The sequence below is a fragment of the Chelonus insularis genome, unplaced genomic scaffold, assembly GCF_013357705.1.
Source record: "Chelonus insularis isolate UGA/USDA-ARS -01 unplaced genomic scaffold, ASM1335770v1 contig_25_pilon, whole genome shotgun sequence".
Lineage (NCBI taxonomy): Eukaryota > Metazoa > Arthropoda > Insecta > Hymenoptera > Braconidae > Chelonus > Chelonus insularis.
This window is the reverse complement of record NW_023276451.1, coordinates 698,470-842,648: the sequence shown is the minus strand read 5'-3', so window position 1 is coordinate 842,648 and position 144,179 is coordinate 698,470. Positions and strand designations below refer to the sequence as shown.

The 144,179-nt window shown below is 31.6% G+C and overlaps 12 protein-coding genes and 1 long non-coding RNA gene across 19 annotated transcripts; 7 read left to right on the top strand and 6 right to left on the bottom strand.

The window, feature by feature from the left end:
• Nucleotides 1–17,029: 17,029 nt before the first annotated feature.
• LOC118064831 (cell wall integrity transcriptional regulator CAS5-like) lies at nt 17,030–21,206 on the bottom strand. The gene has a single exon (XM_035079708.1). It carries the CDS (start codon nt 20,227–20,229, stop codon nt 17,119–17,121), a length of 3,111 nt encoding a protein of 1,036 aa, XP_034935599.1. The 5' UTR covers nt 20,230–21,206; the 3' UTR covers nt 17,030–17,118.
• Nucleotides 21,207–26,833: 5,627 nt separating this feature from the next.
• On the top strand, nt 26,834–27,670 carry LOC118064815 (uncharacterized). The gene is made up of 5 exons (XM_035079688.1): nt 26,834–26,945; nt 27,037–27,139; nt 27,223–27,311; nt 27,388–27,511; nt 27,585–27,670. Exons 1-5 carry the CDS (start codon nt 26,892–26,894, stop codon nt 27,668–27,670), a joined length of 456 nt encoding a protein of 151 aa, XP_034935579.1. The 5' UTR covers nt 26,834–26,891.
• Nucleotides 27,671–69,882: 42,212 nt separating this feature from the next.
• Cchl (Cytochrome c heme lyase) lies at nt 69,883–71,655 on the top strand. Of its 2 annotated transcripts, none has more exons than XM_035079746.1 (4): nt 69,883–70,019; nt 70,385–70,641; nt 70,712–71,067; nt 71,152–71,655. In XM_035079746.1, the coding sequence occupies exons 2-4, from the start codon at nt 70,405–70,407 to the stop codon at nt 71,393–71,395; spliced, it is 837 nt and encodes a 278-aa protein (XP_034935637.1). In that variant the 5' UTR covers nt 69,883–70,019; nt 70,385–70,404; the 3' UTR covers nt 71,396–71,655. The 2 variants fall into 2 exon arrangements, with proteins under 2 accessions (XP_034935637.1, XP_034935636.1); XM_035079745.1 differs by having other exon boundaries at nt 69,883–70,119.
• LOC118064851 (traB domain-containing protein) lies at nt 70,556–76,044 on the bottom strand. 4 transcript variants are annotated; one of them, XM_035079744.1, is made up of 8 exons: nt 75,896–76,044; nt 74,948–75,138; nt 74,301–74,518; nt 74,108–74,222; nt 73,904–74,040; nt 73,407–73,819; nt 73,164–73,317; nt 70,556–70,684 (listed from the first exon to the last, which is right to left on the bottom strand). In XM_035079744.1, the coding sequence occupies exons 2-8, from the start codon at nt 75,105–75,107 to the stop codon at nt 70,676–70,678; spliced, it is 1,206 nt and encodes a 401-aa protein (XP_034935635.1). In that variant the 5' UTR covers nt 75,108–75,138; nt 75,896–76,044; the 3' UTR covers nt 70,556–70,675. The 4 variants fall into 4 exon arrangements, with proteins under 4 accessions (XP_034935635.1, XP_034935632.1, XP_034935633.1 ...); XM_035079741.1 differs by lacking the exon at nt 70,556–70,684 and adding an exon at nt 72,874–73,014; XM_035079742.1 differs by lacking the exons at nt 70,556–70,684; nt 75,896–76,044 and adding exons at nt 72,874–73,014; nt 75,211–75,721.
• Nucleotides 72,173–73,000, bottom strand: LOC118064853 (probable histone-lysine N-methyltransferase set-23). The gene has a single exon (XM_035079747.1). It carries the CDS (start codon nt 72,966–72,968, stop codon nt 72,201–72,203), a length of 768 nt encoding a protein of 255 aa, XP_034935638.1. The 5' UTR covers nt 72,969–73,000; the 3' UTR covers nt 72,173–72,200.
• Nucleotides 76,045–76,282: 238 nt separating the features above from the next.
• Nucleotides 76,283–78,812, top strand: LOC118064900 (sorting and assembly machinery component 50 homolog). The gene is made up of 6 exons (XM_035079819.1): nt 76,283–76,469; nt 76,879–76,965; nt 77,033–77,535; nt 77,629–77,998; nt 78,071–78,365; nt 78,439–78,812. The coding sequence occupies exons 1-6, from the start codon at nt 76,449–76,451 to the stop codon at nt 78,618–78,620; spliced, it is 1,458 nt and encodes a 485-aa protein (XP_034935710.1). The 5' UTR covers nt 76,283–76,448; the 3' UTR covers nt 78,621–78,812.
• Nucleotides 78,813–79,217: 405 nt separating this feature from the next.
• Nucleotides 79,218–82,412, top strand: LOC118064867 (protein PFC0760c-like). Of its 2 annotated transcripts, none has more exons than XM_035079770.1 (3): nt 79,218–79,474; nt 79,816–81,332; nt 81,566–82,412. In XM_035079770.1, the coding sequence occupies exons 2-3, from the start codon at nt 79,887–79,889 to the stop codon at nt 81,782–81,784; spliced, it is 1,665 nt and encodes a 554-aa protein (XP_034935661.1). In that variant the 5' UTR covers nt 79,218–79,474; nt 79,816–79,886; the 3' UTR covers nt 81,785–82,412. The 2 variants fall into 2 exon arrangements, with proteins under 2 accessions (XP_034935661.1, XP_034935662.1); XM_035079771.1 differs by having other exon boundaries at nt 79,218–79,478.
• A 3,763-nt stretch (nt 82,413–86,175) lies between these two features.
• On the top strand, nt 86,176–87,505 carry LOC118064833 (uncharacterized). Its single transcript, XM_035079711.1, has 2 exons — nt 86,176–86,404; nt 86,753–87,505. The coding sequence occupies exons 1-2, from the start codon at nt 86,290–86,292 to the stop codon at nt 87,082–87,084; spliced, it is 447 nt and encodes a 148-aa protein (XP_034935602.1). The 5' UTR covers nt 86,176–86,289; the 3' UTR covers nt 87,085–87,505.
• Nucleotides 87,506–88,199: 694 nt separating this feature from the next.
• On the bottom strand, nt 88,200–89,919 carry LOC118064835 (uncharacterized). Its single transcript, XR_004690095.1, has 3 exons — nt 89,703–89,919; nt 89,055–89,155; nt 88,200–88,654 (listed from the first exon to the last, which is right to left on the bottom strand). It is a non-coding gene; the product is annotated as an uncharacterized lncRNA (long non-coding RNA).
• A 263-nt stretch (nt 89,920–90,182) lies between these two features.
• LOC118064834 (myotrophin) lies at nt 90,183–91,634 on the top strand. The gene is made up of 3 exons (XM_035079712.1): nt 90,183–90,521; nt 90,651–90,761; nt 90,839–91,634. Exons 1-3 carry the CDS (start codon nt 90,453–90,455, stop codon nt 91,016–91,018), a joined length of 360 nt encoding a protein of 119 aa, XP_034935603.1. The 5' UTR covers nt 90,183–90,452; the 3' UTR covers nt 91,019–91,634.
• Nucleotides 91,635–91,682: 48 nt separating this feature from the next.
• On the bottom strand, nt 91,683–95,791 carry egg (eggless). Of its 2 annotated transcripts, none has more exons than XM_035079710.1 (5): nt 95,628–95,791; nt 95,154–95,545; nt 94,951–95,094; nt 92,124–94,777; nt 91,683–92,056 (listed from the first exon to the last, which is right to left on the bottom strand). In XM_035079710.1, exons 2-5 carry the CDS (start codon nt 95,506–95,508, stop codon nt 91,850–91,852), a joined length of 3,360 nt encoding a protein of 1,119 aa, XP_034935601.1. In that variant the 5' UTR covers nt 95,509–95,545; nt 95,628–95,791; the 3' UTR covers nt 91,683–91,849. The 2 variants fall into 2 exon arrangements, with proteins under 2 accessions (XP_034935601.1, XP_034935600.1); XM_035079709.1 differs by having other exon boundaries at nt 95,154–95,531.
• Nucleotides 95,792–96,164: 373 nt separating this feature from the next.
• Nucleotides 96,165–97,000, top strand: LOC118064892 (coiled-coil domain-containing protein 86). Its single transcript, XM_035079809.1, has 3 exons — nt 96,165–96,442; nt 96,577–96,781; nt 96,859–97,000. The coding sequence occupies exons 1-3, from the start codon at nt 96,315–96,317 to the stop codon at nt 96,940–96,942; spliced, it is 417 nt and encodes a 138-aa protein (XP_034935700.1). The 5' UTR covers nt 96,165–96,314; the 3' UTR covers nt 96,943–97,000.
• Nucleotides 96,997–137,802, bottom strand: LOC118064891 (Fanconi anemia group J protein homolog). The gene is made up of 7 exons (XM_035079808.1): nt 137,586–137,802; nt 136,804–137,421; nt 136,171–136,282; nt 99,437–99,484; nt 98,600–99,360; nt 98,195–98,515; nt 96,997–98,119 (listed from the first exon to the last, which is right to left on the bottom strand). The coding sequence occupies exons 2-7, from the start codon at nt 137,419–137,421 to the stop codon at nt 97,124–97,126; spliced, it is 2,856 nt and encodes a 951-aa protein (XP_034935699.1). The 5' UTR covers nt 137,586–137,802; the 3' UTR covers nt 96,997–97,123.
• Between the last annotated feature and the right edge of the window lie 6,377 nt (nt 137,803–144,179).

Here is a 144,179-nt window from a genome sequence, read left to right as displayed (position 1 = left end):
TTTGAAGAAGTAAAGTTTGTTATCTAAAATCCGAGAGATTTTTTACAAGATTAGTACCCACTCAACGAAGCACTCTAGATCCGGTCCTAAATCTTCTATCGCTCGATTTTTCTTTTCTTGTTGCTTCTCTAACTCCTTTTATCAGCTTTATTTCACCCATGAGATCGATAATGAGACGTGCGACATGAAAATATGTAAAGTGAGGACCATTTTGACATACCATTGTTGTAAATAAAGATTTATATTGTTTCAATCATTTTTTCTATTCACTTGAAGCATCTTTGATTAAATAAAATCAAAATTTGTCGATAAAATTTTCGCAGAAAATAATTTTTACGTCCACATAAAAATATAAATAATTTTTGGAAAGTATTATTGATTACTAGTCATTGATCATTAATAAAATAAAGAGAATGTTGAAAAAAAAGAAGTCCACGGTAAGAATTTATTGAATCTTGTTAAGTGGATAAAAAATATGTTAACAATAGCAGTAAATTTATTTGAAAATTTGAACAGAACCCCCATCAAGTTAATTTTCTATAAAATTACCATCAATACTCTCAATTGATATTATTTTCATGATTGCCAAACAGAAGTATGTCAAAAATAAGAAATAAAGAATTGTGAGCAGCATTCAGGTGTATTCAAATGAATCCCACGTATATAATTTAAAATTAAAACGGTCGGTATCCGGTTCTCTACATTGATGCAACAGTAAGAATAAAGTGCTCGTTACAATTCAAGACGTCATGTTTGAATGTATATCTCCAATTCGAAAATTGTCCCCTCAACCGAATTTGCGTACGACATCATGTATGTATGCATACAATCATCCGAAAAGTAGTCTCGAGTTTCTTCGCGGTCCTATGGACCGACAGCATTCATGTGGTTCTCTGTTGGGGATCTGCATTTGAATAGCATTCGCATACAACTCACGGCGCGCGCGCGGTCTTTCTGGCGCGAAACCGCGGCTGCAACCCTTGTGTTTCCTTTCCGGTCTAGGATAATCCGGTGCGTGACACAACGATCGCGTAACCGACGATGCCTCGAGGCCTCGACTCCAACACCCGAGGATGCATAAAAAGAGAAAAGCAAATATAAGATGGAGAAGGACCTCCTACTTGGAGCATACACGCGCCTCATAATCCTTGCTGTGCATTCACGGTCAGACGACGTAATAACAACACACGGTCTCTGATCGTGTGCCAGACTCTCACTTTCGTCTTGAATAACTCTCAGGGATTTTTTTTTTAATGCAAAGCACCTAGATAGCACGAGCCAAGGAGCTACAATAGCTCAATATCAACTTCTTAAATTTTCTCATTTCCTGCAGACGCATAAATAAATGTCCAGATTTAAATTTCTTAGCTCCATAGTTTTGATTTATACCACTTTTTGTTCATAAAGAAAAACTATTTCATCACATCTGTCATGGACTAGACACATTCCCTTTTGCATCAGGGAATTATTTTGGAGTAATTTATGATATGCACATTCCCATGATCAAATCAACAGCTGTTGTGTTTTATAAGCGATTGATAAAATATTAAAACGATAGATTAAACTATGTTTGATTTAAGTTTGCATTACACGTGGTGTATATTGCAGTTATTGACATTCTATCGATTACACAAGTGCTTTCGTTGCAGGTCATAAATCCATCTATTATGAAAGGACCGTTGTAAAAAAAAACGACTAGACCAATTTCAGGTCTCTTTCTCACTTCTACAGTCATCATTTTAGGCTTTTGATAAATACACCAAGAACCCTTTTTGGCTGATGCACGGAGCCCCCAGTTATAGGCGTGTCGCAACGAAATCTGTGTAATCCTGCATATGTTTCCCATGAATATGCATCTGTGAGTTTAATGCGATTTGATTCATGATCAGGACTTTTCGCTTAAGCCCGAGAGTTCCTTAACAACCATAACAAAAAAGTTTATAAAGTCTCCGAATATATTTACCAACATTAATACATTGGTGGAGTCCAAAGGTTGTGATTAATTGTCAATAAATTTTAAATTTTCGCAACGATCTGTGCAAATTTATGCCGGAAATAATTAAATACCGTTATAAGTTCTAAGTAATCTAGATAATTTACTTGCTATTTTTTTAGAATTTCTGACCTATTTATTGCAGAAGATAAAAGACTGAGATCAATTTGAAAGAACGCTATGATTATGTTGGTGCAGGTGTGGTTAAACTGAAGAGTTCAGGTAGAGAGAAAAGGACAGAATGACTGGACGGAGTTGTCCTCAAAGGGTTTAAAAGTCATTTGGTGTTGTAAAAGTATCAGGAGACTAGGAAGCTTTGAAAGGTATTTCTAGAGATACCGTTAACTGTTAACATGAATAGGGATCGGTAGGGCAATGGTTAGATTGGGATCGTAGATTTTTGTAATGACTCTTAATAAGGTGGTGGGTGGTAAAATGAAGCTCATAATTATTTTATAAAATTATTAACAATATTATGGGAACTTGATGTTCATTCTTATCAATTTATTTTAACCTATAGATATAAAAGAAAAGCAATTAAAAATTTAAACAATTAATTTAAAATAAAAATTTCGTATTTGAAAATATCTGTAGTTTTATTAAAGAAATATTTTCAATTATTTGAAAAAAAAATCGTAGCTAAAATTAATTGAAAAATACTTTGAATAATTTAAGATGGGTATTATTTTAGCGTGAGAAAAAATATTTCGTCCTTAAAATTGATGAAAGCATAATAGAAAAAGAAATATTAGCGTTATTTATTTTCACTATTAAAATATTTTTTCTCTTAATCCCAAACATTTGTATACTTGCATGCTATGCATTTATAGAAGCTTGGTCATGACCAGCATGTTCCTTTAAAAACTCTAAATTACTTGGTCAACGTGGCACAAGTTCATAGTACACAGAGAGGCATATAAAACCCAGGCGAAACGTTATAAATTGTTTTATTGCCAACCCAGCATTTTTCACAAACTCGACGAAGTAAAGTTGTCGAAGCCATTTTACTTGGTCGATCGTAAATTTTATAGCTTTAGTGTACACGTTAAGAGGTACAAAACAAAGTAGTTTTCTTTGCTCGGAAGGAAATGTCTTCTCTACTGCAGCTTCACTAAATTATTATATAGTATCTGGAATATTTCTTTTAGTCTGTGAGCCAAATTTTATTATCATTTATCTGGCAATACCATCTCACTTGAAGCTGTTAAACTTTTGGAATTTTTAACACAATATTTACTGTTATACTCAAGATGTTAGAAAAACGCTCCGCTAAAGAAGTGGAGAAATTTTATTATTTCAGATTGAAAAAATATTTTTCTCATAAATAAATGTGTTCTGAACATGCTGGTACAATAAAAATATTAGATTTGGAAGAAACCGAAGAATAATGGTATACCAATATAATAATAGACATTATGTCCTACAGCAAACGAAAGTAATTATAAAATTACTTTCATTACAAAAGAATTTTATTCTTTTTAAAACATTCAATATTATGTAACAAAACATTATTTTCAATAAAAATATTAATTCTACATTCAATAATATATATTTTTATAGTAAATTATTTTTAAATGAAAAATCATGAATTCCCTGGCAACAAAATGCAAACATCATCAATTATAACAATTTCAATATACAATAATTATTTTGAGAAAATAATAAATAATTTATGGAAGTAATGATATGGTTACACTTGGTTCGTTAAATTGTGGTTTTTTTACTCTATCTATTTTTTCATAACATTTAAATAATTTTTATCAGGTTGTAAATGAGCTTGATGAAAAAAAAATTATACCAAAGCATATCATGTTTGCAATACCCAACTTTTCTGAAGCCATTGCATCACAACTTAATAACACAAACATTTATCACATGTATACATATAAATCGAGAGTAACCGGCTTTCTGTTTTTCTGGAAATACAGCACACCTGTGACTTGAGTCACGTGAATGGCGCCAGTCACATCCCATATCAGGAGTAACCAGGTTAATCCCCGATTGACCCAATGTACAGGTTCGTCCGGCGCACACAACTGTACCTGCAAAAAGGGAAAGAAAAAAAAACGAAGAGATTCCGGTCCGGCACGCGACCAGAACCGCATCAGGGTTGTGACAAAAAGGTACCCTCGGCCGATCACATACGTGTATGTATGCGAAGAGCGCCAAGGTGCCCTCCTTGACATAAACTTGTGAGTGAGACTCAGGGTCCAACCTTGTCCGCTCTCTCTCTTCTCGATGGGGTCCATCCCAACAACTTCCTCGTGCCTTGCACGACAGGTAGCCAATGCATCCGGATACAATGCCAAGACCTACTCACTGGAATTCACCTGAGGATTGAGGTAGTGAATCTTCATTCTTTTGATCAAAAGTCTAAACTAATTGTCTCATTTGCATGATAGGTAGATTGAAAATTCATTAAGTACATGCCGTGTAATTATTTTTTATAGCAAATGTAGAGCTTGAAGAATTCAAAATATCTGCTATTTTCCTCAGAACTGCTCCAATTATTCTTCAGGTTAAATAGTCGTAAATAAATTTATTTTTTGTATCGGATTACATGATTTGAATTTAAAGTAATAGAATTTAATACAGAAACATTATTATTTTAATATTTTATGCTGATTAATAAAAATTAATGTACACGTTTGAAGTAAAATAAGAAAAATATTTTTTTCAATATTATTTTAAATAAATTTGTTGACACGAGGAGTAAGCTAACATACAAAAAACATTTCTCACTTTTAACTGGAAAACTAAGCTCTTAAAATCAACCATTAAATATTTTATCTCTTCCCTTAAGTATACGATTTTTCTGCTTACTCATTAAGATTACATATTTCTCTCAAATTTGTTTGTCTCTACGAGTCTAACATTATCGCTGTGATAACCACTTCTGGTCTATGTTTATTTCATCTTCCCCTACCTAATAACAATAATGGAAATATTTTTGTCATGAAAAAAAAATTCTTTGTTAAAAAAAATCCGATAATTGCTCTCAGTATCTCACGATTTCTTGAGAATGACAATTCATGAAATAATTATTTTTTTTCAGGAATAAAAAACGACGAATGAGATGGATATCGGATGTAGGTCATTGATTTAAAAATCTGAGGATATCCTGCTCATGGATTGCGCATCATGAGTACAAATGAATAGAAGAGAAAAGCATACGTTTTTACTACGTTCAAAGTGTATAACGTGAATGAATGGAATACTGAAACCTGCCGATGCTGCGCGTGCACTTGCGCTGTTCCGCCCAGGGTGACACCTTCTTCCGGTTGGATGATCTCAAGACTCAATACGCTCGAGAGAAAAACTATTTAAATACCATATCTCATGACACTATTTTTATTATTATGGAAAACAACTCTTCCAATAAAATCAACAAGAATGTGAATAATAAAATAACAAAATTAATTTCGAAATAACAATTATCATTAAATATTTAATATTGAATCAACATAGCAACGGATCAAGAATTAGAAACAGAAAATATAATGTACAAAATCCAATAATTTAAAAAGAACTGAGTATTTTTTGAATCAATAATTATTATTAATTAAAATTTAATTTAAAAACTGAAACTATTTTATTTTAATTTTTAATTTATTTATAATTTTTAGAAATTTTTTTTAGTCTTCCGAATGACGTCCATCAATTGATCTGTTGATGTTAATCTGAGCCGTAAAAAGTGCATCTTAGACAAATTGAAGAAATAAAAATGAAAAAAAATATATTTTCCAAAATCATTCATGTCCATCAAGATTTGTCCTTAGAGATCACAATGCTCCAGTTATTTCCGTGAAGCGTATCGCTTTGGAAATTATATCAACCCCTGCTAAAGAAATCTTTGAATCCTCCTGACGATGATTATTTCAGCGTTTGGTGTTGCAGCGGCCGGTGTACACATTTCAGGAAAGCTCAAAAATATTCCGTGGGAAAGAAGGGTGAGGGCAAGAGTTAGATTACAGCGAAAGTGAAAGGGAAAATAAAAAAGCGATTGAGACAGAAACAGAAAATAAATCGCACTACATAGCAAGGGGGAAGGTTTAAAAGATATAAAACGGCTGTCACGTTGCTCGCAAATTTTTATGCTTTTACAAAGAAAAATGACGATATTACCTATTTTACCAGCAACTTATTATATTTCAGAAATGTAATTTATAAAATGCTCGAGACCTTTGACTGGTTTTATATAAAGAACTCTATAAAGGGTTGAGAAAGGATTAAAAGATTAAAAGGGATTCGGGGTTACTTCAAGTCATATGATCATGAGTTTGATAAAAGAACCACTTGGATAAAGTAAATTTTTGGAATCAAGAAAAAAGCCTAGTCTGTATAGAGTGGACAGGCACTTTTACTTATTGGAGGTAAAAAATATCCTTATAAAGGGTTAAATTAATTTTTTTCATAGAGTTACCTTCTAAAAAAAACGTCGTTTATGATTTATTTGAGATATTTTGCTACAATTTAATGCATGTAACCTCTCGGCTTTTAACCCCTCATTAAAGATATTTCACACGGTTTTTTTTTTCTTGAAAAGAATGATTTTTTCTGTAGTTACGTATTTTGTTAAAATTTGAAGAAAAGAAACTCGGTTTTGTAACAAATAATATTTCTGTGACTTTCTCTTGATGTCGATCGCGTATCTTAATGTGTCCATTGTCGATTTTTGAGCAGAGATTCTATATCGTAACTGTCGCACATGGACCAATGTTTTGTTGAGTTGAACAGTCCGAGAAACTTGATCGGTGATATTTTTTTTTCAGAAGAAAAGAGAAAGTGGCGAAATATGTTCTAAAATATTTTAATGGATCCATAGTCTCTCCAAAAAAGAAAAAAAAACATGCCAGTACATATGTTTTATCTCTGTCTTCTAAAATTACAGAGTTTTGTTATGCAACAGAAAGTCGTATAATTTTTTTTTGTCTCAATAGCTTTCAATCTTCTTGAAAAATATTTGAATTTCGAAAATCGATTCATCGAGCTGAAAAAAATTTTTAGCTACAAATCCATCAAAGTATCCATCAATTCTGACATGTAACATTGAACAATACGGATGATCTTACACCCCTAACAAAAAATATTAAGCAGTCGTATAAAAAATGTGTCACGTGCGAAGACTTCTTGTACTTACAGAACTGGACATGTATTGCATTCTTTGGTACATGCACCTACACATGCAAGGATCACGTGCACTGCTCAACTTTATGACCCGTAGCAAAGAAACTCCAAGAATGCTGGTATCCATTGTTGAATGGAATCCTCTTGGACGATCTGGTGAGCAGCTGATTGGGATTTTCTTGACATGGATTACACATATGGCGTGGTCATGAACGAAACTACACAGAATGAAAGTTTTAGGAAAGGGATAGTGTACTTGACAAGGGAATTGTTATTGCAAGATGTCTGTCATCTTATGAAAACGTGGAATTAAGTTAAAAAAAAATTAAATAATGAAAATGGTTTGCTTATAATGATAGTAGTAAGTGCTCTTGTAGTACAATTTTATAACAAACGAAAGCTTTAATTTAATGATTTACATGTAATTTAAAAATTATTTGTAATCACAATAATTTATTTAAAATAAGTTTTTAATTTTATAAAATTCATGTTGATAAAAAAAATGCTTATTTAAATGAGATGGTTCATAGGATAGTTTTAATAAACAATTTCATTAATTTTAAAATTATTCTAATGACTGAAAAATAATAAATTAAAGGTTTTAATTTTCGACTGTTTTATGTGTCATGTGCTAATTGAGAAACTAATAGAATATTATTTAAATCAATAAGATAATTTATTCAAATTATTCAATCGAACATTATCTTGATGTATAAAATTGTTTCTCAATGTTAAAAAGTTTAATGCATTTTTTTCTATGTAATTTTAGTCTTACTAAAAATATGATGTTGCAATAATTAATAAATTTTTGGTAAAAAACTATTTAAAAAAAGAATTACTGAAACATGGTTTCTAGTATATTTTTGGATAAAAATCAGAGCATTTTATTGGGAAAGAGAAAAAGAAAAAATGAAAAGAACCTCTCTATCATTGGATTCGTTTAATAGAGAGATGAGTATATAGAGCGGCAGGGAATATCGGGGGCGGGAAAGAAGGGTGAAGGGTGGCAACCTGTTGAGTCAGACAATATCGCGTTTTTACTAATGCCCTGGTATCCTGTAACCAGAGCCCCAAGTGAATCGCGAATAAAAGGGGTTCGTTACATTTTTAGCTCGTTGGTGAAGCAACCCTGCGGAACTATATCCTTCCGAGCGTTAAATAACGAATTATCTCATTGTTGCATCCACATTAAAATTAAAATATTTTCCGTTTATTTAATATTCTTTCATTAATTATAGTATGCTTTTTTTACTTTTGTTTTAATTTATTATCACTTAAATGAAAATAAAAGTAATTGCAGTGGAATAGATGACTTGTGATATTTAAGCGTTGATAAAAAACATGAGGTAAAAAGTAAAAGTATAAATGAGTAAAAATTTAGCATCATGTCAAGTCCAAATGCATCATCGCATTCTTCTGTCTTGACAACAAAGGATCCTTGAAATCCCTAATCTCTCCATTCGTCATTCAAGGAGATGACTTGTCAATTTTCAACTCTATCCTCAGTTCAATCAATTCGTAGAATTGCCTATACAATATTTTTTAACTATAAAAGACTTAGATTAAAAAATCTCCCTTCATCTTAGATTAATATTTAAATTAAAAGTGCTTAGTTTTGACAATATCACTAGAAAATTCAATATTCACTCAAAAAATTCAAGTGCAATGTTTGACAGTAAAAATATACTTCAATTCCCAAGTTTTGATGTAAATAAAATATTCAAATATTCAATAGAACTAAATAATTTAAATAAATAACGAAAAAAGTAAAAAGGAAATTAAATATTCATCAGAATATATTTTTTCATCATAAAAGTTTCTGAAATCATCACTCTAGAATCACTTAATAAATTCATCTAAAGAGTCAGCAGCAAAATAACTGTCACTCGATGAGCATTTTATTTTATATACTTGAAAGAGAATTACGAATAAAGAGTACTCGGCTATATATTTTCTTGCGGTCTTTTATAAAAATAGTCATAAAAAACATCAGAAACGTTCATTTGAATTCATTTCTTCATCTGTCGTGGTCGACTGAATTTTGATTATGTTGATAGAAGATTTTCCTGTTCTCTCAAACCAAAAAATTTAAATTGAAGACGAAAGTCAAATATGACTGAACTCATTTATGCGTGAAGTCGGAAAAATGACCGGAAAGAGATTTAGATTGATGCATCGTCGATATTTTGGATGGACAAACAAAAGTTTACTCATCAAGATGACAGGAGATTTTATATATTAAATATACTTTTGAAAGAACTGAACGTAGCTAGACATCAACGATGTGCGTAGCATCTGCTTGTGCTTCACCATTAAGACAACTTTATATATATATATATTAGACAAAGTTTGCGCTTCCCAGGCTCATGCGATGCACCTGGTTCCTCTCTTGGTGCACACACATCTTCTATCTTTCTCGCTTGTTCGTCGAGATATGCTTTCGTGAACCTGAATAGCTGCGGCCCAGGGCCAAGTCTCAATAGAGAATCCCGCAGTGCCCGTCCCATCTAGAGAGATTTATCTGACTATGGCCTTCAGGGCTGATGTCAACGCTTTTCTTAAATTCCACTCGCTTTAGCTGCGAGATGATCGACCGGATGCTTCGAGTGACGACTCTAGGAAATCGATTCCCCGTGAGTGAGAGACATATATGTATACATGGAGGGGGTGGCTAGATATATAGATTTTTTTTTGTTCAATACAAAACACATAAAGAAGTCTTTTATTACATTTATTGCTAAACGAGATGAAGTGATGCGTAATAAAAAATTTATGTCTTACGTTTTCAATAAAATTCGTAATTCTGATTTTAAATGGTTATCACAGTCATGAATCTCGACTTTTTTTGATGTATGATAATTTTTAAAAATACCTTGGACGAATGAGAATAAAGAAAAATGATAATCGAGTGTATATACTAAAGCTTTGAAGATGTATTACTTAAGATCAGCTCGTTATTATTGAGGGTGGACCATCTGGTGTTTGTTCTGCTTCGAAACCGTGGAGAATCAAACGCCTGCTTTTGCAACAGAGAATGCTTGGGAACGGATCTTCGCATATGTCGATTCGTTGTACCGATTTCGCGCCATTTAGTTGAGTTTCTTATTTATTGCTGGCAACTTTATTATCCCTAATTAAATCTTGACGGCATTCACGCCTGTACCCACAACTGTTTACTCTATAATGGTTAATCCTCCAAAAATAAAAAAGGATCAATACGATACAATAAAAATATTAAAAATCATTTAATTGAATTAATCATAGAGTTTTTAATAAAATGCTATTTATTCTAATAAAATTTCATTAATTTTACTCCGAAATAATTGGATTAGATTAAGTGAAAAATTATTTTGATTAATTAAATATTTTATCAATTTTCAGATTATAAAAAACTTTTATGAAATTAAATGAATATTTACGCTATCAAAAAATTTTAAATAACAATATTTAATCTGAAGACTCCAATAATAATTTTGAATGATTATTGATTATTGTTAAACAATTGTAATTAGATAAATAACGTAATTAATGATATATTTTTTTCTCAGCATGTAAAAAAACCAAACAATTACATAAGAAATAAATACAAGTGAGGTTATTAATTATCAAAGCAAAGGATGTGAGTAAATAAAAATATTGAAGCACTAAAAAGTGTAACAACATGACAAAAAATATGACAGATAGAATAAAGAGAATTACAAAAGAGTAAAAGAGCTTGAGCTTCACTCGATCATTCTCCCCATGGGATTACGTTAGGGATATAACAGTGAGGATTATATCACATCTATTTGTGAGTATACATATATAGGAAACATAACTTGTCTACCGCGTTAACTCAATATCTCTTCAACGCAGTCAAGGGAGACAACGAAGAAGTTTCTCGTGGCCTTCCTTAAACTTTCTTTCACGTGACCTGCCTCACTTGTATTTTACTCATATGAGTTATGAACTCCAAAAGGCTCAACCAATCACAAATGAGAAGATAATAAAAACTATTTCTTTTATATACAAATTCTTGATTTTTTTACTTCATTCTTTTAACATTTGCTGAATAGTATTTTGGACTCTTCCGGTTCTTTATTTGCTATCTAAAATTTACCTTTTTCGTAAATCCAATACTTTAAATGTTTATCATACTCCAACTGATTCTAATGTGTATTAAGAGGAAACCAAATTCCTGCATCGTCACGTAGATTGTTAATGCGGACCGTTTGAGCATCAAAGAACGTGAGGATGCAACTCATTACAACAGCTGTCTTTAGTGTGGGAAAACCTTTGCTACGCATCAATGACGACCACCAAATAATGTTTAACTTTACTTCATCTAAATCACAGGGGTTGAACATTCATTCAACGTAAAAACAGTCAATGTATTATAGAAACACACTTGACTTTTCAAAATATCCAACAGTCATTTATTAGACTATCTTCAATGCTCCAACCTATAATTATTATTTTCTGTTAAATAAAAAGTTTTTAATTTTATATTACTAGTAATTAATTTGCGTCATACATCATCGAACGAAAACACTTAACTTTTATGAAGAATTATTAGAATAATTTCTGTTGAGGTAAAATGATTATAATAATGGTATAATTTATCTACGAAAATGAGTAGTGAGAAAAATAATTATAGTACTGGGAAATTGAATAAAGAAGACTGAAGAGTCATCGTCTATTTATTCAATGAGTTCAGAGAAATTGCTAAATGTTTGATTAAGAGCCAATAGAAAAGAGGGTATTCAAAAATTTTAATTCAAAATCATGAATAATAATACTTTTTTTTTTTTGTATTGACAATAAATCATTATTTAATTTTTATTGTGAAAATTAAAAAAATAATATTTATTTAATCATATAAAAAAAAAAACAATGAATTTTTAAAATACTACCAAATAATTTTTTTAAATTAGTTTTTTTTAGAGAAAAATAATTATGATTATTAAATAATATATCAGTTTGTGTACAAGAATAAAGTAAAAATTTTTTTGAGTACTTCTGGGAACAAAAAAAAATGAAGAAAATTATACTAAAATAGCTTGAGTGAGATAACTTGCGTAAGTAACTTACATAAATTACTATCTTGAGTATACAACACATACAAGTGTGATTAATTAAAAACTTGTATATTAATGGAAATTCTAATCTTAATTATTAATTAACATGATTAAACACTCACAGTAATAAATTACAACCAATGTTATTCATAAAAATAATCCATAATAAATTAAATAAAAAATTCATTCTCAAGTCAATTTCCTTTCTAAAAACAGACTCCAAATAAATCGAAATAATAAATGTATCACTAAATTTTTTTTTTTTCTATCTCAGTTGAGAAAAAAGCAAAATAATTGCTAATACTGCAAAGCTAAACAAAGAATCTCATAAATTACCCAACTGCATATCGTTCATTATAATAAATGAATATTTGATGCGAATAGTAATATAAGATGAGAGTATCAATTCCGGAGACTTATTCGGTGGTCGAATATATGCTTATGGTTGTAGTTTGCTTGCGGAGAAATCGGGTCTCACAGCCTTGAGTATGAAGAGAACATATGGTCCACGAGCAACGAAAGACTCACATTAGCCAAGAGTCTGAGACTCGTAATCTCACTATATATCACAGGATGCGCCAGAATGTGCACCATTACACTGTAGAGACGCTGGAGAGCAATAAAGTGTACAAGTTAATCCTTGCGTAGTTTTTCCAAAGGTGGCTATGGTTTATTGAGGGAGGCCGTTAGTGTACATTAATACATTCTCCACATTATTCCTACTAACCAATTAAATCTATCCTTTTATCGTAATTCTAGTGTTGAATATATCACCATCAAGGTATAGTAGGAGGGAATAAAGGATTGAGAAGGAGATAAAAGTAATTAATTCGCAATCAGTATTTATTTTTTGGATATTAATTATTTATTAATTAGCTATTATTCTGATATCGTATGAACATTTGTACATGTGTTTTGCATCATGAGGTACTTGTGTATGGCATCGTCAAAATACATAATTCATAATGTTTTCATACATCTTTCTTTTATTTTTTTATTCAATTATCTTGTATATTTATTATTTATCGGTCATATTTATTTATTTATTCATTTATTTTTAAATATTTTATTCTCTGTTATATCATCGTGGCGGCAGTGATTGTTTATACTGAGTACAATGAAAAAACATTTAATTTTCATACGAAATTGTGTTTTCTTCGTTAGCTAGTTCTTTTATTTTTAATTGCTCAAAAGAATTACTTTTCTCAATTTTATTAGCAAGCATAAAAATTTTTTTTCACGTCTTGTGTTGTGAATTAATTAATGATTATAGGAGAGATAAATTTTTTTCGTTCACAATAAAAAAGAAATTCTTGGAATTTTTGAGATGACAAGAAAACTTAAAAATCCTGATCGAAGAGATGCTGTGAACTAATTACAAGTTATTTCGAATCAATCTTATTTCTTTGACGCATAATCGACACAATTAAGTCTGTCTTCAAGTTGACGAGACTGATGTTATCTGAGTGCCATTAATGAAGCTAATATTAGCCGCCACGCAGCTCGATGATTGGCATCTCTTTCATCATTTTTTTACTTAATTAATCTAAAATTTGAATATATATAATATATTAATATTCCAAAAGAACAATTCGCTCACAACGAATTAAAAAACATAGAAATTTAGCTAGAAAACGCATAGTACAGTATATTGGACTACACCTAACATCATGATTTCTTCAATTATTTATTTAATTCATTACCTTTTTTTTTTTTCAATTATAATAGATAAATCGCTCAATATTGCTTCGTCGTCAGGTAGATGTTGCCTAAATCTAATAATAACAAGACAAGTGTTGAGACTATAGACTTGGTAAAGGGCAACTTTTCCATTATTTTTGAACGACGTTAAATTGTTATTAATAAATTTTTTTTTAATTATCACGATTTTTTTTTGTAATTATCATTATTATTTTTATTATGCATCATATTCTACCAGATTTCATCGAGTATTTACTTAATTATTTTTTATTTTCACCAAGTCTTCAACAATTTACATATTAATTTACGAATGCCCAAAGTTACCTTGATATGAAAACTCCACTTATGCTTCGTGAAATAATTATCTTTATCTTTAATAATCACACAATCAAACTGTAATTATTTTCATTCGATTGACATATAGCAAAAAGATGCAAAAAAATATTTATAATATATGATATGAAAAAGAATTATATCTATAACTAAAATTAAAACTTAATATTAAAAAGGAACAAAAAGAGGAAATAATAAAATAATGAATTCAGGTATATTTCATGAAATAAAATATATTTATAAAAACAGAATATTAAACGCATGTACAATAATACAAGTCGCATAATAATTATACAAAAAACACATTTTCAACTATTCATTTTTTCTATTGTCACAACGGCCTTAAACAGGAACTGAAACCACGTGTCGCTAATTTTATTTTACCTTTATTTTTCTTCAAAAATGATTTTCAACTAATTTTAGCATCAATAATTACATTTACCGTGATATATAAAAAAAATTTAAAATTGAAATTTTACATACAAATATGGCACAATTGAATGAAGAAAGTAATTTATTTTTTAACATTAATATTTTCTTTGATCCATGTAATTTAGATTGAGAAATGTACATACATCATTCAATAATAGATATAAAATGTAATTAATCATTCATATCGTTTCGGTGTTGTGTTTTATTAACTTAAATATTTACAAAAAAAATTTTTTTTTTTTTTTAGAGAAAAAAATTATTTTAGCTAAAATAGCCTTCTTTTTTCCTCCTTTCATTCTAATATAATTACAAATTAGTTGCTTACTTAATTATTTATATTGATAATTTATTGCTAAAATTATTAATTACAACTTCGATTTTATTTTAGCTTAATTAATGTTTTTTTCTTTAAAAAAAAAAGACTTTTTTCCATTAACTAATACAAAAAAATCACAACTCGCCCGTACGATATATATCTGTATTTTTTTTTTTTTTGTAAATTATTATTATTATTATTGCATTGGCTTTTCATCATTTCATATCTCCTTTCTTTCATTCATCGATAATTCCTGAACTCTGAGGTAGTCTGTTCTGGGACTTTACGTAGTAAAAAATGGCAAGAGGCTATAATTCGTTTTTTATTTTCTTTATTTAATAATAAACTAAAAAATTGTTTATGTACAATATTTATTTCAGATCTCGTCCTAAATAAATGCATCTGTGGTATACGGTAGTTAAGCTGATAAAGATAAGGGCGAGACTAATAATAGATCAGCCGAAACAATGAAGACAAAAATTATTAAATATAAACAAATATAATGCAAAAAAATTAATGACTTTTATATAGAAACAATTGAACATTAAAAAGATCGACTTCTAAATAACAACAAGACAAAATTGGCTAATTGCGGTCGAGCAATAACATAACAATGTCTGTTTGATAAACAATCAAGTAATTAATTGGCTCAATCAATCAACGATTAACAGAAATAATTGTGTGTAATTTATATTATGGCAAATTTTTTTTTGTTATTAACTATTTTTAATTATTTTTTTTTATTTTCACTTTATTCACATGGCCTTGTGTAGTTCTCGAAGAAATATTAGGTGGGTTGAGAATCTAATGGATTTTTTTGTTCTATAATTTTACTTAATGGAATTACTATTTCTCTTCTTTTTTTATTTTTTATCATGTTTATTCCTCCCTTCGAGTAACTCACATGTTAGAACTTAGGCTATCATAGATTACAAAAAAAGAGAGCCCACTGTGAAAACGTGCGAGAGAAACCAACTGTGTTTCATCGTATTTTGGAATGTGTAGAAATACTTTCGTTTGTTTACACGCGTGAGTATAAGAAGATTTATAAATCTAAGAGAAAGAAAATGTCATAAATATTAAATTTGGCAAAAATTCATGACTTTGTTAAATATTTCTCACTTCTAAATAATGATCCATATTGATGAATTTATCATTTTTTTAAGCACAGGATAAATTCTTTCAAATTCGTTTATTTAAATCTATCATTATCATCATCATTATTCTTTTCATTATTAATATTAATATCATTATTATTATTATTATTATATATAAACAATTAAGATGATTTAACAGTCAATTATTCGTTCGTTTCCACATTGGTCCTATCTATAATATTTATTTATTCTTGTTCTTTGTATTTTTACTTCTCTTTCCTTGTTCTCAATGTAACTATGATATGTTATAAAATACGAGTATTATAGGTAGGATTTTGCAATCATCATCTTTTATTCGATCACATTAATTCAATAATTACAATAATATAATAATAATAATAATATGCCTAGATATTTAATGTATTTTGTACAGTCGATAAGCTTCGAAGGTTCGATATCGATTCAATATCCATCAATTATCATTCATTCATTAGCCTGTGATTTACAATATTCAGAGCTAGCTCACTATTGAGCTGGGAAAATGCTATCAAATCGCAATCTATTGAATCAAAACGTATTCTCATGTATAATCTACTAGATTCAATTCTGAATATCACGATTTTTCAAATTAATACATTAATTTAATTTTAAAATACACCTTTGCATTCCCAATAAGCCCGATTTTTTGAGATTTTATTGTATTTATATTATAACAGGAATATTCTCTAATCGTCATGAAATAAATATTATTGAGCAAGTAAAGTAATAGTTTAACTCATGGCCATGACAATTCATTGAAGAGAGTCTTCATTGAAAAATCAATGATCTGAATATTCTTTGAATAATTCAACGAAAACTAATTATTATCATGGTCATGAGACTGTTTATTACATGATAAAAATATTATATCATTGTTTTGAATCGATACGAAAAAAATATAATAAGAAGATGAATTTGATTGTAGTTAGGATTATGTTGTAAGAGACTAATTGTTACCTATGGGAATGATGATCTCCAAGTCGACGAAGCGGGTGAGTACATCGACATCTTGATGATCCTTTATTATGCCCTTAGGTGAAGATTCTGGTTATTGGACTTCTTTTTGTGCGTATCGAGGTGTTTCATCATGTGGTCCTTTCTGATAAAACCCTTTCCGCAAGTATCACAGGCGTAAGGCTTTTCGCCGGTGTGGAGGCACATGTGCCGTCTAAGGTCTGTCTTGTGGTTGAACTGCTTTGGACAGATCTCGCATTTGTATGGCTTGTCGCCTGCGTGCTTTTGCAGGTGCTCGGCGTGCAGGTACTCAAGGGGAAACCGCTTGCCGCACTGATTGCATTTGAACGGCTTGTCACCAGAGTGGAAGCTTTTATTGTGTTGGGTCAAGTAGCAAGCTTTATTAAATACTTTGTTACACTTGATGCACTTGTGAAAACCATCTTGTGAGATGTAATGTGAACCGGTACTGGTCACTTGATGTTCCTTGGTAGTAAGAGGCGATTTCTTTCCAGTTCCATCATTATTATCGTTCTTGCCAACATTAGGATTAATCTCTTCTTTACCTTGATGATGAGGTAAGTTATTGTTTGTCTCTGGTTGACGATTATCTCTTAGGAATGAATGACGTTGAATAATTTCATATTGTTTAATGATTCCATTAGTAGTTTCTGTATGATGAAGTTCTTGACTATTGATGTTTGCCAAGGATTCATATCTTGAAGATGGACTAAATGAAGTATAACTTTCGTCAACGTTGTAATTTCTGTCTTGAGGAATTCCTTCCTCTGGGCTTAGCCCCCCCACGTTAACAGCCTGAGGTTGATTGTGGCCTACTAAAAACTCGGTTATACCGAACTGAGCAAAGCTCGGTAAGGATCTCTGATGGTTGCTGAATGTCCCAAAACCGGGTAACATTTCCTGAGTCTGCTGATGATGTTCACTTTTGTGTTCACCAATAATAGTTAGCTGGTTGGTGATAGAGCCCAGCAGGCCCAGGCTGGTAGTAGTTGTAACGTGGGGGGGCAAGGCGTTTGGGTACGGCTGATGAGGCATTGAAGTACCCCCCATTGGAGGCGAAGCCATTGGCGGCATCCCCGGCATCATGGGTGACGGCGAATTCATGTGATGGGACGCCATTTGAGAAGGCGAACTCAGATGCTGGTGTGGTGGAGGCGGATGCATGGGTGACATGGGTGAAGTCATGGGATGGTGGACCGATATTGGTGACGGCGAACCCATTGATAGGTGGTGTTGTGCCAACTGGGACGATGGGGAACCTTGTTGATGATGGTGGTGGCCCCCCATTGGAGATTGGACCGGAGAATTGATGTTCACCATTGATTGACCCATGTGCACCGTTGTAGGTACCGGCTGTTGGGATGCCGGGTGTTGTTGTTGATGTTGGAGGCACACTGTTACCGAAGAGTCGCTGCTGTTGCTGTTGGAATGATGGTTGTTGGTGGTGTATAGATTGGTAGGCGTGTTGAGCAGGCCCCTCGCTGCCTCTCCCGAGGGACCTGCCATCAAGTTTGGGGGACTCCCTGAAGAAGATAGTTCTGGAGATCTTGATGCACTCCCTGTTCCCCCAGCAGTTCCTCCTCCTCGAGTAGAATGCGTTATATTATTAGCATCTCGACCCGGGTGATGATGAGCACTAATTGGCATATTCGCTGGATCTGGTTGATTACTTTGTTTCACAGCGTTTTTATGTAACGTTGTGTTGTAATGCCGCTTTAAATGGCCTGAGCTAGTGAACCACTTGTTGCATGCAGTACAGTTGTAGGTCTTTGGTCTCCGCGCTTCGTTACTCTTCCACGATTGATTTGATATTAATGGTGGCTTCGTTGGCTGTTGAAGTATGCTCGTTGGCATTGGATGACCGGGTATAGGCTGAGTACTCGTAATTATTGGAGATCCAGAATGTCGAGGTGATTCTACAGGTATGTGTTGACCACGCATGAATGGAGTTTGTTCTGGTATTGGTGATACATTGCCCATAGGACCCATAGGTGACATTCCGGGATGATAATCATGAGGTTGTGCTGGAGGCCAGCCTAACATAGAACTCACCGAATGAGATGCATTCCTCTGCTGTTGAATAGCTTGCTGCTGTTGTTGATGAAGTTGCATGTGCATGTCTTGATGATGCTGATGAATCCTTACTATTTCATCTTCATATCTGTGAGTTTGCACTTTGTGAGAATCAAGATCAAGAATTTCAGCTTGTTCTTCTTGCTCTTGCTTTGTTTCTTGTTTAATGATGGCACCAGTTGTATTATAATCAAAATTTTGTTGCTGAGAAGGTGGCTGAGATGGTGGATTATTATGAGGAGGTGAAGTATGCACTTGATGTGGGGGTTGCGGTGGCTGTTGTTGTTGTTGAGAATGCTGTGGACTACCACCAAGTTGTTGATATTGTGCTGGATATGTATTTGGTGACGTAGGATGATTAGCTCTAACATGTTCAGAAAGCTGATTTGCATCATCAAACACTCCTCCACATTTATCACATTGCAAAGGACTTCTTGGACTCGTCGAACTCACAGAGTTGGCTCGTTCATTTGAGAAATGCTGTTGATGTTGGTAAGGATGATACCTTGCAGCATAATTACTGCCACCGTTGTTTGTAGTATCATCGTGGGTGGGTGAATAATGATGTGGCAGCAGGTAAGCTTGCTCGTTATGCATGAAGTAGCTCGTTTCACTGAACATCGGTGTTTGAAAGTGATTGTAACCTTGCGCGCCGGGTGGTGGCTGCTGTTGGGATGACACGGGTGGTTGTGCCGGTTGCTGTTGTTGTGATTGCTGCTGCTGTTGCTGCTGCTGCTGTTGAGATGTTGATGGACTCAGAGACGGCGTTTGTGATAAAGATTCACTTGAATCTGCAGGTGCGGTCACACTTTCGCGTTTTTGACCCACGTGACTATTGTGGTTACCAGCTTTACTATTGTTATTGTTACTCTCCTCCTGCTGGGCTTGACTGGCCCACTGACTCAGCAGGTTTTCTTGATGATACCGCAGGTGTACTTCAAGACTTTTGCCGCTCTCAAAATATAATCCACAATCTTTGCAATGATGCTCAGGATTGGATCCTCCACCGCCGTATTGCTGCTGCTGTTGCTGTTCAACACTCGTCATTTCACTCATATTGTCTGATCGAACTTTATTGAATCGCATATACACCGCGATTTTAAATAATAATTTATGTTATTAAACCATAAATATTATCCACAAATTGACACACACGTTGTACTTTCTCACTTTCTGTCTTTTATAATGTAAACAGTTTTCCAAATTAATATATCAATTTTAAACGCGCCAACCGGCGCTCTTTAGATCTTAGAAACGGAGCACGTTATTGTTTATATTTTGGAGCACATTAATAATATATATCACAAGTCACAGTTGACTGTTTGGCGATATTCCCGCGCCAATAAATCAAGAAATAAAATAAAAATCAAACTAAAAATACAAGAAATTCACGTTCTACATTGATCATATGACCGAATGATTCTTTTTAATAAAAGTCCCGAACAATGACGCCGCGTTTAATCGGGGGATGTTTCCAGCCAACGAGGACGGCATCATTCTCAACTCCGCGTGTTTTTCAACACCCGGCGTAATTTTCTTGCGATTGCGCGGTTGGCGGATAAGCCGAATTGACTTTAACAATAAATATAAAATTTAATGAGTTAAAATAAATATAACAAACTAAAATAGAAAGCTGGATTGATCGACCGATTACATTATCGTGATCAATCCCAGCTCAGCGTTTGTACACAAACTGAATCAAGTAACAACGGTTATTAATTCACTAGTGACACAGTTCTTTCAAAAGTTAATCTATACGTCACAATAATCTCCCACTTATCACCACAGTCTTCACTAATCGCATTGTAATTAATCAATTACTATTTTTCCATTTAATTTTCATAGTCAATTTTTATCACACCCTCCAAAACCACCTACTCCGATGATACGGTAAAGAAGAAAAGATCTCCACCGTCTTCAACTCTCGCGCACATAAACAATGAAAACTTATGTAACTCGAGACCCGCGTCGCACGAACGCCGGCACTGATCTGTTGGTTGGAATTCCAGACTTTCGAGTTGTCGGGCTCGCGCCAAGGCACTAAACCCCTCGTCCTTCTTTCCCCTTACCGACACTTATTCCCCTCCACGAGAATCTACGAGTAGTCCAGCGACCGCCTCGAGACAGCCAACCAAATTTGAGATGCCGAGCGCTCCTTGTCCCCACCAGTACAAGTCTTACCCCTACTACAGGGACTCCTCAGCGTCACGAAGGACGAAGGAGGGTCCTGCAGGACTCTACCAACATGTTATCTCTTTCCCTCTTATTCTGTATCCTATTTTCTTTCCATTACTTCTCCACTTTCCACATAACCACTTCCTAGCATTCTTCTACACAACACTCGGCCCTTTACCAAAAGTCTTCTCCTCCCACTGGAACACGCTCTGATATTCCTCTTCATCGTGTGTCCCTGTTAGACTTGCAAATGAAAATATTTTCTATTTATTGAATAAAACAAATCATGAAAAAACTTTACAAACTACTCTGAATAGTAAACTTTGTAAACATTTATTATTATGATGATTGGTGGTTGCTAAATAATGAATTAAACTCTGTTGAAATGTAAATATTTTTCATAAAATCGGTTAGAAAAGTTGATTAAAACTTTTTCGAATGAATAGCACGTGATATACATTTATGACGCCTCTACTATAAAAGTAATGAAACGTTCAGTTATGTTGGTTTTGAGCTTATTTAATTTCCATAGCCACAGGCTACACAGAGGGAGGGAAGAAATCATAACTGGCTGTGAAGCGAATCACTGTAACTACTGCAAAGCAATTTTACGACTTTCAACTCGTTTGTTTTTACTTACTGACATCTATATATCCGTTTAATACAAGTATTCAATACATTCACGCAACACATTTATACAGCTAGTAAACTTTATTTCTCATTCATCATCACGATAAACAAGTGTACCTTTAACCTTGACCCTGAGTTTGATCGAAGATAATATACCGATGAATTTTACATATACAAATAAAAATAATGACAAGTGATCATAGGAGATGTCAAGAAGTATATAATTATCACTAAAAAATGAATGAAAAAATTTTTAAAATCATTTCGATTTAATATCCGTTAGATGACATCGTGGAAGGTAAAAAGCTGCTGATGTTGAGGAGTCGATGATGATGATGATGATGATGATGATGAAGGTATCATTATTGTATTTATCTTACAAACAGCCAATGACCTGAATAAATGATTAAAAGAAAACTATATTGAAGAATAGACTCTTACGAATATTGACGATCCATAATAACCTTCGATGTCTTAGTGCAGGTAAAAAACTGTTGGTAACCTTGCATTTTTTCGCGCAAATTTTTTTATCTGTGCAGTGAAACCAAGTCGCGGACTCGTGCACTTTGCATACAGAATACGTCATACCCCTCTTCACTCTTTATCCTATGAATATGTTTATCCTGTTGCACTGTATGCCTCTTTTTTATTCTATTTCGTTCTCTCTTTTAATCGCCAGTCAAATAAAAAAAATAATAACACGTACCTCGTGTGTGGGCAACACGCTTAGTCGCCAAGAATCGCTTTAATGGAATAGCGAAGTCTCGATGACAGATTGAACGAGGTCGCCAATTTTTTTACGCGAGATTATTTAAATCTCTGGGAAAAATTGTCTGCTAGTCAGACAGGATAGGACACGAAGACTTTCTTGCATGCATATTTTATTCAGCCTCTTTAATATTCGATGAATTCAATTAGAGCAGATTTTTTTCGAGTATTTTTTAAATATTTTTTCTCCGTTCGCTCATCTCTTTTCTCTCACTCTTTCCTTTGAATATCAACAAACAGATAAATTATATAAAATCAATCAATTAACATAATTATTACTCAATTAGTGATTATCAATAATAACTGTCATGGAGATATTTTTTTTAGATGGTAAAAATTGCTAATGCAAGATAAATAATATGAGGATGCTTTTTAAAAATGTTAAATATATCATTTTTAATTATGATGATATTTTATTTATCTCAGTCAATAAATGATACTATACTAAAAGTTCATGGAAAGTAAATTTAGTAGATGATATACTCACTATAAAATTTGCATTAGGCATTCAACCGTGCAGAGAACATCGCTGGATTTATCTCCATATTCATTAATTTCCTACGAGTAAGTTATTGTTACCATTTCTCAAAGTTTCATGCATTCAATTTTGATAATTTTATCCTATATAACTTTGAAATATCATTTTAAATATAAATCCAACTCTTGTAATACTATAAATTATGTAATATTCATAAAATATGCTCCTAAACTCTTAAATGGATTCAATAAAAATACGCGCCTACTCAATTCCACTTTACTTTTTGTTTACATCAAGCAGTTTTTTAAATATCAAGTCAAATCTTTTCCAGATGGGATTGAAAGTCACGTATAAAAAGAGGGTGAATATGAAGCTGAGAGGGAAAAGAGAGAGAGAACAAGAAATAGAGAATACGAATGGGAAAGGGATCTTGTGTCAGATTGAATCAACCTAAGCAACACCCCTGCACACCCAGATTTTTCTCCCCTAACAACCCCTCAACACACTCGAGGTGGACGTCGCGCTGACCATGCCACTATCAACCAGATATTCGCTGGCGTGGCGTTTGCGCCCCATTTTATTAAGGAAATCCAAGTGTCTACTCACCCTCGTTTTTTCTTCCACTTGGCATGGACTTTGGCATCAGAAAAAGAAAAAATATCTTCTACTTACTCCTGACATGTGTGACGTTTTGCATTTCATTGGAATTTTCATGTATAGAATTATTTTTATCTTCTTATTCTCTACAATTTTAATTTTTTATCAATTCTCTTCATCAATTATTATTGTATCTATCACAAAAATACAGCCATTCTTATCAAATGATCGTTAAAATTAATGATAAAATTTGACTACTATCTTACATTAATTAATAATGTTTCGAATTAATTAAAAATTTTTTCAATAAATAATTAATAGTTTTTAAATTATTCAAAAATGATTAATTGAAGGAAAAATTATTAATATTTTATTTTTCTTGGAATGACTGTTTATAGTTGAAAAAAAAAAATTATTGAAGATGTGGGAAACGAAAACTAGAGTTTTCATAAATTGATTACTGATGTAAAGTGAAAGGAAAAAAATCACTAATATATTTTTCCATTTAAATGAATGAGAAATGAGATGAGTCAAACTTACTTCATCAGCAGTAAAAGAAATAAAAACATCTAGCCAGTGGCAGTTTAAAATCAGAGAGAGGCCGAAGTATATCATTAGAGAAAATTATAACCGAGTGGACTTCGGTGCCACGAAAAGTATAGAGTAAAGAGAAAGAGAAATAGTCTGTTAAGTGAGGAAAGAATTAGATGAACTAAAGTCGACTCGTCTCAAACAGGGAGACTATAGACGAGACAGTCGAGGAAAGCGATGTTACGTTGAAGGGCTGAGTCAGTTCATGCGGAAAATGAATTGAAATTTTAATCATTCCACTCGGACGAGACGTGCTTTTTGTGAACTCTTCGCTCCTCATTTGGTTTTTACACCCCCTTTTGCTTCGACTTTATATTATAACGTTCATTTTAATCCCTGATTTTTTCCCTCGCTTCATCATATATGAACTAATCGCTGAATCGTTCATTTATGCGGCTGTCATTATGATGAAACAAAAGATATTTAAATTCAAATGGAAAATTAATTTTCACCGCATTTATTTATCAATTAAATTTTTTGGTTTCAACACTTGAGAGTTTTCTTACAATTCATCAACTCAATTGATTTTTAATTTAATGAATTAGTTAGTTATTGTGACTAAATATTATATTTTTAAATATTAATGTTTTTTTCTTTAGCATCAAACATCTTATACATAATGATTGTAATTTAGATCTTTTATTTTTTTTTTCTCTCAGTTCTGAAACTTATTAACCCCGTCTGTGGGTCACCAACTTTCAGAGTTGATTTCACTCAATAAAACACTCTAAAAAAATCTTGCATGATATTCCGGCTTCTTATTATAATAATTAATTTTCATTTTAAAAAATACAGTCCATGAACTCATGCATGAATGCATTCCATCGTGTTCATAATCACTTGAAAAAAACATAAAGCAAAAAATCTAAAAATATTTCATACTTTTCATAAAAATTAATTAATATTTATTCTTCTCAAGTCTTTGAAAATTTTTTAACTTAAAAAAAAGTTGACTGACTGGTAAGATTCTAGAACACGTTACTAAGCTCAAAGAGTTATTAAAGAGAATAAGACTGATAGAAAGGAGGGTTGAACGAATGAAAGTTAGAAGAAAAGTCGGAAATAGGATAGCTGTACACAAGGAACTAGAATGACTGAGTTATATCGAATGGTCTATACTCCCTTGGAAGTCGGTGGACAGAAAAAGAACAGTGGAGTAAATACGAGACCATTGAAAATTTATTGAGAAATCATGAAAGACGATCGGTAGTCCCTAGACTACGCCAATCTGGTCTACAAGTTGACACGTGCTTGATTGTAAAAGACGCGGTCAGACCCAAGTGAACTAAGGAAAGAAGCATTGTGTGAAATTAGAGCCCTTCTTATGGTAATTTGACCACTGTATGATTGCTAGCAGCCGCGAAATTCCTTTAGTTTCGACTTCGTGTTGACTTGAGGACAACGACTTCTCTTCTTTTGCTCCCGCATGCGTCAGTCAAAATGTATGGTTTTAAATCTTGTATATTTTTTGTATGGTAATTCACTCGTTTCGGTACTCGATTTGATACTCAAGCCTTGATTTTCTAATCTCGCTTTATTATGCATTGTAATTATAATTGCAAATGAGAGAGCCACTGGAAAAAATACATCGTGATGATGATGATTACACATGGCCATTCGAAATCTGTGCGATCTTTGACGCAAGAGTCAAGGTGGAAACTTGACATGAATTTAATACGCGTTGACTTACAAGGTCACATACAAAAATCCGTTATACTCAAATACGTTTTGATTGAATAGACATTCATTCTTCTGTATATTTTTAAAATGAAGAAAAAAATTTTTTAATAAAATTCCTACGCTGAGAAAAACTTTTTATTATCAAGTGAGTGGTTATATCAAGTGGATTAGATGGAAAAATTTACCCACAGAAAAATTAGTTATCAAACTTTTCGATTGGATAATGAAGTAATTTATACTTTTCACCGACTTGAGAATTGAAAATTTTCTGACATTACTATTTTATTAAAATTGTTTCCAGTTCTCAAATATTTCATTTCTACAACGCAGATCCTCAATTATTTTCTTATTAAATCATATACATTTTATAATTTTCTATTTATACAATAACAGGAAGTTTCAATGTAATATCAAATAGATTTATCAATGAAATAATAGCATTTCGGTTGATTTTTTAATAGTAATTAAAGTACATCAATAGATTTATCATAATATTCAATTTAAATTTAATCTAAAATCAGATTGTTATTCAAGTGTCTGCTATTAATTTTTATGTAATAATCATTTTATTTTCTCTGCATTAGACCATGTGATAGAATTATATAAAATATTTCTATAAATTTTCCATACAATTATGTAATTTTATATTATCATCTCACTATAGAGGATTTAATTTAAAAATATAAAACAAGAAATTAAAATATGATTTTTTTTCCATATAAATGGAACTGTCTTCCTTCTCGATATCACAAATAAGAAGAATTACTCTCACTTGCAGTATCAAAGTTTTTTCTTTGGACTTTATTTTCAAGTTAAACATAATATAAAAATGACTCGTGCAATCTTTTCACTATTGACTGTATTGGTTCTTGCCAACATAGTTGTAAGTAATTTATCAAAATTATTTGAATATGAAATATATAATTTTAAGTACTTCATTAAATTCATATAAAAACATTGTTGTTAATGTTCAGTCGGTATTGGGTCAAAAAGTTAAAACTATTAATGAAGCGGATTCCGATTGGAGAGAAGGAATCGCATCAACAATTGAAGAGTGCAAATATCTTATGTCAGAAGGTGATGATGATTTTGAAACATTTGTATTTTCTCTAATTAGTTATAGAAATCAATTAATTTTACTTTATTTTATAACCACCCAGAAACGGCTTCATATTTGGAAGATGACTATGAATACGATAATAATGAAGTTCGAGATTTTTTGGGTTGTCTTTACACTAAGCTTGGATACGTAAGTTAATGAATTTAAAAATATCATTTGGTAATGATGAAATCTTTAATGATTATCGAAAATAAATCTGTATCAGATGAAAGACTGTAAGATGGTAGCCGATACAATTCATAACGATGTTAATATATATTTTGATGGCGTGGACTCAGAAACATGTGACGCTGTTCATGACGCAGTAGACTTTTGTTGTAAACACGAAGGTGAATTATCAGTAAAAATATTTAATTTATTCATTGTATTTAATTCAACATGATAATAAAATTTTAATTTCAGTTGATGAGCATGACTCTTGTCCGGATGCTGCTGGAAAGTTCACTAATTGTCTCAACAGGAAAAAGAAGAATGACGTAGAGAAATAAATTTCCTTAGATCGATTTTTTTATTGCATTATGTATTCTGTTATTCTTGAACTATATATTACATAAATTGTAGTTAATAATAATGGCATCATAAAAAGCAACAAATATTTATTTTTGTATAAAAAATACCTTTAATCATAAAATTAAAATCATTGATTGATCGAATGAAATACTAAAGAAAAACTTGAAGTAAAAAATGAATAAATTAGATCAAAGTAATCTGATTAATTACAATTAAATAACTCATGAGTATGTTAAATAGTGCAACATCTATTTCTTTGTCTGTTAAACGAGTTAACTCAAACATGCTTGGGGTCCATAACAACTAAAACTAGTCTAACTACATCCTGACGTCACCCGCGGCGTGATTTGCTTCAACCTTGAGAGTAGTTTCTTTTGTTCCTTGGCATTCGGCACAATTAAAGTTCGCTGGTGCGTTTTCGTCGGATTAACCGGTATCCATCTTGCATGGAGAAGGAGATGAAAAATAAGAAGATGATGAAAAACAAGGAGAGATAGAGAGGCTTCTCATTCGGTCGCTTGATTACTGAAAGATATTAAAAAGAAAATAAGGAAGAACGAAAACGACACGGGAGTATCGCTGTTGAGAAGCGTCGAGATACGAGGCGGTCTCTCGCTTCTTCGTTCATCTCTCTTTTTTCGTCCACATCTTTCTCTCGCTTTTTCTTTTCCTTCCTATCGCTCCTGGACCACTCATCGTCTCACTTGAACCAGTCGTCGCCGCCTAGGTATCTACTTCACTCCTCTCTCGTCGCATCCAGAAAGAAATAATTCCAACTGCGAAAACCTATAATTTTTAACTTCGTCCCGCGAGAGATTTTATCTCCGAAACAACCAAAAATATCATTGATATTATTGGTAAATATAGAAATATTTTTCCCTCGGGGCAGAGTCGATACTTTTTATATTCATGCTAATATACGACACCCATAATCGATACATCTGATATTGTTTTCCACGGTCTCTGTCTCGAGCTCTCATTGCTCATTTATTCTACTCATGCTTTTCTGTTAGTCTTCCTCCTCTTTCTTTTTACCCCCTTTTAGTCAGCAAAAATTCATGGAATCCGATAAAAAATCACGATGACACAATCGAGCAATTTGATAAATATTCGTGATCATTCATGAATCTTAAACTTGTTCCCAGAGTGCTAAAGACTGAACATGTGGAGATATGTATGTCTGTAAGGTAGTAGATAGTCTCAAGTCTAGACCACTAGTGCTTTGTTTACGACCCTTGACCGAGTGAAGGACGGTTTGTTGATACACGCGATTATCACTTCCTCTCGATAATGAGTGATAACTACTTACAACTACACTCCATAAAATATAGCGACTTTGCGCTTCAGTATGATAAAAAGGAAAATAAATTGTGGATAGAGCTAGATAAACGGGCTTCTTGGAATCTCAAAAAAATTAACAAATGTTTTATTTTTACTTTGACCATTAAATTATTTTATAGAATTATATAATAATATTATGATAATAATTTCTCAAAATTCATTCAATTGATTACTCGAATAATTAAATTGAATTTTATTGTTCAAAAGATGTATTTGTTACTTTATTTGATTAATCTTTTTTTATATTGACTATGAAATTTTATTTATTATTGGAATTAAAAAAAAAAAAAAAAACCAGAATATAAAACTATTAACTAAATTACTAATATTGTGGGAAAGAATATTTGACTGTTGTAATTTGGTAATAAGTAGCAAATGAAAGAATTTAATGACATAATAGAGAATGGAAAATTTCAACTTTCACCACAAATTGTCTTGAATATCATTTGAAACATCTGGACATAATTTTCAAGTAACATTGTAAGGATTGAAACTTATTAATCCTATTTATGAAATATGACTTATTGTGAAGAGACAAAAAGAATGTAGACAAAGAAGCTATTATAATTTATAACTTCTCAAAATGGGCATAAATTACTTGTTGAATATTCCTGTATATCATTGCCAATCTAAGATTCTCTTAATGTGTTAAAATAACAACTATAAAGTATATTAAATGTAAAATGTCCGTAAATTAACTCTACATGGTTTGTGGACACTTTTTACACATTTTAAGTATTATTATTAAAGAGACTTAGCATGTTAAAGATGTCAATAACATACTTGGATTTGCAGCGTGGAAACAATAGGTTACTAGTGAAGAATGAAAGAAAGTGCATGCTAATTCATCAGAGATGCTCCGATAATGACTAGCAAAAGTATACCTGACTGAAAGTCAAATGGGGGTGTACAGAAGAGGGTGACAGGTAGAGAAAAGCAAGCGAGAGTATAGGTCCGGTGTATTGTTTTGGGAACAATGAATATACCGGGTGTTTCAGTGCATTGTGAGGTTAGAGTAAGCGCAGGAAAAGCTGTCGCAAAGTACACCATGCACTACCAAACTTGCACGTAAAGTTTATTGTGTTGTTGCGCACCGCTGACCCAGGTATAGAAACAGAAAGCCATAGAATATAATCCTCAGCACCCTAAGACTTTTCATCTGTTGTCTACTCAGCTTAGTACTCCACTCGATTACTTTATTGCAGTAATTTACAGATTAATTTGTGACAAGGCTTATAGAAATACTCTGTGGGTAATAATCCTGGAATTCTCCTAATTTGTATCCGTTGCAAAACATCGCCCATATAATGTCAAATACATAGCATCCGGTGAATAATTAATTTATTCATCTATAATGGTCTCTAACATATACAAATACATTCCCTTTTTCTTCGTCTTTTTCACTTCATTACATATACATATTTATTCATTTCAGCTGATGATGTTGATGAGTCATAATTTTACATTCGTTAACGATTCACCCCAAGACCTTCTTCATTATACAATCTTAATATTATCTGATTAGAAAGTGAAAATATGACAGATTAAATACTATCATTATTTTCATTATTTATCGATTTTTTTCAATCAGTATCTAACGATTCCAGCATAAATTATAACAGTTCCTACATTTGTATTCGTAACACACGGTTTTCAAGGTCGAAACCTTCAATATTATATATAGATACCTACATTTCGTTTCCTATGGTCATCGATCACTCCACCTAGACTAGCTTTCTGGCTCCAAGTGATACTGTGCGTAACGATCCGACGGCTCGAGAAAACTCGAAAAACTGCTAACGTTGAAAAAACAGAGTGTGAGAAAATTTTATACATCTGACAGTCTCTAGTAAAGATAGTCAGCCTGTCGGCTTGATGATTTATCGCTAAATGACGCCTTTTTCGCTTCTCGTCCAAACATTATGACCCCTCTCCCCGCTGCCGATGCGTTTCTACTCTTTTTGGGTTGAGTTAAATGTTGCTATTAAATATCAGTTTTTGGAGTAGAATGAGAGTTTTGCTGTATTGAGGCTTTCAGAGCATTGACAATGCAGCGAATGATCAAGCTGAACTTCGTGCAGGTGCGTTTGTCCGATGTTATGAATAATGAAACGAAAGAAAATACAAAAACTTGGTTTTAACAAAAAAATACATTCTATTCTTTGGTTTTTGAGTATCATTCATCTTTTCTCACATCATTCATAGCGGAAGTATATCAAAGAATCAGTTATTTGAACTGAACAGTCTTATTGACAGTTGGAAATTTCATTTATTAAATACATAATGATTTCAATCAGCTGGGTTACTTTGCAATATATTTTCTTTAATTTATTTAATAATCAATCAGAATAATCATTGAAAAAAAATTCACCGTCATAAAAAATCGAAATAAAACTTTCTACTAGTTCAAAAAATATCTTTTTAATTTAATAAAATTATACATGTTTTGAACACTGTAAATTTTAGTACTTTATTTTAGAACATTAAAAATGTTTTAATATGACGTCACACATTTGGTTAATATTGTCTCGACTCTAAAACACTTAAAATCGTTTTAAAATCGAGACAATGTTAATCTAATGTGTGACGTCATATTAAAACATTTTTAATGTTTTAAAAAAAAACACTAAAATTTACAGTGAAAAAAACATTCTTTTTAATTTTTTCCATATAAAATTACCTATTGTGGAACAAAAAAAAATAAATCATCCTTTAAGTCAGTTAAAAAATTAAATGTAATTATTCAATGGAATATTTTATGCATATTAGTTATTTTGGTAATTTTATACTATCGCAGTCCCCTCGTTTTTTGGCTCTAGATAATCGAAAAATCATCCGATTTAATGATTTTTTTAAAATCTTTGTTTTTACGGCTAATTTATGAAAAAAATATGGGAAATATTTCACCTAGAAATTTTATATAGTTTTATGCCTTTAAATGTTCATGTAAATGCACTCATTCACATATAATTGTTGATAACTTTTTTACAAGTTATCGAAAGAAATTGTTATATTTTTTTAATCGTCAATTTTAAGAAAAGTTGTTATTATTTTAAATTGTAAAAATATGAAAAATCAACATTTTTTAAGGATTTTTTTTTCAAAATATTTGTTTTTTCGTGCCAATTATGAAAAAAATATAACAACTTCATACAATAACTTGTAGAAAAGTTATCAACAATTATACGTGAATGAGTGCATTTACATGACCATTCTTAATTTTTCTATAAATATTTTTTTCATAAATTAGCCGTAAAAACAAAGATTTAAAAAAAAATCATTGAAATCGGATGATTTTTCGATTTTCTAGAGCCAAAAAACGAGGGAACCGCGATAGTATAAAATTACCCTATATTTTTTCATGACTACGAGATTTTTTTTACAGATTAAAAAATTTAATTCGAGAAGTTGACGACAATCACTGCGGTAAGTACAAAAATCATAGAAAAAAATTGATATTCGATTATTTCATCGAACAATAAAAAAAAGATGTTCTCATTCTGCTATAGCAAGAAGCCGGAAATAAAGATCTTTCTTTCGTTATAGATGACTTACGAATCTTCCAGTTTATTAATTTTCATTTGAAATATGCTCCATAGAAAGTATTTTACTACACGTCTATAACTAAAGGTACAGAATAAATTTTTATCTACAATGAAAAATAACTGCATAGTTTAATAGAGTTTTTGAACTAGAATATTTTATTCAGAGAATTTTGCGAAGATAATTTTTGTTTTATTTTCAAATAAAATTCTATGTAGAACATCCAATAAAGTGTACATCTGTTTTATTGTCAGAAATTTACATAAAATCCACATGTTTAATAATAAATGTGTGTTATCAGTTCATTGATTATCAGTTTATGAAAATTACAATAGAATCTGTCATCCACAGTATTTGTTATTCAGAATTATTATAGCCGTGAATTGAAAGGCGAATTAAAATTAATGAATTATCTTAATTTGAACATTATTTTAATTCAATAAAAGCCGTAAATGTATAATTCTTACATAAACAAATAAAGAAATGGATTTGGGAACAAAATATTTCAAAATTTTCAATGAATGAATCAAGTCAGAAGAAAAAAAATTCTGTCAATGTAATTCAAATTTTACTATACACATCTATTTACAAAGAAGCTTTAACTTCAATCAGCTTTATTTATTGAACTCAATTGATATTCAAATTAACAAATTAATCTTCGCGCTAACTGTCAAATTATTTAGTGATAAATTCCTCAATCTGACTTATCTTATCCTTATTCTTATAAGAAAATAAATAATTCTTATTCAAATAAAGAAAACATGATATAGTATTTTTTTTTTAATCTGAAGGGTAGCTTTTGCTGTCAATTTTATATCGAGGTAGGTCGGGAGTCTTTCTAAGGATAATACATAACAGTGTGCTACATCTATTTCGAAAGATCATTCACTTTCCTTTTCATACTTTCTGAAATATACATAAGCCGCTATTTATAAAAAAAACTGACTGCTAATTCATCATGAGAAACTTTTATACATGTCTCATAAATCTAAATTTTTACACTTTGTTTGTTTGATTGTCACTGGTTTAAACCACTCTATATTCATCCGTTATATTTACAGAACAAAAAAATTGTTTAACAATCCTACTTCGTATTTACGATACTATATTTGTTAACATACATTTGATTTTGATATATATATAATATTTAAATATACTATTTGAATTATAAATAAAAATTTGTTGTTTCAACTTAATCAAATATTGAATAATTTCATTTTATAAAAGTCAGTGTTAAGGTAAGTAATTCTAAAAAATTATTAATCATTTTTTATTAATAAAATAATTCTTTACAGCTATTCAGTTAAATATTTTATTGATAAGCAAGATTTTTTTTTAGTTTGTTCGCATGCATCAAGAATAAAAATTTCTGTCGGCAATAAAATATTCAAATTAATTTTAAGCTATAAAAAACACCATTAATCTCATGTAAACACTGCAGTGTTGGTATACATAACTATACAGAGATATAAAGGAAAGAACCTGCAAGTAATTCGATTAATTAAATAGTACAATAGCCGGTGGGGAGATAATATAGGAGAATGAGACCCAAGTTGCAAGCGCTTTTAACTATCGGAAGCGTCCATCAACAACATACTATCCCTCAGGCATTGTTCACCTTGATGTCCAAATCTCGTTGCTGCTAGCTTCCAAAATATTATTTACTGTATCTCCTTTGTGGAGGGTAAAGACTAGTATTGACGTCGAGTCACGCGCAGGCAGCAACTCAATAATAATACTGTTGTGACATCTTTTCCTAGTGGAAGTTAGACCTTGTCAATGCAGACTTTCCTTAGATTACATTTAACTGCACATCTTTTTCAGCTTAAAGTTTGACTTTGTCAATACCTCATTAAATCAAATCCTTTAAAATAACATACATTCGATTATCTCATTCTCCATAGACTGCCCAGTTGTTTACTTGAATCATTCCTAAAAGAATTTCCGCCCAGTTCTTCGAGAAATTGCATATGTTTTCATTTATAACTCAATTTTTTTTTTTGTTATTTTTATTAACATCTTTTAAACTAAAGAACAATAGTGACTATTCGTCTTCACTCAACCAGAAATTACAGTTTGAAAAATTTAAATTACATTTGAAATATGTTTCTTATTATGAACTCCAAAAGAAAGTTTGACGATAATCCATTAAACTTTGATGAACAATTGTATTTTATAATAAATCGTTAAAATTTAGAAATAATTACGGAAAATCTTTTGAGCTCATGAATATTCATTATACTAATTTATTGTAAACTAGTAGATACCAATGACTGCACATTTACAAATTGAAAACCAATACAATATCTTTCCACACAAATGTTAAAATTTTCTTTTAAAGAACTATAGGGGCTTTAATTTACAAATTTCATTGTTCAGACGATCTCTACTACATCACCCAAAAAATTTACCTTACCTGCCCAATCTCAAGGTTGCGTACTTAATAGCTTACGAAATTTTATGACGAATGAGCAAATACGTTGGCCAAAAGTAATTTTCTTTTATGTATATGCATGCACATAATTTATGACATCTACTTAAATGAAAATTTCTTCAAGATATTGTTTGAATATGAACATTTGCTTTTAATTTTCAAATACAATCAGTGGTATTAGCTATTGTATAATAAATTGCTATTATCTATAAATAATTATTTGTTTTGTAAATTTTTGTTCTCTCATTTTTTTTAGATCTATTCATTCAAAACTATTAAAAATAAATACAAATATGACGTCTTATATTGCATACAAAATTTGACATTCAAAAAATAAAATTGTGCTATGTTTTCTCATTCTATCAATAACATTTTTCCGATTTTTAAATATTTGAATATTTATTTAATTTTAAAACCACCTCTAAATTTTTTTTACCAAAATACTATTGTTCATGTGAAAATCATCTTAAGTTCAAAATAAAAATCAATACTATCTAGCAATATGATTATTGTGTTAATTATATTAATTGTTTAGACTTAGTTATTTGTTTATCATTAACATTCGTATAATCCAAAGTATTTGTTGGTAATTATTCCTCCATTGAGTTGAGCTATAACCCAATTCTCTAGCCCACTAATTTATCTTAATTACATTCTATACGCTTGAATATGTGCTAGCATCATACAAGATCTGCTCAGAGGCCAGTCGATATACTGAAGAGCATTTTACATGAATACTCCACGTACACATCTACATTCTCAACAGGGGTGGTGTATAATACGTGCATGAAGTTTAATCTTCGCGTCGCGAATATTCTGCAGATAGTATAGGAGCGTAGACTTAGTCGGAATAGGGGAGAAAAGCGAGTGAGATGGATGCAGAGTAAGGAATATACTGGGATATAGAGGAGAAGAGAGTCTCGATCGATTTGTGATTCTCGGGGAGGCCTGGTCAAGCATCTCATGTTATCCCTACGGCCAACAGTGTGCTTTTCAAATTATCTACAATAGAAATGGAAAAACGTCATTGGATTTATTTAAAGAGTTAATTAAATATTTCTATGTCGTCAGATGTTTATTTTGGTTTTTTTTTTATCGATAAAAATAACTTTGATGCAGATCAATTTGATTCCATTGTTAAAATTGGGGCAATAAAAATTTCCATATACTGTAAAATGCATCGTAAATATTTTAAGTTGATATGTAGCAGTTTCATATTTTTCTTGAAAGATATTATGATATTCGTTATCGATTTCTTCGAGTAGTCTCATCGAAAAGACCTTTATGTGCAACGGCTGATGTACACAAGTGTATTTTGTACTCATCCGCAAGCTTCTTCAGCAATACTGTATACACATTTTGGGTCTTGCATTGATCAATTTTAGCTGTTTTGGCACTGCTAAATGAGAAGGTCTGTAAACACCGAATTCTCGAGTTTCGGTGGAATTTAATATTTTTCATCCAAATTAAAAATTATTTTTAAATTGAAAAAAGGGAGAAATTAATTTTAAAAATTTTAGAATTTATTAGAAGTTAAAAAAATAGATTGCATTAAAAAAAAATTGCATGATTGACAGAAAAAAATTTGTAATTCTTGTAAAAGATATCAATAATTATTATGCCAACCAGGCATGCAATTTAAAGTGTTAATTTATACATGATTGATAAATTAAAATCCGAGAATATCATGCAATAATCTAACATATTATTTCAACGTCTTCAATAAAATTTAAAGATAAAAAAACAACTTCTAATAATATTGTTTTAGCATATTGAACTTTTTCAATTATATGCATCATTTTTTCATGATTCTACCGAGGAAAGGTTACCTAATTTTTTTTTAAATGTATTTAGAATGAATTTATAATGCAAACCCTTTATTGATAGAACATGCATCAATGACTGCATCAGTGACTCCTAAATCACAATCATCAATATAGAAAGTTAATGAATGTACATTAAAATTGCAATCAATTTAGCTTATCATATCATTTTAGAATCAGATTTAACGAGTCTACTCGCGTTTACACATATGTATATAGGAACAAGGCTCGCCTCTAATAACCTGAGAACGTTTATCTCGAGATTGAACATTAGGATTCGGCGCGGGAGAACAGCCTTGCTGGGCAAAGATAAGGGGTAATTTCTGGGTAACCAAGAGGGGGTCAAAACTGGCCGTAGCTCATCTCCGGAGCTACCCCTAGTTTGCTTTCACAACTTGGCCAAGCGACTTCAACATACAGCATCTCCCGCGGCGAAAGTCGTTTCCACGATCTTAGTTCAAGCTTCGCTACCCTTCGTTTCCCTTGCCCAACTACTGAGTTAGCCCAACATGTTAAAACATCTCTAGACCTTGGTCGACATGCAAATTAGGATTCTCTACTATCATGAGTCTCTTCAATATAATCAATCATCTGCATCTCTTGAATATGCCAGTGACTCTATAATATTCCTTATAATATCTACGTTTTTTTAATTACTACTAAATTATTTCCATTATTCTGCCATATCTCCAAATGTATTATTATCACTAGGAGTTTTTAATTCATATTCTCATTGGCTTAGTAGATTTCGTGGGTTTTTTTCAGAAATGAAAGGTTCATTATAACACGTAATAATATATGCTTTTCATAAATTCCAACAGCATGGAGTTGTAAAAAAACATTGTAGTTAAAATAGCCATTTTGTGCTCATACAAAAAACCTCAATTATTTTTACTTTAACAGGAAACTCACTAGCAGTCACGCGAAAGATTAAAACAATTCCTGATCACTTCTTGGAAAGTTATTGGTCTTAAAAGATTTTTATTTTGTACAAAAGATTTACAGCTATGTTGTTAAAGTAGTAATTGCTAAAAGTTTTTTCTATACCAATTATTAGTGCAATTGAATTGAACATTTTATTACCACTGGAGTATCTTGGTGCAGAAGGAGAAGCAAGATTGAGTTAGGCGAAGATGCTGACAAAATAGCTGCCTTGATGTACAGATTAATTGTAGAAGTAAGTTGACTCCATTATTGGAAGAAGATTTATGAAAGTTATCAAACTATTAGAACATAAATAATATTTTTCTTATCATATTTCTTCATTGACCTTAAAAGCCAAGTTCTAAAACAAGCTTCAGTTGCCGCAAGAGACCTTTAAACTCTCCCTCAACGTACATTTCAGGGTTAAGGTGCTAACATAAAGGGTCGGAAAAGTTACTCGACTTCTCTTAACTTTCGATGCTGAATACCACGTGTTTGTGAAAAGTGAGCTACAAGTGAGAAATATATAGTTAAACACTATTAATGTAATTTTAGAAATTTGTCATTAACTTCTGCAAGCATACGATAATTTATTCATTTTCTTCGTTTCTTTTTTACTTCATTAATATGAATAAAAAAATTGCACTTTATTAAAAACATTAAGATATAATTATCGAGTTAAGTTTTCTTTTTAGAAAAACTAGATAAAATTATCTATCATTCGCAGAAAGGGCCGAGCTGGATTTACTCACAAGCATTCAAGATTGAAAAGGGAGAATGAGATAAATCTAGGCGTTTATTTACGAAGTCCATTCCAACGTTTTTCAACAAAGTACACAGCCAGACGTCGAATGTTCGCGTGCTTTAGACAGTTTCTGTGTCGTAGATAGCAACCCCTTCGCCTCAGCATCCAACCAACACCCTCTTCTGGCCAAGGGCGTAGCAAAGACGACGATTTCATCGAATATTTACCTTTGCTAATCTGCATAAATTTACCCTCGTGTTATTGCCATCAGGAAAACATAAATATTCTACAGAATATGGAGATATAAAAAGAATAAAATATTTAGTCAATTATTTATTTAATTCATCTAATCATTATTCAAATCTTTAACGTTATTTGATCACAGTCAAGATTTTTTGCAATAAAAAAGAATATAACAATTAATCTCCAGTTAATATTTCAATAACAAATGAAAAAAAAATACAAATTGCAAGCTCTTAAACTATTCGTGAAGAACATGAATTAGTAAACATGAATTATTTCAAAAATCTTTCATGGTCTAAATTTGTTTTTTAAATCAATCAATACTTGGTATAAAAAATGCATGTCTTTACGAACAAGCTTTGTCGTGTTCAATAATTTTCATCAGCCTACTTTTTCTCGGTTAATTGACATTCGCCCTCTATTATAAAAATAACATTCCAGTATTATACTCCCCAAGCACATATATACGAATGAGTATAGATGACCAGGATCCTTTGAAGGAGATTAGTGTCATCCATATACTGAAAAATACGACGGTTCTATCGACAGTACATTTACGTGAAAAGTTAAAATATTCATGAAGTTTTCTCAAAACCTATACCTCTACGCCAATGTCGTGCGTCCACCCCTGGTCAGGAGGATATTTTCAGGGGTGAGAAGCTGTAGAAGAGGCAGAAAATCCTATAGAGTTGTAGGAGTGAGATGCTTAGATATACGCACATGAAATGAGAAGCAACGACAAAAGAGGAAGCAAGAAGAAGAAGACATGAAGTAAAAAGAGAAAAAGTGAGTCAGGCAAGAGGGAGTAACTTAAATTTACGTGTGAGCATGCTCGAGTTTGTCCAGAGGGACGAGGATGAAATTCTCATACAGTAAGCAGGACTTTTGGTATGGTGGTATGATGGTGATGCGTACAATTTTGCGAATGTCCATATGAGGGTGTATGTGTTGTAGCCCACACATACGTAGGCATGTCTTGGCCACGACGTCTCGTGTTTTCGTGAGAAGGATGAGAGGATCGAAGAGAAAGTGGCCTTGTCCAGGCTTTACTCTCAGGAGATTTCTGGTGAAGAAAACACGTGAGAGTAAAAGAGACGATGGAGTAGTGAAGTGAGATAAAACATCAGTGGGATGAAAATGGATACAGCAATGGCAAGGAGAAGAAGGGATGAAGCTCTATCTCCTGCACTTCTAACTAACATGTATTTTGCATAAAGCTTACATTACTTGAATTACAATGCTCCGACGTTGTCTCATCCCTCTACGTGGTGAGATGGTGCCATGTAAATTGCTTCTAGAGCCACACCAGTTTGGGATTGTGGACGCCATAGAGATGAGGGTGGCCTGCTGAGTAACATCCACCTATCTGAGCATGTGTGGGTCTAGATGCAAAGACGATGCTTACTTGAACACTCGATGAGTATGCGAGTAATTTCTCTGTGCGCACAACCACCTCTGGACATACACCCCGGTATATTTCTGTCTTTCTCTTATTCTATCACTGAGCATTAAGTAGGAGGACAAGTTATCAGTGTAGAAAGAGAAGGAAAAGCCCGCTCCGTGACCCAAGTGTGCCTGGGGGTGACCAGAGGTTGGTTAGGCGCAAGAGAAATTCATTACCTCGGTCATTCCAGCGCGTTATCGCGCGTAGATATAATTGATGGGTAAGCGAGTAAAGGTCACATCAGCCACTGATTCACGAAACGCCCTACAGCTTCTAACCTAGACCTTTGTTTGTATTTATTTATTGAGGTTGCGTGTTACACTCTTACTATTGCTAATTGACAGAATTAACCTAATGATATTTCGCACGATGCTTTGCTTTACAGATATTTCCTTTTTTATTTAACCATCATTTAATAATCGATTGCTTTACTCTGAAAATATCAATAAATGTCAGAGTGAACATTCAACTTCTGTTTCAAAGCTATCCTTTCTATTGTCTTTAATCATTTATTGATAAAACTAATTATAATTTAATTATTTTAGCATTTATCTTTCATTCGAAAAATTCAGTGTTGACATTCAACAATTTATTACTTTAATATTTTTTTACTTTATGAATTACATAAATTATAATTAGTGAGGAGAAAAATTAACGAGTTGAAAAAACGTTCTAATTACATTGAGTCAACTGTTACAATTGATGCCAACAAAGGGGACAATGCTAACCCCAATACCATTATTCACTTGTTACTTATGAATATATCAAAAAAATGCCTGAAAAATAATCAATATTTTCCATTATAAGCGAATGAATATAATCTTCAAATAAATCTGTTTAAAAGTAACATTAGGTTGGAAGTAATTTTCTTTGAAGAGCAGATAAGACTCTTAGAATCTTAAAAAATCTCTAATTATCAAAAAAAGCACGTTTTATTTTTACAGTTCTGCTCTCAAGGTGTTCGATAATTTTTTTAGTTGTTTTTTTTCACTCCTTCTTACCTTTCTTATTCTTTTTAATTTATTTTAAATGTTACACGTATGTGCAAGCACGCACGTACTCTAAACAACGTTGTGTGCAGGCGCACGCGCGAATTCTGCTCATCCGATCTAGCGATTCACGTCTGAGATAATGAAGTTAGACGTGAGTGTGCGTGAGTCGAAAATAATTATCTTTTCTAGTTTTGATCTATAGCCTTTGTTTTGAAGCCTTTACTTGCACAAAGGGTGACTTTAATGACAGGAAAAAATTTTAAATGACATTTCATGATATAAAGAGTTGTAAAGATGCTAACGGTTTCCAGATGGTAAAGTGTAAATCACAGGAATATGAGAGCGACCCGGAAGGTCTCTTCTAAAGGATAAGTCGAGGATTATCGATGGACATCGACGAGATCAACGACCCGCGGTCTTCTACTGACCCTTAAGAGAAGAAAATAAAAGGACCTGAAGATATCCAAGCGGAAACCAATAACTCTTCTCTCACCCTCTTCATGCTATCGATAAGCGATAACATTTACGTCAGATAGGAAAGCAAACATTTTTTGCACGAAAAAAAAATAAAATTCATCAAAATTTGGAATATTCGATATCGAGAAATCGTTTAATTTTTTACATTACATTGGTTACTAGGAATCTTGAGAATTTTAACCACGTTCTAAGCCAACATCGTCACTAGCATTTTTTTACCCCCTGAGCAACAGTTTCACCCCATAAATCTTGATCTAACTTGTCGAAAAATTGCTTGCTTTTATACCGAATGTCAGCTATTAGTATCGATTACGATATTTTTTTAGAAATATATCAAAAAGAAAAAAATTATTTGTTAACAAATTGTTTGAAAATAATATTCGTTTTTATTTCTTGTTTATTTAACTGAAGTTGAATGAATTAGTATTAAACTTTTTTATATCAGAAAATTATATAAATAGGAAGCAGAAGAGATTTCAGATATTGAGTTGATAGCAACTTTAATTACATTGTTGATTAACAAAGTTTCATTTGAAGTAAATTTTTAATTTTAACAATATTCTTCAATAATTATAAATTTTATTGATGTATTTATCACTGAAAAAATATTACTCGTCCTACCATAGTTAAAATAATTATCTTAAAATAAATATTATGGCCAACTCTGAAGTAATACATTTCATTCAACTGAAACTCATTACATCTCACCAATTTCAGCACAAGAAACAATCTTCTGTTAATTTGAAACTCATGTACCACTATAGCTAGCCTACAAACGTGATAAAATTATTTATAGAAACAAAACGTGTCTTATTCGAGCATCAGGTGTATTTTCTAATGACGTGGAAAAACATTAAAGAAGACACATGACATAAGAGGGAAAGAAAGAAGATGCACGTGACACGTTGGCGTATATGGCAAATTTATGTATCTAGCTCTAAGAGAAGAGAAACGGTGTGTAGTAGAGTCCAGACGAAGTAGCGAGATGAGGGAGAGGCTACTTTGTATGTACGCACGCTGACATCTTACCCACCCTTCCGGTAGTCGGAATACGAGGGTGAAGGAGGAAGAGGCAAAGAAGGAGGTGGACGCCGAGATCAATACTCGCACCCCCTGGACCAGAGCCATCCTCCCATCCTTTGCCTCCATCTCGCCTCCGGGTGCCTCACGTGTGTGAGCGCCGGACCTCTTAGAATCACCAACCCCCGAAAACCCAGCCTGAAAGACCCCTCACCGCACTGCCTCATCGCACGCTAGTGGCTCTCTCCCACTACTAGCCATCTCAACTCATCCTCCCGATGCTTTAAAGCGATGTGCTCGTATTAGAAAGCCTTCGTCGTTGCACCGTTCTCTCTTGGCCTTTCCTCTATCTTCCACTAGTGTCCGCACACTACTGAGATAACGCTTGGTGAGAAGAGAGTGGTCTCAACGTAATCGCAAAGTCCGCCCGGGACTCTCACGCGATAAATATTCAAAGCACTCCAGGAAACCCTGGACTTCCTTCCTCCCGCTTTCTCGCTTATTCCTCTTTTATTTAACTACTGAGAAACCTCCTTCTTTGACCTTTACACGTTCACTCATTTACTTCATCTTCATAAAGTTGCATACATGAGTCGATGGGTTTAAACATTGTTTAACTTGACAGGAAAAGGGTGATATGAGAGTAGTTGAATCCTAAAAAGATCATGTAGAACGACCTATTTAAAATACTACTTACGTTCATTCAACTTAATGAGAATTCAAATTCATTTTGATTTTGATCATCACAAGTTTAGTCAATTCGAAATTATTTTATCATGATTATCAGAAATAAAATATTCATCATGTTGATTGCTTTTACTTATCAATTAAGAAAAAAAGAAACAGCTGAAACATAGAAAATAATAAGAGAATGAAAGGCAAAGTAAAACACTGCGACGAAGAGGAACATCAATAAATTAATGAATTCCAATGAAGTCACATCTCAAAAAGTGAATAAACAAAAAGTGCCTTAAGCTTATTTTAATAAATTAATCATATATAATATAATAAATAATATATAAATTTTACGATTGCATTTAATTAATTAATTAAAGATGTAATTTTTTATAATGATTATATTCAAAAATTATTCACATGAAAAACAATGCAAAGTATATTTAGAAAAAAAATTAATAGCAAGACAATGTCAAATGTCTTTTTCATACCATCGCTCATCTTATACATAGCGTAAGCATCCTACAAAGAATGATCCTATGAGAGACTAACCATCCTTGATCTATCTAACGGCTGAGCAGCAAAAAAATCTGGCCAGCGGTGAAACTGACAGGGCTACTGTCTGATGATTAGCCCTTGGCCATCAAATATTTTTGCATTACAATTAATTCACGAGCTTAATAGCCTTCATTCTAGCCACCTGGCACATTCATTGCTACGTAGGACAATACACCGTCATCTTGGTTCTCATCAGGGGACACAAAATTATATGAGTATCCACTAGCAAGATGACCTGTATCTCGCGAGAGGACAGCATCCCTTCCTTATCTTGTTTTATGAAGGGTTGAGCCTGAGAATTTTTGTGGAGATGAATCGTCACTTCATTCTTTGGAATAGACACAAGAAAAAAAACAATGAGAAGTTGACGTTCGAAAAGATTAAATTTATTGGTGAAGGTTGATAAACAAAATAGAAATTGACAGTTGGAAAGATACATTTTACTGTTTAATTAAAAAATATTTTTGAATTTTTTTGTTTTTTCTTCGGATTAAACTATTGCAAAAGAAATCTGATTTTTTTGATTCATTTAAATTAATCAAGTTCTCTCACGTCTGTTATTAACGGTACTACTACTTAAAAAATTAAAATTCTCACCGATCGAGTTCAATGAAGTTCTTAAAAAATAGCATGAACATTAATGATCTCATCACGTTCACATATCCTGCAGTTAGAATGATTTAAAATTTTATTGAAACATTTATCCTTCCGCCATGTTATTTCATCATCTTTCCTCAAGTTTTTATTTCCATCATCAACAAAATCAAATTGATTCCAATTCTACTTGCAGTATTGATAATCCAAAATTACTTGTAATCAATCAACAATCTACTCGAATGATTTCGTGATGTAGAAAATGGGTAGATCGTGATGGGTCTTGCTGATGATAATAATGAGTCGTATCGATCGTTAAAGGATGAAAAAATTAAAGAAAAAAAAAACAAGAGAATCAATCGCAATCTTTTCCGGAGCACATGCCGATTAAAACGGCCGTCAGTCGGCCTTAAAGCTTGACCTCACGTCCGTAGTTGGGTCTGCTGACCCCAGCGGACGCCACGATTATACGCTCGTCAAAGTTAATGACAATATAATGATCCCGCGGCTTACAAGATGTACATCCATGCGAGGTGACGACCGTCAAGCGGATTTATATGACGAATGGTTAGCGTGCGCACGACCAGTAGATACTTTTCGGTCTCATACACATGGGACACATATCCCTCACCCCTTGCCTCCACCTTCTCCTGTATACACTTGAATCTTTTGATAATCCTGATTAATCGCGAAGTACACAGGTCGAGAATCAAACAGTCAGAGGACAAAGCCATTATACCTAAGCAACTAAATTCCATAGTATATAATACCTTTTGAACTTGCTATACATAACAGGGTGGTGTTGCCGAAATGTACTGGTCTTTCAAACTAATTCGTTCATAAATTTGCAAATATTGTCCTGGAGATCATCATAGATATAAGAAGATGAAAAAGCAAGTACGTAAAAAAAAAAATTTATCCGGTTAAAATTAATTTTTTTTAAAAGGCAAAAATATCTATTATTAGCTGTTGATTAAAAAGCTGTGTAAATAAGTAATTAATTGGGTTTGATAGAATTTTTTTTTAACAAGAGAGGTACCAACTATTTGGTATTATAATTTTATAGTTTTATTGAAATAAAAGGAAAATATAATTTTTGATAATTTATTTATTTATTGAGATGAATAATTTTGGAGATTCGTTGAAAAAAAATTAATCGAAATGAATCTATTCAACATGAATATAAATAATGTAATGAATTGTACAGCATACCACAACATACATCTCTGTTTGACAAGATAATTATGAAGATAAGAAATCTTGCTGGTTACCAGATTCTACTTTAACCATTCGAAAAACGTATTTTGAAAACGATTAAAAGCTACTGATTCTGATGTCAGCTTTCTAGAAATGGCGAAAAACTTTTGGTAAATTTGGTAATAAAATTTCATAAAATTTTAATAAATGATAATTATTCATGTGATGTAAACGACTAGTAGAGATAAAAAATGCAAACAAAGAAACTCCTGGTTCCAGTCAAATTGATGACTATGCAAGCACAGATGATGTCACCTCGTTAATTAACATTCACGACACGAACTTGGTGAATTCTGAGACTAAGATATGCATTCCACGTGATTTATGACTTTTACCAAAGACTATATAGAGATTGTCGTGCATAGTAAAAACTACCTGATTTTTTATCCGCCACCCAACCCAAACATTTTGAAAATTATTGAGCAAGTCAAATGATTTAGTCTCAATTAGCTTAACGATTTTATGTTTAAATTAATTTCAACTCTCTTCTCCAATTAACAACATCAATATAAATACTGCATTCAGAAAAAGCAATTGTAAAATAAACTAATCATCAAGTCAATTAATCTTTTCAAGGCTGTTTATATAATAATTAAATGTAAATTATTAATAACAAGACTGGCTAATTAAACAATAAAACATTTAATGATTATTATCTTTTACAATCATCTTTATTACTTTGCTTTTTTTTTACAAATACTTTTTTTACAACTTTTATTATATCTTGTTAATTATACAATTATGCTAAGAGTTGAAATAAAAACATTCAACGTTGAATATCGTGAAATAAAAATGTAGAATCGCATTAGCAGCTGGACTATTCACTCGACGCAAACAATCTCGAAATTGAATATCACAAGCACATGTGTGCATGACATAAAAATGATTGTTGCAATAGTTACCCTCACACTGATGATATTTTATCACTGGTTGACACATATCATGAGCTCGACAACAAAGATCTTCATTTACGAGAATTCCCAGGTCGAGATAATTGCGAGCTATGTTTCCTGGTCCACACCACTTGGTTCCTGGATATATCAAGTATAATGGAAGTGGCTGAGGTGGCTAAAATATTTTTTATATTTTCATTTATCTTCAAAAAATCGCATTAAGAAAAATGGATAATTACATAGTATTACCCCGTCACTTCAAATTCCTTTGAAAATTTTGTACTTTTGATGATGCAATTTCTTAATATTAAACAATTTAATTTATTATTACACAAATCACCAATTCTAATGGGATACATTTAATAAAGACATGTGTCGATGGAGTGGAGGGGGGAGGATGTTATAATTTAGATTATTAATAAGAAAATAAATCAAGAATAAAAGCAAAGAAATTTTATAGAGAATTTTGTTTCTTTGTTTTAATATTGCTCCAAATTCTACTACCCCCCTTCCCTCTGCTTATGTCTCATTGCTCTTATCTTTATTTATTCACGTGATATTTTTTCAACAATGTAAATGTACTTTGTATAATAAATTCCATTAATCACTGCTCACAAAAATCATGAACCGATGAAATTGAATTAAAAACGACATCACGATTTTCAAAACTTTAACATAAAAAAAAAATGTTAAAAAATGGTTTCCGTGCCCAACATGTGTATATATTTTATATTCTTACTCAGGAAGATCATCTTTATAACATACTCCACTTTCAAAGGAATCGAGAGTGACAGAGTAATAATATATAATTACCGAAAAATGTCAGATAAATTTTAAAATGTTTTCAAGTAATTAAGAAGTATAGTAATATATTGACTACATCACAATTAATATGTAGATCAATTTTTATCATCTAGACCGATAAACAAAATTTTTATTCCAATAAAATAATATTTTTTTAAATAAACTCGTTATATACGTATATTCTTGAAAAACATATTCAATTTTATTAAAATCTAATTTACTTCAACTCGAGAAAAATTTTTGGAGTACAGTTTCATCAAGAGCAATAACCATATCAATGGTCGATAGATGTCATGAGAAAACATTGCAAATTTTTAAACAAACTAAAAAATTGACTGTGTTTTCATTATATCAATTATTTACATTACTATTATTTCTAATGAATCTATACTTTAAAAATTCTGTTAACAAGCTGACAATATTATCAGTTTTATTATAAGTTTCCAATAAAACTGGTAATACTGATGTACTTTAAGCCTACAAAAAATTACGACTATCATGTAATCTAATACATATAAAAAAAAATAGTTGGATATTTTTTCTTTATAATTATTCGATAAATTCTATATTTAATATATAAATAACAAAATAAATTAACAATACCGTAGAAGGAAGAGTTGCAGAAATTACGGACAATGAAGAAAGTAGCACAAGTGATAAAATCATTTCTGAACTTCGAAACTCAGAACTAAATAATATACTATTCTCAAACAGACTGTGATATCGTTCAAGAGAAAGTGAGTATCACACAATCTTTTATCCATATTATAGAAATGTTATATGAATTTTAATTTTCACAACTACCAAAGAATAATAGTCTGAAACACACAGATACACAGGTGTTTTCAATAAATGTGTCACGTACTCCTTGACATGTGAATTGCTAATAATTATTATAATAATATCAAAATTTACATATCAATCGATTATGTGAAATTATCAGTAACTTGATAACGATTTCGCACAGAAAATAATCTGTGACAATTGAATCATTAATCTTGTCAGAATGATGTCTTGAAAGAATTATCCTGATGTTTTAAATGAATGTTATTAAATACAGGAAATAACACGCCTGACCTTACAAAGATCAGATCACTTACAATTCGTTCACTTACCATTTACATGAGAACATCAAACTGTAGATCAAGTTTGGAATATATTATTTTATCATTATAAAACACTTGAAACAATTCAATAGGAATATTAACATAGATTCCCAACAAATAGATAATTTGAAGATGAATTCTTGAAGCTTACGGAATATTTTTTTTATAAGAAATTCATATTGAGATTGTTTATGAGCGGAGGAACACGGCTATTAATGTTGCTTAAAAAATTCCTCAAGTTGTTCATACAATCATAACTATAAAGAAAATATTCGTGTGAGTTGGAAAAATTATCTAAACATTAGTCAGCCTCCAGTTTTGGAGGATAATAAAAAAACGTTCGACGACATTCATCTTGTTATTCGCAGAGTCCAAGATCATCATAGTTGAATCTATTACAGTTTCGTCCATACCATTTGGTGTTTGTCAATTTTGTACACTCATTCAGAATCTACAAGAGTTTCAAAATTAATTACAACATAATATCACTTAAATTTATATTATTTATATTATTTAATTATTTTTTATTTTTATTATATTTATTGAATATTATATTATTTAAATTATAAAATTTATATATAAAAAAATAAACTGTTTACAGAAACAAATAATAGTTTAACACTAAGACTATTTAAAATAAATTATAATGTGTTATTTTCAATTTTGAGGCGAATGAATTCAATGATTGATCAAGAAAAGAAAAGATAGAAAATGGAATCGATTGTCTTAATGAAAAAAGTTATTACTTACAGATTGATTTGAGTTATGAACACATGATTAAAAATACAATAATAAAGCTGCAATGACTGCTACCACCCTGCAAATCCGAGATGATTCACACACATGTAAAATTGATTCATTTGATGTGTGTTGCCTGTATAACGTCATTAACAAACTATATTTTGAATTTTCCACACACTCTTATGTGTGTAAAAAGTGTCTACAAAATTACCATAGTTCATTCATAGCTTTATACATTATCTATGTGAATTTTAAACATATGTGAAGGGATTTTAGATTTGCATTATTCTTTTTAGCTATACTTTCCTTTAAAGTAATGAATAAGATAGACAGAATGAAAATAATGAAAAAATTTAATGAGACATATTAATATAATTCTTTTGTTTGATCTAGAATATTTTGAACAATTATAAGGAATTTATATATGTTTTGACAATAACTAGTAGATTATTTTCCATGCCATGTGTTTAAATTCGAAAAGAATATAATCGTGAAATAACAGCTGTAATTGTCATTTCATAAAATATTTTTGTATTATTTAATTAGTTATAATCAATATAAAAAACAGTTGTATGATTATTTTATAACGCCATAGGTATTTAAATATTAGAAAAATGTTCAAGGTCAAATAAATGGTCATGAGTAATTTTTTAATCACGTAACCAAAATGGATTTTCTTAATGAATTTCAACTTCGAGTAATAACATGTCAAGACAATAGCATATCTTCGCTATTCATTTACTGCTGTTTAAATATGAACATAAATGAAAACAGACAAAACTAGTGCTGGCATTGAAAGTCGTACTTTTTTAAATATTTATTAAATGATTTGAAAAATTAAAAAACTGAAAAAATTTATAATTTCGTCCTTTTGAGTATCATGTATTAAATATATGTTTGTCGACTGTTCTTTTCCTGATTAATCACACAAGTAACTTAAGCCAAGAACTTATGTAGATGTTTGTATTTGCTTTCAAATGGCTTTATTGGTTTTATTTGGTCGAATCCACATGATGTGGCACAGCAGTGAATTTGATTGAACGTTTCTAAAAATGGTGAGTCTGTTTAATGTTCAAATAAATTCGTTTTACTGTTTACACTATTTAATCATCAAATCATGTATACGTAAATATCAACTTTTGTAGAACATGAAATATAAGTTATTGACCTGAATAATTGATGAATTTCATTAATTACTAATGCAGTCACCAACTATTTTTACAATAAAAAAATTAATTCTTTATCAACGTTTTACAGTAATGGAAATTAGTTTTTTATTTCAATAGTTTACACTGAAAAATTGACTACACCAACGTATTTCTAATGTTGATTATTTATAATTGTTTTTGTTATCATAATTCTTAATATTGTTAAAGGTAATTTTATAATTTATTTTGATTGTAAATTATTGAATAAATATTGAATATAAAATAGTTGTAAGAATATGTGTAAAAATCACAAAGTCGAAACTTTGAGTAGCTGTCTCTGCTTCCACTTCTCATGTCATCCAAGATCGAATTGAGTTACTGACCACCCCTTCCAGTGAGAGATCGTCCAGCAGGAAGAAAAATATATGTATCCACACACGCACGTAGGGAAAGAGAAAAAGACCAAGGGTCACGCATGGGCGTTGCCCAGGACCTATCCGATTTCGCAAGCGACCAGATCGCAGACCTTCACCTTTTTCTCCTTCTATCCTCATCCCTACAGGAAGCCCCGGTCATTTATTTTTTTACTTTTTTCTCTCCATCGTTTGCAGGTAATACCTTGGTTCGTTACGCGCGCCATTGATTACAGAAACGGCCGGTGGCCACGCTCACCATCTTTTCTCTTTCTGACTCTTTCTTCGTGGTGTGTAAAGCGCGAAGGAAAAAACCTTTCGGACGTGCGGCACGTGCGACCCTGCATATGAGGTAAGCTCTGATGTACGTTACGACCTTTGTAAAATGTAGCGAATTCGCTTAGAAAGGATGGTGACCAGACGAAGAAAGAGAAGATGCTGAGGATTGGAGGTTGATCGAGGGAGGGAAATGAAAAGTGGGGACACTGAAAAGCATCGTGGTCATAGTCCTCGTAACGGATATGCAAATCTTTACGAAATTTCAACTCAACAACCAACGGACATTTTATGCTTCTTATCTCGCACTCCAGGCATCCGCTCAACACTTAAGATTGATTGGAATAGACTAGTTTCGATAAAAAAGTTTATCTCAAATTTATTCATTGGAAATTATGTCAATCTTGTTAGTTCATACAATCAAGACATTCTAACATACTTTTTTTATTAACCGAAACCCAAAATAAAAACCTCCAAAAATTTAATAGCTGTGATCAAAGTAGGCCATATCTCCTGTCGATGGTGCATCATGATCACCCTTGGATAATAATTTCAATCCATTTGATTCTCTCTAAAAATAAAACAGTGGAAATAATGAAATACACTGAAAAATCAGTGAATATTCATTAATTTTGCAGTGTATTTCATTATTTCCACTGTTTCATTTTTAGAGAGTTTAGTGTTTCAAAGTAAACATATTATTCAAAAAATTTGGTCAAGAATACAAAAGTAATGTGAAATGTGTGTCTTTTAAATACTGTAAAAATCTATTTTAAGCAATTCAATATCTTATCTAAAAAGGGTTTTAATAAACGGAAGTTCGTCTATAAAAAGCCATGTAGCATTAAAAGTTATATGAAGATATATCAGGCTGGTGGTTTGATATTTGTAAGGTCTTTCATGCACAGGTGTCAGTCTTTTAATATCCCCCCTGGACTTTCTATCTTTTATTCTCGCATCCTCAGCAACTGGACCTGTACGCGCAGCACGTGCCTTTGATGGTCAATTCTCCACTCGAAGAATGACCGAGATCACTTTTTTTTACTCTCCATCCCCCTTTGAATTTTGTCTACTTTCTGACTCCAGGAATAATGTTCACATAAACCAGTCATCCACGCTTGTCACCGACTGTCTGCACTTGTTTAATTGTTGATAAACACCTGACAGCTCAACAAAGCGAAAAAAATCAGAGACAAATATCTGGATTATTTATCACTCTAAAATATGCATATATGTCAAATGTTGAAGCTTTGAAATTTAGCATTCTCTGCTTCTTACTGAGGATCAGCGCGTGCCACATCTTGTATAGTTGAACCAAACGACCGGTTCCTTCTATTCACTCGTCAATGACCGACGGTCATTCAGCTTCACGCACACGAGACGCGTCTTAATCCAAAGATTCGCCGCGGTCACACGCACTCTCTTCTTGTGCCTATTGAGCATGGTCAGTTTATAGGCTGGACCACTCATGGAGGGTCTCCATCAGCTGCTAAAGGATAATGTATCCATTCAAAGGCTACGTTGACCGAGACAAATCTACCTATGATTCATTCATCACCACCTAGAAATCCTTTTACCACCTTCGTCACTATTCTTTAATCTGATAAACTTATCAATGATCATGAATTCAAAATTAGTTTACCAAACACTCTGGAAGCTGTTGTTAAATCATGTCATGGCCATATCTTCTAGATATTTTTATGTTTACTGTTTTCAAGAATGAGTAAGTATTTTTTCGATTCTTTTGTGATCATGATGGAGCTCTATATTATAAAAGAAACTTGTGAACTATTCAATGAATAAAAATAGTTGATGTTCTTTAGGCACATTTGGGTTTTAATTATTAAAAGGTCTTTTTGGGATCGGATAAATTTATTCATTGATAAATATGTTTATTGAGGTGTTGAAATGGTTTTATACTAGATGTCAAACACTTTCCTAAATAAAATTATAAGTCAATAAAATTCTTTATATTTCATTATTATGCAAACATATTGTGGGGCAGAATAACATCATCATCATCATCATGATCAATCTATCAAACCCTGGCAAGTCACGTGACCTACTGACACTTAGCTACAAGCACTTGACGTGTAGAAAGGCTCGAGTACGATAACGAATGCGTGGTTTACCACATGCAATAAGTCAACGACAAGAGGCTTGCTACCCTCGTGGAAACGGACGAATGTGGTGACCAGGACTTGGAATGTTATGTCCATCACAGAAATCATTTATCATACGACAATGTATACTTACTTTCTAACTTGTGAATGTCAGTATTGTCGATGTCGACGGGTAAGAAAATAGTTTCTCCATGGATATGACACAATTGAAGTGTTAGTTTGTGAGCAACGTTTTTCTTTTGAATATCATCATTTACGTATTAGCACAGGTATGGATGTTATTAGTTGGATATAAAAGTAAAGCTGAAAAAATCTAACGGTTGAGTGAGATTTTTTATCAAGGATATTTTTTGTATAGAGAATCAAATGAAAAAAAGGAATAAAATATTCCGTTGACAATCCTTTCATCGATGAGATGCAAAGTCCCCGCGAATAAAAATTCTAACGAGAAATCAATCACTAACATGGGGTACGATCTAGTTCTATAATATATGCCAAAAAGGATACATATCAAAAACACCAAGAAAAGAGTGAATGAGAGAGCTAGGTACCTGCTTTATAGTTTCGATAGTGCTACAGTCCCATGTGAGATTGGTAATCCTGTAAGCCTTGCACTTGGACGAGTTTCGCGATCTAAAGAAAAAGAGAAGAGCGAGACAGGCCAACGGTTTTGCATTGATTTCAGGTCATGGCATAACATTTCCTTAGAATTTTTAGGCCGCGGCTATAAATCGGTACGTTACGCGGTAGAAAAGGGGAGACAAAGGTGCAGAAGAGAAAAATAGTACGAAGAGAGAGGGAAAGACTGAGAATTATAATGTTAAAGGGATGCCACCTAGACCATGGTGAAGCGGACCTTTGAAAAGCCCTTGCAAAAGGGGAGAAATTAAAATGTAAAAAGGATGATGTGCGTGGAAAAACGAAGCCCAATCGCCTCTTCACTCGCTTGCTCTCTTTTTATTCTGTCAAAGAAGGGATTTTGCTGGGAAATTAAAATTAACAACCATGGGGGTAGTAGGGTGCGACCAAGTAAGGTGTAAAGCAACGGAAGCTGATGTCAAGGTGCTCTAGAATAAGCTAACCATCTTCTGGATGTTATAAAGCAAAGAGGATATATATCTCTTGCTCTACTTTAACATGACAGGCAAGTTGATATCAGATTATATTTCAAAAACGTTTCAAAATATTTTAAAGTAGCTTTCATACATTTTCAATGAAAAAAGTTTCATATTCCATTGATATTTCATGTTCAGTTATCAATAAAATATACTTTTCTCATTTAACATGACATAGGATTCATCATCATGTAGGTTTTGTCCTATATATATATCTTCCTGACCTAGATATAAATTCACAACTACAATCTAAGTCTACTTTCATGATAAAATTTTGTTGCTAAGCTTTAAAGTAAAGCTTGTTTACTTTTTTTTTAAAAAGACTAATAAAACTTAATAAGAGCAGCAGTTTTTACTTTAGATGTGTATCAAGCAAAAGTCAGCAAACAGTTGCCGCTAGACCACAAGCAGCTCAATAACTTCGAAGTAGCTTCAGTGATCCGGATATCTATCTGTGGGGAATAGGAGACTCAAACGAAGAGAAAAAAGGAAGGGTACATGATCTGCAGTGGATACAGGTGATCTTCTCACCGTGAGAAAATTCCCACAGCATCCCTTGGACTACTCACCCCTTCCTCATATCCTTTCCCCAGCCACATTCCTATCTTTCTTGTATTCACCTTCATATTCGCTTTCAATATCCGGTGTGTTTGTCGCTTTACTTTCATGAGTGTATCCATAAGGTGCTATACAATCTGGAGACCCCCCTGACCAAATAAGTTCAACCCCTGCTTGTGATCGGTCTCAGTAATAATGGGAAACGGTTAGGAGCATATTTCTTCCGGGTTGTCGAGGATTTTGGTCCATAAAGGAATCCAAGTGAGTATCAGAACAACAGGATATCATTGTCCTAGATACAGAAACTGACAACTGTAGAATTCTAACTTCTATAGGAAGCTCGCTTGATTTTTTACATCTTTTGGTTATCAACAATTTGTTAAGTCTAATTTTAACTTTTCAGTAAGTAAATAATTTTTTTTACTATGTAAGTTTTATTTTTTGATAAATATTCTTTATTTCATGTGCTTCAGACACGTGTTTTAATTCCAATCAAAAAATTTTTAAACAATTCACTCTGACTACTGAATAAAAATGATAGCTAAAAATAAAAATTGATTTTTCACAATATATTTCAATAATTATTAAACTTGGAAACACTTCACAGAGTTGGAACAGTTGACACCATCATGACATCTTAGATCAAAATATTTTGAAAAAATTCTCTTCGCATGTGCTGTGCCAACTTTTTTTAAACATAATTGAAATAATTCATCACAAGCGCAATGGAAGAAAGTATATGAGTGTTGATTGCAAATATCATATCGGCATTGACCAGGCAAAATGTACCAAGGACATCGATTACGCTGTCTGCAACAGGCATCTTCATTTTCTAATGTTCCCAGTGGTCCATTATCATCCCAACCAACGGATGTCTTATTGTAAGTACACCAAAGTGTGCCTGGATATATACTTTGAATAGTACCCTTTAAAAAACACCACTAATTATTAACAAATTCTTTAGATTTTTAATACATCATAAAAAGTTTTAAGATTGATTTGTTAATGATGAACTTTGAAAACGAATTAAGTACAACGACAATAATTAACTTGATGACTAGTTAGTAATTCATGAAATAAATACTTTGGTGAAAAAAAGAGGAGCAAAATGGATCTTTCGAATTTTAGTGACTTGGCGAGGCAAAACAGATTCAGTAAAGCTGCCAAAAACAAAGTTTATATTTGTATGAAAATATATTTTTTCTAATTAAATTATTACTAAAAATATTTATATCAAAAAATTCATTTTGTCAGAAGGATTCGTTTTGCTCCGCATTTTTTTACTTACGTCAACACACCCAATTTCTATGAAGCCAGAAATTAGTATCAAAAGTAATAACATACTGATAATAGTAAACGATTTAGAATAAAATTGAATATGAGTTATGTCTAATTAATTTCGATCATTTATATACCCATCTAATTTTACAGATGGCAAAATATTGTATTTTAATTTATTTCGCAGTAGTCATATGTCAATAGAAGATTATTATTTTAACAATTATTTATCACTCTCGAAACATGTTTCAGTTATATAAAACTATACTGAAAATACTGTTCAACACTGACTTTTTATTATAATTTGAATAACTTCAAAATGCTAAATTGCTTTGAAAACAATGAAAAGTAAATAAAGATATCGATATTAGAGAAATTAAAATGACTACATTACCTAAACATATTTCAATATTCCAATGACTTAGAAAAACAGATATAAATTGATGTTTAAATGATAGCAACTTTAAATGATGAGTTCTTCAAGTAAATGATAACGATCTAATTATAAAGTTTAGATAAAATTAATGTGAATTCCATTTTAAAAAAATATATAAAATAAAGTATATTAATAGTTTATTTTTCTCTATGATTTAAAAAAATGTTATCTTATAGAAGGGTTGCATTTTTCTATTTGACCTCTTTCCCTAGTAAACTCTGCTTAAGATGATGTCAAATAAAAGAAAAAACTCATAATTTAAAATCTCTTCTTTCATCCAGATGTCAGGTGTTAAAAAAAATCACCCTCAGAATGATCAAACTTTATGTTTATCCATAAACAAAAATTCGAATCCTATGTAAATAGAAAGATCTAGGTTTAAAGTTATACCTCTGGGAAAATTTTCTGGTGATCATCAATGTTCTACAACTAGAAAGGTGCGAGTTAGTTAAAATATCCCATCAATCCTATTTATTCTATCAACCAGTCTAGACCAAAACTTCATTCTCATAACAGCCTATTTTTACATGTAAAACATAACTATAACTGTAAGTAGTTTAAAAACAACCTATCAACCCTACTGGTTTGTCAAAGTATTACGTTAACCCCGGAAGTAATAATCACATAGAGAAATCGCAATGATTACCAATCTAGATCGCAATCATCGGATGTAACAGCCATGAATACACGATCAGATAGAATGAAGAAACGAAATGAGTCGAGGCATGGGTCATCATCAGGGTCAGCCGTGGGATCGTCAGGTCATCGGAGTTGTGGACCTGTTCATGACAGAAACCGGAAGACAAACTTGCTGTATCAAAAAAATAAGCCCCGGCTAAAGCTAGTCGAACAGGAAAAATTCATTGGATTCATCAACTACATTCTCATAGAATCGTTAGCACGCGTAGCTCTAGTACCTGTTGACTGAATTAAAGCTTTCTGTTCAAAATCCAAAGCTATCAGTAACAACCGGATGTATATTTCTACCTGATAAAGTCGTAGCGTGAGTTTCCGGGTTCTTGATGAATATATCCAACGGACTTTGGGTCGAGAGTTCCAGGTCATGAAGTTGACCGTCAATCGCGTGGATATCTGGTTGATCCGGTGATACCGGGATAGACGTTGGAGGTAAGGATGTCAGTAACTGAACTCGTAAATTCAATGACAAGTTAGGCACGCTTCTAAGCTATACCAACTTCATTTATGACACTCATTGTTCAAACAGAAGAAGCTAGTAAATGTCGACTGAGATCTGGTTAACATCCTGGTCAGTCTGGTCATGTGTCGACGGATTATAAGGTGAAGAGTGCACCTAATGGTGAGCTTGACCCGTGAGATACGCACGAGCGTATAATATAGGAAAAAATATGCTAGTATTTTTAAGGGTATACCAACCCTTGAACTCTATCTAAACAAATCGTAAAAGTGGATATATAGATATAAATATCAAATAAATTGCTGTTATATAATGTAGTAAAGATTTGATACTCATTATGAATTCGTTAAATTTTTTCAAGTGGATAAGCAGGTATTGAAATAGTGTGTTACTATCAAGTTGGTTAAACAAGACATTTACATAATTACAGCTCGAAAGTCTTCGTGATAGTTTAAAAGTTACTTATGAAGTTCCTACGATTTCTGCAGAAAACGTCTGTAGCAGGGTTTTGTAATGATTGAGATGATAGAATTTAAAATTACTTGAAAGTTTTTTTTAAAAGTTAAAAACTTTAGAAATTAAATTTTTCATCTCATTTTGACTTCTAACTTAATTAAAATAAAATATCAAAATCAATTGTTATATTCTTCCACCTATATCTCATCAAGCCCAACATCTCCAGCTAGAATATGATAAAAAAAATGTACACAGTAAAAAAAGCTATAAAATGAAATTCTGAAGATAAATTCAACAACATACTACCACTGTATGTTTCCTGCATCAAAATAGACCCTACTACTGACATAATTATCTCAAATAAACCTCATCATCATCTTTCATACTTTTTCTCAAAAATCCAGTGGAGAATGAACCAAAGGGTAGAGAGATCTAAAGCACAGCATTGAAGCAATAAACAATAGACTACAAGGTAAACATGATGATAGTAAAGAGGTAGGCGCCTAGAGAGTGTTCAGTTTACGTACTTCACGACGATGATGATGACGATGGGGATGTGCAGCTGTTTTCTTGAAAGGGTATACTCACTCTTAGATGAAAAGAGAAGAAGCCGAAAAAGAAAGGGCTGATGAGAATAGCTGAGAGTCAGCTATACTGATTCTTACGAATAGGATGATGCTGCACGGGACTGATCTCTTTGGCGTGACGTAATCGCTCCTCACCAAGCAGCTGTGGCTTCTGACCGAGCTAACCCAAGATTGATTGCCAGATTAGTCTAAGTACTTGGCTCCAGGGGGTTTACATGAATGTGCGTCGATGAACGAAAACGAAGGGCGAGGAAATCTAATAAAGGAAACCAACATCGTATCCTAACCCTTTTTAATGTTTTTAGCATTTCGACTTGTTTCCCTGCCTTACTCAGATTTATGTTTGCTAAAGGCACGTTAGCAGCCAAGTGCAAAAGTTGAAATCCCATTGTGTTGTGTTAAAATATCCTCCTAGAAATGAAGAAATATTTCGTGATGGTGTTTATTTAATTAGCCTTGGTGTGGGTAATAAAATTAACGATGTATGGGCTGGTGTTCTGTATCAACAAGTTCAAATGGAAAAAAGTATAGCCAACTATCTGAAGTTTGATTAAAAATAACTATTTAAATGGTAATACATTTTTTTCATTCATTATTAAGTTCATTAATATTTTAAATATAAATCTAGCTAATTCCTACATCAGTTCCTAAGTTACTTTTAGATAGTTATCATAATGTTCTGAAGATCTAACATGCTGAAGATCGTTGCTGCAGCTATAACTATTTGAATAATTAATGAAGCTATTCAATCGTGAGGATACTAAAGTTTTAGTCTGATATAATAAATGCTTTTGGATTCCATTGTTTCATTTTTGATGGAAGTTGATGAATAGAATATTGTAGAAATTTTTAGTATGTTATCATTGTTGTTAATGACTTCTTTAATTTATCAATAATATTTGTTTGTAGCAGAGCTTCTTGATTCTTAAAAGTCCAGTTTATACATCAGACTGATAGCAAATATTTTTCAAATAACTGCAAGTCACTCTTAAGTAATCTTTCTTGAAAGAAGAAAAACAAAGTGAACTTGAAAGACTAATTGCATGAAATGCCATCAGTGAAATGGTGCGGTAGATGGATACGTCAGAAAATATAGAAGACTGAAAGAAATTATGTTGGACATTTGAAATGCTTATTGAAAATGACAGGTACAATAACAAGTGGTCTCTGAGAGGACTCGGCTGAAATAACAACAGTCTATCATTAATATTGACGTCAAATACTTGCGAATCAATGGAATTTTTCTTAAAAATCTGCTAACAAATCGGCTCACTGACAAAATAAAAATATAACTGGCAGATGCAATTTTTTTCACACGTGATTTTTAAGAAGAGAATTTTATCCTCACCATAAATACTTTTTGACAAAATACCGGATCAAGAATGGAGTGAGAAAGAGCCTCGAGAAACACTGTAAGGACCACACACGGATCTTTTGGATGTCAGGTTTGACAAATAACCAGCTCTTAACGGGATGCGTTTCTTCAGGGATTTCCGCGAGTGAGCCGCGTGCTACGACGTGCTTTAGAGAAATGAACCTGTTGCAGAGGTTTATGAGCGACATTAACATACTTTGTTGGCACGTTGTGGTTTACGTTGCACTGCAGCGCTTCGTTCCAACACCCACAAGCGCTACCGCAGCATTGGTGACTGAAGTCGATGTTCGCTGGAAGAAGGACCGAAGGAAGGCGGAAAGAAAATAAAAATAAAATGCAATGCACTTGTTGCATGGGTTGTGAGTACAGCGCCGACGCGCTTTTATGCGTGATACTTTGCTAACTCAATTATCGTTTGAAATTTTTTACATTCTATTACGAATATTATATCTTGTCAGGAAACCATCCCCCCTTCTTAATTAACCTGATTATTTATTATGTTCGTAGTTAAGCGAGAGTTTTAAATAATGTATTTTCACGCTCGTAAATGAGCAGTACGACTTCAAAAGTGATTATAGATTCTGCGAAATGACTTTTAAGCGGAAGTATTACTGTGTTTAATTAATACCTATTGTCTATTATCAATAAATAATTTTTTTTAAAAATGAATTTCATTTTAAACAACTTTTTAATGTTATTTTTACAATTAAATAATTTTATCAAGACCGTCTTTGTTTAAAAAATGATAATTAAACTTTGTATTTTAGAAATTCAAAAAAAACTTTGTAAATGTGACAGACTGTTGAACTCATTTAAGACAAAGCGGCAAACACTAAGCTAAATCTTACAGTCAGATTTTCATCACGTTCAAGTTGCAGCTGCATGAAGAGCTGACAATTGTCAATCTTGAACTAAGCAAAGAGCCAAGCTGTGAAAATAATTACAGCTCGAAAGACAGAGAGTAATAGAAGAGAGATAAAAAAACGGTTCCCAGGATTCGAATAGCTTCGTATGTCTCTTATAAAGGGAAGATTGTTCAGGGGGAGGATTGGATGAAACCTAGCGAACACGTAAGAAAAAGAGGGAGAAAATAGCTAAGGAAGGGGATACGTTTGAACTCGAGACGATGCGAGAGTAACACCAAGCTCTTTATGAGGGGAGATACCTCTGCATCTGCCCTTTCGTTGTAATGATATCTGCCCAAGAGGAAGAAAAAACGTATTGAACGCGACACTTGGCCATCAATTTAGCTCGTAAATGGAATTTCGCCCTGGTAGTTTTGAACGCGATGTATCTAGATGATATTATTTGCCATCACACCAACTTTGATGTCTCTTCAACTGACTTTTGCACATCTTTAGGGATCATACAAAACAACTTTGGCCATATGAATACGCAAAAAAAATCTAAAAGCTTATTTATCAGTAAATTGATTCTCTCAGGAAAGAAATAAAACTTTTAGTATCTAATCTTTGGAAGTATTCATTAAATGGATAAATAAATAATTTTATCGAAGCAATTAATTATTTAAGAGTTTATGTAATGATAGCAATTAACTGCTTTTGTGCCTCTAGAATTGAAGAATTAATTAGTTAGTGTGTATATCTAGAGAAAATGAAATTATTATTCATAAGCTAACTTTCAAGGGTAAACTTGTTGTGATGCTGATTAAGTGATTTAGAATAAAGATCATAGGAAGTTATTCTATTAATTATAATTTATATGATAAAATCTGTTATCCAACGATCGTAAGGAAAATTTATATCCATGTATATCGTACTTGGAATTTTTTAACAAGCCTTTTAATCTTATAATGAACAACAAAAAATTTCAATATTTTTCTCATGAAAGTGTCGTGAAAATCATGTGAATAAAGTTGAATAATTTTATGAACATTATATTGACGACATTGAATTAAAAAACATGTCAAATTAATTATTAAAAAATATTTTTGTTTTAAAGTATTATATATTGAGAAAATTGAGAAGAAGGAACGAAAGAATGCTGAAAACATTCTTCATGCTGAGATTCCTTATTTGTTTTCGTCTTTTTGCCTTCCTCTTTGACTTATGATCACGAGAATGGATAAATAGAGAAATAATAGACTCATTTATTATCATGTTAAGTAATCGAATTGACTAGAACCGATTGGAAAAATTTCGTTTGAATCAGTAGAACATAAGTCAATATTTTAGTCGATGATTTTTATTTTCCTCTCAATTTATTATCATAAGCAATTAAGGAGATTTATAATGATAATGTGTAATTTTATTTATAACACATAAAAACGTTCTTTTACCTTCTGCAAAGCAAGAGTTGCTCTTAAATTTAAATAAAATTCTAGAGAAATAATTTTTTTAATCCATCAACATTCATAAAAATTCTTATCTTTCATTTTCAAGCATTTTAAAAGAATATTTAAATTGAATATAATTTCAAAATTATGTAAAAATAAATAAATACCACAATTATGTTAACGGTGGATTCCTATAAGATACAAAACATTTGAAAAATAAATGAGAAATCTGAACCAACTAGAAATTTGATCGGAGCATCGAACTCATGAGGAATCCTCAAAGACGTAGAGATAGTTTCCACAGATCTCTTCAGCACCGAGTATCTACCCTGTAATTATATGACCCCAGGAATACGAGAGCAGACCATTTTTGCTTTTTGTTTCTGCAGTCATGAGAAAAAGAATGACCGAGTATTCACCAGAAAGCCTGAACAAATTAAACAAGAGAAGTAGACATGGAATATCAATAGTCTTTTCTTTAATATCTTACTTAAGACATCTAGGTATAAAATGTAGATATAGAATACTGATCAACATGGAATTAGTAGTTAAATTCTATGCTAAAACATATGCTCTTCTGCTTTCAAACTAGACCTTGGTGGATCCACGAAATTCATTGGCAGTGATGAACGATTATTTCCAACAGAAAGGGGGTGATACTTGATATTTGTGCTGAAAACAACGGCAAAGGTTGGTTAGATGACAGAGAACAAAAAAAATTCGATTGTCTTTAATGAGGTAACGGGACAGTGAATACTATTGACTTATATAATGCACGATTAAAGAGTCTGGTATTTAGTAATATTTTTTAATGATATAAAATTGGAAGAGTCTAAAAAATTGTAACATGGTTGTTATTACAATTTAGTTGTAACATGAATTCATTCAAGAGTAATTGATTCCTCAAACATCATTTTTCCATGGAAATGAAAAAAAAATCATTAATCATCTGAAATTTCTGGAAATCGTGATCAGAGAAAATAAAAATAAATTCTTCACAAATTTATATAGGCTACTATCGACACAATAAAATGAAAAAGAGATCAATTTATACTCGTAAATAATACACTTCTCATAAACGAAAAATAAAAAAAAATTTCTAAGGATAAATTGAAGATTGTATACGACGGGATCTTTTTTCAAACGTGAAATGATCAAAATACAAGAACACACAGGAAAATTCGAATGGTCATTTCGCTGTTATTGAACCCGATTTAGGAATTCCCGCGATTTGGGCCAAGACAGAAATGAAAGACCTTTGATATCCTATATTTTGGTCTTATTTTACTAAAAGCTGATCATATTTCATTCATGATTCTCACTCTTGTAAAGTTTACAATACTCTTCGCGCGCGTTGCGCGTTTTTTGCCTCATTTTGGCATCTCTCGAACCCCGGGGTATTATGAAATTGTAACCTGACTTCTCGTGACATATATAAAAGGGGATGAAATTTTTTTAGGCTAGATTTTACCAACTATTAAGAGCGCATGCAACCAAGGTGTATTGAGACGCGGTCATTTGTCCGCATTTTGGCCGAAAATGAAGCAGGGCAGGATATTTATGCTGTTCAAATTGAAGAAAAAAATATACCGAGTATGAAATATAGTCGTAGCTCATCTCCCAATTTTTATAGTTCCCTATAGAATTTTTTTTTTAATTTTATTTTTTATAAAATGCCTTCATAAAAAAAACCACTGGCATTCTGGAGAGATAATATATCGGTCTAGGATCGAATAGCATGACCTATAATAAAGGAGCGTGGAAATTTAGGATTCTGACGCATTTGCAACGGATTCTAGTCACGTGCAACCTTAAAATTCTCGATTAATTTCCTTTAGATGCTATCTAAGTCATTTAATAAATATTAAAATTTATTTAATCATAATAAAATGCATCATTATTCATATAGGAGTCGATATTTTTTAATTAGGAAATTTTTTATTCAGATTATTTTTTTAATTATGTATAGTAAGACTAAAAATAATATACGTATTTGTATGTATAGATAAATTTTTTAATTAAATGTAGGAGCAAAAAATTAAATATGAGAGTGTAACAAAAATGATGGGTCACTTATGTCAAGCAAGGGACTTTCAGTTAAAGGAAAAAGGTATTCGTTTGAAGTAAATTATATTTCATATCGGTTTCCCTTTGACGTAAGATTCTTGATGGAAATAAATCAAATTTATTGATAAAATAAATTGACTACTTAAATATGTCAGTTATTTACTTGAAATTTAACTGATAATAAACTAATAAAAATAACTGTTATCAGTCATCATTTTTGATGAACATGGTCCAGTTTGAATAAATGTAATTAAACTTTTTAGGAATAAAATATTCGTAAAGCATAGGTCCATTCAAAAATCCATTAAAAAGGCATTTAAATAAGAGAATTATAATAAAATATTTGCATGAAAATAAAAAAATGTAACGATTGCCTAAAAATGAAAAGGAACAAACAGATTGCTATCACTTTAAACAGTTTTAAAAATAACAGCGAAAGAATACATGTAACATGAAATAATAACCGTTGGTCACTTGGACAATAATCTAATTCTACCTGTATGATATCAAAAGGGAAAACTAAAAAAAATCATCCAACCTTTTATATGCAACAAAAAGAATCCTTTACCTGTGAGATAAATAAAATAATCAGGTCAGTGTCGGTTACAGGACAAAGCTCGACCAATCGAGCAGCCGGACCAAGTCCTAGAGTCGTCATATATGTAAAGAACGGTATAAAGATATGGAAAAAATTACTTCACGCACGATAAACGCGAGCCATCGCGAGTTCCTGGCCATTGGGGTGACACGCGAGAAGGAGGGGACGGGTTTGGACGAATAGCAAAAAATCACAAGGATCCTCAAAGGCATCCATAGAATCTGTGCCTAAAGGCAACGTCCTCGTAATGGACATTCGTTGGATTTACCTTCGTCTTCATTTTATGTCCACACTATATTCCAGCAGGCGTCCGTTAGAAGATCACACTCTGGTGGATTAAGGGTTCTTGGTTGCTGCCTAACTCGTAGTTGTGTAGTTGATACAGATTTGAATATTAATTCAAGGATCGCAAGCTGAAAGGATTGCTGGAGGGTGTAAATAAGTTTAAAGTTACCTAGAAGTGATTCCGATACTGTATATAACTTAATAGCTTCCTAAAATTAAAATACTTGAGGCTATTTTTCAAAATATTTGGTATTTAAATCATTTATACAGATTAACTTTCTAAAAATTATTCCTACATTTTATTATTAAATTCTTTTGATTAATGCACTAGCATTTTTGTTTTGGCAAATTCAAAATATTTAAAAGTCAAAATAATTAATTTTGTCATGGATAAAAAAGGTTTTTTAACCGTTTAAAAAGGATTGAAAAAAAATATTTAAATGTAAGAAGGATAGGATTGGCTGCTATAAAAATAAAAAAAAAAAAATAAAGTATTTAAAAACGGTGTTGTATTTATTTTGAAAAATAAAAATAATGACAGTACCGTTGTTAGTGGGGGCGGTTATGCCCTTCGGATTGACTTTATTTGTTAGCCAGGAAGTATTGTAATTATATCAGAATATAAAACTACAGTTATAAGCAAAAAAAAAAAAAGAAGCGAAATAATACAAAAATAGATGAGAAAATAATTTAAAATCCAGCATGGAATAATAACGGGATTTAGTCGAACCCTAAAATCCAAAATAAGAACCTATTATTTTTGTTTCTTTTTCTTCTTTTTTCCGCAACTAATAGGTATACATATACATTTTTTTGGAGAGCCAGTCACGAGAATAGACATATGGCTTACCACACGTAATCGGAGTAGAAATACCAACAAGAGAGATTTTTGGCTCAGATGGTCTGCTTACTGGTTCAAAAAGTATCTCGATCGATCTTTTGCGCAACTTACTTCTCAGAAAAACGTCCTCTGAATAAAATGGACGTCGGCCAACGACAAAGAAATAGCCGCTGGCCAAAGTAGAAAGTAATATTCCCGCGATCTGCTAGCTCAAGTGTGGGACTATGCGCTAGTACCGTCCAATATTATTAGAGTCCCTACAGCAAGTTCGTAGATTCGGCAATAATTCAATTAGTCGGGAGAATTTAGTGCGGTGGACGGCATTATTCAAGCGTGATGTACGCGAGCAAGCGTTGCCGGACGGGCATAAATTAACTTCCTCCTTCTCTTCTCTCATTTCTCTTTCTCTATCGTCTCTTGCTTTGGCATAAATTAGAAAGAACAATGCTTGCCTCAGAGTATACTCAGCCTTACTGCACTCCGCACACCCCATAGCAAGTGAGAGAAAAAAAACAGTTAAATGGACGTTGCAAATTTCAGTATCTGATGTATGAAATATGTGATCCGGCCACATCGTGGCCTCCTGAACAATTAGAATTGTCCGGCATCGTGGTGTTATACCTACCTATTCTCTAAGTGTTTTGAAGAAAGGGTAAAAGACCCGAAAGGGTCGCGCTTCAATTTCTGTGCGAACCGTTATATTACAATGTCTAAAGAAATTAAAACGCTCGGACAATTTTTAACTTGTGTATTATTACGTAAACTACCAGGATTACTTTACATTATTGCTATTTTTTATTTAAATTCACCTAGACAATGAGTCTTCAATAAATAATCATCAAATTCGATTCACACAACAGCATGAAATCTAAAATTTGCAGAAACATATTTTTTTTTAATCCCAAAAACATATTAATAATGCTAGAACTTCTAACTCTAGTCTTAAATAAGCATTTTCAAATAAAATAATCAACAATTACAGATTAATAATAGGTATAATAATGCTTGCAAAAAAAAATAATCAGATATTTATTGCTGTTAATAATAGAGTAACAACCGGGACTATATAATACAAGGAAAAAATATGACGTCGATCAAGTAGGTAATTGGAAGGTCCGAGGGCACACCGAGAGGTGTTTCCGAAAGACGAAAGGCAGAAAAACCGGTGCGGCCCGTGCCCAAGGAACTGATGGTCAACCCCGCCTGATCGGCTCGCGCTTCTTCAGTAGCTGTCTGACCAGGGTTATCCACGCACGATGACCGGGTCAGTCTTGGGGTCAGTGATGTCCGACCAATGACCTGCCCCGCCCTCCCTATACAATTATAAATGCATTAAACTCACCCCTTTACAAGATAATATTTAAATCGAGCCACGGTTTAAAATCGCACTGACCGACTGTCACTCTTATTGCATTTGCCCGAAAAGGGTTGCCACTCATACGCATTTTATTGCGTGTATTTTCACTTATAAATCCTCCAAGGGACACAGAGTAACCCCTTGGAGAGTTCTTTGTATATACAGACACATCGTAAGGGTCACTCGGATATGAAGACCCTTCTTCTTCTTCTTCTTCTGACGCTACTGCAGATCAACCTAAGAAAAAATGTCGAAGGGAAAAGAAAATAATGTACAAAGAGGGATACAACGACCTATGAAATCGGACAATGAGAAATTAGATACATGTTGCCGGACAGGGAACTTTAGTATGTGCAAACCGTAGTACTCAAGTCGTATCTCACTCATACCTACAACACATCTGACAGTAGTCTTTTTGACTATGAAAATTCGTTGGTACTATGTGGACTTGTCTATTCGTTATTTTCTGTTCCCAAGATATAATGCGACCTTTTCCACTTCTTCGTTACATGAATATATACGAATTATTCTGACACGTCATCCTTTTTAACTTTGCATTATTGGATTTATCGAAAAACCTCAATAAATTGTATCGCATTAACAGTATTTATTGAATATTTTTAGCATAAAACGTAGGGAGATGTTTTGTCGAGTCTATATAAATGTTTATTGATTAAATTTCCTATTATTTGTGTAGCTGAAATTCTTTATTGAATTGCTCGACAAACTGTTTTCTTTTTTAAGAAAAGTTTTTCTTTAATGCAAAGTGTTTATTCATATATTCAATATTTACTTTATTGAATCAATTTTTGTTTATTTAATTCTCAATAAAAAAACATCACATTGCAATTTTTATTCGATAAAAATTACTATTTAATTTATGCAATCAGTTTTAGATTGAAAAAAAATTATCATTAATTTCTCATATTAAAAAAATGTAGATATTGATAAGAATGATTGCAAATCAATGTTCACTCAATTTCTTATCTTTACATTTATTTTGCAAATGATAAATCAGTCCACTAACCCGGAAGAAATTTTTGGAGCCAGCTTTACTTTCCATATTCTTTTTTCATTGTCTTTACTACATCTAAGCAATTGAGATGCTCGTGGTTGAAAGAAAGATAAAAAATAAGAAAGTGCATGGATAAAGACCGGTCCGGTTGACCGAGTTTGAGAAGGGTCGTCTTCCGGGATAGGCATCATCCTCATGTTCCCAAAAATTACTGATTCTCTTTCAATGTATCATAATAACATCTTTGTCATGTCATTCGGATCAAGAACAAACGTTTTAAATTGGTACCATATGATGTAACAATTAATCTTCATAATTTGTGAATACAAAAATATCTTATTTTTTTCTTGAACGAGTTTCGTCTATTATGCGATGACTTTTTTGATTTAAAATAGACCTATTATTATCGATGATTCTAAACGAATGTATACCTATCAATTGTCATCAATTAAATCTATCGCTATGTTATTCTGCCGACGCTTTTATGTTGCTGAACTTTCAATAAAACTAATTGATTCGTTAAATTTGATCATTTGTAATCTAGTCAATTAATAATCAATTAGAAATTTTGAATGTTCAATTGATCAAGTCTAAAATGACTCACTTGAAAAAAATACTTGCTTAAAAAAAATTGTTTGCTCTGTAAACTTTATCATAGATAAATAATAATGAATAAAATCAATAGGTCATTTTGTCCATAAGAGGAGAAACCTTAAGAATGAGAATAACAAGTAAAATTGAAGACATAAATATTATGACGATTTCACTTGGACATAAATAATAATTGTAATTTATTTTAATGAAATTTTCGCGGATTAGTGAATGATAAGTAGCTCTGTTAGATCATTATTATTACAAATTTCATTAAAACTTTTGTTTGATTTATGTAGAAAATCTTCATTACATTTGGATGCAACATGATTCATCACATTTATTCAACTTCGTTATAAATTCTTTATTTCATATCAAAATCTATCTTTGCACAATAATCATGCAGTATTTATACTACGATAAATGAATGAGTATAACATTTTTGTAATTAAACATTTTGAATTCATATTTATTGCGCAGAATTTTCTAATACTGCTATCTATTAGTTGTTGAATGAATATTTTGAAAACTCAGTCGATATTCGTGGTGGAATCTACATTATCAGTATCAGTTAATTGACTCAATTCGTAACATTGTGCAATCCCCTCAGTAGCAGCTGACCATGTGCTAAATACAATTCAGTCTAAGATATTTTCGTCAAATCTCTTGAGAACTCGAAATTGAGGTGTTTCAGTTCTCGAAAAAAAATTATAACTTAAAATCAATCAGTCTCCAAATAATTGTCAGTAAAAAAAATTATTAAAAACTTGTTAAATGTGATGAAATATGTAAATATATGTGCAAGTGCTTGATCAATTGTTATATCATATTACTGAAACTTTGTAAGCGGGATTGTCTTAATTTTTAAACATTGAAGTGTCATTTCCTTTGACAGTTATCTCAATACTTAAAATAATTACAATGACATTAATTTAATAAACGCATGAATTTTAATTCTTAACAAATTTGTGCATTTATAATTAATACTTGCTCTTGCAATGCTTTGACAATATAACATTAACTACCTTCAATCACATCGTATAACCTTAAGTAGGACAAGTTACATTAATGATTCGTTTTTTGCTTTAAAAATCTAATTATTTCCAGGTTGAAAGAATTAACAAATAATGGGTAACACTTTTACAACTGCCACTGTGTTAGCTGCTGATACAATAGCAGCACCACCCTATGAACACGTGGATAAACCTAAGCATCATCATCAGCAATACGTCCATAAATCGTTTGATGCTAATCCACCTCCTGGATGTCCAATGCATAAACCAGAAGACACAAAGCCACCCCAATATGTCAGTGAATGTCCTATCGCTCATACTAGTACAGATGACGTGAATCCTTTGAATATGGTAAATATTTATTCTATTTTTATTCACGCAATCGTTATTTATCCTAAAATAAAATAAAATATATTTTTAGATGCCACCAGGAAACCAAAATCCATCACCTGGTCAACCTTTTCCTCTACCAACTCAAAGACAAGTGTCTTCTATTCCTAAAGCAACAGGAGAAGGAGAGTTTTGGGTTTATCCATCACAACAAATGTTTTGGAATGCAATGTTAAGAAAAGGATGGCGTTGGAAGAATGATGATATTCAACCAAAAGACATGGAAGATATTATCAAAATCCATAATGCTAATAATGAGCAAGCATGGTTGGAAGTACTCAAGTGGGAAGCGTTACATGCTAAAGAATGTGGAATGCCAAAATTGAAGAGTTTTGGAGGCAAAGCCCAAGATTATTCACCACGTGCTAGGATTCGTCATTGGATGGGGTAAGTTTGAAAGAAATTTTAACTTATATTCATAGATTATAATTGAAACAGTAAGCCATTAATAAATAAAACCATCAATTTTAGATATGAATTGCCTTTTGATCGACATGATTGGATAGTTGATCGATGTGGGAAAGAAGTGAGATACGTGATAGATTACTATGATGGAGGCGATGTTGATAAAAATTACAAATTTGCTCTACTTGATGTAAGGCCAGCGATGGATTCTTGGGAGAATATATGGGATCGTATGAAGGTAGCATATTGGCGTTGGAGATTCAGTGATTCTGTAAATGAAGATCAACAATCAACAGCGGGATCATCCTAATTCTTTACTAGCTAAATATTCATGTTGCATCAGTTACTGTAGTATTTATTTTATAGTAATTAGCTAACGACATTGTCAATTTTAAAGAATTTCAGAGTTAATTAAAACAAAATTTTGCTCAATATACTTTCAGTAATAAAATAAATCTATTCTATTTGTTTACTCAAAATGTAAATAGCTTTTTTTGTGCTAATAAGCATACTTTAAAAGATAATTTTTAACTTATATGATTCAACAATAAATGGATTAAGAAATGTTAATTAATATAATGAAATTATAATTTATTTCTTGAATTAACAATAAAATAATTTAAAACTATCACCATTATTTAGATAAACAATCAAACAAATAGATAATAAGTAAATAGATTACTTTACTTAACTTAAAAACAGATTCCAACAATTCCTTACTTTATTCATATTTTCTAAAAATTGATTATGCTCAATTATTTTTTAATTATTCGTATTGATCCATACATTCAACTATTTTTTAAATGATTAAAAATATATATACATAAAATGAACTTGTGAATAAAAATTATCATATTTTATTTGCATTTAGTTTTGAAGACTTAAGTTTCTAATGTTTTTACTATCACTTTCTGAAAATTACTTACAAATACTGCAGCGCATTATTTGAATAAAGTAATCGTTGTTAATTAATGATTGGTTAATGTTTTAATAATGCACTGGTATTATTATCACATGTCACATTTCGATAAAGGCTTTATTAAATATTATACCGGAATATTGATTAATATATAAACGAAACAAGTCATCAATGGAAAACAAAAAAATTTTTTTTCTTAAAATAAATGATGTGGTAAAAATCCAATACAATTATCTGATTGACATAAACATGGAATTTCACTGATATTATCTATAGATTTTTCGTTATCACCTCCATAATTAAATGTGATCTCTTCACCGATTTCTATGTCTCGACAGGCAAATAAACACAACCGAGGAGTTAATTTTTCAACCCGGACGGGTACAAGTTTAGCACTGGGTTGACAACTATGATTACAATAACGTCCAATATTACCTAAATACTTCGGATCTATACAAGTTGTCATTTTTTTATCACCTACATATTCAGAAACAATTAAAGTATAATTCATCTCTTTTTTCAATTTATTTTCCTCGACTCTACGTCGAGCTTCTTCAATTCCTATTATTTCCCCAGCATATTCACATATAAATTGATTTTTTTTAATATGTTTTGATGTTATAAGGCCAAACCCTTTATCCTCAGTCTTGATTATTTGTAAACAATCAAGTGGACCATGCTGAACTAATCTATTACCACAATTATTAGAACAAGAACATGTTGGATTACACTCTAGAATCAACTTGGATGATTTTTCTTCGTTGAATCGATTATTTATATAATTGACATGCTCCCTTACACAAGGACAATTTTGTAAGCATTGAATTTTACACATACAACCTACAGAAAATTCTGACTCAAATTCATCAATATTAATTCCTTTGCCTGGAATATTATTAGCTACGTACATTACGTTGCATATTGGATGCTCATATTCATCCTCTCTTCCACAACCAGTATCCATAATTAGTCCTTTTTTTAATTCAAAGACCGAAGATTTCCAGACAATACTTGAGCGATGAGCAGCAAAAAAGTAAGTAAAAAAGAAAAATTTTTTTCGTTGATCAAGAAAAAAGATAGTGCGTTAATAATAATACCAAGTAGATCGTTGATTCAAAATTTTGATATTTCCAAAGAATTCCTATCGATTAACACTGACCTTTACAAGCCCTTCCACCGATGACTTGAGTGATTGAAACGTTGCTCCTGATGGCAGTGGTAATAATTTGTAACCTGCGTATACTATTGCACCTATCAGTGATGCCCGGAAAGTTATTCGAAGAATTTTCACTGACAGTGATTGAGGAGGTATGCTGAAAAATAATAAATAAATGAATATTTATTCATTATTATATTCTGAATATTAATATCAACTAATTTAATTAAAGGATAAAAAACTTACTTCATGAGTGGAGCAATGTCGGAAGACTTAACTTTTCCCCAATTTCTTATCATACCAGGCGTATGACCTATACCAACAATACCTACAACTCTGGCAGGCATAATACCATCAGATGTTTGAAAAAGTCTTGATGCAGCCAGTTGTAGAGAATGGGTCAGAAAGAGGTCTCGTTCATTAACAAAAGTTTCACCAAGTGATGGAAATTTTGCTGTCATATCAGCCAATAATTTCTCTAATAAATCTCGATGTTTACAGCGTTCGACATCTTCTTTAGTAATTGGATCTTTTGTTCTTAATAATTTCCAAAATAAAACTATTGTTTGCCACCAGGTAAGAGAATGCAAAGCTCGATGTAATGTTATATTTATTGGACGATCGCCAAGATGAACTAAACAGTTTGGTATTCGTTTAGCCTGTGAAAACACAAATGTATAGTATTACTTATTCAAACTATTTGAGTTGTATTTTAATATATGAAAAATATGAATTAAATATACCTCTAAAAAGGCGCGACGAAATTCGCCTCCCGGTGCCATTCCTAGTTGTTTTGTTACATTAGCTGACATATTCAATAGAAGAATGTAAATCAAACCGTTAAAAAAGCCATTTTGCTTTATCAAAAGTCTGATTTTATCTGTAATTATCGAAACACCAAATAGTATTAATTTAATAATAATTTAAAAATTAATAGAAATACTTACGCAGATTAAGATTTTTTGCTTCTTCTAGAATAGTCTTTTCATCCAATTGTAACACGTGTACTCGAGCTTTACATAACTCAATCATGACAATGTGAGGTTGAACTGCTTGAATTATCTAAAAATTAATTGAAAGTAATTAAGAATTTGTTTCTTAAATTAAAAAAAAATTTATCTCAAAATATTCATCAATTACCAACGATACATCATCTTGACTCTCTTTACTAAAATGAGCAGTTCCTATAAGATAAACTTTAGCACCTTCAGGAGTAGTAAGCAGAGTAACAGTGTCTGGCAATCTATCATCAATTGTAGGATCATACTGTCGAGGTTGTCCTATAGGTCGTTCAATTGATAAATCATCATGAATAGCATTGGCATTATTATGATCACTATCAACTTCAAGAACAGCTTCTAAAATTAATAAGTGCTTATCATTTCAACATAAACAATGGCTTTTTGTAATTTGTGTCAAATAAATTTTCACTATTTTTCCACCTTTTACTTTAACTACTTTTCGTTTATTTCGGGAATAAGCAGGCATTTTGTACTCTAAAGTTGATGATTTTAAACTAAATTATTTGACAAAAAATTTATCAATACGTTCTAAATACTCTAATTTGATAAAATGTACTAATATGGATGTCGAGAAACCTCACAAGTTACCTGCACTTGAAGTTATATCCTTTCTTTCATGGACAATGAAAAAATAATAACATAAAAAATGATGCAATATAAAGATAGATAAATAAGAAAAGAAATAATGTAGAAATTAAAACATCAGTTGTTCAGAAATAAAATTATTAAAACCGTGTCAAAAAAAAATTTGTTTTGAATACTAACGTTTCGGTTTTTCTGTAGTGGATTTTTCCATGGTATTTTCGTTTTCAAGAAGTATGAGTGATTTATCAGTATCTGGTTGAGATTTAATTAGTGATAAATGTAATTGCTGAACACCTTGACCACTCATTTGATTTTTTTTCAATTCGGTTGGTTCCATCATTAAAAAATACTAGTAAAATAGAACAGGTCACCTGTAAAAAAGTTAATATTAATAAAATTAATTTAAATGAGATTGATTTAGAAAATTAAAATATTTAAAATACATGAAATTGAATCTCCAATATGTTACTTTTTCAATCGAATTTACAGCTTTTATAAGTTTCAATTGCAAATTATGAGTGTAATTTATAAAAGAAGGATAAAAAACATAATAAATTTGCAACTAAGATTATCATTCACTAATGAAAATTTCGAAAAATTAACGAAGTTATTGATGTTAAATAAATAAGCACGTTCTTCTAAAAATGATGTCAAATGAATAGTTTAGTTTTATAAACATAGGTGACACAGAAAACTCTCTATAAAAATAATCATAGTGCTTCGAAAACTCCCCAGGTTCTTCACAACTATAACTATATGAGGTAAATTGATTCTATCAATTGTAACTTGTATAATTTATCAATTATGCTCTTTTGAAACTACAATATTATCCTCGAACTACAATGCGACAAAAATTTAGGTGCAGCTTGATCATGTAGACACGTGGAACATTAGTTATTTAGGCGGGAAATTATAAAAATTACATGATAGTTATTAATGTGATTTCTCATATTATTTGATTACGGAAGTAATAAAAAATAGAATAAACTTGGAACAGGAAATTTAAACAAAAAACATTGAAAAAAAACAAACGTCAAACCATATGGAAAACAAGATATGTATGGCGTTCAGTTTGTATGTACATGGAAGATTAAAAGTGATTGATTACATTACATAATTCATACTTACTAATAATTACTCGAGAACATAATTAAAAAAAGTTTAAAAAATAAAAATATTCTTTCCACTAAGTGCTACTATTTTTGCTTGTGTAAAGTTGTTTATTGGTTATCGACACAGTTAATTTTGTGGTGTTTCGGTAGAACCTAAAGTCTCCCTCTGTAGTTTTAATCATCAACCATTTCACTTCACCGCGGAAATTTAAAAATGAAAGAAATTATAACTTTTTACAGACACTTTTATATTTCATAAAATTATTTTTTATTTGAGTTCATGAATAAGATTATATAATATTATTAATAAAACAGAAAAATATTATTACACAGTCTGTAATTGTCGATAATAGAAAATATTATTAAATATATTCAACCTAAAATGACTAGTAGTAAGGTTATAGCATTTGAACACTGTGCCGGCTGACCTCGTTTGTTTTGCTACCATCTACAAGTGTGGTTTAGTTCAAACTTTTTGATAAAGTTATTAACAAAAAGTTTTATTATTCCATAAATGACATGAGTGATTACATTTAAAATATTAGGATAATTTAAATACTCTAAAAATAATGGGCGTTGCATATGCTAAGGTAAAAGTTTTAATCATTTTATGGCATAACCTGCAATAAAAGATAACTACATCTTTTTTTAACACTTTGATTAAGCTTGAAACAACGTAATTTCTATTAATAATTGAGAACTTCTGAGAAATGATTAATTAGAGCATCTTCATACACTCATAATGTCTAATTTTACTACTATTCTAGTGAAAGCTGGACAAAATTGACTTCAATAATCACTGTGGTTAAAAATACTCTTATTTTTTTCCTCAACGTAGCCTTGAGAATCAATCAATTTTTTTAAAATTATTCATTCATTATGTAATGGTTCACTTAGAATATAATACAACCAATTATTTGTCGAAAATTACAATATATGAAATGATTATTCTTTATCAGTTGATGAATTATCTATTAATGAAATGTATTTTTTATCCAGGAGCCTGAAAAATTCAAAGACTATGGGATACCTTCATCAGAATCACACTCTTCAGCTATGAAGGGACAAAAATCATCACCTTCACAAGTTAGAACGAATATCAAAAATTTATTTTTCATTTCAACAAATTATTTCAATGAATTCATATTTTTAGGCTTCTACTTATTCAAAGCATTCAGATAGCCCCACAACTGCAGTATATACGATAGATTTATTTCAACCAGTTAGAGTAGACAAAATTCATATAGATGGCCTGAAACGTACAAAAGATGATATTATCAAAGCCCAAGTTCATGATTTATTTAAAGCAAAAGACTTTCATCAGGTAATTGATCATACTCAGAGAGTTAGATCGAAATTGGAGGCATTGGGATGCTTTAAGAAAATTGGCGTTAGTATTGATACGAGTAAAGGACCAGATGCAACGCCCGAAGGTGTTGAAGTTACATTTAATGTGAAGGAAATGAGTAGAATGAGTGGTGGAATCAGCACAATGGTAGGAAATAATGAAGGATCACTTCTAATTCAAGCTAGAGCACCGAATATTTTTGGACGAGGCGAACGATTACAAATGGAATATTCATATGGATCAAGAAATTCGACGAATTTTAATGTATCAGCAATGAAACCATTAGTGGATAATTGGTTGCATACAGTGTAAGATAAATTTAAATTTTTGAAAATCTTAACATGTTTAATTTCTTTATGTTGAAAATGAATAAAATTAATTAATAATTTTAATTTTTTTAGACTTACCACTAGTGTATTCAGTACTACAACAGACGTTCCATGGTCGGGATATAAGGAAAAAGATAATGGATTATTATTTGACGTAGAAATAACTCCTGGTGCTTTAAAACACAATTTTCAATACGAAGCTACTTACAGACATATCAGTGCTGCTAAACAAGCTTCTTTTCGTGTTCGTGAACAATGTGGTCCTAATTTAAAGTCTGCCTTAAGGCATATATGTTCAATTGACAAAAGAGACGACACCATATTTCCAACTGGTGGAAGTCATGTTCAGTTTACTACAGAATTAGCTGGTCTTGGTGGTGATACCGGATTCATGAAGTATGAATTTGGTCTTCAAAGCAATTGGACATTGAAGGATCTGTTTGTAAGTAGAAAAAATATTCAATTAATTTTAAATAATATAACATCATCTAATTTTACATTATTTGTTCGGCAGACTTTTCAAATTGGTGCACAAGCAGGCATTCTACGAGAGATCAATAATGATTTAGAAATAAATATAGCTGATCATTTTTTCCTTGGTGGACCAATGAATGTTCGTGGCTTTGCACGAAGAGGTTGTGGACCGCGTCATGATGGTAATGCGTTAGGAGGTAATACATTCTGGGCTTTGGCTCTGCACCTTTATTCACCGCTTCCATTTAGGCCTGGAAAAAATAGTTTTGGAGAATTATTTAGATTACATGGTTTCGTGAATGGTGGAAATTTAGGAAACATATCTCTTCGTAAAAGTATGTACTATTATTTCTACCGACATATTCTTATAAAAATAAGCTTATGACTACAATTATGTTTAATTTTTAGATGATCTTTCCGAAAGTTTAAAAATATTTACTGATAATGTTCGATGGTCAGCTGGTGCTGGAATAGCCATGAGGCTCGGCGGAATAGCGAGAATAGAATTAAATCTTGTCATGCCTTTAGCAATGGCTAGAAGTGACGTATTTCAGCAATATCAATTTGGAGTTGGTATTCAATACTTGTAAATTATTATCGCTACCAGATAGTGCATGAGTTTAAATTGTAAATTAAATTGAAAAACAATTCCAATTGTGTCATCCTTGTTTGGCTATTCGACACATTTTTTAGTTTTCGTTAAAAATATATTCTTATGTATAAATCTTCAAATAAAGTACAATTAAAATAACTTTTTGTTTAACAGAATTGTTAAATAAATAATTTAGAAGCTTATAGAAAATTTTTTGAATAATTTTATTTTTCCTTGAGACATAAATATGTTAATATTAATTAAATATTCAATAACATAACTTGGTGCCTTTTCTTTTGCATAAACAAACTGTCGTAAGAAAACCCATGAGACACGCAACACTGAATTCGAGGAATTTATCATGTAAATAGTTGAAATGTTCTAACATTATTGCATTATAGGTTAACATATGTATGGCAATCTAGATAAATCTTTTGTTCAGACAAAAAGCAAACAGGTACATAGAGTTTACAAATTGCAAACCATTATCGGGTAAGTTCTAGGATTTTCGATAGCATGTGAAAGAAGAGTTCGAAATCCATTGGAACGTTTTGCTACTGCGCAGAACGATGACTTGAGCGTTGAGCCCAACAGCGCCACTCCAAGCCACACTTCATTTATTTACGAGTTAAAAATGGCTGCTTAAAAGTGATCTCTGATAAATTGTTAAAAAAATGTGTTATTTAACGATGGAATCTCCAAAAATTATTGTGCGTAATAATCTAGAACAAGACATTATCAAAGTGCGACCTGTTTTGAACTGTGAAATTGGAAGAAAGCGAAAAGATTTACCTTCCACAAAGATCAACAACTGGCGTCATAATTGTCACGTTTGTAAAAGTTGGCCTTGTCGTAAGTATGTGTTAGTTAATATAGATAAATCAACGTCATCCATGAATTAGTAAAAGTTATTTTGATTTTGAATTCTTTATCTTATATCAAAAAATTTCGTCTGTAATTAAAGCATCATTTACTGTTTATTGACCTACTAACGAAGTTCTATTAGCCATGATGGAATTTAGAACGCACAACAATTTATTTACGTTGCATGATTTTTTTTCACTTGGAAAATATTCTAGACTTAAGAGTATTAGTAGAATGACAAGAAGGTCATAGTTTATACTTTATCTTACGTTAATTTATAATTTTGTTTATATCTTATGGTCAGAGAATAAGAAATTGTATTGTTTCAGTGACATTTAAAAAAGGAGCTACAAGAAGAATTTGTAGAAATTTTTTAATCTGTTGATTCAATTTATTGAGCATGGAAAATTCTCCAAGGAGATCTCTACCACTGAACGTTTCTGACTTGTTTTTCGGAGCATTTTATCCGCCCGTATCCAATTTTGTACACACAGGTCAGAAAATATCGACCCAAAATAGGAAAACTTCATCTAAGAGTGCATCATCCGATATGAATCACTCAGAAAAAATGGATAGCTCTATTGAAGACAGCGCTACTGAACAAGCCAGCAAGAGCACATTCTTTCAGGGTATAGTTGGTGTTTTCGATTCAATTACCAATATGGTCTCTAAAATATCGAATTATACCAATATATTAAGTAATACGTTATCTGTAACGGTTGTACCTAATGACGATATAGTCTCTTCCGAATTCCTTCTACAAAATTTGACGGTAAATAATCAAGATTTGTCATCAAGTAAAGATAATTTGGCTAAGATGTTTGGAAACACGACGAATAAAAGTATGTGTGACGTCAACAATCATGTTACACAAGTTTTTACAACACACCAATTCAAAAATCTTAACCTTGTAAATACAGACAATACTATATCAAGCGAAAGGATAGATTTTATACATGATGAAGAACATTATAAAAATTTAATTAAGGAAAAAAATGATTTAGAATTGGCAATTGAAGAGAGTTTAAAACACATGAAAAATTATAATTCATATGATGAAACGGATTCAAACTTTTCTAATCTGGGTAAAAATCATTTGAACGTATTAACAAATAACGACAAAATGTTAATGAATTCAGAAAATATTATATCTGAAAACAAGTCTGATACAGAACAGTGGATAGAACTTGATAATCTAGTCGATGAAGACAAAGATGAGAAAGTATTTTCAAAAAAGCCAAGATCATTGAAAATGAGAAAAAAGTCTAATATTGCTGCTCGCTATCGGGGTAAAGGCCGCAATAGAATTCAACTTAGAAAGTCCGGAGTGAGCCAATTGAAGCACAGAAAAGAGCGGATAAAGCAAAATATTTATTCAAATATTCAAGAAGATCTGAATGTATGGGAAAAAGAACAAAATGATTCATCCGAAGAACAATCCAGTATTATTTCGTCATCAACTGATGATGAGAACCAGAATAATGATGATTATGTATGTGATATGAAGATAGAGTATCCTACCCTGATTGAATCATTTAGATTAGGAGATTCATTATCGATCAATGATAAAGAAGAGGAGAAATCCTTGGAGAATCTAACACATTCTTGTGATGAATCTGATTCAACTTTTAGTAGCGATTCTCGGCGTTTATCTCAATGCTCCGTTGAATCTGATGATAGCTGTTTTATCGTATTTGAAGATGAATCTGCAGACGAAGATGATGATGAATCAACAGACGAAGAAGACAGTAAATCAACAGATTACAGCGATGATGATTCTACAGACTCAGACTCAGACTCAGACAATCAAGATGAAGTTGATGGAGGATTAAAACCTGGCCTACAGGTTAATTTTCTATTGTTTACATAATATAGTCCTCTATTTAATTTATAACATTAAAAACAACTTAATATTTTATATTATCTTAAAGTTTTTAATGATTCCGAGAATGTTTTAAAATAAGACAATTACTCATTAATCATGCCATAAATTTAATGATTATAATTAACCGACTTTTTTGACCTACTTTCTTATCTATCTACAAAGCATTCTAATCAAAATATATTTTTCTTCAACAGGTTCGTTTTAATCTAAAGCCGACTATTCATACTATAATCAAGTGGGACTACGCATATCGTGCAGCAAGAAAAGGACCTTGGGAAGAATTCGCACGGGACCGGGAAAGATTTTGGGGTAGAATACGTGGTATGGGTAAAATCATTGAGCCTATTTTGAAAAAAGAACATAGAGATTGTATATGGGAAAATCGATTTGCCATTAAAGATGAATCAATGTAAATTTTAAATCAAGATGTAATATTATAGGAGGAGAACGCAAAAGACTTCAACTCGCATAATTAATGAAATTCATAACTATCGAATAATTTTTTAAAACCAAATGATTTTTAAAAAAACGAATAGTATATTAAAAGATTCTAAAAAAAATTCGAATATCAATTAGAATAATTATATAACTAATTTATTGTTACTGCATTTTATCAAAAAGTTAATATTGAAAAGATTTTATATTAATGTTGTGTTCATTAGCATTATTTATTGTTAATATAATTTTTTTTCAATTTTTAACTGATATAGTGCAATAACTATTGAATTCTCATTTATTTGAGTTATTTGTCATTTTAAAAACTAATTTGAGAAACCAACTACCAATTGATCTGATTTTACTCAATGTTATTTCATCTCGATCAGTCTTCTACTGAGATTCAATCTGAAAGCTCGACAAAAAAGAATATGGTGAACATGAATATTTATATCGAATTTGAATTAAATTTCTCTTAGTAAATTTCGCAATCGATAAAAGTAAATTTATTTATATTATTATAGTATTAGATTGATTTATCAAAACATAAGTTTTAAGTAATTACAACATAAATTATACTATTTATTAGGCTATAACAATGCAAAAATTGATGAATTATCAATATTGATTTATTCATGCATTAATTTTTACGCTTAAAAAAAATGCAAAATTTCTCTCTAATTAAGTATTGAAAAATGTTTCAATTTTATGTTAACCAAAATTTTTTCTAAATTAGGTAAGAATGTGTGTTAATCATTATCCAACAATTATGATTATTGTATTTTATTATATTCGTGGTTTTAAATTATGTTTAGTTTCATCTGCACCATATTCGCTTGAAACTGTATAAATATAATATAAAATCGATTCCTAGATTAAAAGTAATTTATACGATAGATGTTGATATGTATTATATATTGTATATTATGTAATGGTATGAGATCAGTGAAAGAGTTGTGAAGTGTGTGCCTCAGTAACCGATTTTTTAAATCAACTGTTTTTTGTACCTCTACAATCTACTATTCGGACGCATTTCATACTAGTAGAAGTTTTAAATCAATTTATCAGACGTTAAAAAGTAATCAGCCTTGTATGAAAAATATTTATGAAATTTATTTTACCATTCTATAGCCTGGATAAACTCTTTCGTTAAAAATTTCATTTGATTCTTTTATCATTGTATGCATAAATTAATAATAAAGCTATTACATTATTAACTGAAGTTTATTCATTATTTTGAACTTTTCATACCGGAAAGGATAAATTTATTATAATCTGTGTCTACTTAGTTGTAGTTATAATCCTAAATGACAAATATAAAATTAAGTGCGACTTCCTTGATAATATGTTTTCCATTTTAAAACATCTATGGAAGTCTCCAGGGCCTTTACGGATGTATTTATATAACTTAAACCATGTCAAGGGTATATTGCATGAACATGTAAGTACACCATGAGAAGGCGCAGATTCTTGAAAACGTTAATCACTGCCTTGCATACATATTTTATCTTTTTAATGAATGACAACTACTTATCTTGGGAATATTCGTTATTGTCGTAAAATTATTGTTTAAGAACAGTGTGCCCGTTTAAATAATTGTACTAATAATATTCCGCTTCTCCACGCGCACGTTTACCCCAACCAATTATTGAACATGATTACGAAAGAAATCGAATCTACTCAGTGATCACCGGAAATCTTAGTTGTTGACGAGGAACAAGCATTATTTCTTCAGTGAACAAGGATGTTAAGTAAATATCTATCAACGTTAATCGATTTCTGACATTATTTTTATCTTTTCCAGTCATTTTATTTGAAAGAGAAAATACTTATTTTCGAAAGGAAAAGTTTTTTTACGGAAAAGATCCGTTTATTACGAATAATTTTTAGATAATCTATAAATAAAGAAAGTAGTGATGAATAATCATGAAAATAAAAAATACAACTATTTAAGTTTTAGATAAAAATTCTAATGAGCTTGAATTGGTTGGTTTTTTCCGTGAAATTTTATTAAAAGAAAATTTTTTTAAAATTGTTACGAAATGATTGAAATATAAAATTTATCAAAGACATCTATTCTCACACCTTAGTACTTATAATTGATTATTTCATCGTTTTCTATTTAAGTGGTAGAGAATAGAATATGAAGCAAATATGAATAAAATTAAAATAAATAAATATCGAAATAAAAAATATGGCATTGTTTTCAAGTAAAGTAAATAAAAAAAGTTGGAGAACTTGAGGTGGGCGACCGGTGGAAACCGGAAGAGGATGGGCATGGCTTTAATTGCCTTATACGAATAACTGACCACGCTCTGGTGTCGTAATGCACGTAATATCGTCGTTACGGCTGTCGATTAACACATTGACACTTCAGCGAATGAGTTACGACGACTGACTCATGCTTTGAATAACTTTTTTGTACTATCAATAGTATAAGATTGTTGTCAGTGATAGTTCATTTTACCATTATTTGTTAAGCTAGTGGTCAAGGACCAAGATTTGTATATTTGATATGCTCATACTGATAAATGGAAATGAATAATGAGACATCATACCTAGGAACAAAGTTGTCTGAAAGCTACATGAGGAAGAGGAAAGGAAGACGATTTTCACCATGAAACATCTATTACTTAACGCTCGAAATAAAAGCCACTGGTCTGCTGCCACTTTCTAGTTTAACTGCTGTTGAATTTCGAAGACTACAGAGATCAAGATTTCAGTCTTTTTCAACCTTTTTTTTTTAATATCGCATTGTTCTCATTCTGCTGTCATAAATGACTAATTTAGTAGCTTATCGTGACCTCCTGGAACAAAATGATTCAAAATCAGTTCTGTAATCATAGTTGAAATACATTCAGTAATTTTTTATTATTATCGCAAAATGAACATCTTGTTTTAAAACTATTCCTCAATAAAATCCAAGAAACGCTCTAGTTGTACTTTTTATAAAGTATGTCATAATTTTTTTATAAATATAGAAAATTGATTTGATGAAAAAAGTAGTTCTTGGATTATTTCTTGATTCCGACTATTAAAAATAAGTAGACAGCTACTGTTTTAATTATCAACATCAAGAAAAAAAATCACACAATAATCGTCGAATAGAATTATTCTTATGAATAATTAGGAAAAGTTATTTTTTTTATTTCATGTACCTTAAATTCTCATAACCGACATTTAAAATGATTGTAAGCTCTTCTGTTAACGTAATATCCTCTAGTCGCGTGCGAAAAGACGATACGGTTCTCCAGATGAAAGAAAGAAAAAAAAATTGTTGAGAGAGTAAGAGGGACATGGCACACGAGCAATCGATCGAAGTGCTTTCACCTTTTCACGATCTACTCTGTGTACTCGTAATCTACAAGATTTTAATCTTAATTTATTATATGTCATCTTCGGATCATAAAAATTAATTTTTAATGTATAATCCTCAGTTGGTTGATTCTGAGGAGCGTAACAAGAATCCAAACTCAATCTGAAGAAGATAAAAAAAGCAGTTTAATTAAAGCTTACTTGATGATTCTTTAAAGAGACTCTCCAGGGTTCGAAGCCACACGGTGGATAACTTCAATATTCTTACAAACAAGCGTGACAGACTTTCGCCTTTTCCATGAAACTCATGGTTAATTTTGCATGTAGATTTTTTGAGCTCATCAGTAGCATCTTCTTCTTAGAAAGTATCGTTAAATCTTCAAAATTTCACATTTATAACATTTTTATGTTGTCTAATGTACCTGCAACATCGAGAATCAGATCCTTAATAGTTTGAGGGCTCAAGAGAAATACTGGACCCGGTAGAGCGAGCTCAATTAGAGGGCGAAAGTGATTCACTAAGCGTGGAAGCAATACTATATTTTACACTCTTGTTTTTAATTAATTCTCCAACGTGATTCACAGGACTATGTTTATGATAATGATGCCAACAAAGTATTCTTTTTAGCATATTTTTTTCATCTTTAATAAACATCCATCAACCTACATCAAGATAAACGTGATGGATTCATTTGCATTATTGTGATTGATTTTTTAATTGGTTTTTCTTGGTAAAAGATGAAAACAATTGATGTTGAAACTAATTAAGAAAGTGGGCAGATTATAAACTTATAGGTTTTATAACTGTATTTGAAATGAAAGCTCCAAGTTTACAATTAATAGGACTTTTTGCTGATAGATAACTAATTTTTGTGATATTTTTTCAATATATTTAGCACGATTCTGCTGACAATGATAATACTCTCTGGTAACCGTCACGGTGTTTGGAGAGGTGGATAAGACCACTACAGGCCTGGTCTCTGAATAACGAGTGGGGGATTTCCCTGCAAAGGACCCCGCCCGGTGTTCTCCTATAAAACCTGGACACAAAGATCACTCTTAACCAGTCTTAATCGCTGTTTTCAGATATTCTAACGCTCGTCTAAGCGGTTTCTTCTAACAATAATTGTTCTACTTTATATTTACTCCGTTTTTAAAAAAAATCATCATGAAATATTTGGCTATTGCAGTTTTACTTGCTGCGGCAGTTGTTGCCGAGGAGAAACCGGAAGACGAGCGACCAAAAACTTACAGACGACTTATTCCTGCTGATGTTCTACGTGGTAAGTTTATATTTGACAATATCTGAAAATAAAATTAATATATGTAATACTAGTTTGCAAATAATCAATTACTGGCTTAATTGGACATAAACACTACAAACCTGGTTTAGCATATAAATTTAAATTATTATTCAATAACCATGCTAATTGTAATTGTGTTCTTCCTTGTTAATTAAAATAAATGAAAGGATAGTAATTATTACTTTTCAATTGTTACACAAGTTTTTCAATTGTGACTGATAGTGAAAGTATTCTTATTCAATTTTCTGCTGATCAAGAACTTTGAAAAAAGATTTTCATCACTAGTGATACTGAATAAAAATTATTTTAATAAATAAATCATTACAGATTTCCCTGGCATGTGCTTTGCATCAACGAAATGTGCTACCGTTGAACCAGGAAAAACTTGGGATCTAACACCTTTCTGTGGACGTTCAACTTGTGTCATTGATGAAGATGATCCATCTCGTCTACTTGAACTTGTTGAAGACTGCGGACCACTGCCTAAAGCCAATCCTAAATGCAAACTTTCGGATAAAACTAACAAAACTGCAAGTTTCCCTGACTGCTGTCCTAAATTCGAATGTGAAGATGGTGCTGTATTGGAATACCCCGAAATCTCAACAGTTCCAACGACAGATCCTGAGAAGAAAGCAGATTCAAAAGCAGCTGAAGCATAAATACACTGAATGGACCAAAATTTTTTTAATTTCTCAAATGATTGGTGCAAGTCTTAGCGTGTTTTCAATTGGAAAGTTTTCTTTTCAAGATTTGATTAAATAGTGTATGATGCTTACTTGCATTCAGCAATTTGTAAATATTTTTTTTTCGATATATTTTCTATACTATGATTTTTAAAACTGTTAAAAAAATTCAGGTCAAAGCTACCTGAGCCATTTGCACAATAATTTTTTACACTTTCGTATTGACATAAAATAAAATATTTTTTTAATCCAATAAAAAAACTGAAATACAAATTTGTTTGCACGTAAACATAAGCACATTAATGTTCGCGGCATACAGTTAATTATAAACAATTTGTGATTTATAATTATAATTGAATGATATATTAATAATACTTATTTAATAATAATTGTTGTTATTTTTTTTTCATAGTTACCTACAGCGATTTTATCTAAGTTTTAATAAAAAATTAAAAATAATAACAGTGAAGATGAAAATTTCATTGACCTGTGAAATTATGATTATTCATAATTAACAATTGTTCTTTTCTTTATTAAATCATTTGCAATAATCTACTCTTCTATTTTAAACGGAAATCATTAAGTACTATGCAATCAAATGCGGACAAATATTTTTTTTTGTAACATCCAAACAATAGAAATAAACACTTCGATGCTTATCGAAAAAGTCATTTCAGGAAGTACAGTGGTTAAAACGGAAATGAATGCATTGAATTATTTTAAATTTCGTATAATATTCTCACGCAACTATCTTTTGAAGCATTGGTTAAATTGGATGAATTGTCATGCTTTGTACGTTTGTACTATAAAAGAGTAGATTGGAAATAGAACAACAGAAAAAAATTGTAAAGGCCAATTATTGAAGGTTCAGTGACAAAAAAAAGCCGAACAAGACAATGTAGTTTACCGTAACTACAAAAACAAAAAATAATCCGTCATGCCTCTAAACTTGAAATGCATTCACCAGTTACCTGAATTACCTGTTGACCAATGACGACTTCTGCATATAATTATGTGTAATCTCTATACTTTCATTACATTGCCTACAATGCATATTCAATGAAGATGAGATTACATACATTTTCAGATTAATGTAAATGTATTATACGCGAATAAATAAAATAAATTAGATACAGTTATATTTGATAAATGCCCTCGACTTACTTTATTATTCTAGTAAATAAAAATTCTAGATTAATTGGATTGAGCAACAGATAATTGAATAATGCCCGAAATTGAGTTAAATGAGTTAAACGATTTATGTGCAGTCGTTGATCGTATTTATTTTTTGCTCTAGTAGTTAAGTATATCAATGACTTATGAGTCACGTAGAGAAGCAAAGATTTGAAATAAAGCTTACCTCCTGGACAAACGACAGATATACATATGATGTCACATCGTTTTGTGTGAAAGTGTTTTATATATCGATAAATATCGCGAAATCGTCCAAGCATATTTCAAGAGAAGGAATGGGGCCAAGTAATTGCCATGAGTAGGAGTCCATCGCACCTTTTCTTTTGCTTCTATAACACCTTTCTCTCTGCCACTAGACAACATGTTAATATTTTTTATCTGATATACAATTGTGTGCTGGTGTACTTACGTATGCGAATATATGGCTATATAAAAATAACGGGCGAAAGTAAGGAAGAAGTTTAAGAATCATAACGTCGGCACTTTGGTCAAATGTTGAATCGTCAAAGAGAGAAATTCACAAGTGTTCAACGATGCAGACGAATTGAACCAAGTGTACCATTCTCTTCAAATATAATTTTGTCAATATCAATTGTTTTAATTCAATTTTTTTTAGTTCTTCAGTGTATACTGATGCATTTGACAGTTTACTATTCACTTATGGGTGGACCAGTTTCCTTTTTCGATCGTCACACTTGTTTCAATACCACACCTACTTTTTCAATGTAAACCAGTGAATATATAATACTTACTTGCTCTCTGACTGTGCGAAGGTTATTTAGTTGATCGAATTACAATTGACTCTTCATCATGACTATTTTTTATCCTTTATTTATTGACATGATGACTTTTTCTACAATAATAAATAACATTATTCATTAAATTTTCTTATATTTCGCCTTTTCAAGATCTCATTATAGTGAGATCTTGTAGGATAATGCTTATTTGCATTAAAATGTAGGATAATTTATAAACAATGATTACTCACTACTTTAAAAGCAATTTTTTCTACATAAGTTTTCGAGTAATTAATAAAATTCATAACATTGATAATAATGTTCTTGCATAAATACTGTTGAATAATCTCATACTTTATTTCCGTTTGTTGATTTACCTCAATATTTTACTTTTTTTGCTTATTCAAGAACAAAAAAATAAGAAAAAAAGTAACATTGACTTTAACAATAGTGATAATCATTATAATTGATCTATTAGTCATGTAATTAAGGTTACTTTTATTATTTTACAATAAAAAATTAATATTATTCCAACAAAGTAATAAGAAATAGAAATCAGTTAACAAGATTGATTTTTTACCAATAGATCCATTCACGTTTATGAACACTCATTAAAGTTGCTCAACTAATAATTTTCTAATAGTAAATTAAGTAGTTTCTTACAATATTTGTTTTCTTTTCCTAATTATGATTTTTTAATTTGATTAAATGCAGTGTAAAAGAAAGCCTTCTAACTCGAAAGAAATCGAATGCTTCTAGAACATACTACTCGTTCTTTATCACTATTTCATTGAGGTTATATTCAACAATGAATAGATTATATTTTTTTTACATGCATATGCTTCAATAGATTTTTACTTAATTACACAAAAAGCTACAAAACAACTTTCAATAAAAATAATTAACATAATTTTCTGGTTTAGATTTTTTTTAGTTTCAATTTTACATTCTCATATATTAAGAATACTGTAATTGAATTTTAACTAATCGATATTCTGATGATTAATAATAAGTTTTAATTAACGGTTGTCTTAAAGTTTTATGTAAGTTGCATGTAAAAAATTGAAAAGTGATACTTCAAAGACTGTCAGAGAAATCGGATGTTTCAAATTAAAAATCTGACATTAGAATGATTAAATTTCTGTAAACTAGCCCATATATGAAACTTGATACCGGAAGTCGTCATTGAAAACTGCCCAGCCGACCACTTGCGCTCTCTCTGTTCTTTATACTGAACAAGCAAATTTCTCGAACGTTGGTAATTTTATACTAGAACTGTCTCACAATCTGACAATTAGGCCTAAAAGTAAATTATTATCGTAATTGAATTGGAAATATCATCAAAAAACTGGCCGGAATCAGAAGAAAACTTTGTGAACTTTTAGATCCAAGTGATATCGCTTCCAGATAAAAATGAGTGAACTTGTTTGGGGAATAAAGAATGGAGATCTCGATCAAGTTCGAGATATTGTAGAGAACAAAGTATGTTTGTCATTATTTTCTTAATTACATTATTAACATTCTCAATATATTCAATGAAGTACCTAGCTCCATATTCTATCAGCTCTATAAAAAAAATAAAATTGCTCATATTTGGATTTTTTTTTACAGAACATAGACGTAAATGCACTGATTGATGGTCGGGTTCCACTTCATTATGCTGCAGATTACGGTCAATATGAAGTAATAAGGTATCTTATGGAGAAGGGTGCTGATGCTAATGTAAGAATTGATTTATTATGACTCAGTGTCTGATGTGTAATTGTACTTGAATTTATCGTGACTTATATTATTTATAGATGGTTGACAAACATGGTATTTCAGTCCTTTTGGCTGCAATTTGGGAGGGTCATACTGATTGTGTTAAATTGTTACTAGAAAAGGGTGCAAGCCCGAACGGAAAAACGCCTGATGGTACGCCCTACGTTGATGCGGCTGAAAAAGATGAGATCAAAAGTCTGCTCCGTGATCTACACTAGCACAAAACCAAAAGAAACAAAAACAAAATATAAAGCTTAAAATTTCGTTACTTTAGAATGTTAATGTTCTTTGTAGGATATGCTGCTATTTGTTATTGATGTTTCTGTATACAATTTAAATAACTATTTTTACGTATTTTATCTAAAAGTGACAACTTTATGCTTGATATTTTATATTAAATATCTTTTATGAAATTGAAAATGTCTGAAAACGTATATGAAGCTTTACAAGGTCTTCGTTTTCCTCTTAGATTATCTATGTCGAGTAATACTATCTAATTACTCGTAAGTGAGTTATTGTACTATTTAACAGACTTTATTACATGATGATGTAGAATATTTAAAACATATTCCATTAATTGGTAGCATTTTGATGATCTTTTGCTTCTGGTGAAATAATCAAGGATTTTATAGAAAAGTCGGTATTTATAAACGCAGTACAAACAATATAAATGCTCTTATGAGAAGTTGTGCCTAATTTTTTGATTTAATTATTTATCTTTAAAATTAAAACTGATTAAGCATGGGTATGATTCGTAAACATTCGAAACAATATATCGTGCATTATGGCTATAAACTTAATTTCTATTTTTAGTAATAAAATATATTTCTAATACATTATTATACTATCAATGCTTTACTTATTATTTTCAAATTTATATTTCATTTTCAACTGATTAAGTATTTACATAAATAAACACCATCTGGATGATATTAACCAAAATTTTTCATTCATTATTACTTACTTATTTCTCATCACTATCGATTAATGTTATAATTTTAATTTTACGCTTTTCAACAGCTGAAATACTCAATAATTTATCAAATAACTTACAGAAGACGTCCACGACAATTAGATGCACCGCATTTACATGGAATTATTTTTCCTGGAATACTGCCCACGTCATAGCTATAATTCCAAGTTAATTCTTGACCTGCTCTGATGAAATTTAATGCAAAAAATGCAACCCATGGAAAACGAACATCATGAGTGTCTACAAAGACATTTTGAACAAAGACATTGGGGTCACAAGAATGCTAAAACATAATAATTGCATTAACACCATACTGAAAATAAATATTCAATTAAATAAATAATACTTACATTTAAGTAACGGCCAATATTTCCAGTAGTTTTAGCATCCATGATGTAGACAGCTTCATCTTCTCCGTAGAAATCTCGGACTGATTTAAATTGAGGTCGTTCAACTTGTGATGGCTCAAGACTAGGCTCAAATCTGCTAGGCTCCCGCCTGCCATTTCCTTTTTCTTCTTCATCACTTCCTTCTTGATCTCCTGATCGTTTATCATTTGATTCTTTTCCAGTACTGCCGTCTTCACTTTTATCTTCAGAGAGATCTGGACCTTCATTTTTTTCATCGCTTTTCTTACGCTTTCTCAGTCTTCGTTTCATAGATGTTGAATCCGAGTCGGTTTCAAGCTTTGAGTATTCAGAGTTGAATGCTTGAATATTAAATTCTTCATCAGAATCATTAGTTTTCTTACGACCAGAAGGAGATCGCTCTTCTTCAATTTTTTTTTCTTTTATTGGCTCATTGAGAGGTAAATCTGGCTCAAGAGCTTCAGCTTCAAAACCCTCTTTGATGCCTTCAACTACTTCAACATAATCAAGCTCCGCCAAGTATTCATCTCCATAATTCTTACCTCCTTCATTAGCTCCTTGTTCAGTCAATAACCTTCCTGCATAAATACAAATAAATGAACCAAGAGGAATGTCATTCAGACATCGAATTCCCCAACCTCTTGGTGCTGTTTTGAACACTTGCAATTTCAAACTTAATGGATGTTGTACAACTCTATTAAGACAAGTTTTAACAGAGCATTTACACCGAGAATTACATTCATAAATACCAGTACTCACTGGCTCTGGGAGTCTCTTATAAACATATCCTACTGCATAATTTGGAACCCGTCCACCAAAGGATGCTCCTTCAATTGTCAGTTGCCAGCATTGACATTTGCTTTTATCTTGACAATCATCCTCACAGTCACAACAAACTAAGAAATCCGGATCAATGTTTAAATGGACTCCTTCTGTAGGTTCTCTTATAGTGCTGTATGTTATAGAATCTGGCAGTGTATGGTCAATTTCATTAACACATGGAATAGGAACATTTTCTACTCCATAACTAAGATCTTTGATATTAACAAAACATTTATCTAATACAAATTCTGCTAAACAATGGACCCAGTGATCAAAGTCGAATAAATCAACAGACATAGTACTATTTGTTCTACGTAAATATTGATGTACTTCCTCCATATTGCGCAACCGAACACCACAAGGTGCTTGATAGAAAATAATCTTTTTACCTTTCGGATATTTACAAAGTTGACGATTCCATCCGCACAGCAAAGGAATAGATAAAGGAGAGTAACCTTTCAAATCTTCCGGTGTGAAAGAAATTCCTTTAATACAATCAGAACCACATTTATGTGGAACGAACTTACGAGTTTGGATTTTATTTTGAGTTTGATAATAAACTATACTGTGAGAAGGCTTGGTTTCAGGGTTAGCTAAATAGTTAGGGATGTCAGTGGCACTGGAACGTTTAGCTGTACTCTTCTTAGCAACAGCACGAGATTGTGTTGGCTGAGTTGAAGTTGATGAACCCATATCTTTTGAAACTGGAATAGACTTTTGTACTTGAATACTACTTCCTCCTAAATCAGAGTCAAGTTCTCCAGTAGCTGAAGTATATTCTACGTATGGTAAATTATTTTTGTTCATTGTACTGGTCAAACGATGACGACTTGGAGTATTTACAGAGGCATGAACACCTTGTTGACGAGAATTAGCTTTTAATAACTCAAGATAAAGTGGTCCAAGTCTTGTAGAGCCTCTGTAAATCCATTCAGTTCTTCCATCAGCATCGAAATGCATTTGAACAAGGCTGGCATCAACCTGAATAACTTTAGCAATCCACCATTTGCCATTCCATTCAGTTTTCACTACTTGATCCTTTTGTAATTTGACCATTGGACGTTCTGGATAATTTTCGAGATATTTTTTAACAAAATCTCGTGATTCGATAGGAATATCTTCCCAAACACGAGGAGAGCTTTCACTTACAACAAAAATATATTTATGAGAAACATATTGTGCGTACCCGTCATCGAAAAATATTAAATATCTATATTTATTCGTCGCTTTAGGAGGTTCGGCAATTACTCCACTATAATAATTGCTAGTTTTTATGTCAGTAAAAAGAGCTACAACTCTTGTAGCAACAGGAATAATAACAGAACATTCTTCATGAATTGCTAATTGTTTACCTGAAACTGATTTCGTCTGATTATTATATCGTTTCAATAAATATTTTACTCTGTAAGTCATGGGTGCTCGAGATGTGATTGATAGCACTTTAGCCTTTCTCCAAGGTATCAAAGGATGTTTCATCACCAATACTAAATCCTCTACTTCTGCTGGCTTTCTTATTAATGGACCATTGGGAGGTAAACCATAACTTGTGGAAGTTTTTTCTTTTGGCTCTACAGTCATTACTTCTATTTGACTGTTATCAGGAATCTTTACAGCAACTGGTGGTGTTCTTATTTGTGTTACTTTTTTTGTTGCTACAAGAGGAACAAGTGCATTGTTTTCCACAGGAACATCATCGATTTGAATATCTTCCAGATATTTTATTTCTGGCTTAAAGTGGTCATATAAACTACTTCTTATAGAGTCCATTTGTAAAATCATAGATTTGATTTCGTCATCAATGCTTTTATTAGAACCTAAAATTTTTATTGAATAAAAATTAGTTACTTCGTTGAGTCATATTTAAAAATTATAGTAAAGTATCTTTTATAGCATAAACATTCAATTAATTATTGAATAATCTATTGAATATAAAAATTTTTGAGTAAAAACGAAAATTTTTTCATATCTTAAACTATTTCAGACTTACGATCAATCTCGTCCCAGTGAGTCTTCAGTAAATTATGCGCTTCTTTAACTTGGAAGTCAATATCATATTTTTTGAACACATTAGAAATAGCGCTATCCCAATGTTCTTCTATACTTAATAGCACTTCTTCAGGAATATATTCCTCTGAAAAAAAAGATTGATAGTAAAAATAATAATTAACGTATATTAATTTAAAATCGAACCTTGGCCTTCAGTGCTTGCTTCATAATCCGACTCATCACTATCAGAAATTTCCACTTCCATTGTGTGATCAGGAAATTCGCATTTCAATAAAGGCTTTTTCTCGTATAAAGCTTGAGCTAATTCTTCTTGATGTGTAATAGCATCTTCAAAACATTTTTGACAAATATATCTTCTTTTTTTTTTAGCTGTATTTACTCCATAATAAAAACATGTAAAAATTGGAGCAATTTTCATATTGACGCCAGAAGAACATTTAAAGTTGATACACGTTTTGCTGATTTTCTTAGGCGCTGTTTTTTTCGTTTCATCATCGGAATCTAACTCGATTACTTCTGTCTTTTTTTCTTCAGACATTGTTGACCATGTAAAAAATTATCCTAAAAAATATTCACTTAATTTAAATAAATTAGCTTTTTAATAGAAATCTATTTATTAGAATGTCTAACCTATAAATATAATTTGAAAATACTTACAAGTTTTTTTTAATCAGACATTAAAAATACACAAATACTACAATATGATGTTAATATACAATAAATGATTATTTATAAAAATTTTCAAGATAAAAAAAATTATTATTCCAGTAAAATAAAAAACTAAAATTGATTTCCCGGTCAACTTATGAATGTAAACATATACAAACGTTTCAGCTGATGAATTCTCTTCGGTTATTTTCGAAAACGTTCGGATATTTTCTAATCTAACTTACCATCAATGAATTTACAGAGCTAATTTGAAATGGACAAAGAATACTGTTTTACCTAGAAGCCCAGAAGTGTCTTTTTCGTATACTACCGACATCTTGTGATCAGAGTACCAACTAAAAATTCTCGGCAACAAGACACCGAAAAAGACACTTCTGGGCTTCTAGGTAAGACAGTTTTCTTTGAAACAGATAACTTACCTACAATAAACCTAGTCGAATTTGTTTTTACCGAGAGTAGAAAAGTTAAAATTGTTTATTCTTCAAGTTGGCAATCTTGTAATTTGCTTCTTACAGTCATGAAGAAGGCTAGCCTATGGAAGTTTTCTCAAAACATGTGATTTTTTGGTATACAACAACATAACCTTACAAAATAAATCAAAAGCATTGTTAATAAAAATTATTAAATTGTTATCTATTAAAATTCATCATTTAATTTATTAAATAATAAATAATTATGATGGATAAAATAAGGAGTGAAGATTCCGACCAATCTGATGGCCCCGTAGTTGATAATTTCGAAACAGAGATTGTTTTCAAATGGAAACCAAAGTCTGGACGAATTTGGAAAGAACAGCGAAAGAGGTAGAATTTTGAACTTCTGATTAAAAAGTTATCAATTATTTTTTATTTACTTTGAATTATACTTGTTATGTGAAATTTAATATTTTAAACAATATACTATACAACTAATATTGTAATTTTCTTCATTTTAATAGATTTTCATCGATAATTAAAACAAGAGGTATTCGATTATCTTTTGAACAGAAACAAAAGTTGAGGGAGGATTTAAAGCGTGTTAAAGAACAATCAAAAGCTTTAATTGAACAAAAAAAAGCTGAGAAGGAAGCGCAAAAACAAAGGAGAATTGAAAACCTTAAAAGAGCACAAGAAAATCAAAGGAAAAGTGAAGTTGTACAAGTGGTAAGAAACATAAAAAATTTTATTAATTTCCAATTATCTTTTATAACAAAAAAAATCAGTAATAATATTTTTTTTAGATCAAAAACACTGCAAAAATAAAACGAATGAAAAAGAAACAATTAAGAATGATAGAAAAACGTGATACTGTCAAAACTTCATAAAATTATTCATGTCTTTTTGATAAAAACGTTTTTTATATAAAGAAATAATTCTAAGTTATGTTTTTATATACATTAAGTAGTTAAATTTTTGATTTATCAATTTATCTTTCATTACCTTTTTTTGATTTTAATTTGATAGACCAGCTAAGTATAATAAATTTATTTTATAGTTTTATCAAACTTATATCGGTTTCGATAACCGCTCAGCACCAGCTTTTATTCGCTCTTTAACAAACTGCTGAAGTTCCACACGTAAATTATAATCAGCCTTCCGATTCGCCCACATTGACCTTACCCAGTTTGGTAAATAGCTTTGATTATGTGACAATAAAAATCTATCATCAACTAAAAGAATTGCACCCCAATCGTTTCTATGCCTGATACATCTTCCAAGTGCCTGATTCAAAGCTCTATAAGCTTGCACAGTATACCATTCTTGTCCTTTTAGAAGATTATTTTCTCTATGGTAAAGATCATTGAAATCCACTTTGAGTTTTACAGAAGGATCATTTCTCACAGCATAAGGAATTCCCAGTGTTATAACACATCTAGCTTCATTATCGCTAAAATCTATTCCTTCAGCAATTTTACCTCTAAACACAGCAAAAAGGATAGCTCCTGTGACACCATCTTCATTCTCATCACAAGTACGAATTGTTTCACGATATTCATCCATAACTCCAGCTAACTCAGCATTAACTCGTGGCTCCTGCATCACTTTTTTACATTGAAACAATTTAGTCATTGTTCCATTCTGCCACCATCGATCTGTTAAAGTTTTCATTGCAGTGTACGATGAGAAAAAGCACAAAACTCCATAAGGCACAGTTTCGCATACATCAATGAGAACTTGTCCGACTTCATCTTGAAACTTCCAAGAGTTAACGTTTTGATAAGTTGCTCGTAAAGGAATTTTATTCGGTCCTTGAGATATAGCTTTTATGAAAACTTGCTCCTTCGGTACCACATGATTAGCGTGAAGCATGTTAGGAAACTTGGTACTTAATTCACTGGAAAATGAAGATGTCGGAGAAAGTGTTCCAGATGCAAGGATAATCGATCGTGCAGTTTTTGCTAAAGACGAAAAAATTACTCCAGGATTCATGCATAAAAATTCAAGCATACGAACTCGATGAGTTCGAGGTCCCTGAGTAGGACTGACATAATGAGGATTTTGCTGAAAAAAAAATTGAATATAGTTAACGAGTTGATTCTGGAAAATTAAAAAAAAAAAAAAAACAAAATGACTTACTGATTTTGAATGGACTTTTTCGATTTTTTCTTTAATAAGAGCTCTAAAATTTAATGAATAGTCTTTAGATGTTAACATATCAATGAAGAAAGTTATTTTTTCAAGCTCGCGAATAGTAGTGCTACTTAATGACATCCCTATCTTGTCTTCTTCATTATGGTCGTTAGAGGGTTCTTTAGATTTATTGTGATGTTCAATAGCTTTTGATGCAACTTGTTTGAAATTCCGGTGACTATTATGACTTATGTGATTAATATCCATTAATTCGACTAACTGATTGCCTGACCAATATTTACTTGTCATTGTATCCTTTTGGCCTTCCTATAAAGCAAAATTTAATAAGTTAATCACTGAACAATAATGAGTTTAAATAAAAAAAAAAATACAATAAAAAAAATTAATTACTTGACATTCAAGTTTTATTGATTCAATAAATTTTTGAAAAGCTTCACAATATGCGATTATACCGTGAGTAAAAGAAGCAATTTCATCTTTTTGCGTGTAATAACATCCTTTTTCTAATTGCGTACAGTCTTTTACTATATCCACCAGCTCATCAACTTTGAACGTAGCACTAGCAGAATCTCGACAAATATCTTCAATGTTATGTGCTTCATCAAGAATCACTATTTCATCTTTTAAATTAATCTGCATGCTTCTCCTGATTGATGGATCTATTAAATAATTATATGGACAAAAAACGATTTGTGCTTCAGGCATTAAATCTCTTGCCATGTAATATGGACACGATCCCAATTTTTCACCGAAATTATATAATTCTTCAATATCCCAAGGCGAAGGAATCATTTTATCTAACATTTTATATGAAAGTGAACGCTTTTTAAGATCATTATAAAATGGACATCCAATTTTTTTGAATGGATCCAATAATTCATTGCAAAGTTCTGTTTTATTTCTATTAGATTGTTGAAGACACGTAAAATCTCTGCTACTTAAAATTGTCATTCGTGCATCAGCGTATGCTGTTCTTTTGAGTTCTTTAATCACCTGGGCAATTTGCCTATGAGTTCTAGATCCATAATAAATTGTGGGTATTTTTTTGGGTTCTTCACAAGGTTTTTTAGTTTCAGCCGAGAAATTTTTGTTTTCAATCTGGCAATTTTTGTTCTCCTTTTCAGAAGATTCTTCATGTTCCATATCATAATCTTAAAGAAAAATAATATTATTAGTTATTTCTGTTATTTTTCTTATTAATTTTGATACCTACAACCGAATACATACTTTCACAACATTGATTGACATATTCTTGAAACAAATCTCGATATTGAGCTGAAACAAAAGAAAATTCAATTGAATAAATATATATACATATTTATGTTTACAAGTACATAATGAATTATTATTATTGCTATCTGACAATGACAAAATTTTCAAATATTCAAAGCTTCTATTGAATGATGGATCAATTTGTTTTGTCAACTAATACACAACAAAAATACAATAAAAAAAAGAGTTGAATAGACACTGAGTGCAGCATCAAGGCGAGTGACACAAGCGTCAAAACACGCTTTAGAGCAAATTGAATGAACTCTGTATAGAAAATCCATTTAAAGACATCAATGGCATTGTTAAAAAAGAAGCGAAAGCGAGTGGCCTAATCCTCGAAGTGGTAGGCCAAGCTTTGTAGAAGATAAATGCAATACCAAAACGTCTGCACCTATGACATACCTAGAAGCCTTTTATTAAGAGTAAGTAGAAGCGTGTGTCTGTCATGAGCCATTTGTTCAATTTCGAGCCGAGTCACCAAAGAAATCCAAAGTATCTTCAATGACGCATACTACCGTTAAATGTTTGTGCTGACATTTGTCTATAATCGGATTTTAAGTGGTTCACTAGATATATAAGGTTCCGAGATTGACAATGTTATCGTCTTTCAATGATATAAATAGGTGAAATGTAAGAAATGCTCAAGAGAAAGAGTTGGTTTGAAAAAGGGTAGATTTGAATAGATATTTATATTTAAGGTTGTTGAAGATATGTTAGTATAGAAAATAAGAATAATTTCTCATATGATTTCCATTTAATTAATGTGATAGAATAGTGATAAGTAATAATGAATAGTGAATAATGATTCAGGAGTTCATAAAGTTTATAATTTACAGACTTTAAGATTTAGGATGAAGGTGACAGAAAGCTTAGTAATATTATCAGAATTTGAAAACAAATTACTTATTATATTTAATTAAGTAAGAATGCATTTTACTCAACAATTATTCTATTATCTGGTATGTTAATAATATTTATTTATTTCATAGCATAAAAACTCTGTAAATAGCTTTTTATTCTATAAACTTTTAAAAAAGAATTAATTAGACTTGATAAAAAATAATAGAATTATTTTTGATAATATGAATAATAATTAAATCAGCTTCACGTAATGGGGAAAAATGTTAAAGCATGAATTCCGAAGTTTGTCAAACCTTAGGATTTTATTCAAGATATTTATAAGCTTTTTTCATCTTTTTTACTCAAAAATATCACGAGTTCTTTGAAAAAGAACTATCTTGACAAAATTACATGCCAGTAGTAAATCAATTAGGTAAGTATTTTCCAGCAAAGAAAGGGTAAGGGTAGAAAATTTAATTAAATGGCAGATACCCTATCGAAAGTACTCTGCAGACAAGGGAAGTATGGACGTACGAGAAATTATTACCTCGAATGAGTACACATGCAGCATGACTGGTGTTTCAAGTGCTTTGGTTCTTCAGAGAGTTTATTGGTGATGCAAGGGGACTACTAGGGAAGTTGACAGGAGGATGGTAAAATGAAAGGGTCTACCGATTGCTAAGAGGGACTGAAAAGTAATCGTATGGCTTGCTGATTTCCATGTAAATGATTGAGAGAGAGTGTAGCAGAACAGCTGAAGGTGAGCTGAGCTGAAGTGAGAAACGACGACTAAGTCGAAGACGAGAACAGAACCAATCGGAGTACGGACTTTGAGGGTGTCGTTGCTTAGCAACCAAACACACCCAACACCCGAGGGGAGAAAACCCCTATGGAGGTCTCATCTCGCCAGATACAGTTCGCCACGAAAGTTATCGCACCCTCGAGATTCTGAAACTTAACCGCGTGACCTATCATGTAACTCGGACTCTTGGTTTTAGTAATGCCAATTATTTTTTTTGTTTTTTTATGTTCACAAGTTATATTTAATTTTTTTGAATTTTATTAATAATTTTTATTTAGAAAGTGTTATAAAGAATGATAGTTTCAATAAAAAAAAGTAGTTTTATTGAAAATTAAAAAGATATTCTCTAAAAATAACAGAATAACTTGTTTAAATAAAGTTCTATGTTATTATGAATAGTATTTGAAATAGAAAATATCAAAGCTTGATAAAAAAAAACGATTATATAAAAAAATAAAATATTTCTCCGCCCTCAATATTATCATTCAAAATATTTTGAAGTAGAAACGATTTATCAAACCAATTTATAAGCCATTGATAAAAATCATTTGCAATATAATATTTTCAAACATTTGAATTAATTGAAAAGGATTTTTCAATGTACAAAATAAAAAATTAAACATCCTATTTATTCTTTCAGCAAAAACTTTAAAAACGCCTATAGAAAAATTTTATTATCAAGTATCAAACGAAAGGACATTTGAAAAAAGACTAAGAGTCCTTTTACCAAGCTACATGAAGAATTTTTATCAACTACTTGAGAGTGAAGCTATTGAAGCTATAGTGCATAATCAGCATTGATAATGCACAGATGGTCGAGATAATGAGAAGCAAGAGAGTGCATTGAAAGACTAAAGTTCACTTTCTATGCGTCCTTTCGACAGAGCATGGAACGTTAATTACACACAGAGAGTGAAGGAAATAAGGAGTGAAATGGTGAGGGATAGCGAATGTATTTTAAGAGCAAATGCGCGTCCCTCTGTCTCTTGAGGCCTCTTGGAGCTTTCATGCTTATACACACGTACAAGATCACATACAGGAAGCAAAGAGAAGAGAGAGCAGGAGTAGAAGAGGGTTGCGCATGAAGCTGTTGAGAGGGTGTTATTGATATGGTGGTGTCGAGTCGGCCATCTTGGTGCGGAGAGGAATCCCCGTCCTTGTCCCCTTCATGTGACATTCGTCGAGGCTAACCTAACCTGGTCTGCACCGCCCTGGGCCACCCTTTCATCCAAGCTCAACTCCAGCGGTTGGAGGGATCACAGGGGTTGCTGGTTGTCATGACAACCAACCATTGCCCAACCCCTTGGCCTCCCGGCGCCAATTCGTCTTCACGTTTCACGTACGTTCTCTCAATCCGCTTGCACACGCAAACACGCCTCTTCCTCATTCTCTTCGGCTGAACCCCAAGACAATTCTTTTCCACCCCTGTGTGTATGGTTTTTGCAACGTGACACATTCTGGACAGCAATGAGTAGTCTCATGCTGGTATAAATTGAAACAGATTAAATGCTGGTTCAGGAGAAAATCGATTGAACGTTGTGTATTTGCTTTGTTTCTTCCCAGTTGCAAGATTGTGATTGGAATGAGAAGGATTTACAAGCACAGGATAGCAATGTCAGAATGAAATAAGCAGATGGCTGTGAATCTCACTGTTATATGTACGTATAGACCTTAGGATGCTATTTAATATACTTTCTGCAGTTCTCTCGATTCTTCGCGCTCTAATGAATTGGAATATGTTACGTAATATCATTCGTTATGCCCCACTACACTTTTCTCCCTCATGAAAGAGCTATAATAGGTGCTGAAAACCGGAAATTTAAAATATGTATTCTTTTTCATTGAATTCTGTATTTAAAGTTGGCTATTAAATAGATATTTACATATCTGAAGAATATCAATGTCAAGATTTAAAGATTTTGTTCTTAAACTCGAAAAAATTTATTTATTTATTTCAGTCATAAAAAAATTAATGATCAAATTATGAGCTTTTTTACATTTTTTTCAGTAATTAAATGACAAATATTTTTCAATTTTTTTATTTAAAATTGAACAAAATTATTCAGGATTATTTTTGTTCATTTTTTATAATATCGAATTAAAAAAAAACAAACAAGAGAATGTTGTTGAATAAAAATGTTGGTGATTTATTAAAAATATCAGTAAAAAGCCACAAACAATGAGAAATTCATGAGAATTTCATGTACTTGATATATGGTTATATAGAGGAAGAGGTTTATGTGAATGAAAATTCTCCCATTTAACCGTTGAGTTATGTTTTGTATTGAACAAGATCTCCACACGTTACGCAGCATTATATTTTGAGAGTTTGGAGATTATGGGCCTGTCAGAGAGCTAATAACTGGTCTTAGACCCTCGGGGCTGACGCACACATCTGATACCAAGGCAAAGACCTCTTTACAATGTTCGTATTAAATACTAATCGTAATGCCGAATATACTGGTATACTCTTTTTTATCGTGTGACGTGTATAATAGTACGATTTCAGTGCAGTGTTATGAGATCTTCAAAGGGACCGCTTAAGATAGAAATGAAGAATGAATGCCGACAAACGTGCATGCTAATGCAAAAAACGAATAATTTCAATCGAATTTGCAGACATTAAAATATTCATACCAACACACATAATATTTCTCAGCATACCTTATATTTCAGTAAAATGCAACTTTGATCGGAGATTTAATTATTGTATTTGTTTTATTAACTATTGACTCTGATCAGTGTGGCCATGTTGACAACCACTCCAATTTACCATAGGATATTTTTACATCCATTATTTTTAGGTGAATAGAAGCAAAAGCGAATTGGGGATGGAAGTAAATGAATATGGAAAGAACCAAGGGGTGTGCTTGGGATGATACAGGATTCTACTCGTTGAATCCGATAGCATTTTATCCCTCGTGGGAGTTAGCATCCGAATTTGTTTCCCTTTGGGGTTGGAAAGGATCCTAGGATATTGTCCCTCATGAGATTTAGTAATGAAACCGTTTCGCCACCCCTAAAATCATCCCTTGTGTATAGTGCATGTCGTATTGATGATAGTTGCAATGTCAAGAGACTGTTATGTGGTCTTATATGAAGTTGTTTTAAGAATTGATTATGTACAATAAATATTTTTATGTAGTAGCAGGATTTATTGGTAGCAGGTATTTTGTTATTAGATTTAATAATATATTTTAGAATAAATAAGACTCTCAGGTTAATTTAGATCAGATATATTTTGCAGTCTAAAAGTTATATGTATTCAAGTGCACTACATGTAGCTTAGATTAGAATGTTTGGAACAGTTCAAGATTTTCTAGTAGATATACTTTTTTTAGGCAGACACCATTTTTGACAGATAATTTGACCTTTAAAAGTTCTTTAACCAAATGAATAATATTTATAAAAAAGAATTGAGAATATAATTTTAAGATGAAATTTTATGAAGAAAATCAAAGTGAAATTGAAAACACATCAATGGCAATTGATAAAACAAAGGCAAGAAATAAACAAGTAATCAACTGATGGGGAGAAATGAAGATAACTTGACAGCATTTTGTTTGAAAAACTTTGAAGAGCAAAGGTCAGAAAATAAAGTCGATGAGCAAGCGCAAAGGAAGTAATAACAAAAGACTCTATAGAGTCATAGCAACGAAATAATGGTTGCCAATAATATAGAAAAGAGGCACGAGACATAAAAAAAGCAAGTATAAAAATATTGATGAAAATAAACGGGAAAGATAAGCTTCGTGAATGGGACAGCGAATAAAAGGTATATAAAACAGGTCGAAGTGAGGAGATTAAGTGCAGGAGGTCCAAGAGGAGATTCAATAAAAAAAATTTAAGAAGAAAAAGACAAAACGAGAGGAATAACAGAGTATATGCAGGAACTCTTGCTCTCGCGGCACGTGCACACTGTTAAAAGGTTCTGTTCTAAAAGTTTTGACGTGCGTCGGGACCAAGAGAGAATTAAAAAACGGAAACCGCCTGTCGAGATACGGATCTGACCAATCATAAAGCCGCATATATAATGGCCGGCGCTTCCGCGAGTTTCAAACCATGTTTTGCTCTTTCTTTTCACCTTATCCACCCTCTACATGCACTCAGTTTTAGTTAGCGCTCTTATACTTTTTCCCTTTCCCACTCCATATTTGAGGCTGCTTGCAACCACAAAGGCGGAAATCATAGTCAGGTTTCTTATGCTTATTAATTGACTGACGTTTCCGTCATATTATTGTACGATGAATTGGGTACATGTTCGGTTATGAAACCTTCGGGTGACGTGGGATCGAGATCTATTGCATATAATACAGTTTGTATTCTATTGAAAATATCAGTGTGAATTACGAATGCATATCAATAATTATTTTCACTAATATTAGTTGGTGTGATTAATATTTATAATTCGATATTTCATTACAGTTATTTAATATTATTTTAATTATGATTGGTGAATTTCATTTAATGGCGAATATTAACTTGATAATGATTGATTAGGCAATTAAATTAAAATATCACAAATCACTAATTACATCAATATTTATCGATAGCTGTTGACTCGCAGCAATAATTAGCACGCATTAAAAGCTACAAATAGAATTTTTTTCTATTATTTATTTAAATGATTGGAAACATAAGAATTTTATTTTATACAATGATATTGTAGAAAAAATAGAGATTAGATAAGTAAAAATTTTCAATAATGGAAGATTATAGAACTGGATTGAAGTAGTGTATTGTTTAATACTTAAGTATAATTAAACTTTAGTTGATTATTTTTTTCTTGCACTTATTCATTAAATCAATTCCCATTTTGCTAAAATCACGATAAAAGAATTGAGTAAGCAATAATTACAATTGTAACTCAGCTTTCAATAAAGACTTGAACTTTTGACTCTTTAAGAATTAAATAAGTGGAAGAAAAGTAAAGATCCTGAGATGACTGAAAAGAAATTAATTCAACCTTGGTATTCATCAATAATTATTCAGCTTTTTAAGGATTCTTTGGCAGGATTTTATGTAGAAAAATATGTATACCTAATGTAATATATAAAATGAAAATATATATAAAAGGAGGAATTGAAAACGATCATGATTTAAATGCAGAAATGATGAGAGCTTTTTTCAATCGCCAAGAGAAGATCTCCCTTCAATTTATTTATTTTTTACAGCTTTATCGACTCTTTTGCTCTCCAAACTCTTGCGTTCTTTTTATGCTGCTTCATGCATATAACCCCCGACCACAAGAAGGTAGTCAGAGCCTCGAGGGCGAAAAAAGATGAGGAAAAGAGAGTTGGTGGATGAGAGTGTGAGTACAAGCAATGGCGTCCTCGTAAAAGCTGGGAGACGATTGGTTCTTGACAAAGGGAACACAGTTTTTGCCACCCTAAAGTTCCTGCCCTCGTTGTCATTTTAATTTCAACCCTCCAGGCCAAAACCATAGGACAAATGACGCACGGAATGGAAATAGCATACAAATGTACTCGTCACTTTGAGACGCTTGATTTAGCAACATTTTCAAATTTATTTTACTATTTTTTTTAACCATAAAACTAACATGAATCACTCATTTATAGAGGACTCAGAAAGAAATTAATTGTAAAAATTACCATAAATTACGTAATAATTTGATGACAATACAGCGTCATGGTAAAAATGATTATACATATTGTAAAAATTACTGTAATGCAAAGTAATTTATTTATTAAGGATTATAAAATTTACTATGCAGTGCTACAATAAATTTTTCTCCGTGTGAGAATAAGATTTTATATTTGGAGTAGTTTTTGTTTTTTTTTTTGTATGTTTGTCGATAGGAATGTTTTTATGAGTGTGATTTTATGAATGATGGCGAACTCTCTTTTTTATTGACATAAATTCGAGTGAAGTATGCATAATTCGATTTATCAATCAAGTTAAACAATTTGAATGTATAAAAAAATGTGTTTTCAAATTTTATCAACTGATATTTATTATAAATTCTTCCAAATTAAAATTTTGATTCAATAAAATTGAATGTCAATTTAAGTATTAATTTTATCTGATGTATATTTTTATAAAAAATATTTTCTCAATTTCCAAAAGTGGGAAATTAAATTAAAAGACTGTGTACGAAATATCATTAAAAAACTAAACGTAGAAAGATAAAAAATAATCTCTTCAATCTTCTTCAACGATGGTGGATAAAATTACAATCTTATCAGACCCAAGTAAGAAGATACTTTCGAACAAAATCTTACTCCTAAAAAATTCATGTTACCATAAAAAGCCAACGATATCCATGGTGTTCCTTTGTGTCAGAAGGTAGCTGGCGTTGTAAATGGCTCTACGTATAGATATCATCATCATCAGCAGGAACAAAAAAAAAGAAAGCAATAGGGGTTGTAGAGAAAAGAAGAGTTGAGTGAAAAGTTAGTTCGACGTTATCGTGGTTGAGTTGGGAGGTGAGGGAGTTTATCCCATGTTGGGATGCAGAGAAGAGCAATCCTCAGGCTGCGTGTGACAGCCATTTTAATTCTGGCTCGTTCTTCCCCTCTGTAGGGGGTGTCCCACTGATTTTCATTCCCCCGTGATGGAGCATATCGGTCTACTCGTCCTCCTGTCCTCTCTTACCCTTATCCCCTGGTCTTTTAAGCTCTCTCACACACCCCTGGAGCTAACCGTCAGAATAGGGTGAGTTACCTATCTCGAGCGTCGCATCTAGAATCGAATAAAAGCCGCTTCGTCCGCCTACCCGCACTCGTTTCCCCTGGATAACCGACAGCGTTTAATTTTAGGATAAGCCCGGGTGGTATATAGTAACCAGAGGAAGCGATAAGCTTCGTAGGGGGTAACGCGAGTAGAAGAAGCTTCTTTGTCTTGACTTTTTCTCCCGTTACTTCTCTTGTCTCGCCATCTGTGGAATCAGAGTAATAACCATCAGCACGGGGGTGGTTGACTGAAAAAGAAAGCTGCTTCTGATGCAGAGTCACATATAAGTGAGTCTTAATTGCAAACTGCCATTTGTTCTCGACCAACTCTTTTTTTTTATTAGCCGTTGAATTAATTCCAATAGCTCAAGAACTTTCAACCTCGAGATAAATCTGTCAATTGATATTCCAACAACTTGCTGAACCATTTATGTCAATGGCAAAGTAAAATTGGGGTATATAAAAGTTTTAAACATAAAACTCTTATCCAACCCTAGTTATTTTATGTATACATATGTATTTACGTAAATGCTGTACATAAGTTTAATACATAAAAATGTCTCTTGAAAAAGCTGATAACAGAGCTCTCCTCTCATTACTCAGTTGCACGGCTGTCTCCCAACCCCTCAACCCTTAGTATACTGCACTCACTCACCGGGGGCGTCTAATAATGTCGCCAGTCAGGCGTTCCTCGGCATTTCCCCATTCCCATCATCTTCCTCGTCCTCACTTCATCTCCCTTCCGGTCCTCTTATGCCGTTGCTCGCTCTATCTCTCCTTCCCTCAGCAACTTGCCTCTTTGCCGTGGCGTATCCACCACCTCCGGTGCCACCCGCGCCCGCAGGGACTGACTCTACCATCCATTGCCGACAAAATGAGCCTCGCTTCGCCTGCCAGCCTCCACCCTTCAGCTCTATCAACGTTCTCGTCTCCGTGTTCTCTTGGATCGTTTGCTCTTCACTCTGCAGCTCTTCCTTTATATCTATATCACTAGCTATGTCGACCACGATGACGAGTACTCAACTCGCTATATGTAGTCTCCACAACCCTCTAGAATGCTTCCGCTTCATGATACGATACTGATGTACATCTGTCTTGTATTTTTGCGATTTATGTCAAGAGCTTGGATTTATAATCTTAGTAGATATTTTTTTTTTCAAGAAAAAATGGCTACTAATCAAGATAAAACTTGTACGTCACTATTAGATGCATTTATATACACGTGAAGGAAAGATTATGTCAACATTTATTTTGTTTTTCTTTTTCATACTACCATGTATGCAGGTAAATATTACGATATTTTAAATTTGTTTTTTTCTAAATATATCTATATAAAAAGGAATTCTGCTAAATTTTTATCAATAAAAATTTATGCAAGTACTTATTGCCAAGAAGAAAATTATTCGATTTGATATCTTATACTAATATAATAACTTTTGCATTCTAATGCCTATAGCTAGACATACATTATATCATTAAGTTTAGTGAGTTGCTCTAATGCACAGTAAATTTACCATATGAAATACCATTGTAATTGCATAACTAAGTATCATACTTATTTACAGACAGCTAATGTTTATCGTTGGTAACTATTGTTATGTAGGGTGGCTAGATCAATAGATGAACACCATTTGGAAGATGAATCACTTATCAAAATTATAATAAAAACTAAATATCTCTTATTTTTTAAAGCAAAGTCTCGTTACTTGAAAAACATAACATTTTTTCAATAAAAATTGATTTAGTATTCTTAACAATTTTTCCATTTTGTCAATTTTTCGATTTTAGTTGTCGATGCAAGTATGTTTAGCCTATTTTATGAAAAAAATTAATAAATATATTTAATTAATGCTACATTTTAAATAAAATTAAATCCCAATTGAATATAAATTTAAAAAAAAAAAATTCGACGGTACAGTTAGTTTTTAGATTTGAACTTTTGAAGAGACTGATTGTCAAAATAAATGGCCTTATCTCAAGTTGTAGTCTCATTAAAAGTTTTCATCATTTTAAGGAGCTGAGAGATAACTTTCTTCAAGCTGGTGTTGGTAATAGATAGTCACATGACAAGATTTTTAACTAAATTGATTTTTAATTGAACTGTATTAAAACTGCATTTCTGATTTTTATTTACTAAAAAATGTTTTCTGAGTATTTTATTATTCAAAAATATCTAAATATTATATACAATCATTATAATGATAATAAATCGAATTGACATTTATAATTACAACTACTTATACTCTTATTTGAATTAATTTGTGTATATATTATAAACGTTTAATTAATGCTAATCGTTGATAAAATTTATTTAGATTAAATATTCACAGAGTACTTCAAAGTTACTCTCAATATCGATATTTATAGAACCAATGGAATAATATTATTCTTTGATAAATCAATAAAATTTGTTTACTTTATGTATATAAGCACAATATATTAATTTTACTTTTACATTTGAACCACAGTTTAATCTAATAAATAATACAAACGATTACAAACTCAATAAATATTGTGGTATTTGATTCAAATCGATGTCATTTGAGATACTTCTTTATCAGTTGAAACAAATACTTCATTTTTCCTTTTAATTAGCGAAAAAAATTACTTCAATTCCTGAAAATCACTGATCATTTTTATTTGAATCGAATCGTACTTAAAATTTATCTTAGTTTTCAATAAGTAACTTATAAACTTCTGGTTAAAAATCATTAAAATAATTAGGATATAAAATAGAAAAAAAAAATTTTCTAATAAATTTTTCAAGTGTTCTGATGAAGAAGTAAAACGATATTCTATTCATTCCTCAACAAATGGATTTATTTCGCAATTAAAATTGCAACCTTTTGAACAAAAATTTTTTAAAACCAATGAATGAATTGTGAGTGAAATTGATATCAGTTGGAAATGAACAGTAGATGATAATTAAATGAAAAAAAGTCTTTCAAATCGAATCACCCGGTAGATTATTTGGCTTTATGGTGCGGGGAATATACTATGCCAATATGACGTAGAGGGCTTGTTCACAGCGAGGGTGGTGAGTATCCATGGTAACGGTGGCACCAGCGAGTGTCGGCTCCAACGCCACCCGAATCCCTCATTTCTCTCCCTTCGTCCTCGCCCTTTCTGCTTCACGTTCACCATCCTCTGTCCCCGCATCGTCGTTCCCCGTCGTTGAATCGAGCTTTACCAACCCCTCGAGCCAAGGGGTGGACGCGTCAGGGGTAGAAAGACCGAGGGAGGTCGATACCACCCCCTAAAGCCATCCTGTTACAGATATAGCGCGGTCGAGTGTGCCTACGCCTCCACGATCAATATGGTGGACATAGACACTAAAACAAGAGCCCTTCGACCACGGACATTGTTCACTCAACTTTATTCTACTTAAAAAATTCTCGAATACTTTATTTTTACTTTTCACTGCTTGTTCAGATGATGTAACTAGACTTCAAGTATTTCCCTTCCATTTTTATCTGATTCCAGCACATTATAATCACTCGTCAATTTTTTTTTGCCACTCTCATAATACAGTGAGAGATTTGAAGATAGAAAAAAAAAAACCAATTAACTGTTTGGTTTTTTTGATGACAGAAATAATCAATTAGACAATTAACAGTAGACACGATATGAATGATAGCAAGCAGTGTTGATTAAAAATGAAAAAATTCTTTTTGAGATAAATCAAAGCAAGATTTGTAGAGATAACACTGTTTATACGCAAGGCGCGTCGACCCCAGGTGTGCAAACAAACCACTAGCGATATATCGTTAAAAAAAACCTTCGTTACACAAGCTAAATTTTTTTGCCGTGGGCAAAGTGATGGTGGTTCCACCTCCCCTTTTAAAACTCTCTTTCAGTATTTTTTTCTAGCCACATGTATGCAGTTGTACGCTCTTTTTTAGTATGTAGCGTGTTATATATACATATAGTCACTTTTGTATACAACAAATTTCAGCTTGAATGTTAACCAACTTTATTATTAAAACAATAACACACACTGAATATACTATTCTTTTGCATAAGAGACACATCATGTTTTAATATACTTGTATGATACATTATTTATAAAGATAATTACACTCATTTTTTAAAGACGGAATTATTAATTGTTTCAGTCTCTTATAATATATGTAGCCTTTATAAATAAGATGAATAAATTTTTAAAAATAATTTTTTATCTTTTTCATTTATAAGCCTTTGGTCCAATAAATAAGATAATTTATAGTTGAAATAAAAGAAAAATCTTGTAAATAATGCTATTGATTCAAAAGTCACTATGTAGCAGAAACCATGAATATGCATCTTGATTAGAAGTCTGAGCTTTAATAAAAAAAAACAGTAAATGTTATCTTTATAAATGTAGGTAGTAAATATCTAAATATTGATCAAATCGATTGAAAGTGAGCAATTAAGATAAAGTCAAAAACAGCATAAGGAAGCAAGACTAGAGATCTGAAGCTATATGTGAGGGTCGAGCATTCCTTTGAAATTAGGAATTGTTCGTCAGAAGAGAGTGAGCAAATGGTATGAGCACGACTCGGCGGCTTCTCCGATTACAAGCTTCTAGCCGCTTTCAGAGCGGCACTTTTGCATCAGAGTTCACGACTCTAAGCGCCATAAGACATTAAATATGGCCATTTTTTATAATGACTTACGATTAAAAAAAATTTTTTTGAAATAATTTTTGTAGTAAATAAATTTTCAGCTTATTCTAAATTTGTTTTAATTATTTTTATAACAATAGATAATTTGAAAAATATTTTTGTCTTCGTATTTTATTTCAATTGATAAAATTTTAAATGCTTCAAATGGCTGATATACCAGACATTTGGAATACGATGTAAAAATATCTGAGTATAAAATCCCAAAAAATTATTGAGGATTTGTAATATTCAATAAAAAAAAATTTTCTTGAAAAAAAATATTGCGGATAAAGAAAATCCTTAACTAGAAAAAAATCATGTTTGATGCTACTTTGATTCAGACATTGTAATAAATATTACTAACCGTATCTATATGTTATAATTTACATGGAAATCGGATTCTCATGAAGCAATAAAAACTTTAAAAATGTTTCAACGGATGCTTTTAATAGCACAATATGTTCTTTGATTAAATATAAATCATTTAACACAAAGAATGTTTAGAAAATTTAGAATTATTTAGAGTAAGAATACTACAGTCGTAATATATTTACATTAAAAATAAATTGTACAATGAAGAGTTAATGATCAAATAATGAGAAAAACAATGAAATAAACAATGAAAATTTTAAAGAATTATTCAATGTAACTTGAATCAACCTCCTTTGAACGGTATCAAGATTCCTAATTAATGAGACACCCGATAAACTGGGAAACGTGAACACACGTGTAAATAGTTATCGAACCCATGGGAGATTACTGATAGGTTTCACAGAGAGCCGCAGGGGTTTTGATTGGTCAGCCATACACTTTCAAGAGACCCGCGTATCCATGGCTTGGTTTATTTTCCATTCCCTGGAGCTTCATATTCACGTCTAGTTAGAACTGTCTGTAATATTTTCTGATGATACTTGGATCCTTTCATTCAATTGTTCCCATTTTTTATAACAAAAAATGAGTTCATTATTCTAGTTCGTTGTTTTAATTGACTAATCAAATTATTTTCATTTGTATATTTTTTGTAAAGTTTTTTCTTCTTTAATCACGGTTGAAGCATATAAATCAATTAAGATCAGTGCGATTTTCATATGAAAAAAAAAAATTAAATTCCATTGATAGACAATTTTAAAAAATCGATTGAAATGGTATTTAATGAAGTGACATTTTTTTATCAACTGAATGAATTTTTATCCTGTAAATAATTTCGTTTGATGAAAAAGTTCTTTTTTTTACAAATGTTAGATAATTATTTTTTTTGTCAATAAACGAAATTTCTATCGAATGCAACCAAATTGAAAAAATATTCAATCCTTTGTTTCAATTATTTAGAATATACAATATACACAAAAACGGTCAACTACAACTGTTATATTTAGAGTCAATATTGAAACAACTTTTAATTTTTAAAACCATATTTATATCTTCACATTCAATTCGAGCTATCAATTTATCTATTGAAATGATTCTATCATACTATTCAATAAATACATACACAAAATACTGATACCAGTCAGTTAATGATTTTTCATTAGTAAAATAATTATTATTATAAATTTGTAAAATATGAAATATAAATAAAATAGAGAAAATGTAAATTTGTTTTTGGCTACTGTGAATGAAGGGTGTCTGAAATTTAAAAACAAAAACGTTGAAATGGGCAATTTTTGTCTGATATCAAATATCACAAAAACACCCTATTCATTCTTGCTACCATGACTAATATATATGAAAGCCCATTTCGTCGGCATGAACTTTTTCTGAAGCTTCGTATTTTTCTACCCTCGTCTTTCTTTTTTTCACATTAAGGGGGTGCAAGTCTAATTAATAATTCCTTCAATGAATAGAAAGTTGCACGTTATATACACGACCTAACTGCAGTCATGTCTCGTCGAGATGACTCTGAATTGCAAGGAGAAAAATTTATCAGCTGTCAGACGAGTCTACATAATACCAGCATATTTAGTGACTCAATTGATGTTTTTACATTTTCAAACTAAAACTTTAAAATAACTTCCACTATAAACTGAAATATTTTTAAAATAATGTGTAATACTATTATGATTATTTAATTGTTAATTAAAAAAGAAAACAAAGAATTATTTAATTAAAAAAATGATTGGAGAAGACCTAGAGGATCGGACAATTAAAGATAAGATTCAGAAGTAGTACTTGGTCATCGTACGTCTTGTCTCGTTTTCTTTCCTCTTAGAAGAAAAAAAAAGAATTTTTTCCTTCACATTACATAAGGCACAAGAGTTCTATGTAACAACGAGAACCTCGAGGGTACGTGAAAGTCTTACGGTCGTATGAACATTCTAGATTTCAGAACTTGGAGAAGCAGCATAAAATTGCTAGAAAATAAAAGTGGATAAAGAAAAGAATAAAAATAAGTCATCATTGTAAAAGTGGGAGATGTATAAGAATAGTAGTTTATACAGAGTAGTTTTTGAGTTGTCGAGGTTTTTAGAGAGCTTGTTACTAGCAAGTTACTTATCTTAACGAACTTTATGTTTTACTATTTTTAGCAGCATTGATGAATTATAGAATAACAAAGTAATGCATGTTTAATTTTGGGCTTTTTTTGTTAATATATATCTTTAATATAAATAAGATTATAAGTAATTGACTAGTATTTTGAATTTTTACATTGATATTCAAATTTCGTTCGAGAGTTAATTATAAAATGGAATACATTAGCAGAAGCAAATCCAGCCTCTGGTATTGAGATTAGAAGCTACAAGGGGAGGAGAATAAAAACGGAATTTTGAGGGTGATTGTACATCACTTATGGTGGCTGGACAAGTATGCGGACATATTGTAGACCCCCTGGGTTGTTCTGACTCCCGCGGGGTAGTAAATATGGCGACTATAATGGCGTCGTAACCCTCAAAAGAGTCTCAAAGGGGGTGATAACGATCGTTTTTATGTAAGGACTTTAACTGTGAACGTTTACCCTGTCAATTGGTCTTGAACGTTTGCATTATACTAAACATTCCACAGTCGAGTACAATTGACTATCTCTGGGCATCAAATAAATTTATTTCATGCATAAAAAATTTTTTATTTCATTTAACAGTGATCAAGGTCCTCCATTGCAACCTAACCTTCTGGAAACTTGATTGGGAGAACAATGTTTTTATTTATAGATCTAATTAAAATTCAGGGAGCTTCAAAAATAATTTTTATATCAAAAAGATAAGTATTTTACAAACTATTTGAATAAAATCTTTTGGACAAAAATTACTCCAAATTTGTAAGTAAGCTGAGGACAAGCTAGTACTGGGATAAGAATCATTTTTGGACAGAATAATATTTAATAAATTTAAAGTTATTATGTTTCTGAGTAATTTATATTACAAGTTAAATTATTTTGATCACATTTTAATAATTGAAGGATATCTTAAACATGCACCATGATGTTTTATGTATAACCTCACTTCCCCTCAGTGAACACTTATCATTACTGCAATAACTATTGTTTTTAGAAAACTCAAAAGTTAAATTAAGTATTCATGTGATAACTCTTTTAATTATTTAAATTTTTCACAGTAATTTTATTGAAGTCTTAACTCAATAAAAGATTTTACTTATCACCGATAAGATTATTATTAATTTGGAGTAAAAAATTTTTTATTGTTATTTAGCTAAATAACTGTCCAATAGTTTTATGTTTTTCAGTTTATTGACAACTTGCCCCGAGTACACATATTACCATAATAGAAAAAAAAAATCCACAACAAATCCGAATAAAAATATTTTTATTTCAATCTATCACGCGAAAAGTCTTGAATAAGACTTAGGAAGATGAAATCCCAGCACGTTTTATCCCGCAAGATGTTACGAGGATTCTTTATAAATATATTTTACCTCTTTCTATCTCTTTCAGCATCCTTATCATCATCTCTTTCTTGCCCCCATCACCAGCAGCTCACAGATCTCTAAACGAAAAGCCCGCGGAGTAGAGTACAAAGAACAAAAGAGGACGAACATCGGGGTGCTTCTCTCTTCGCTCATAAAGGCACAAAAGTACATCTCTCGTGCTTGAGAAGATCCCACGATCTATTCGGTAAACAGACAGACGGGTCGAACGAACGGACCATAGGTCGAACCCAACAGACAGACAGACAATACCGCTCATCGCTCGATGGACAAAGCAGCTATTGCGTAAACACTCGAGAACAGAAATGCGCGGGGTGATGTTGAGAGAAAGAACGAGAAACGAGGCCATAGATAGAAGAAAAACAACTGCAACAATAGGAAAAAATATAAAATTGCCGCTGGCCAATTGTAGATTAGTCAGATAACCAGCGAGACCGCTTCTGTTTCCGGTTCAACCACGCTTTGCTATTGTCGCGAAACAGATTGAATTTCCTTCAATTTTTTTTCTGTCGATTCGATGCCGATTGCTATCTCGATTGGAGCACCAGGACTGTTTCTTGTCGCACATATATCGATTGTTGATAGAGTCACGGGTTGAAGACACTGTTCTAACATTCCTTTGGGTTTTAAGAATCTCTGAAAAATAGCCATATCATCCCCCAAGTTGAAGCAGCAGGATTTAATTAAGCGTTTAATTGATGAAAAAAAATTTTCTCCAGCGTATTTTCAGTAATTAAAAATCGTTTCGGTGAGTGAAGCTTATTTTTAAACATTTTTATGTAAAAATATATATACTCCACTGAAATTGATATATTTTTTCTTGGTTAATAGAAAATTTAATTCGATATAATAAAATGTCAACTTATTTCCTAACGTCACTAGGAATTTCTAGTAATGTGAGAAAATGAGTAAAAAAAGTTTTTTAATGTTTTTTCAACTTCAAAAGTATGTGCAAAATAAAAAAAGTGGTTAATCGAATGATGAGGTGTGATGTTAAAACTTTTACTTTTGCTTCAATTTGTTTACTCAATCTTTAATCTTTTTTTTTTCAATTCTTCATGCTGATAAAATAAATTTTAATTAAATAAATAAATCACTTTAGAAATTTGTCTGTAAACCAACTATTGTTTTCTATTTAGTCTTATCTAATTCCAAAACTGAGAACATTTTTCATGGAAAATTAGCTATAATGTGTAAAATAATGTAAAATTCATGCACATTTTCTAGATGTAAAATAATAATGTAATTAAATGACTGGGTAGTAAATCTTTTAAAAAAATAATATTTGGCAATTGTACGACAGGTATTTAGACGGCTCGTCGTAGATCGAAAAATGATTTTACCCTCGATTTTTGCTTTTAACCGCAAACACGACATTTCTCAAAGTGGTCCCGATATTTTTATTAAACGAAGATAATGCGTTAAAAAGTGGTGCTTGGGTTTCAAGGATCCTGGAAATAAATTATTCAAAGAAATCAAATATGCATATATGAGATCAAAAAAAGTTGTACTAATATTAGAAACGATGTGCTTGTGACGATTTCAACAATTTTGTATAACTGTGATCGTAAATCCCAAACATCATCTTCTTTATGAACTAGATGTCCTATCATTAGTGGTAAATGACGAATAAAATACATCATTTCTGATGCTGACATTTTGATTAATTTATTTTTTAAATATCCTTTTAAAATTTCGAGTGACTTATTTGTGCTACGACCATAATTAAAAGCCCTGATTTTTTTTATTATCCTTTAAATTGAAATTATTTTTATTTTTTATAAATTAATAAATTATTAAACCTAAATCATATTGGCATATGCCTTCCAAGAAATCATGCATAGGATCCACACACAAATTTTTTGTCACATGGAAGTCTTTCATTTTGTGAAAAATGCATAGCTTTACGACTTCTCTATTTTCTTTATTAATATTGGCTACATCATTATTATACTTTTCACTTAAATTTTCTTTTTCTCCGAGTGAAGAAAATTTTTTCATTTATCTGTAAGGCTAAAGACTTTTTTTGTTGGGGAAATTTTACTAAACGTGATCGGAAAAATTTACCCACATGGTTTTGTACTAATTCATATGCGTTGTCTGGGAAAATTTCCAGATTTTTAAGATATTACGTGGCTAACCCAAAATTAAGGGTAATTTTTCACGTAACATTCATCAGTAAATAAATCGAATTTTAAAAAATACATTATTGCACATTGCTGCACTGTAAATCCAAAGTGTGTTACAATAAACATACCAATATGTATTAAATGTTGAACCCCGTAAACAAACTATGAATTTTAACACACCTCGAAGTGTGTTAGAAATGACTACAGAGTTCTGTAGTTTGTGTATAACAATTCAATATTGAACACATTCAAGGTGTGTTATTTGAACATACCTCTGATTTACAATGAAGATAGTTATTTTTTAGCAAATAGAAATATGAGAAGCAATACCTCTAGCCAGATAAATAAATAAATATTGGATTTACTCATTTACGACTGTTTATTTATGGGTCGACTCAGTGTAAATTTTAAAAAATTAAAAATTTTTTTCAATCGAAAAACTATGCCAATAGTTTTTCACAAAACAATACTATACATATTAAGATCATGCTTCTCAAGTGTCTCAATTTTTTTGCTCCAAAATGGAATGAATTCCAACAGCGTTAGTTAAAAAATTATAAAAGTTTGACTTTTACCTCCGAGCAGCAAAAAAAAATCTAAAAAAATAGGACATAAAGAACATGACATGATACAGAAGCTTGTTGATGGAAGAAGTAACTCGAAGAGAATAGAATCTGGAGTGAGCTGAGAATCTCGCCAACGGAGATGATGAGAGCAAGAAGGGTGAAAGTGCGCGAAAGGGCGGATGGAAGTGCGACAACGACAAGGAGAGATTCGTATAGGTGCGATTCCATAGAGGTCCCAGTGGGCGTGGCTATCATGACGCTTTCCTCCAATGGTATTCCAAGAATATCACTGGAGAAGGACAATGTACATGTTAGGTAGTCTAGTCTCCAACACGTAAATTTCTCGTACATGTATGTAGACAAGATTCTGGAGGCGAAGTAGTAGATGCCATCCCTGGTCACTTGTGCAGCTGGATGACAAAGAATTGGAGAATGTGCAAGACTTGTGATTCCAGTTAGCTTCTATGTACCTCTAGACAACTGGTTTGTGAAAGTCGAGTTTGCTGTTTCCAATTGCTCTGGAGATAGAGCTTCTTCCTGTTCACTTCTTATTACATCTTTTCTAATATTTATTTAGTTTGTTCAATTCTTTTTGAAACGTTTGAAATAGATTTGAACTTTTCAACATAAGATTATGTACGTAATCGTCAATAAAAAAATAGAATTGATGTATTAATCATAATTTATCTGATGATAAAAATTTCAATGTGTAAACAATAAATTTTGCATACCATGGAACTATCAAAAATATTAATTATTTATAGTAGGTCGATACCAGAGATGAGGTATTTTCCTGATTAATATGCATGTGCATAATTCATACAACGATGTGGTCAGCTTGATAAGCCGAAGATAATATTGACATTTATTCAACTAAAAACACACTCATCTTTTGTCACTAAATAATTCTAACAAACATTTTGACTTCAATTATTTATCAGCCAACATGATGAATATTTAAATTTTCTTTCTGATCAAGTGATGTATATAATAGTAAAAAAGTGGTATTTGATTAAGTAATTTAAAAGGTACTCTATGTAATTATTCTATTATAGAGGAATAATGAAAAATTTCCTCTAAAGAAATGTGTAAAACTACGATCTGATAATGGTGTATGCATATGAATAGTAGCCTATGCAATATATATCCCCTATTATAACCGCTTCTAATCATTGCAGGTGCATTTTCACACAAAGGATAGAAATTATGTATCTACATGCTTGCTAAGTGGATTCTCAGTACACCAGTATTATAATCACCGTTAATTTAGAAACAACAATTGTACTATCTTTAATCTATATCAATTTTAAATGTCTTTAATTTTTTAATCAATCTAAATATTCCCTGTTCCATAAAAAACTTTTTTTACCATTTTTTCAAACATTTCCAGGCCAGTAGAGATTTAATCTGATCAAAAATAAATAAAGTATTGTCTTCAATAGTTGATGAAGTTTAGGATTAATGTTTTTTATAATTTTTTTATTGATGTGTTCAGGTGTATTTGATACAATTGATAATAAAACCACCGAATGTCTCACTGCAAATCTTGATTTTCAAATATGTATTGTTGTTACACAGCTAAGTGTGTTAAAAATGACGTCACTTATTTGATTAACATTGTAGTCATTTCTGACACACTTAGAAACACGTAAGAAATTACTACAATGTTCATCAAATGAGTGACATCATTTTTCGCACATTTAACTGTGTAAAAATAATACTGTGTAAAAATCGAGATTTGTAATGGCTGTAATAAAAATTCTTCAATATTTTTAATATTCAAAGAAAAAATCGTGAAAACTGCTGAGCAATTTGTGATAAAATATAACGTGTAGATGTATCACTGTGACTTTTTAGACAGCTTGAAAAAAAGAGACTTGAACGGTTGAATGGAGGAGCAAGAAAGTAATCAACGGAATAGTGGTAGATTAAAAAATAGAGGGCATTACAAAGAGCATCCTTCGGGGAATGGGAAGAAAAAAGCATAAAAAAGAAGAAGAAACTGCGATCTCTTCGTGAAAAATCGAGAATGGGACTAGAAAAGAAGAAAAGATAGTGGGATGAGTAGTAAAGAAGAAAAATAAAAAAAAACGACTCTGCTAACACTAGTGTGTGCTCGTCCTCTCTTCTTTTCTGCCTCAAATAAGGAGTTTCTAGGCAACGTCGTTGGCAATAATGGAAAGAGGAAAACGGAAACGTTCCTTCCGTCGTTTCCACTCCCTTGAACCACCTTCTCTTTATATTCGTACGTTCCAAACCCCTTGGTACTGTCTCCATCTCAGCGTTTTTCTTAGTTGCCTAAGATATACTTTTCTGTCGAGACAAATCTTCGAGATGCATCTCGCGGGCGCTAGTTACAAAGAAAACTAAACGATAAGAAGGAAAAAACCTGCCGGAAATGTCTAAAGGAGCACCTAATAAAACCAATCGATATTGGTTTTCGTTTTTTTATTCTTGCATCTCTTTTAGAATGTTTCTTCTATTTAGGGGGTATAAAGAAACGAGGTTATGTAGAAAATTTATGAGCGGAAGGAAATAGGGAAGGAGAACATTTGAATCAAGATTGACGGTATATTACTTCTGGTTTATTATTGTATCAATGAATCGCGAACAATATTTTTTAATCACTTTTATATAAATTGATATATGACGGACTAAACAAATGCAATAAAAAATGTCAAAATATTTTTATTACTTTGAAATCTATTTCAAGTAACTATTTTCTGATTACCAGTATCAAGTCTTTCACTGAGTAAAATAAGAAATTATATTGGCACTCATAGTCAATCTATAATCATGAACTTTTATTAATTTTTACTAAATCATTTTAAAAGAGTAAATTTTATTTATTGAATTATTGTATGACTAACTATACTGTTTAACTACTCATCAATATTTTTGTTATTATCAGACTCTCTAAAACATGTAGTCTTTCAGGAAAAAATTCCTCTATTTTCCTTTGACAGTAATGATCAGTTTACTGCAGATTTTGATATATTAATTTTTTACGTATTATTTTCATATTGCTTCCTGAATTATTACTTCCATCAATAAAAAAAAAGATACTATTTTAGTTGATTATCTACATGCTAAAATGATCAAAGAATTGAAATTGAAGCTTCTATTGTTGTTGTTAGGTATTAAAAACATAATTAATGAGGGAATGTGTTAATTTCAAATAACAATTAAATTATTTATTTGATAATTTATCTATTTAAATTTTGATGACACCCTGTATGTGGTTTGCTTCTCGACTACCCTGAAACTTTGGTGAAAAGCTTGAACCCAACTGCTAGAGATGTCACTACCAGTTTCTCCAGAAGACTTGAGATAAAATTGCCATCACAAATTAAAATAATAATAATAATAATGATAATTGAGATAAAACTAATACAATCATCTCAATAATTTATTAAATAAATAATGAATTTGATCATTATTTTATTTAAATGTATGCCTAATTGTAAGTGTTTAAAAATAAAGTTATTATTGAAAAGCCAACTAACTATAAGAAAAAAATGTAAATAATAAGGAAATTGATATTCAATAAAAGATTTTGATTTGGAAATTAATTGGAAACTTCTCGAATTACATTTCGCATATTCAAAAAAAAAAAATAAAATAAAATTCATATATTAACATGTTTGTACTATTCACATGGAAAATCTCGAGTTACGAGATCCGATTTATTACTAATATCTGCAGACATAGAAAAAGGTATCACGCATGAAATAGAAGCATTGGTGATAGAGTAAATTGAAAGATTATAGACCAATATGTTGGGAAAAATATTTTCGATTGCTTTTTCTTCAGGATGAATTCAATAGTTTTATTTTTACAAATAAAACTAGATCTGGATGTTTTTTTTGATCTATTCTGTCCTGACGCAATTGCAAAATAACGTTTTTGCACCCTAGGAAATACAGATTGAAATAAAAAAAAATTTCGTATCAATGTGAGCCAATAATCTATATATATGTATACAAAATCAAACAGGTAAATTTGTGAATTAAAATCACAAAGTGTAATTAGCTGTAATTTTATAACCAAGCCTATAAATTTTTTTGCAATCCCTAGAAGGATCTACAACCCTCTTATGCGCAAGTAAAATTTATCACTAATACCAAGAATATATATCCACAATAAATTTTCCCTTCACGTACACAACAAGAAAAAAGATAGAAACATTAAAGACGTATATAAAAATAATACTCTGAGATTGAGGACGCGCGCTTCCAAGCAATCGAGGCTATTTCGCAGTAGCAATTAAGAGAATTAAGAGTCATTAATTAGTATTCACTTCCTTCGGAGCTCACAATAAGCGGCAAACGTTCAAGTACCAATGATTCGACCATCAGCAAAATGCCAGAGGAATTCTTACGGCTGTGGGCACATTATCCGGCCCGGTGGTCTCTCTTCCGTCTCTTTTCTCTTTCCCTCCTTATTCTTAATTTCTCAGTCTCTCCCTGTCTCGCTCTTGTTCCACGTACTCAACTAACAAGACGAGATCGCACCACAAGACTTCCGCCGGCCTTAATCTTCTTTTTTTTTTATAACCGCGTCCGACTTAAAACGATTTTCTCACCTGCCGTGGAAACGATGCTCGTTTGAGTTTCGATGAAATGTCGGCTAATAAATGTGTGGGGATGTTTTATGCATAAGAGTTTAAAGAGAAAAAAAGTCGATGCAATGATTTGATTAAATACCCTGCATAATAATAATTTATTAATTCACTGTGGGAAAATTGAAATTGACGCATGAAATGATTATTTGATAAATATTTGATTAATAACGAGGAAAAAACAACAATAAAATCACGCAAATTGGCGTGATAAAGAGCTTTTTCGTTGGTTGACCTGATAAATTTGACACCCTTTCTCACAAAGATATATTATTATCTAAACATCTAAACATGACGTGTGTCTAAATCATTTTTTTCCATTCGCTTATTTTTGTGACAACTTCATTGAATTTTCGTTTCTAATTAATTCAAGCTTTGAAATGTGTATATCAATGAATTTAATTTCATAACGTCCTTAGCGGATTTTTTTTTAATCCTAACTAATAGAGAGTGAAAAAAAAATTGCAAAGAAGAAGAAGAGAGTAGAGGGAACAGCAGCAATGGATGGTTGGTGAAGAAGGGGTGAAAGAAGTCGGCAGTCTTTGATCTGGCATACATACGATTCATGTCGAGTTTCTCGTGGAAGCGCGAGCAAGAGGGTAAGGAAAAGAGAAGCAGAATCTTGCACACGTCTACATATATACATATTCGCGATTCGGGAGAACTATATCGTTCTGTTCTCATCGTGTTCTTGCGTGTTTTACGGGTCTCTCTTTGATTGCGCACGTGCGACTGAGTTTATTTAACTCGACAGGTCAAAAATTTAGACTCTTAAAAGCCAATAAATTTTTTTTTAACTGAAAAATATTCTTAAATGATCACAGACAGTTTATGAGCCTCTGTTGTTACAGATTTCAGCTGGGAAATAATGGTGAAGTTTCATTTCAATAGATGTAATATAATAATGAAGGGTTTTGTTGAAAATGATATTTTGCAAATAAATTTATTATGTTATTTGTGGAGATCAATATTTACTGTTTTACATTATGAAACAGGAAATAAAGCAGATATTTAATGAATCAATCATTTTCAGAATTTCAAAGTCAGTTTAAATTTAATGTTGCGTGAAACAAATTTGTTGAACAATGAATTCCAATGGTCAATACATGTTCGAGTGTAACTAGTTTATTATTGAATGGATAACTATTATCATATACTGGATTATACTTTTTTAGTTTTTCAAAAATAAAAATCAATATTTGAAGTGATAAATAATATTTGATGAATGCAAATCCTTATTTCATAGAAATTGGCATTTTTTTACTTGAAAAAACATGCTATGAAATAGAGGAAATTGTTGAATGGTCAGTTAATTACATTATTGAAAATAATTACACTTAATGAAATAAACAAAGTAATCAAATGATAAGAAGTGTAAGATAGTAGTACCAATAATTCAAGCAAAAAGTAGCTTTTACGACAATTTGAAATGTGCATTTTGTGTCTATTTATATTATTTACTTAGAAATAATCGCACGGCACACATTAAACTTTGCAGAATGCAGTTACAAAGTTTCTGCACTTAACACGGAACTCATGGCTCTCAAGTTATCCCATACAGTTGCGTGTGCAAGACGGTTTAGTTCTTGTAACTTAAACAAGTAGAGAGAGAGTGAGATTCTGCAGCGTGTGAATTGAAACTATGCAAGGAGGAATTTTGATAATGGATGAAAGGTCGAGAATGCATGCTAAAGTGTGCATTATCCTTTTAACTAAAAGGGAAATCAAGAAATTGTATAGAAATTCTTTAGAGAATTCAAATTTTCTATAAATTATCATTTTCTTCGTATAAAACTCTGATCTATTCTTCTATATAGAACCAGAATGAATCAATGAATTATTTCAATTTACTTATTTTCAGGTGAACAAACAATGTTTATCGATGGACATCAAGGAATAATAGATATCCGAAAAGATAATTCTCGGGTAGTAGTGCGAGAAGGGAGTTGGTTTAGTTAATGTGGTGGTGCGGTTTGTTGTTGACTGGAGATATTCGTGTTGTCGGCGTTCGGTACACGTACCTCGAACGCGAACCTAGTTAACACGGACCTGATACCGATCTACATGCTTGCCGCGGTGGCCCGATAAATACTTATGAGCCACCTTTCGTAATGATCCGCTCGCGCGACAACCGTTCCAACTTGTGGGGTTTCATTCAATTGCCTCGGTTTGTAAGGTAATTAATTTATTAATTTAAAAATACTTAAAGCACCGTATTAATACAATGGGGTTTACATCAACCTGTGAAAAGTACACTTTTAACCTTTGTTATTATGACTTTTCTCAACTACCAACTCATGTAGGAATTTACTCTTTTAGCTTCAAAGATAAAAATTATTTTTGTTGCTGACTTAATCTTTTGATAAAATTTAAACATTTCAATTGTAAAAAATTGAAATAGTATGAATTGTTTATGCACTGTTTGTTTTAATTTTTCTGTCTTCAATCGATTGAAGTGATTTTTGGGAATAAACAAATTGGAAAGAGTTTTTCAATGGTATTCAATTGAAATGATTGATCATAAACATGTGATTCCGACATTAATAAGGTTACGAAAGCCATTTAAAATTCTCACAACTCTCTGTAAGTAAACTAACATGGATTTTATAACTGTAAACCACTAGAAGTAATTTTTCTGACCTTTGGTTTGTGTTAAATATATTACTCAAATATTGTATATTAGAAAAGAGATTTTATGACAGTTAACAAAGTTTATTAATAGTTAACAAATGGAATGTTTAAGTACAGCGGAATAAATATTGTTGCTGTAAGAAATTAATCATTCATTTAAATGAGTTTTTTGTTTTAACTCAATATAAGTAACAGCTAGAGAATTAATTTATCATTTAGACATAAAACAATATGGGATAAACATAAATTTTAGTTTGTAATGGTTGTTAATAAATTGAATTTAAATGTTCAGTCAATTTGTTTACCATTACTGTTAAGAATGATTACTCATAAAGTCTCAAGACTTTCATTTGAAAAATTTTTAAACTATATTTCTCTTTCTTAATAAATTATTTAGGACTCTCTTTATCTTAAACTTTAACCATAACAACAATAATACTGTACTTTTGTTAAAAAGCAAAGCTTATAAATAATTATAAAATGCTTTAAATTCAATAAACACATCAGTCAACGATGATCCATTGAATTAAAAAAAAAGTTCTAATTAAAGAAATATTTGCATGTCTTTTTTTACTCAAAAATGTTTTATTATAAAAAATAAAGGTGTCATTAACATAATTCAAACATTGTAGACGGTATAATGCATGTTTGGATTTTAGCGAATTCGTGTGCACTGGAGGATGGCTAAAGTCCTCGAATTAAAAAAGAAACGATAGCAGATTCAGTAGAAGTTTCTTGGATATCTGCGACGAATTATGTAAGTGATCGGGAGTCCGAGACCCCGCGAAACAACGACGGCGCCTTCGGGACCGCGGCGTCTTTTCAAATCGGACTCCAACTCCTTGTTCTCAGAAGGAGGAGATGGTCGGCGCGACGCGATTCTGCTGGACCTTGCGCGAGCCGCACGTTGTATAAAAGTGAGAAAGACACAGAGGAGGACTCATCGGAGGAGTCGTTGGCGATCGAGGAAGAAAGAGGAAAGTGGGGGAGTGGAGAAGTGAGAGGAGAGCTCCCGCGTATAAAAGAAAAACCGCGATGACGGTGGAAGAGGGGCCGGAGCAGAACGTTAAGGACCACCCGAGAGAGGAGTTCAGGACAAGGATGCGAACCGCCGGCGCTCGGCGAAGGCCTTTGGGGGGTCCCTTATCTTCCCAGAGTTCATCCGGGATCTGCCCACGGTCTTTACCTTCTCCTCTTTGTCTTCTTCTTCTTCGCCTCCTCCTCTGAATCCCATTATCGATCGATTCTTTACGCAATACAACCGAGTTGAGCATAGATCCGCGTCAGGATTTACAAACTCTACGGCTCTGTCTGATGGCCAAAATAGGAAACGATATACGTTTAGTTAACTGGGTGTAATATACATATACGATGAAAGAACAATTTATTTATGGTTCTTGTTTACTTTGAATAATTCACGTGTATCAATACAAGAAAATCAGTAGATAACTTTTTATTAACTAATTGATTATTCTAAACTTTATTAGGATATTTATCTATCCTAGAAGGTACGTCAATTATTGGATACCAAGTATCTCATAAGAAAATGTTACTGAGTAGTTACATAAATTTTACATAAAATAACTGTTTTAAAGCACAAAATAATTAAGATATTAACTTGTCATTTCTAGTAGACATGCAAGATATTCCAAATGATTATATTTAAAAAAAAAAAAATTAAAGAGATATAATTTTTAAATATACCATGTTATATGCATATTTAATATCTGATGAATTATATGAAGGAAATAATTCGAAAGCACGCGATGACAGAATTAGTTTAAAATGAAGCTGTCTCCAGGTAAACGAATCTCTGCTAATCTTCGGGACAATCAAATCAGACTGGCTGTGCACGCGTGTCTGCAGAACGGTCCCACGAATCGTAGAGAAAAGAAATAAGAATAAAGAGAAAGGACAGAACAGCGGCGCTTGTGCTCGAGGCCGTCGGACTTGGAGAGTGAACATCGTAAGGAAAGGGTAAGGCACGTTCGGATATGCAGTCTATTGCCGTCGTCGTCATCGGTACGGTGGCTGTAAACGCAGAGCCAACCACGAGAGTAGAACTCCAACAACGATGTGAGATCCGTTGGACCCGCATGTGAACGCTCATTGTCCTTTGGACGTGTATACGCTCATAGGTACCTTAATGTCGGCAGGATGAAAGCGTGGGTCGCTTTTTGTCTCTTGTAAGCGTGAGCAAGACCGAGTAGCTTAGTACCAGCTACTGGGCACTGCGGGTAGTCTTCCACTCGGACCCGCGAGATTCTACTCATTCTATCTTTCTCATTCGCTGCATACTCGTTCTCTAGCAATGCCCTTAATGCTCTTAATTATCAATTAAATGTGTAATAATTATTTACTACTATGGATATTTTGTCAATTTTATATTAAACCGCTGATAAATTTATATATATGCACAAAAAAAAAAGGATTGAGTAAAAATTGTTCAAAAATTTAAGGCAACCCGGATACACTGAACAGACAGAGCGAAATTTACCCTGCGAGATGTTGACTTTTTCCTGTACACTTCATGAAAATTCCTTTCTCATTGGATAAATTTTACTCTGTGCAATGTACCCGAGTTATTCTGAATAGCAGTGTAATTTTCATTCAATTTTTCTCTCCATGTGAAAATTCAAAATATTCCATCATTTATTAATAATTAATAATACAATATCTTACAAATTATTTGAATAAAATATATAAATATTTTTATTAACTAGCTAAAATGAAATATTTTGATATTCAATGAATTTTATCGTTTTTTTTTTTAAATATATTGAAAGAAGAAAATTGATTGAAATTTGCTAAATAAAATTTGTTGGATACATTGATTGTTATATTTTATACTAGACAATATTAAGAGAATATTTAATTACATAATGATGAATAAATTCAGTAGCTATATTTTTTTGCAGTAATCTTACCGATACAATGTAATAAAATGATGTGATAAACCAACTAAAAAATTCTATCAATCAATTACCTAGCTAGTAATCTGCAACTAAATGACAACCTATTGCATAATCTCGTCATGTCAAATATAATTACCTTCCACTTTTCATTTTAATCTTGCATGCACAGTAGAAACTATTTCAATTTTATAATAACGTTTTGTAATTGGCTACGAATAGTTAATTAGACAAAATGTTAGACTATTACGAAGATTTATAACAATAGATGATTTCATGTTTAGAAATAGAGTAGAAACTATGAATCCCTCGAATGATAGTTGATGAAGTTTAGCCATTATTACAGTTAGTTTCAAAAAGATAAGTAGTCGAATTAAAAGAGAGAAAAAATACTATTTGAAAATTTGTACAAGAGAGAAGATGCCAAGATAATGAGAGAAGGATGCAAAAAAAAAGAAGAGCCAGGTACGGGGTATCGATGCGACGTTTTTCGCTACCTCGTGTACGCCCGAGACTGAAATTACACTCCAATTTTCAAGCTTCTCCGCCTCTGGGAATAATGCTCGACGTTGGTACCACGGTGTGGTACCAAACCTCATACCACTTGCACTCTTTCCACCCACCTGGATATCTCATCCCTCTCTACTCTTTCCTGAGGAAGGAAGGACATTATTAATGTCAGAACGTCAGCGAGAACGTCGCGCGTATATTCTTTCGTCCTAGAGAGAACAGTTCGCATGTCTGAGCTATTACTGAAAGAACCCGCCAGTGCGATATATAATTCCGCGTTCACCGATAATTATTATGAAGCAACCGGGCAACCGAGCTTCCTGTGTCATGACAATGCGACGACGCGGGACTTCGACGTCGTCGTGTTCCTGTCACGTATTATACAGTCAAGACTACCTTGATGTTTTATATACTACCAAGTATATATTCTCTCTTCTTCACGATGAAAAGCTTGTCATTGTGTTGCAAATTCACCCCTGCGAGTCTCTTTCTCTGTATGAGTGGTGCACATAGAAAGGAAGTAGAAACAGGAGGTTGGCTGTAGGAAACAGCACGTTTCTGCACCATTGATAATAAAGTGACGTTATATTCAGGCATGCGATTTCGCGATAAACTTTCGAAATTTATTTGCCATCCCTTCGAAGCCTCGTCGTTTCTCTGTCAATTTCTCGGCTTCTTGTTGTCATCTTTTTCTGGCTTTGTTTACCCATCATTTTCTTTCCTTCTTATTTTCTTCGTGACTTTGCTGGCGCCCTCCTCAAAACAATTCCAAGCCGCGACGCGACCGTGCCATCAGCGACCATATTTTTTTTCTTCAAGTCTGTTTCTCTCTCTTATTCTGCAATGTAGTAGCGTCACCAGGGGCATTTCTCCTCGAGTACACCTCTCTTCGTTTCACTGATATCCGTCACAGAGAGGTAGCTAACTCGTCTCTCAAGCGCATGTATACCTGATATATCACAGTCGCATCACACACGACAAACTTATCCATATTTCTCGTTATCGTGTTCGCATACGATCTACATGTTGTTACACTTATGGATTACGTGTACATTGACTCTCTTCAAGTCCTTGAAAACCCTCTTCTATCTATCATCTTCCAGTCTAGTTGTATGTCAATGATCCTAATGCCTATTAGTCTGCATTCCTCTGTACGAGTCTCTCTATCTTTCAACTCCTGGGTTTTTCTCACACATTGTAGAACAAAGTGCCTGCTGAGAAGAAGCTGTGAAACAACTGTACTTATAATGATGAGCTCTGTATCAAGCATTTTCAACAACAAAGAGCGAAAGAATAGTCAAGCCACAAGGGTCTAGTGACACCAAATCTACGAGACATAAATTTTGAAATAGACCTCAACAGCTACGCACCAAAGAAACATCAGCCCAAAAAATAATAGGAAAGATAATAAAGCCAAAATGTCACAAATCAATGATTTTAATCTAGAAGATCTAAAGCTTGGGCTCGAGATAGGTTTAGTGTGACACGCCCATGAAATTAGTTACTAGTCTAACGTACTGAACTGACTAGGGGTTAAAAGGATCCAAATTTACTTTCTAAGGGTATAGTTTCATCGATTAAACTGCACAAGGTTCAGTAACAAACTTGCAAACATTTTTTTCTACCTGCTCAGCTTAAACTTAAAAATAAATTTCTTTGTAATATATTTTCCTAAAATATTTTACTAAAATCATCAAATAATTAATAACTGGTAAATATATACTTCCAACTTAAAAATATAAATTTAATTAATAATTAAATATTAATAAAAAATCAAACTTTAATCCTGATAATATCTTTTCTGATTATCATGTTGCTTTTCATTCTTGAATGGAATCACTTTAAATTATGTTATTTGTTGTATTTTACAAAAACTTGATTGAAATTAGATTTAAACCTCAACTATCATTCATTTCATGTTCATTACAATTATATTTGTTGATTATCAATAAACTTCATCCATTTAACGTACCTAAATTCTCTTAAAATGATTATTTATTCAGTCCAGATCAATTGTATCATTCAAATTTATTTGAATATTATAAAATGAATGGCTACAAAATGTAATAATCCCTAAACCTATTTAGTCTCTTTACTTGAAAACATTAATTTATGCGATACATTTATATATGCCTGGTTAACTAAGTTTCAACAGCTCGGCGGCTAGTACTACCACTCGAGTGATGGTGAATTTTAAAAAGCAGAAAATAAATTACATAGTTTAGTTGTAGAGAGAGAAATGATTTCGTGTGACGATGCATGAAGAGAGAAAAAGAAAGAGAGGAAAGAGACAACTTTGTTCCACTTGTTTGATGCTTCGTGTCGAGGCTACTTTTCCAAACTTCTCGACGTGAATAATTGTCAATGAAATATGATAGTTACGAGGAAAGTAGAATCATTATACCCTCGGAAATGAGTGCAGGCTGAGAGAATAAATTGTAAATTATACTTGGAGACATCGTACACTTGTGCACAATCACGATATTCAAAGGAAATTTTTTAAATCAACCTTGTAAGAAGTATATAAAGTAACAGAAAGACATTTTGTTAAATTGAAGCCACAGTACTTGTCTTGGTGGCATTATAATTTGTATGAAATTACCTGTCCAACAAGATAATGAAACAACATGATGACATTTTTGGGACATAAATATACTTTAATCAGGGTTTTATTATCTCCCATTGATGAGGAATATCTCAGTACTAAAATCATAACTGTCTTTCAACTTTAAATATTTTTATACACGAAATAAAGAAATGACTATTTTTCACTCTGAATATAGAACGTTCCAACTATCAGCCATTAAATATAAAGTTAATGTAAAGCTCTCTTCATCGAGACGTAATTGTTTATTTTACTCATAAAAATATTCGGAGTATGTTTTCATAATTTTTTCTTTAATAATTCAATTCAATCAATACTTCTCAATCAAGTAGTATTTTTATTTGAATAAATCTCAATTAAAATAAAAAACAAGTACAATTTCAGCAATGTTTAATGAAAATTTTAGTCATACCAATTGAAAGTTTACAAAATAATGAACAAAATTTTTTAGAACCATTAGAAAAAATTTTTTTTTCCTTTTCATTTGATGACTGATGAATTTAAATAAATAAATTCGAACAAATATAATAGAAAATTCTGATGGATTTTTTTCTGAAACAAAGAGAATGTGAAACATGAACATTATTTAGCGTATGAATTACATTTGCGGTAAAGTGCGTGGGATATTCATCATCATCTTTACTTCAGTTGTATCATACTTAATTTTCTTTTTATACATGTCTTCTGTACCTATGGGAACCACGGGAACCTGGAATCACAACGACGGGTGTGTTCCAGCCGGTTCCCGGAACCGTAGCATTTGTTTCTCGTGGTAAAAAAGATGAAAAAGGACAATAAAAAAAGAAACAAGACAAAACGAAAAAAAGTAATGCAAGAAAAGGAGTAAACTAGTGAGAGAAGAAGAAGAAGAAGTAAAAACAAGGCGCAGAAAGCGAATTGAGGTTCGAAAGAGAATAGATAGGATTCCGCACGCAAATTCGACGTTAACGTTAGAGAAACGTTTAATTTGACGAATCCCTCGAAATGGCACGCGATCGTTTACCTCAAAAATTCGGGACATAGCCTCCCTTATTTCCCCCCTTGAAGAGGAGCACCAATCCTCCTAGGTATCTCCCCCATGCCTATGCAGCTGCCTTGTTATACTGGGCTTCATTAAGCGACTATGACAAATAACTAGAATTTTCCAATTATCAAAATGTTACCATCTATCTACTCATCTCCTTCAATTTAATGGCTCAAACTACTACCTTTATAACTTCTTCAATATCTATCAAAGTTTGGTGGTAACCATTGATTCTTTCTTCGTCTGATTCTAGTGTAATCTTAATGATTAGGTACAAGTCTATTTCGTGTTTCACGTGGTACTTATTCAAACAATACTTTTATTTAATTACTGTTATTAAATAATATTTATGAAAATTATTTTTGTTTGACTTTGAAATAACATATAATCACTATTGATCAAAATGTTAAGTATCGTACAATGAAAAATATTTTCGTGCTTTAATTGAGTGTTATTCAAAAAGAAGCTTCAGTTGAATATTAATAAATGATCAAATTTTGTATCCATTAAGTTGTTTTAATTAAATAAATAAAAAATATCTACAATAATAAAAATATGAACAATTATTATTGGCAACTTGATTAAAATTCAAAAAACAATGTTTAAAAATTTATTACAATGTTAATCAAATAGCTGACATCAGTTTAAAGCGATTTGAATGTGTTAAATTAAAACACTACGATTTGGCGTGTAGGAAATATTTACAAAATTGGTAAGACTTGTAGTGAGCACATTATCAAATTATTCTTCATAAGATAATTGTTTGAAAAATTAAAAAAAATAAAACTAATAACATTTATTAAATTTTATTCTTTTGATAACTGAACCATATCTAATTGAAGTAAGTTATTTTCTATCACCCAAGAGTATCTAATTATTTAAAATAAAAATGAAACAAAAATGCCTTTATCTATGATTTGTTTCTCTTAGCTAAGCTAAAATTAATTTTTTCAACCAATTTCAGTTTGAATCAATGTTGATTAATTTTTTAATTTATTTGAATAAATATTATTAAATGTGAATTTTCAAAGGGTTGCATGAATTAATGCGTACAATTAGCTTTAAATACGTAGGGTTGGAAAGCTATGAATAAGAAGATGGTTTTATAATAGCAGAGCAAAGCGTACAAACTATTAGGTTGAAATAAGCGGTTGAATAATTTAAATTGATATAGCAAGCGAGGAATTGCTAATTGCTGGTTCGCTTTCTTGCCACGCTTTGCTAGAATGGGGGTGGCCAACAGCCGTATCTCTCTTTGCATTACTATGTGAGTTGTGTCGACATTTGTATATAGTTTCCACACTGATTCCTCATACGTATGTGCCACTTAATGTTCGTGTGAAAAAACTCACAATAACTCATTTGTAATTAATTATAGTAAATTAATATCATCACGTCAGCATTTCTACGTTACATGAAGATGTATTATAAAGGTTAAACGTTTCACTGAGGAAGTGACAGATTATTCACAATGTGCATTTCAGTTGCAAGTTAAGAAAAAATTAACTCCATCAAGAAATGATTATCACACTGACATATCTCAATAAATAGATTTATTAAATATTTTTTGTTTAATAAATATTGTAATTTTTATGATAAATTTGTTATATTATTGGAGATTACAACGACAGAAGAATATGAAAATTTTTCAAACTTAAAAGAACTTCAATTTTGACTTGATATCTTTGATGAAATGACTTTTTTATTTCGGAATTTACTATAACGAATATAAAAAGAATAAAAGAACAATGAAAAACATCTGTTATCTCCTTGAATAGTTATTACCTCCTTCAATATCATTATTTTTATATATAACATCAACAATGAATATTTCCTTTGATATTGAAGACAATGATTGAATAAAATTGTGAGAAAAAAAAAAACTTCTATCAATATAATAAACTCACAACGAAAGAAATTATTGTAAAGGTAAAACATCTCAAAAGCTAAATGAGCGTCAGTTACTTTGCCGAGTGCGTTTCAACTTGGAAGAAAAAAAATATAAAAGACTAACGATGAGTATATTCTCCAAAGGCTTTTCGTCTTATTGGTGAATTTAAACAGTCAAAAGTTCAAAAACTTGCGAGTTTGCAATAAGCAGGCGTTTAAGAAGACATTCTTGTCAAAGTTGCAAGAAAAAAGAAAACTTTAGTTGGTTTGAAAAAGTGGTTAAAACTTCAAGATTTTTTTATTTTTTACATCAGTTTATTTTGTGTTGTTATCAACAGCAAGAAGAAATGAAGACAAGACTTACAGGTTGATTGGAATTTTCGGAGTTTCACACGCTGTAGAGCTGACAACGTTGAGTTTGGGTTAGGGGGAAGAGGGCGAAAAGAGCAGCCGGCTGACTTGCGAGACTTTCTGAGACATGACTATGAGACGAGAACGAAGCTAACGACCAAACGTCACGAGACAATCCCGAAGAAAACGCGAGGGCATGAGTCGCAAATGCGACTTGGTAAAACGAGTGCCACGAACAAGGATATTTAACGAGGCTTTGGAGTTTGAGCAATACGACTTATGGTCACCTTATACGACATTATGTAGTTTGTAAATTGTCTACCTCCATCTCACTCTCATTCTACAATCATTTGCCTTTAATTCCCTTGTCATGCTACCGTTTTGTCATAATCTTTTGTTTTTCAGTACAAATATATTCATTGCATTCCAGACTTTCATGATAATATGATAATTTGACACAAACTTCTTGAAGTCATTAAAACTGAGATTCTTAATTCAATATTAAAGTTCAAAGTTCATATTGACTTCATTTAATTGTACTTTTTAGTACACATCATCAAGAATTGTAACTGTCAAAAGTTTGTTAAAACTCACCAGCGTAGTGCCTTTGGAAAGCCAGGGCTCCACACAATAAAGCTAGAGTCTTGCCACTACCAGTTGGACTCTCTAATAAGGCATGTTCTCCCTTGGTACATCCTCGTATTAGCTGGAATTAAAATTATATGTTGGTTCTCTTCGTGTTTACTATTTTTTTATTGTTTGAAATTATTTTAATTATCTGCAGCGTATATGAAATTTTAATTAATTTATAAGACTTTATTTTTTATCTGAATTATAATTATATTGATTGTTTTTAAAACCTATAATTTTTCTAGCTATCTCAAAATAACTAACACAACTTCCTACCCTTGTTTTCTCTTTTAGAACATGTGTAATAGATATTATAAATATTTAATCACAATCCACTTTGGTAGTAAACAATTATACAATGTATTTGAACCCTGATAAACAAAAGTTGTATTACAACATATTTAGTTCCAATCGATGTTCAAATACAGCTCTTGTCTATCAAGAAAATGTAACACAATATTAACTAAATTTAAATTATACGCAATTATTAGATATTTATGATTAATTAACAATTTAATATCAGTTATAATAATTTTTGCAGATAAATCTTAGCATTTATTAGAACTTGAATAATGATAAAAAATCATTAATACTTACTGCATTCATTACAGCAACCTGAGAACCATACGGTTTCAAAGGAAACATTACATTCACACCAGCAATCATCAGCTGAGTTGGTGCAGCAATAGTTGGAGGTAATTTGACATCCGTATTAGGCAACTCTAAACTGTCAGAAGAACTACTATCATCCTCATCATCTGAGAAATTGTGATACACAATATTTCTTTTTTTTGAACCATTTTCTAGAGGACTTATTACTCGTTTCTTCACATCTCCACGATTTTCTGGATTATCAAAAGCCCAATTAAAAAATTTTTTTGGAATTCTAATCGGTTTAGGACGGCGTACATTATTTGAAGCTGAAGCTATAGAACTTGAATTTGATGAAACTGAAGCTTGATTAGTTTGTATATTATCTGAAGACACCTGTTGTGCTGAATTTCTATTTGAAACTTGATTATTGATGCTACTGTCACTAGCAGATTCATCATCAGTAATTGCATATTCTTCGAACTTAAAGCTTGAACGAGAAGAACCGTCTTCAGAATTGTTCCTGTTTTTAAAAAACCTTGGATTTGCAGCTAGTTTTTTTGTAGGTTGAAATTCTATATCAGTGGCTGAATCTTCATCATCAGAAATAATAATTGTGGCCATCTACAGAGATAAAAATTTATAATAATATATTTATCTATACAAAGAAAAAAAAATTAATATAAAAAATTCGTCAAAATATTTACTGATTGCAAGCATTTTTTATTTATAAGTAAAGTAAATGTATCAAAATAATATTTAACCTCAAAGGATTGTCATGAACTCACCTTGACATACGAATGATCATGAGACAATTACACCATTAATAAAATACGTATTACTTTTTTGATAAACGTAACCTCTTAACAACTAATTAACTTGAATTACAGAACAAAAAGCTTCAAGTCACTTTTTAAGAAATGTCAACAATCACACACAACACATGCAGTTCGCGGTAATTCACCACGTGTTGCGCATGCGTTGAAATTTCATCGCAGCCCTTCAATTCTGGTAAGCAAACCTGTAATTACGGATAAATTTTACAAATTTAATCCTAACAATTATAATTAATTAACTTATTGTAAAAAATTTGCCTAAAAATTCATCCAAATATCTTCATCATCTGTATCAAAGATTCTTTTGTCTTATGATGAAAACAAGTTCCAATTTGAACATTAGCTGGTGTACATACACAAACATTTGTCAACTGAACACACACACACACAACATAGCATGCATATGTCATGTGTGTGCTCAGCACTGGCAAACGCCTTTATCTGAAACGCAGCCATTGTTCTCTTATCGTTTCGAATTTTGACCACAAGATGGCGTTACATTATAACAACCAAGGTGAAGTTAGGTCATTTCGAATGGATGAAATAAAATAGATTTGATTCCACGAAAACATCAATAAAGTTTGTAAATAATTACAATTATTTTCAATTATTTAATAATTATACTTATAAAATGATGTACTTAAGTTGTTTAATGAAACATCAAGTGGTAATAGTAGTAAATCTCTACAATAGCAAAGACATTTGAGTAGAATAATAAAAAGATGATGAAATTAGTATGAATAAATAGGTTATCGATGAATTAAAATTGAATTATCAAAATGATATTTCCAAAATACAGTAACATTAAATGTTCTGGATATGTTTATACTTAAGTAAAGTAGCAAAACTTATCGTTACCAACATCGAGGTAGGTCAACGAGCCATGAGTTATGTGTACCCGGGGCGATGGCCATAAAATATACGAAGGGTGCAGCCAGTCATTATTACGAAAGGCGCTAAATTGCGTGTAACACCCCACGTTTCACAATACCGGATTAAATTTTATTCTCTTGAGAAAGTTCATGGATCTGTGCATCTTCAATATCTCCAAATTTAATACAATGTCAATTGTTGTCCAGCTATTATGCAGTCTTTAATAAGTAATAGTCATTGACAAAAGAACTAGTGACACTAATAAATAAGAGCATCTAGCTTTGATTTGTTTTATTATTGAATAGAATCTTATTTAATAAAATAAATCTCACATTACTGATATTGAAGAAAGTATATTCAAGATGATTTTTATTATAAAAACCTACCTATATGAACAATTTTCAAAAAATGAAGGTAAATATCCATTAGTTTCATTATAAAATCTAAAATATTTTTTTATTATAAAAGAACTTAACGATGAAATGTTAAATGAAAAATGAACATTACATAATAAGTCCAACTATTTAATTTTTCTCAGTGTAAAGATATATATTTTGAAAGTATATCGAACTACATAAATTGAAACGTATATTTTATATTCAATCAATTACTTAAGGTCTAAAGTATTAATTTATTTTATGACATAATAATTCATGTTGAACTAAAATATGGTATTTTTTTAGGTTTCAAGAAATAAATAAATATGATTGCTATAAAATCAAAATTTATTTTTTGGATACTCTCATCCTCATTCGATTGGAATATTATTCAACAGTACTTCTTTACTCTTATCAATGGTTCATCAGCTTAGATGCAGCAGCAGTAGTGTTTGGGGTAAGTTTCTACAAAAATACAGTTCTACGATATCTTAATCTCAACTATTTTCATTTTGGTGTATCGCAACGCTAAGCGGTTGAAATAAAAAAAAGAAGAGTAGAGGAGAATAGAAAAGAGGTGGTCCATAGTACATATCTGGACCAAGTCCACGAAATATGAAATATAAATAAAACATATTCCCTTGCCGCATGCAATAAAACGCGGGGAGATAACGTCTATGCGCAAGGAATACGAAATGCTGATGTGTGTTGTGCGTGCGTCTCCCTTTCATTTGTCTGTCCTCTTTCTTCTTTTCATATTCTCCTGCGCATACAACCCCAGGTCCTATTTTTGACCGAGTCCTCTTCACATCATAGAAAATAAACGTGGTGATTGCGTCGGACATGGTACTGGCCACAATTCTATATGGATAATATATTATTTTTATTTCACTCCGTTCATGAAACCATGTAATATTTATATCATCTAGAATGTAGAAGATTGATAATTTGTCAAATTTCTTTTACCCTCAAAATTTAATATTCTCTGCTTTTCGGATTATTTTTCTGTAAAATGAAGGTGATTATTCAAACAGTAAAAGTTTGAGTAATGATTTCTTCTGTAGAGAGTAAAATTATCAAGCAAAGTGAATTTATTGGAAATCGTTAATAAGGACAATACTCAGCTTACTTACTTTAAAGAAAACTCTTATTATATTTCTTATCATAAAAAAGAATTATTGAGATGAAACCTATTTCCTGATTGGAAGAAATATTTTCACATTTAATTTTTTTTGTTGGTTTATTCATCTAAAGTGATCAATTTTATAGGCAATATCAACAACTTTCTTTATTATTTTTGTTCTTCATTATTTTTTATTTCAGCTTTTTTCTACTTCTATAAAACAACTATTAGTTTATACAATAATATTTTTAATGATTCTATAAAACACTTCTATCTGATAATTATTCGTAGAAAATTTTTTTTTAGGTGTCAATGATAAATATTATGCAGATAAAAATAAAAACAATATCCACATAGGAAGCTAATATGGTTTTGAGGGTAAATTGGTAATGTTCTATGACTAAGCCAATACTTCATTAAGGCGCGGTTGAAGTAGTCATTCAAGCGTGTCTTCAATTTCAGTGTTTTTACTATCTCTTAGCTGTATCTATTGGTCAGCGATAAGAAAAGAGCATAGAAAAGTTATCCCAATCTCGATAAGCATTGATTAGGATACTAAAGTTAACTGGCAATTCCTCGAAACCATGTGTACTTGACTCTTATCAGTCTATTCCCGTAACGAATGACCCCTTGAGTGTCAAATATTCGATTGGACTCATGGGAATTTTTCTCCCATCTACTTCGTGGATCTTTAAACCTAACAATTTGCAGTGAGGCTTGTACAATGATGCTAGATGAGGGTCAAGGGTCTTAGCAGAGGACTGAAGTAAAACAAAAGAAACATGCTGGCAAGGGTAAATAGAGAAGTTGTCCGATGTGTTAAGTAGTTAAACATTTTTTAAACGCACAGAAGGAATCTATTGTAAAAATAATTCATGAAAAATGACAAAAACTGACGTTTGGTGAATTTAAATACTCTAAGATAAATACAAAAGGTCAAACAGTTGCTAGGAAGAGGGGCTGGTCAGAAGACATCGATCAGATACGATCACGGTGGAATTAGCCGTCCCTTTCAGGACTCGTACCTCATTCCATCCTTCCAAACTTTATCCCTCTGGTCTTGTGTTCTCATTCAAGTCCGACAGAGTCAACTTGCAGTAGTGAGTTTCAACAGAGGCATGTGTAGGATCTACTGTTCCCTCACTCCCCGTAGCTATCCTTGGAGACGTCTGCTTGATGGAAATACTCTCAATTCTTTATTTCCAAGGCATAAAATTCACGTTAAAAAATACGACAACATTTTCAGTCGTATTTAGGGTTCGAATGAAATTTCTTGCGGTGGATTTTATGCTAAAATTTATCATGAACGGAAATATGTGCAACTTTTTAAGCGATGTAAAATCGTCATGGCAAATTAATCGTGCGACAAGCGTTAGCAGACGTGTGATTTAATAATAAAAAGTCATCCCTCTTACGTGTCATAGGGTTGGCGAGACGATGCAACCCCCGTAGAGTAATAAGTTTAGTTTCTCCGGAGAAAACCATAAAACAGTGCGGCTCACAGCATGATGTCTCGTTGGCGGCAGACTCTCAGTTACCAAATCGAGATCTACGCCTACCCTTGTGTATCGTTATGGTCTTCGCTCACCCAACTTCTTTCTGTTTACGTGAATGTATGAGTGATAATATATCTTCATAGATATACTACGCTCTAACATTTTAAGTTCATCAATTATCTTACTACATAACATAAAACACTTACTCATTTTGTTGTCATTTTTTGTTTAGCTTTTTAAATTTTATTTTTTCCAGTATTTCATAATAATTAAAAGCCCATGAGAATGTTCAATATTCATTTTTTATGGAACTAATGGAGACACCTTTAAAAAAAAATTTATTTTAGTTAACTCTTTTTAAGTAAATTGATTAAATTATTTCTCATTAATTAATTACATTATTCCAAATAGAAAAAAAAATGTATTGGCTTACGCACGTCAAAAAAATGCCTATAAGAAAAAAATAGAAAAGGAAAATGATTAGGGGTAACATCACCCTTGCCTGGAAGTTATTAGGGTGTGATTTCATTTCCAAATTTTTCACCAAAGACCACGGTGATGATTGCACATATTTTCCATCTTTTTTCTATGGTGTATAAGGCTCAGCCTTAGGGTTAAATGGCCGATGCAAAAAAGTAATAAAATAAGTTATAATTTGGCGCAGTCGGCGACGCCCTGCTCAATGTCCTGTATGATCACCGCGCTCTCTCGCTCTGCTGCACAATCATCCCTTTTTCCCCTTCTTCCACTATCCCTCTTCCAAGCTAAAACAAAATTGAGATGGTACTTTGTTCTTTTTCCTACTCCAAGTTATTTCATTTTCTATCTTTCCTCTTTGACTAGTTTTTTCTCAACATATCAAACATGTTGTAGCTTGTTTAGATCATGATAGAATGGATCAAACTTCTATCAAGTTCTTGATTAATTTCCTTCTCATAAATACAATAAAAAATGAAGAACCATTTTGTTCGTTCTGCTTTTCAATATAATTTAATGGTTCAGAAGGAAGCATTTAGACCTTATCAACAAGATCTAAGTTTAATTTTTATGATAGCTATCAAACTCATCCAAACTATCAATACAAGTATTAGCGGAAGTCTAGAAGTTGCATATTAATTTTAGGACTGAGTTCTCATCAATTTCGTCAAGAATAAGAGCAAAAAAATAACTGATGTATTATTTTGTAGAAATGTTCAAGGTTTCAGAAGAGGGGCCAAGGGAAAAATGCAACCAAGTGAGAGAGTCGCGGATCGTTAAGAATGGAGTCAATAGTCGTCGCGTAATGGACACCTATAAACACCGGAAAGAAGCAATAACTCGAGAATGCATCCGCGCGTTAGACTCCTTCACGCTGGCACGATCGCACATGTCGTTCGTCCACGTCAGAAGACTCAAGTGAGCGTTGAAAGACGACCGAAATGAAGTATTAAGGCGGAAGAAGGAATTGTATAGCTTTTGGACTTGATGCGCATCGATGAGTTCAAAGTACAAGCTGGAAAAAAATGCTTAGTTTATTATGATATTGAGTTACCTCATCTTGAGCAACAACAAGTCATGTTGCCCTTTAAAAGAAGTAGACAATGAGCAAGAATTAATTAAGCTGGACTGCATTTTCCATTTCATTCAAAGCTACAAGCATTCAAAAAGTGTTTTAATCTCATTGCTATCAGAGGATTTTCGGATAATTTTTTTTCATCAATTGAATCAGTTGGGAAAAATTAAAAGGATCAAAAAGTACACTTGACGTCAATGATATTACATATTGACTTGTTTTATTTACCTTGAAATATCTTGTAATATCTTGAAAATTGCTTCAAATATTCGAAAATACTCTTATGAGAATGAAATTGTTAAAAGGTGTAGTCATTTTTTGTCAATCTACTTTCACACATTTCTACTTTAAGTTGAAAGAAATGAAAAGAGGTCAAAATAACCCAGTCAAGTTGTGCTTATAACTTCAGTAAACTTTCTTATTTTCAAGATATCTTCAAATTTACTTCTCCAGACATTTATATCGATCGTTCTACATCTCTTAGAATTTTTTTTACCTTCATTTAAATTTTCAAAGTAGTGTTGATGTATCATATCAGTATCATACATTGATGATTATTTAATGAGTTGGCAAATGTTCTTTTATTAATAATAGAAACTTTTAACGGCTTTTATGAAAATTACCCGTCTGGTGCTAATTTGTCACAGTATAACGTCCTGGGTTTATTTACGCCTGGTAGTTACACGGGAAACGACGATTGGAATTGGTAACAAGCGTATAGCTAGAGCGTTCGTGCGAGATGGAGAGAAAGGAGGTGGATTGAGTAGGTGGACGATGGTTTGTCGACGATCGTGGTCACCACGTAGACTATAAATCTTGACAGCGATTGAGGGTGTGGTCAAACGCAGCGTTGAGTCGTACATTTATGTCTCTCACTCGGTTGTACTTTTTTTTCATGTTCACAAATCTATAAAAGCAACTGTAGTAGACCGGTAGTGGCCACCACGTGTCTCCTTTTTCCTATTTCCTTTTTGATACATATACAAGTTAAGCTTTAAGCACATGCGGCCTTTATTTTCTTATTCACTCTTCAGGGGATAAAGCTACTTTGGTCAGCTTGAAATCATAATATGTTTATGTCATTGACATTTGACATTAGCCCATTTCCTCTTTTCATCAATCTCA

What these genes read in the sequence shown, in the direction of transcription:
- LOC118064831 (XM_035079708.1), bottom strand. Translation starts at nt 20,229, where the DNA reads ATGCGATTCAATAAAGTTCGATCAGACAATATGAGTGAAATGACGAGT.
- LOC118064815 (XM_035079688.1), top strand. Translation starts at nt 26,892, where the DNA reads ATGACTCGTGCAATCTTTTCACTATTGACTGTATTGGTTCTTGCCAAC. An exon ending in TGGTTCTTGCCAACATAGTT is followed by an intron (nt 26,946 to 27,036) that starts GTAAGTAATTTA and finishes GTTAATGTTCAG; the next exon opens with TCGGTATTGGGTCAAAAAGT. An exon ending in TTTACACTAAGCTTGGATAC is followed by an intron (nt 27,312 to 27,387) that starts GTAAGTTAATGA and finishes AATCTGTATCAG; the next exon opens with ATGAAAGACTGTAAGATGGT.
- Cchl (XM_035079746.1), top strand. Translation starts at nt 70,405, where the DNA reads ATGGGTAACACTTTTACAACTGCCACTGTGTTAGCTGCTGATACAATA. An exon ending in ACGTGAATCCTTTGAATATG is followed by an intron (nt 70,642 to 70,711) that starts GTAAATATTTAT and finishes ATATATTTTTAG; the next exon opens with ATGCCACCAGGAAACCAAAA. An exon ending in AGGATTCGTCATTGGATGGG is followed by an intron (nt 71,068 to 71,151) that starts GTAAGTTTGAAA and finishes CATCAATTTTAG; the next exon opens with ATATGAATTGCCTTTTGATC.
- LOC118064853 (XM_035079747.1), bottom strand. Translation starts at nt 72,968, where the DNA reads ATGGATACTGGTTGTGGAAGAGAGGATGAATATGAGCATCCAATATGC.
- LOC118064851 (XM_035079741.1), bottom strand. Translation starts at nt 75,107, where the DNA reads ATGATGGAACCAACCGAATTGAAAAAAAATCAAATGAGTGGTCAAGGT. An exon ending in AGCAAAAAATCTTAATCTGC is followed by an intron (nt 74,041 to 74,107) that starts GTAAGTATTTCT and finishes CGATAATTACAG; the next exon opens with ATAAAATCAGACTTTTGATA. An exon ending in GACATTGCTCCACTCATGAA is followed by an intron (nt 73,318 to 73,406) that starts GTAAGTTTTTTA and finishes ATTATTTTTCAG; the next exon opens with CATACCTCCTCAATCACTGT.
- LOC118064900 (XM_035079819.1), top strand. Translation starts at nt 76,449, where the DNA reads ATGGGCGTTGCATATGCTAAG. An exon ending in GGACATTGAAGGATCTGTTT is followed by an intron (nt 77,999 to 78,070) that starts GTAAGTAGAAAA and finishes TTTGTTCGGCAG; the next exon opens with ACTTTTCAAATTGGTGCACA. An exon ending in AAACATATCTCTTCGTAAAA is followed by an intron (nt 78,366 to 78,438) that starts GTATGTACTATT and finishes TTTAATTTTTAG; the next exon opens with ATGATCTTTCCGAAAGTTTA.
- LOC118064867 (XM_035079770.1), top strand. Translation starts at nt 79,887, where the DNA reads ATGGAAAATTCTCCAAGGAGATCTCTACCACTGAACGTTTCTGACTTG. An exon ending in GATTAAAACCTGGCCTACAG is followed by an intron (nt 81,333 to 81,565) that starts GTTAATTTTCTA and finishes TTTCTTCAACAG; the next exon opens with GTTCGTTTTAATCTAAAGCC.
- LOC118064833 (XM_035079711.1), top strand. Translation starts at nt 86,290, where the DNA reads ATGAAATATTTGGCTATTGCAGTTTTACTTGCTGCGGCAGTTGTTGCC. An exon ending in TCCTGCTGATGTTCTACGTG is followed by an intron (nt 86,405 to 86,752) that starts GTAAGTTTATAT and finishes AAATCATTACAG; the next exon opens with ATTTCCCTGGCATGTGCTTT.
- LOC118064834 (XM_035079712.1), top strand. Translation starts at nt 90,453, where the DNA reads ATGAGTGAACTTGTTTGGGGAATAAAGAATGGAGATCTCGATCAAGTT. An exon ending in GAGATATTGTAGAGAACAAA is followed by an intron (nt 90,522 to 90,650) that starts GTATGTTTGTCA and finishes TTTTTTTTACAG; the next exon opens with AACATAGACGTAAATGCACT. An exon ending in AGAAGGGTGCTGATGCTAAT is followed by an intron (nt 90,762 to 90,838) that starts GTAAGAATTGAT and finishes TATTATTTATAG; the next exon opens with ATGGTTGACAAACATGGTAT.
- egg (XM_035079710.1), bottom strand. Translation starts at nt 95,508, where the DNA reads ATGTCTGAAGAAAAAAAGACAGAAGTAATCGAGTTAGATTCCGATGAT. An exon ending in AGCAAGCACTGAAGGCCAAG is followed by an intron (nt 95,095 to 95,153) that starts GTTCGATTTTAA and finishes CTTTTTTTTCAG; the next exon opens with AGGAATATATTCCTGAAGAA. An exon ending in TCACTGGGACGAGATTGATC is followed by an intron (nt 94,778 to 94,950) that starts GTAAGTCTGAAA and finishes TAAAAATTTTAG; the next exon opens with GTTCTAATAAAAGCATTGAT.
- LOC118064892 (XM_035079809.1), top strand. Translation starts at nt 96,315, where the DNA reads ATGATGGATAAAATAAGGAGTGAAGATTCCGACCAATCTGATGGCCCC. An exon ending in TGGAAAGAACAGCGAAAGAG is followed by an intron (nt 96,443 to 96,576) that starts GTAGAATTTTGA and finishes TCATTTTAATAG; the next exon opens with ATTTTCATCGATAATTAAAA. An exon ending in AAAGTGAAGTTGTACAAGTG is followed by an intron (nt 96,782 to 96,858) that starts GTAAGAAACATA and finishes TATTTTTTTTAG; the next exon opens with ATCAAAAACACTGCAAAAAT.
- LOC118064891 (XM_035079808.1), bottom strand. Translation starts at nt 137,421, where the DNA reads ATGGCCACAATTATTATTTCTGATGATGAAGATTCAGCCACTGATATA. An exon ending in AGGTTGCTGTAATGAATGCA is followed by an intron (nt 136,283 to 136,803) that starts GTAAGTATTAAT and finishes TTTTAATTCCAG; the next exon opens with CTAATACGAGGATGTACCAA. An exon ending in CAATAAAACTTGAATGTCAA is followed by an intron (nt 98,516 to 98,599) that starts GTAATTAATTTT and finishes TTTGCTTTATAG; the next exon opens with GAAGGCCAAAAGGATACAAT.